The sequence below is a fragment of the Castor canadensis genome, chromosome 11, assembly GCF_047511655.1.
Source record: "Castor canadensis chromosome 11, mCasCan1.hap1v2, whole genome shotgun sequence".
Lineage (NCBI taxonomy): Eukaryota > Metazoa > Chordata > Mammalia > Rodentia > Castoridae > Castor > Castor canadensis.
In genome coordinates, this window is record NC_133396.1 from 95,935,845 (window position 1) to 96,051,256 (window position 115,412).

General features: G+C 42.6%; 1 protein-coding gene and 1 non-coding gene across 4 annotated transcripts; one reads left to right on the plus strand and one right to left on the minus strand.

Annotated features, from left to right (window-relative positions):
* Nucleotides 1–9,685: 9,685 nt before the first annotated feature.
* Uck2 (uridine-cytidine kinase 2) lies at nt 9,686–74,658 on the minus strand. Of its 3 annotated transcripts, none has more exons than XM_020169636.2 (7): nt 74,290–74,653; nt 25,430–25,589; nt 24,478–24,574; nt 20,130–20,272; nt 14,385–14,482; nt 11,404–11,452; nt 9,686–10,108 (listed from the first exon to the last, which is right to left on the minus strand). In XM_020169636.2, the coding sequence occupies exons 1-7, from the start codon at nt 74,386–74,388 to the stop codon at nt 9,969–9,971; spliced, it is 786 nt and encodes a 261-aa protein (XP_020025225.1). In that variant the 5' UTR covers nt 74,389–74,653; the 3' UTR covers nt 9,686–9,968. The 3 variants fall into 3 exon arrangements, with proteins under 3 accessions (XP_020025225.1, XP_073903703.1, XP_073903704.1); XM_074047602.1 differs by lacking the exon at nt 74,290–74,653 and adding an exon at nt 54,772–54,961; XM_074047603.1 differs by lacking the exon at nt 14,385–14,482 and having other exon boundaries at nt 9,969–10,108; nt 74,290–74,658.
* Nucleotides 74,659–95,039: 20,381 nt separating this feature from the next.
* On the plus strand, nt 95,040–95,254 carry LOC141414234 (small nucleolar RNA U3). The gene has a single exon (XR_012439302.1). It is a non-coding gene; the product is annotated as a small nucleolar RNA U3 (small nucleolar RNA).
* The last annotated feature ends 20,158 nt before the right edge of the window (nt 95,255–115,412 follow it).

The window sequence follows — 115,412 nt, forward strand, 5'->3', positions numbered from 1 at the left end:
TCCTGAATGCTGGGATTACAGGTGTACACCACCATGCCCAGATGGATTTTTAATGTGTTCTATCTATTAAATATCATCCCAAACATTTTCCCTTATCACACTTCTTAGTGATGGCTTTCTGTTTCCCTCTACCTTGAAAGTCTTCAGAAATGCATCAATTTATCCCCATGTAAAATCAGCACTTGTTCCTGCAGTGGCTGTCTCCCATCACTGAATCCCCCCCGGAGCCCTTCACTATCCCATCCTCCATCCTCGGCTCTTTCTAGCCGGTCTTGGTCTCATTCTTCACTACCTTTCAGAATGATCAAAAAATCGGGCTTCTCCTGAAAGAGTCAGGGCCTTTCTTCAGCCTCAGGGCTAGAGAAAGCTAGCCCTTCCTGAGGGACATGATGGTGGCACAAACTCTAGACCAGTCCTAATCAAAGCCATGCTGTCTAGCTAGCTGGCCCTGACCTTGGGCCAGACACTTCCTCCCTCTCAGCCCCAGTGTCCACTGAGTAAAATGGGAGCATTCACCTGGGGCCCTTGCCCAACCTGACATAGCTAGTTCTAACCATAAAAGCCTTTGTTGCCCAATGGCATGGACCACCAACCACATGGTCATTAAGCCTTGGCCTGTGGCTGGTCCACACTAAGAAGTGCTGTGAGTGCAAAATAATACAAAGGCTTTGTATAAAAAAGAATGCAAATGATTCATCAATAAGTTTTGTATTGATTGTATGCTGAAATAATAGCATTTTTGGATATATTAGGTAAATAAAATTTGCTAAAGTTATTTCCACCTGTTTTCCCTCTTCACTGTACCTCCAAGAACATTTTTTTGAGGTGGAGGGGGTGGGACTGGGGTTTGAACTCAGAGCTTTGTACTTGTAAAGCAGCCACTCTACCACTTGAGCCACACCTCCAGTCCATTTTACTCTGATTCTTTTGGAGATGGGGTCTATTTGCCTAGAGTTGGCCTCAAGCCTTGATCCTCCTGATCTCAGCCACCCAAGTAGCTAGGATTACAATTGCCCAGTTTTTCCAAAAACATTTTAAATTACATTTGTGATCTTTATGATGTTTCTGTAGTCCAGAGCTGGTACAGCTCTCTCACAAGAAGCCCAGCACCCATGGCTGGCTCACTCAAGACATCTAGAATAAAGGGGACACCTTTGGTCTACCTTAGCCACCAGGTGCCCAGAAGATTTGAGTCTAGACCAGGGATTCTTAATCTGAGGATTAAAGACACAAGCCTTCAGCAGAATTCAGGCGATCCATGAACTTAAAAACAACATCTTTATTGTTACTAGTCTTCCTTTAGCACTTCCTTGCATTATGAAGGTAATTTGTAGGCAATAAATCACAGGAATATTAGCTGCCCTTGTTGTCAGCAATAGAAATCAGTTGTGTCCACAACACAGTCATTGCCAAATTCCAAACTATCACTGAAGATAATCACTGTCACACAGTTGTGATGGTTATCGGACCTGTTAACTGGATCTTATTTGATGTGTGTGTGTGAATACAGCAACGCACATTACCACATCACAGATTTCACGCATATAATTATACCACGGATTTGTAGTTAGATTTGGTGATTACATTTAGTACATTTCCTTTGACTTTTTTTGGATACTAATCGCATGAATGTAAAAACATTATTCTGAGAAATGGTCCATCTACAGGCTAGAGGAGTCTGTGGCACCAAAATAAATTCAAAATCTAATAAGAAAGATGAAGTGAGGCAAGAGTAGTGGCTCAACTGGTAAAGCACCTGCCTAGCAAGCATGAAGCCCTGAGTTCAAAACCCCAGTACTGAAAAAAAAAAAAAAAGAAAGAAAGATGAGGCACTGTGGTCACCAGACCCTGGCACATCTTGAGTGGTGGGGGCCCTGGCCCTGGAGAATGAGGTGGACTATCGCCAGAAGCAGGTGGTCATCCTGAGCCAGGATAGCTTCTACCGTGTCCTCACTTCAGAGCAGAAGGCCAAAGCTCTAAAGGGCCAGTTCAACTTTGATCACCCGGGTGAGTGGGGGAGTTGACTGGGGTATGTGTGTGGATGCGGGTATGTTTGGAGGGGCAGGGGGCAGTAGTTTTGTCCTGCACATGAGGGAGTACTTAGCTGCCCTGAGTCTCCATCCGATTTATAAAACAGGGATCTTACAACTACCTTTCAGGGTTTTCATGGGGCTTATAGGAAAGGAGGGCTCATTTAGCACTGACTGAGTCTGTATCGAGTGAAGGTGACTTGTGAGCTTGGGACTTGGGCTGGGCCAGCCCACACACACAGGAGCACACACACACACAGCCAGTCCTTCTGCCTCCTCTGATCTGCAGCAGCCTGTGCCAGCCCCTCCTCCCCACCCCACATGTGGGTACACGGCCTGTGTGTTCAGCTCACTGACCAGCACAAAGGAAGTTGGGGGGCTCAGGGTGACTGCCTGAAGTCCTGCTGACAGCCCAGATCTGTGCACCGCTCCTTCAGCTGGTTTAGGTTTCTCATAAACAGTAGAGTTCGCCCTTTGTGGCATGGGGCCTGTCGTCCTCACCGAGTGGTGAGTATGCCTCCCTGTTAACATGTGCTGATCTTGGCCAATAGCTGAACTTAAGAAAAGCTAAGGACACTAGTCCAGCAACCCAAAGCAACCCTCCCATTGCAATCTGAATCTCCACCACTAGATGGCAGACATACACCACACATCATACAGCTTGCCCTACTTCCTAGCAGTTGTTTTGAGTTAGTTCCCCGCTCAGTACAGGACCACATTTGCATACTTTGCAGGTCTGTTTTAAGAATAAAGTGAGAGCGTAACAAAGGCTGGAAAAGTTGAATGTGAATCTTACAACAACGGTTGCAGTGGCAAGTACAAAAGAGGTAGTATAGGGTACCATGAAGAGGAATCTTGTATGCTTGGGTGGGAGAATCCTTGGGCACTTGAGCTGCTTAATTGAGAGGCACATTGGTTTCCCCTGAACCAGGAGTAAGAATTCCACACTGCACAGAACCCTAGGCCATTTTCATTCTGGGCAACCTGTCTTAGGCGCCACCGGATCCAACCCAACCAGATTCTCAGGATAAAAAGACGATGCCTGGCCTGCATGGATTTGGTGGTGAGAAAAAATGGGTCTGTATGAGGTGCAGTTCCATGTTCCCCATCAACTCACTCGGGATGTTATGCTTATTTTATAGTACACTGAAAAATACATACACATATATACAAGCTTATGTTAAGATGTAGCAAGTGGTCTTAACTTCATTTTGGTTTTAGAAAATTTTTTTGCAGGAGGGTGGGGGGAGTGCAGGCTGAGGATCAAACCCAAGGCCTCAACACATGGTAGGCAAGTGCTCTACCACTAAACTACACCCTGACCCAGAAAATGATGTTTAAACTCGACTTTAAAACAAAAAATCTGAAGAGCCCCCAGTACCAAATGATAAAAAAACCATTTCTCTAGTTCCATCATCTGAAAGCAGATGCCAAGACAACTTCTCCTCCCCTTTTATTTAAAACCTTTAAGCAGGTCCTAGCAGGTTTCTGTTAACCTGCCCTGTTAATGGCTTGATTGAAGCAGCACTAGTCAAATGTGTCTCTCTCCTCCTAGTTGGGGAAGCCGGCTCAGAGGATGTTGGTGGGAGGACAAGGCAGACCAGACCCACTCAGGCACTTCACTGGCCTGCACCACTCTCCCTCTGATGACAACAAAGCCAAGCCTCAGGGGTCCCAAAGTGGTTCTCATGAGATGGGAAGACATCCTGAGATGTGCAGCAGTGCAGAGGGGAACTGGACCCCAGCTGCACATTGGCTCACAACCTCTGTCCATATAGCATCAGGTGAGTCACTAACTTACAATGTCTTCAGTATTGGCTCTTACTCAGAGCCCCAAGTGTCATTTTAAAATACAGCAACCACCCAGTGGAGCTAAGGTCAACAAATTGGAAGTATTCAAAGTGAATACAAAACTATTTCAGCAATGTACACAATTAAGTGCTTTGCTGTGGCAATGGTGCTGATATCCCCCACAACAAATCTCCGTCCAAACGTGTCAACTGTTTTGACAACTATGCAGTCACAGTTATGATTGGCAGCAAGCCATATACCGTTAGACTTTTTGATACTTCAGGGCAAGATTATATCAGATCATGACCACTGAATTACCCACAAACACATGGATTTGTTTTTCAGTGGTCTATCCTCACTTGAAAATGTGAAAGAAGTGGGTGCCTGAGATAACTCACCACCATCCAAAGACGCCATTCTTGCTTGTGGGACTCAAACTGATCTGAAATGAGCCCTCCGCTATTGAGAAAACTTGCCACGAACACACAGAAAGAAGCCTTCCACTTCTGGAGGATGCTGAAAAGCTGGCCCACGATATGGAGGTTGTCAAGTGAATGAAGTGTTCTGCACTCACAGAAACTCCAAAAAAGGTGTTTGACGAAGCAGGATTAGCTGCCCTGAAGACCAGGAATGGAAGAGGAGCTGCAAGTGTGTGCTACGAACCTCTCTCCAGAGCCCTTTCTCTGCAGCTGATGTGGGCATCATACTAAAAGCAGTATCTAAATCAAACTGAAAGTTAAAAACTCATTTCTACAATAATGGCAAATGCCCTGCACCTGCTCAACCTGTACTCAGGGAGATAAGGCCCATACGTCCGGCCCCGCCTTTACACTCCAAGTACTAACCTTGACTATTTGTGTATTGTCAGAAAAGTGATCAATACTAGTTTGTTTTTTTTTTAACTTGGTTTAAAAGCAAGGCATTGCCTTCTGTTTCTTTTCTGTTCTGTTTCTTTTTTCCTTTCTGGGTGTTTTGTTTGTTTCTGGCTTGAAACTGTTGATTCTCCTGCCTCAGCCTCTCAAATGCTGGGATTACAGCTATGTACCACCATGCCCAGTTTCACGTCTTTTTTCCTATATAAGCAGTACTCCTCTCACCTTCATCATGTCAGAGTACTGTTCACCCGTATGTTGCAACTTAAGTCCTAATAAAGCCTTTTTCAGATGGAAAAAAAAAAAAAAAAAAGCAAGGCATGCTTGTGACAACTCCACAAAAGACTAATTGAAGGTGAAACTGCTCACTGGTTCCATCCTAGAGAGTAATCTGGGATCTCTCAAGAGATTTTTTTTCATTGCTTTGTTTTTCCTTTTTGGGAACAATGAAATTTCTTTAGTCTTGCTTTCTTTAATTCATTAACCAGTGGACAGACTTTAGGGAAGAATGGATTAGTTCCACATTTCATCCTACAGACCTAGTTTAGAAAGCATGTTCTCTACCTGGTGCTTAGGAAGGAGTATAGTGAATGCCTCACTCAGTAACATGCTCCTTTTGAAAAGTTGCCTTTTCTCTCTACCTGTGAGTAGATCCAGTATTTGAAGAAGCTCATGAAAGTGGGTGGAAGCTGTCTTGCCCCTCCTCTTTTCTAGAATGCACCCTACATGTGACTTTCAGGAAAATGTTTGCATTTGCTGATTTTTTGGGGGATGGAATTAAACCTCTAACTTTTTCACTAATGAAGAAAAGTCCTGAAGCTTTTTGAAATACATCAAATGGATTGAATTTAAAATTTCTCCTTCAAAAAATTTTAAGGACCAAGAGGGGATGGTGCAGGAGGGAGTAGAGACGTGACTCAAATAATAAGAGAGCATACCTAGCAAGCATGAGGTCCTGAGTTCAAACCCCAAACAAAAACTCACAGCAACCTGCTAAATTCCTAGATGCATGCCAGGCAATGGGTGGAGATGAAGAAAAGCTATAAAGTGGAGATCTGGCAGGGGCTAGGGTGCAGAGAATGAAAGCCAATTATTTTTAAATCTTTGGTGTAGGTTTTTCTTTTTAAAACAAGGGCAGATACCCCTATATGCTCAGCTCACTCATTCATCATTCCAGAATACAGTGTACTTGTGAACCCAACTTGAATTGCTTGCATGTTATGTAAACTCCTCCATCTATCATGTTCTACTTTCAAAAGTTTACTATACTTAGGTTTGTTTTCATTTTCAAGGCTGAAGTGGAGGAAGGGGTGCTGCCTTGGGAAGGCAGGGAAGGTGGATGTTGCATAACCTGGATGACATCAGAGGGAATAGAGCAGGAAGATCCAAGAAACAAAGACCCCCCAAAACTGTAGCCCAGTCTTCCTGTTCAATGAGAAGTGCCAGCCCACCAATCTCACCAGTATCCACGCTCAGCTGATGTCACGGGCCTGTCCCCCACACATCCTAGGATTGTGAGGCAAACCCCAGCAGACTAGGCAACCACCTCTCCTTGGTAAATGCAAGGTAAGAGCCTCCTTCCACTGCTTGGACCTCCCAGTCAGTCAGCCTTGGTGGCTGCTCCAGACCAGATAACCACAAAGAAGGCAAGAGGTGGATCTTTTTTATTGTCTTTATTTACAGCAAAGTACGTAATACGTGGTGGGGTTTGTAGTTTCTAACAATAAATGTAGGGTAGTAAAATGCAAAAGGGGAAGAGCAAGCATCTTAAAGGGAAAGAAAAGTCAAAGTCTTTTCTTAGCTGCTCACCCTGGGTCCTGAGGCAGGCCTAGCTGGGTACTCCCCATCACCTGCACCTGGCACCAGGGGGGCACAGAAGGTTTGAAAGGGGACTTCAAGCTCCAGATGTGTTCCTATCATTCTCCCAACCTGTTCTCTTCCTTGTTTTGTCTGATGCTAGAATTCCCCCTGCACCAATCCCTGTCACTCCACCTGGAGAACAGTGTAAAGGGGAAAGGAAGTGGAGAAGGCCAGGTAGTCATTTCAGAAGCTCTGTCTTGTACCCCAGGACCAACCCCAGCCTTGCCTAAAGCAACGCATTCCTTGGCACCTGATTTTGACAGGCACATACTCCAGGGGCGTTTTCCTGCAAGAGGCTTTTTCCCTCCAACAGTTCTGGGCGCTAGTATGGGTCAAGGTTGCTAATTCAAAGAAATTGCAAGGCAAGTAAGTACACCAACCAAGAGGCTCAGAGCTCTCTGCTTCCCAACTGCTCTGAGGAGCACATAAGTCTCCAGTCTGACCCTAGACATACTGACCCAAGGATCCATGCCAAACCCAGGAGAGGCTGGAACCAGCCTCCCCCGATCACTGAGCATCCAAAGTCAGGAGTGTTAGTTTGGAGGACAGGTGAGTTGGAGACTCCTCCCCTGCCCTGTTCTGCACAGAGTCCACTCAACACACCACCTCCCCCAAGTCTTACCCTATCCACTGCAAATCAAAAGGACATCTGAAGTCACAATACTTGTGCCCTTCTTGGGCAGATTCTCATCTTTGCTCATACTAGTCTCAGGTTGCCCAGGACGTCAGCAGAAGTCCCATTAGTATTACAGGGTGTGAGATCAGGGTTCCTGTGACACCAAGGCTTGGATGTTTGTTTCCTGAACAACATTCACGGACAACACATGAGCAGGGACAGGAAGCAAGCACCGCTGGGTGGCTGTGAAGCCAAGGGAGTCCTGAGCGCATGTGACTAACATTGTCCTGTTCAGCTCATTTGTGCCTCTCCCTGAACAGCTAACAGTACCCAGCTGACAAGTTCCATAGTTTCTGGTCTAATCTACCCCCGACTCCCCAGTGGAATTGGAAATCCAGAGGCTCTTCAAAGACTCAGACTACAATGTGTCCTAGGGAAAGCTCAAGTTCAGATATACAACTGGGTAAAAGCTGGGTTGCAACAGAGGGGTAGAGCCTCCCATCCCTTCCCTGCCCCAGACACAGTATGTCACAGCACCCAGTGAGCACTGCCCAGTGCTCCTAGCCAAGCCATCAAGAACTGGTGACCATTTCTCAAGAGGATGAGGGCAGGGCAGCCCCAGAGCTATGTCCTAACTAGGAGTGGGCTGCTCAGAGATCCTGCAGGCTTGGTCCCAACACCACAGGTAGATGAGGAAGCGGCTAAGTAAGTAAAGGCTCAGAGATGAGAAGAATCCATCTTCCAAGGCAGTGGGATAGACAGCCAAGGCACTAAATGGTTTGGCACCTGGGAGCTTCAAGTATAGTTGAACGTGCTACCCACTGAAAGGCCGAGGCTCTCCTGGACAGGGATGGGACTCACCTGAGCACATGCAGCCTCAGCAAGGCCAGGGACCCTGTGTCCTCAGGATCCCAACCCAGACCTGCCATCCACCCTTCATCTCAGAACTGTATAGGCATGACCACAAAGAAGAAAGAGACAGACCCTGAAACACACACTTCAGGACACATCCACCCTGCTGAGTACCAGCTTTCAAAGCAGGCCCCCTTGGGAGCGTCCCTTGCTCTGGCAGCAGCTGGGTCACAAGGACTCCCCCATAGATCCTGCACAGCAGCCTCCTGATATCACAGGGAAGGCTTTTAAGGATCAAGCTTGACATTTTTTGAAATACCAAGATATTTGGAGACAAATTGAATCCAGAAAAGGAGAATCAGACTGGATGGTGCTGAGTCTGAGAGGGAAACCTGGTGTGCCTAGAGACAGAAGCAGCCTAATTCAAATGAACAGCTCAAACAGGCTCTGAGAGCCATGCAGGGAGAAGGCGCTCCAGAATGTTCCAGGCATAGGCAGCCACAGTGGAAGAAGCACTAGGGTGACCAGCTGGCTTTTCCCTCAGCTAAAAACTAATGCTTAGGGACTCTACCTCAGACCTGCTCTACCTCACTTGTCCCTAAGTTCCTCTAGTCCTCCTCCCAGCACATCAGGAATCTGTGCTTCCTCCAGGCAGGAAGATTCCACCAAAAGGAAGATCTTGGGGAAGATGGCAATCTCCAACCCAAGTGTTCTCCCCATCTACGATTCCAACTTAGGTACCCATGATTTAAATATCCTCCTTTTGAATACTTTAAAAAAAAAAAATTTCTTTCTCCTAGTCCCTTCTTGCTTGTCAGTGGCCATACTCACATGGTCATAGCAAAGTTAAGTGAATGATCCTGGCTCTGCTGCTTCTAGGGGATCCCAGGAGACTGGTATACACTGTCCTCATCTCAGTGCAAATCTCCAGGTCACAGGGCTAAAACCTACTGCCCTCTACATGGGCAGAGCTCCCTCACCACCTCACCACCAGCAGTCCATTACTAGATATCCTCAACCAAACCCCAGAGTGCAAGGGGAGGCTCGGTATTCTACAGTACACCAAAGGAATTGGACTAGGGGCTTCCCTAGGAGGCAAAGGATCGGTGCCTCAGACACTCCCATGGTCACAGTGTCCTCCCATCTTTCCTCGTTCTTTCCACTCAGGAAGAGAGGTCCCCGTAAAATCCTCACCGGGAAAGGAGAAGCAGCACTGTGAGAAGCCGCAGGGTAAGGAAGGAATCACTGAGCAATCCAAGCCTTCAGAGGTGGGGAACAGGGCAAGAAGAAATGCAGAATACTTGCTCTCCTCAGTGGGCCTCTTCCCTGAGTTTGATTTTTGAGTTGAGATCTTACCGAATCTCAGCCCAAAAACGAAAAAGACAAGAGTATCTCTCGTCCACACATTATCAAGCTCCAGCTCCAAGGAGGTGGCATCTGAGAGGAGAGACAGTCCATTGAGCTCCACAGAAACTAAGAGCAATGGGACGTCAGCCACCCTCCTCCACTCCCCGGCTCCCCAGATGCCTGCACCGGCCCCATCTGGAACACAATGGGCCACTGATCTCAGTGGACCTCCAGGCCAACACACAAGCACAGGCCCTTGCAGAATACTTACGGCAAACAGCTTTACAGTACCTGTACATTTACACAAAAATAGATCCTTTTATATATATGTATATATGTGTATTTATAACTGCTTACATGTAGGACTCATAATTAGACATCACCAGTAGTAGTTGGCACCGTCTAGCACTGAAGCTTAGGGTCAAGTTCTGTTTGATTTGCTGTTCCAAAGTACAAAAAGGAAAAAAAAAAAATCAAGGCATTTCATCTCCATGGTGTTTTCTTAAATATAGTAATGTCATAGGAAATGTATATACAGATGATGCGTGCTGGCCCCTCCTGTTTCTTGTAGCTAAGGGCTGGGTTCTGAAGAAGATGGGGTCAATGGGGCCGGCTGCTGGACTCTGACGCCTGCCTCTTGCGTGAAGGGGTGTAGCCGTTGATACAGCCATTGGTCTGCCGCTTGGAGAGCCCTCCATTGAGGATGTCCTGGATGTGCTGCACGATGAGGTTGATGGCCACTGTGGGGCAGAGACCAGTAGTGTTAGGGTGTGGAAGGGAGGGGCGAGGGCACATGCACAGCGCTGTGAGTGCAGAGATCTGTCTGCGTGGACCAGCACACAGGAACCAGAGGCAACACCTGAGGGCGGCCTGCCAGTGCCTGGGACTAGGGTTTTTGATCTCCTTTGTGGAAGTACTCTAAGAAATAAGGTAGGCAATGCTTATCTTATTCATTCATGCTTAATGAATGGGTTTCATATCACAGTCCCTCACTGGATAAAGCAATTAGTCAAAATTCCATAGACCTGATGACTAGCCAGGGTTCTGATACCACTAATTAGTGATGGGCCCTTTGACTAAGGAACCTACCAGCTTCCATCTCAAGAGAGGGCAACCCTATGGAAGGCCCTTTTATCCCCAAAAAAAGTCTGAGGTTCAGCTGTCTTATATTACCATCAGAAATAAGCTAAATACCTCCACCAACCAATCAGTGCCTTCTGGCATGATGCACTGACACAGCACAGCACCAATCATGGGACATCTCTCCAGACCATGTAAGCTGACTCCAATCATGAGGAAACATAGGACAAACCCAAATTGAGAGTCACTCCACCAAAAAATGGGCCTTGCTCATAAAAAATGTCACTGTCGTGAAAACCAAAGACAAGCTAAAGGAACATCTCCAGGTTAAAGGAGACTTACCAATGGTATGTTTCCTGCATTTGACAACTGCACTATGGCTGTGAATGAGAAAGTCCTTATTCTTAAAATAACATGGTGAAATGGTTATTGTGATCAAACCCAAGTGGCTCAGTAAATTAATACACTTTTTAAAAGGAGGGAAAATGAGATATACAAAGAATGAGAAAGCATGGTTCAGTTACTTTACAGGACAGTTCTGCTATACTATGTCAAGTCTGGAGATACTCATACTTCCCAGAAAGAATACATAAAATACTGGAACCAACCAGCTCCTTTTAGGGGCTACCAGGTTGGCAGATTATTCTAAAATAGATTAAGAAGAAGTCCATTTTTGCTGAAAGATGGTCTCGGAAACAAGGTATCCAAGTGTCATTCTTGGGGGTGACAGCAGAAAATAGTCTTAGTGCTCTATTTTTGCTGGAGAGCACATGTTCACTCTGTACCCATACACATATGCCACAGGCCTGTTCCCAAGACCAGATATGTAGGTAGAAATATCTTTCTGACTCACAGTCACAGACTGCAGAGCCTCGTTTGGTCACATCCTGCCCCAACTATAACTGACAACAGGCAGAAGTTTCCCTCCATCAGAGGGCACCCAAATGGGACTCACCAAGATTGTCTGCACCTCTAGGAATGATCACATCAGCATATTTCTTTGTCTGTGGAGAAAGATATTTATAATGCATTAACAGAGCAATTAAGGGACAAACTGGCCCAAGCCCTGCTCCAAAGGGATGCAAGGGAAGGACCAGACTGCCTCTGGGTACAGCTTGAGACTTCAAATATACTGTTTATAACTTCATCTAGAGATATGAAGCCCAAAGAAATGACTAGTTTGCCTGAAATGGAAATGGAAGAAGAGAGGCAGGCAATGACAAATAAGGAATGAGGGCTTTTATGTGTCAGTGAGGGAAAGTGGTCCCAACTGAGTGGTTAATTCAAAACCAATTTGTAATTCAACTTGTAATTATCCACCCTGGATTTCTAGCTACTTCATCCAGACTATAACAGATCAGCTTGAGTTCTTGTTATTAATGCTTAAGATCGTTTCACTGAACACCCTGCCCAGAGAACATGGTCTTTGAAACCAAACACATAAATGTCTCCAACTCTAGGAAAAAATATGAATTAGAAAACCCCAAATTTAAAAGGAGATTGGTTCACCTTGGACTTTTTCAGTCTGAAAGGTGACGCTCTTGACTCCTTGCCCCAGAATAAAGAAAGAAAAAGCAATCCCCACTGATGATGAGTTTCACTGGCTCTGTTCTACCATTTTTAACAAGTAAAGCCATAATTAGACAAACTCCTTTTTGTGTATTTTGTTTTTATCATTTAGTGAGATTCTGTGGACCCTTCTACAAAAAACTGTAACCTGGCATATAACTTGAGTTTTACATATGGCATATAACTTCTATGCGTGAGCATCCCCACTCTGTATAGCGTGGACACTACACTGCTGACATACAGTTGTATCAGGCCCAACCCCAACTTAAATTCTGGGAGTATTTATCAAGTCCCAGTTCCTGGCTTACCGTGACTGAGCTGGTCTTCCCCTGAGAAAAAAGTGGCTAGACAGTGAGAACAAGAAAACACTTTCCCAGGGTCTTTAGCTCCACTACAATGAAGTTAAACAGCAGAAGAGTGGAAGTCAACTCTGGTTTATATCCAACAAGGAATCCACTTTGTATTATTACTATTAAGTTAAAAAGAGCAGGAAGTCCTTAAAAGCAACTGAGGCCAATAGGATTAGGGGACCAGGAACTAGAGAAAAGGTTAGATCAAAAAGAATTAACCTAGAAGGTAACACCCACGCACAGGAAATCAATGTGAGTCAATGCCCTGTATAGCTATCCTTATCTCAACCAGCAAAACCCCTTGTTCCTTCCTATTATTGCTTATACTCTCTCTACAACAAAATTAGAAATAAGGGCAAAATAGTTTCTGCTGGGTATTGAGGGGGTGTGGGGAAGAGGGAGGGGGCGGAGTGGGTGGTAAGGGAGGGGGTGGGGGCAGGGGGGAGAAATGACCCAAGCCTTGTATGAACATATGAATAATAAAACAATTAAAAAAAAAAAAAAAGACCAAAATGTAGGGCAAACACTCAGATGTCGTGTGCACATCTGTAATCCCAGCACTTGGGAAGCTGAAGCAGAAAGGTTCCACGTTTGAGGACAGCCTGGGCTACACAGCAAGAACTTGTCTCAAAAAAATAAATAAATGAATGAATGGATAAATAAGTAAATAAACAAACGGCAAACAAAATGGAGGAACACTAAAAAAAAAAAAAGAGCAGGAAGGTCCTCAGATAGGTATACAGATGGAAAGAATTTCATAGCTCCTCAGTCCCCTCCAGCCTATTCCCAGAAACCTAATCTTGTAACCCAACCCTCCTCACGCCAATGAACAAAGCAACAAGGTTAGTCAGGCTGACTCAGAAAGTCCACCTGTCCCCAGTCAGAAACAAAAGTCAAGTCTGGTTTGACATAAAACCTACTTAACAGACTTAAAGAAACAGAGACAGGCTGGGAACATACTTTTTTAGAAAAGGAGAGAGACAGAGGTCAAATATTAGGATGAACAGAGAAGGTCCCATAGCCATTCTTACCCTAAACCTATTCTCAAGGCCTTCCCAGAATCCAGTCTCAAAAAACCAGGTTAAACGCCAACCTCTCCCTCCCTTCCTCTGTTTGTCTTAATTGTAAGTAATTAAGAAGTGAGACCGTGGTTTAGCCAAGCTGGAGAAGACAAAATGGCTCAGGGGTAGATTCTCCTAAGTTAAATACTCATCCTTCTAAAAGTAGGCCATGTGCCATGTCTTTCCCCACCACATCACACCTCATTCTCTGGTGGTCTCCTCTCACATGACCTTCCAGTCTTACCCTAGGAAGGGGAGGTGTTTCTTTGGCTGAGGACCAAAAGGTGAGACATTACTCTTTCCCCACGTCCTTCTATGAAAGCCATCTTACTAGAGAACCTCCAAATGCCCCCCTTGAGAACTGACAAGCATGAGCCAGGATGGATATAAGGAAGCTTATTCCAGTACAGCGCAGTACTTCCCAAATGGGGCTGATTCAGAGACCAGAAGAGGTTGCAAAGGGATCACCTGTGGCAGAGTTCTGCCTATACAAGCAATCCACTCTTCTGAGGAACTGAGTGGGGACTATCCACAGACCTGACATATCTTCAAATAAGGTCTGACATCATTGCCCCATCCAGCAAGAAGTGCAGAACTTGCTGGGAATTGCACATCCAGCAAAGACTGCCACAACCCTAAATACCAGACGGAAGAATGGCCAGATAGATCAAGAGCCTAGACTGCCCTCTCTTGAGGCTTCAGGACAGGGGGTCACTCAGAGAGAGAAGTGAGATTCAATCTCGGGAGGAACTGCAGCAACTTACAAACTTATAGATGTATCATTAAATTTTAAGTTGTAGCTGGGGTTATCGCTCAAGTGTTAGAGCACTTGCCTAGCAAGTGTGAGGGCCCGAGTTCAAACCCCAGCACCACCCAAAAGAAAAAGTCAAACCCTGAACTAAAAAGGTTTTTTAAAGTTCTACATTCAGAAAAAACAAACCAAGAACACAACTCACTGGCAAGCAGAATTCCTCAAAGGCAGGCTTGACGAACGTAATGTACTGAGATAAAATCTGTTCAAGGTCCCTCCCTCTTTCGCTGATGTCCCTTAATACTATAAGAAAAGAAAAAACAAGAATCAAGAAAATGGTGCAGGAGCCAGCAGAGGCCCACCCTTCGAGGGTGACCCAGGCTCTCGCAGGCTGACAGTCACTCTGGATGACTCATAAGCTGGACTCCTCAGAGGCTTGACCATAAGCAGATCAGCAGCAGCTTCAGAAAAAAACAAGTTATGCTTTTAAATGTTATGACCATCAAATTCTGCCACAAAATGTTCTCTAAAATAAAAGGCTGCCCGGCCAGGCTAACAGCCTTCCCATTTCAAACAACATTTGAATTTCAGTGTGAACCAGAAAAGACCAGGGCAGCCATGGAGACCTCCAGGCAACAAGGAACAGTCTGGCTTGGAGAGGTGGTGGGCTTCACCCAGCCCCTTTGCACTCACCTGTGTCCAGAAGTCCAGAAATGGGTCAACTCATTGCCACCTCCCCCATGCTACCCTAGGGCAGGGAGGACAGGTTGAGGGTCAGTGGTGGGAAGCCCTTCCCACTGACAACAGTGCAGCCCTGGTGGATTCACACTCACCATCTCTATCTTCTGCCATCTCTCCCTGGTCAGCTGTAGTCAGGGACTTTCATCAAACACTGTTTTTAATCAAGTCTTTGGCCAAAAACTGGAAAGAGGTGGGGTCATTGTGGTTCTGCCCCTGCACTAACCTCCCCGAGCCTTGGCTCCCCTTATCAATAGTGAGCACGAAAGGAGACCCTCTCAATCAGTGCAGCCCCCTCTACAGCAGTCACTTTAAATCTTATTACTGAGCTGCTAAATCTTTCACTCCCATCCCCAAAGGTGACCATACCATCAGCAATCACTTCACTGTCCCCTTGGCTCCTTCCCAACCATTTCTCAGGCAACAGACTCACCGGGGGTGAAACACACTGGAAAAGAATACGAGGAATATCTATAGATGAATTCCTAGAAAGCCATGTTGCTAAAGAATGTGTTCACTCACCGTCTCTCACACATATATGCATACTTGGCAGAAAGGAGAAAGAGCATTTTGGCTACAATGCAGACAACTATGATGTCCTTAAGATCAGAGGGCAGAAAACTCTCAGAAGGACTCCCAGCCAGAGAAAAGGGTTTCAACACTACCACCATCTAACCTTTACACTGTCTCCTTGATTTACTAAGTGGTTTTCTACATGAGCCCTGGTAATAAAATGGTTGGTCAGTCCCTAGAATGTCAAGACTTGCCTCACACCCACTCCGACTGTCCGCCCAGCTGCCCAGCACAGCAGCAGTGCCTCCTCCTGCCAAGAAATGGCTTTCTTTGACATTGCCACACAGGGCCCCTACTCCTGCTGCTCTGTAGAATGCTGGAAAGACTCAGCCAGGAAGGAGCCCTAGGGAGCTGCCACGTGGATCACCCCCATAAGCCCTCAGAGCTCTGGCGCATGTAAGTTAATGACTTCAGCAGTGCCAAAATACACAGCCAGGGTGGCCTCCAGATAAAGCACCAAGAAAGAGGAAACCAAATCAGACGGATATCTGAGCTGGATGAAAAACACATACTCACATGTGGACAGCTTTTACTTCCCTGCGAGTGCCTGGGGCTGAGTTTGTTTTGCAAAACCTGCTCTTCACACAACTAGTGTCAGCTTTAGTGCTGTGGGAAGCCTTCTCCCGGCAGCCCACATATGCACACACTCACTCCCTCACATGGTCCTCCTACCACCTTCAGCCTGGGCCATTTCTAACTGTGTGTTGCCTATCTGCAAGTGACCTGTTATGTCACTGGAGAGAAGCAATTAGTCATGCAGAATGCTACTTGGGAAGGTAAATCTGTTCTGCAGCTCAAAGGCTGCTTTTTACTTTTCTATCTAGTAGGTGGGGGGGGGAGTCTAGATTTGAATTCTGACCCCAGTAACTCCTACCCGAGACCGTGGACAAGGTACTTACCCATTTTGAATCTTGATTTCCTTAAGCATAAAACAGAGACAATCCTAGTACCTTCCTCATAAAGTTATTCTTCAGGAAAGCAGGGTGGTACATAATGCTTTAGTACAGCACTCGGTACATGTTCAATAAACCTGCACTGTTATGATGAGTCCAACAACAGCAAAGTATAAAGAGGCTGGAGGAGAGCAGTGTCTCCTGACAGAGTACACCCATGCAGTGGAGGGCAGGAAGCTTACAGGCCCAGCTGAGAAGTACTGCTGAGCACTGGGTGGGTGGGGTGAAGTGCAAGAGGGGCCAGCAGGATTTAACCACCTGAGAACCACAGTAAAGAGGGAGAAACAGGGAAGAGAGGGAGGAAATCATGCCACAGGACATGGGGTCCAAAAGCAGTGCAGACACCAGAAACATGCAACATCAGGAGGCACTGCTGCCTCTGTTCCCCACCAGCTTTTGAGAAAGTTGTCACCCTATGTAAGCTAGGACCCCTCCCTGAGCCCAGGACAACCCAGGGCCGGCCAGCCAGCTGAAAAGCCCTGCTCCTCAGGCTCAGCCAGAAAAACAGGGTCAAGTCAAAGACTAGAACAGACAAGGTCTGGAGACAAACTGGAAAACTCCAGGACTCAACTACTCCCTCCACCCAATCCTCACTCTGACCTTGGCACATTTGCTGGACAGGACAGGCCCTTTTCTAAAGGGCAAGAAGTTGCAGGTCTTCCTGTGTACACTTCCTGGTCTCTCTCCTAAATCCTTCATATCTACTGTGCTCTTTCTGGGTGGCTAAAGCCAAGAGCAAAATTTAAAAGGATCCACAGTCAAGATAATCCCTTGAATATCCCAAAGGCCCTAACGATATAAACCCAGCAGAAAGTGATGCAAGAGAGAGACAGGGATCAGGAGCACTATGAGCCTGTCTTCCCCTACTTCCTCCCTGTCCCTATAATCAGGGCAGCAAGGGAAAGCACAAAACGAAGGCCCTGTGGAAACTGTCCTAAGTACAAGAGGTTCCAGAGGAAGGACCTGCAATCCCTTGAAGCTGTATGACTCCAAGGCAGCTCCTTCCCCAACAAGGATCACCTTGCAATGTGATGGTCACAGACCCAGGGTGTAACAAACAGAGGGATAAAGTCATGGGGCTCAGTCACATCTCCAGGAATGTTTTCAGTCTTAACAGCTGCTCCTGACTCACCCATCCCTCCCTTGCCCTGCAGCAGCCCCGGACCCCACCAAACACATGCCAAGCAGTCTGGATTTTTTGATCCTATGTGGACAGAGTATGAAATTGTACAAATAACATATGGAAAAGTCCCACAAGTCTACCAGGAAATGACTCGAGAGTAGATGACTTATGAAGACAGCAGGTCTCAAACAAGGAGGCAGCGACCTGCCCAGACAGCCTGGGGTAGGCGATGGCTGGCAGAATTGCCCCCAAGAACCACCGGGAGGTGGAAGGACCCATGGGGAGACAGCTCAGGGGGTTCCCTCACTTCACAGAAGGATCTCAGGCCAAGAAAGGAAGGGAGAATGGTCTGTTTAATCCATTTAATCTGTTAAACACGTTAATGACATGTTTTAATTAGATACTAAGTCTCACTCTGTTTCCAAGAATTTTGCTCCCACTCTAAAACCAAGCCTGGTTCTAATTCCCCAGGCATTGTCTTTGTGCTCCCTCCTGCAAGGCCTCCTCCAGCATCACCATATCCTTGAGGCTGAGTCTCACTTGCCAAACTAGTGCTGTCACTAGCCCAGTGAACACCACCTGCTGAGGACGTGGCCCAGCCAGACTCACTGAGAGGCACTGAGAGCCCACAGCAGAACTCTAGGAGACAGAAAAGCACCAGTCACCTGAGCAAAAGCAGATTTCTGATCTACCAAGTAGAGATTTGATGAGAGTACACTGCTAAGCACTTTCCCTGCCCTACCTCTAATCTTCCTAATGATCTCAGAAGTACTGTTAGATGATCATCTATAGAGAAACACAGAACAAGAAGTTAAAACTGAATTTTCCCAAGGCCACACACCCAGTAAGTGGTGAATCTGAGATCTCAGCCCATCCTAACTCCAAAAATTTATTTCTTAATGCAAAACGCTGTTTCCCCAATGTGGCAACCACAGGGATACCAAGTAATCAAGCGAGGTAGTGCCTATGGATAAAGTGACAAGCCAGCACTTGAGCAGAAGTATTGTGTGGAGAGTCTGGCTCAGGCTTCAATTACCCACCAAAAGAGACCATGAAACTCTACCCAGCCAGTGTCAAAACACTAATATCAGGTCTGTTTCATAGCCCCCATAAAGAAATCCAAGCCTGGGGTGTCTCAAGAGACATTTGTTTGTTGGTGAACCTAACAAAGCCAGCTGGGGGGCTGGCATAATAGTACCTGTGTCTCTCCCCAACTGGAGTGGACGTATGGATCCCACTGAGCTACGAGTGTGTGGATCATGTCACTCTTAGAAGGGCAAACCTAGGGAAGTGTTTCTTTACCTAATCTCCTGGGTCCATTAACAGCTCTTGCAATTATATTACTAAATTGGATAAATTGTAGGTTTGTTTCATGAAGAAAGAAGAAAAAAATTACACAGAATTTGAGCTCAGAAGCCTCTGGCGAGGAACTTACAAAATGTGTATCTGCCAATAATTTGTTCTATGGCTAGAAGCAAACCTCGTCATTTCCTGCCTCTGTCCCTCTTTCACACAATGAAGTCTCAAATGTTAGTCATTTTTAATTCCTCTTTTCTGTCACCTCCATCTTGCTACACTTACTGAGCCCTGTTAATTCTCATCTCTCCCTGCCCCACCACCTAAGGACAACAGCCCTGTCTCTGGTCCAGATCAGTCAAACAGTCTTCAAATGGCTTCCTCAGCTGCAATATTCACTTGTATTTGCTGTCAGGATACTCTTCCAATGAAAGGCAGTGGCCACGTCACTTTCCCTGTTCAAGTCCCATAGCAGTTCAGGATGTTTATGGAAGTCTTGGTCCCAACAAACTGGCCCCGAGGTACTTTCTAGTGTCTCCTTATACAGCCCTCTGTATATTCCAGCTACTTGCCACTTGGAGCATGGCACTGTCTGTCTGTCCATGCATGAACAATGCCTCAGACTGCCTACACCCCTGCCCCACCCTGTATCTACATCCTTACCCTCTTTTTTATGGAAGCTCTGCTCTCTCCCCCAGAGTCCCATAGAGCTCAGAATCTCCTACCTCCACCAGAGAGCACTTTTGTGGCTTCAGCAGGTCCATGGGCTCTGTGCACCACAGGTGCCCACTCAGTTAGGCCCACAGGAGGACTCTGCTCCAGGCTGGCTGGAGAGGATGACAGCACACATAAGCAGGTTGTAGGATGAGCTGCCCACTGCTGCAGGCACAGGGGTTCCTGTCCCCAGTGTCCTACAGTTGGTTCCAAAATCACGGTATCTTTATTTTGATGTCTTATAGAAAATCGTTAAGGAACTAGATGCTTCATTAAGATTTTTCCCAGTGAAACCAGAACGTCAACTTCTTACTTCACCTCACAAGCCTTTCGTTATCCAAAACAGTTAAGTGACTAATCCCTTCTCAAATGTCACCAAACATTTGGACAGCAGGATGTCCTGGGGCTGGACTGGCATACGGACCATGGGGCCACCCAGTTGCCTAAGGAAGGCCTATCTTGAGATTCAGAGGGTGGTCCCTGTCACAGGCTCCCAGCTCCCTTGCCCTCAAAGTGACCACCAACAAGGCCGCTAGAGGCCTTCAGAACGCACCTCTTCGGGAGAGCCGGGTGTCCGCATCTGTATCCACGAAAAGCTTCATCTGGAACAGGTCCCGGACCTCCTGGGAGTAGAAGGCCAGGATCCCTTCAAAGAGCACCACGTCTGCAGGATAGATGGTGACTGTCTCCTCTTTCCTGCGAAGCACAAAGCAGGTGATTGGCCTGCCAACATGGTGAGCAAGGGAGACAGCAAGGGCCAGAGATCTGCTGGATTAGGGCCCTGGATTCCCTCCCCAGACTCAATCAGAGCAAGGCAAAAGGGCTTGGCTCACAGCCACACAGAGGCCTAAGACCACCACCAAAGAAAGGGCCAAGAAGGAGCAAGCATAGCTGGGTCGAAGGTCTCCTTTGACCAGTTCTTCTGAGCTTTTGCCATTAAACAAAAATAGAGGCAGATGTCCATTTTCTTGGAATAAAAACATAAATTAAAATTAAAAAAAAAAACTACTTTGGAATGAAGAATACAGACAGACAAAAGCAGATGTGAATTCTTGTTTTCTGAAGGCGTCTCCAGGAATGCTCTCATGCCTGGCATTTCTGCAACCTAATACTGAACTTTAAAAAACAGAAACTCAGTTCTCTCTACCATCCCCACCCCTCCCCCAGACGTGAGGCAACTGAACAGAGGGAGGAAAGGACCACAGGGAAGAGGGGAAGGAAGAAAAAAGAAAAATATTGGAAAGGAGGAGATGGGTGAGAAAGTGTTGGCATAAAGTCAAGTCCTGAGTTCTGTCTGACGTGGCTCTTCCACGAGCCAGCACAGTAGCCTGCTGGGGTCTGCTCTGCCTCCACTTTCCACTGTATTCTTGCCCCTTCAGTCTCTCCAGTGACCTTCCTTGTAGGTCCCCAACTGTCTCTCAGTCCAAATTCACTGAAAAGGCAGTGAGAATTAACCACTTCCAGGTTTATTACTCATCCTGACTAGCAGGTGAGCTAACGTAAGTAAACAAAACCAAATCAAAGACATTTTTTAAAGGTCCTTAAGATAGTAACAGTTCCATCTGTACAAACACAGAGCGATGACCCACTGAGAGGATGGTGTTAGAACTCCCCTCCATAAACATGCTCAGGCTGGATCCTTTGGATTGCATGTAAGTCTTAGCGTTACCGCTAGAGTAACCATCAAGAGGCAGGACATGGGCCATGGGAGACAGCAAGAAAAGGAAACAGGTGAGTACAACAGAAGAGTCTCCAGATCCCTGGAGTGGCTTAGATGCACATGCAAATCACGTGGGGGGTAGGAGGGAAGGTGGGTATTAAAAACATTTATACCTGGTCCCAACTCTAGGAGCTAGGATATAGCTTAGTGGTACAATGCTTGCAAGGTCCTGGGTTCAATCCCCAGCACCACAAAACAAACTAAAAATAAAAAATTAAAAACTTAAAAGCTCCCCAGGTATTTCTAGCATGCAGCCAGGATGGAGAAACACCAGTTTAGAGGAATGTCTGCTGCCAGAAAACAGCACGTGCACACTGTGCTTAGGACAAGGATATACACAGGAAAACAGATCAAAGAGTGAAATAGTGAGGCACTGCAGACAACTGCCCTATACTAAGGAGAGGGGAGAGGGTTCTGCTGGGAAACAGATTTATGGGATTTCTGGGATTCAATTTGAAAAAATACACTAACAGAGAGGGCAATGACTATGATAGGCTTGGAATCTATGGACACTGCAAGATATTCTTACCAGCACGCCTGATAAAACACTAAAAAAGAAATTAGGCAGCTTCCCAGGAAGAAGATAGTAACAGCCTGCTTTGTTGCTGGCACCCTAAGAAGGTGGAATTAATCATTTCCCTAATCCACTGAGATCTAAAGGGGAAAATGTTTCAAAACAACTCAGAACTAAAAAAAAAATTTATTGAGCAACTAACTACTGCCCAGAAAATGCAAGAGGCCATACCATCTAGGAAGTTAAGAGTCTGGCTGGAAGTCCCAGAAAGAAATCTAGACTGTCAAACCATTTGAGATAACCTAAGCCAACTGTTTCATTTGACTAATGAAGATGCCCAGAGAAGGGTTTATGTGCAAATAGGTGTCTTCTTATTGTGAGTGCAAATGTCTGTTACCAAAGGCCCATGGGATGTAGCTCAGCAATAGTGTGCTTGCCTAGCATGTGCAAGGCCCTGAGGCTTGATCCTCAGCACCACTAAAAAAGGAAAAAAAAACTCTTTAGCCAAACATGGTGGTATACACCTGTAATCCCAGCATTTACGAGGCTGAGACAGGAGGATCCTGAGTTCAAGGACAACCTGGGCTACGTGGAGTATGAACAGTTAACCCTAAAAGGCCAGATGCCGAACAAGTAGCCCTTAAGAGTTGGGGGGGTTTGCTGTGGTTTGAGGTTGTCAGGAAACGTTCCCAGAAGAGATGGGCTGTGGGCCACTAAAGAGTAAGGTTTTTAAATATAAGGCTTTAAAATCAAGAGAAAAGGTGAAAAATGCCTGTACTGAGAATTCTACCAAGGTTTTTGTTGTTAATATATGAACTTGATGGAACTCATAGTGCATGAAGCATCTCACTTCCCTTTCCACTTTCCTCCCTGGACACTAGTCAAGCCCTGACTTCTGTCAACAACCCTCACTTCCAATGCCTGGGCTCTTCCAAAGGCCTGACCATTTATAAGGATCTTAAATGTTACTGGGTCTCCTCTCTTCCTGCATCAGTCATCTTTCCACTCCTACATTAGAGACAATGGTAGCTCTCTGCTGTCAACACATTCGTGCTCCTGCCCCTGACATGCATGGCCCTGCATTATCTGAAGCCTAGCTCCCCACCTCCTCCACCTGCTGACCCTCTCTCCACACACGGGCTCCCAATCCTCACTTACCCCAGCTATAGGTGTCCACCAAGTTGGTGCATGCCCATCCCTGAAAAGCTTCCCTATCTGCTGCTTGGAAATCCCTTCCCCCAACTTCTTATCTTTCCAACCTATCATTTAAATACCACCTCTTCTGTACAACCTGCTCGAAGTCCTCCAGCCCATCCTTCCTTCTTCACAGGCTCTTGCCTTAGTTGTCCTGCTGCACTCTAAGTCTTTCCTTAAACTCAGGAAGTGGTGGGCTGGGGTGTCTCTTGTCAGAATCCTTTTCCCTGTGTGGTTCCCAATTACTCTGTTAATGAAGACTTAGAAGCTGACAGAGGTAAAATTCACAATGCTCAAGTTACTGTAAAAGTGAGACAGGGACACTTTGCAAACACTCCACAAGGCCCCACTTTGAGGAGGCCCAGATGTGGTTGTTTCTTAAGACTTTTCCATGAATCTTAGCTTCTGCTTCAATGATCAGGCTGGAAAAGTGTGATAGGTGTTTTATCCTTTGACCTTCAAAAGTCATTACTTTCTCAGCCTCCAACAATCAGGAAAGCTCTAATTCCTACACTAAATCCCATTATTCCTGCACAATTTGTAGGGGCTCAGTAGAAGACCAACACAGGAGACATGATATCTGGTGCCTTGATCTCTGAACTTTCCACCCAGCTGGATCTGGCCCTGGGATGTACTTCGGAGACACTGGTGGGAGGTAGGCTAAGCAGCAAAACAGCCCCACTGTGCATCTCCAAGTGCTCTCCCCCTCTCATCCTCCTCCAATCCAATCCTTGCCACACTCTCATGTTCTGGCTTGTGAGAGTGGCACAGGTGTGTGTGTGCTGCATTAAGGGCTGACTCAGATGTGCAGTGCAGGAGCTTGCTGAGAAATAACTGGCTTTAAAAACGTGGGAACATCTGGTAAGGGACAGATATTGAGATCTAATTTCCTTTTCAAAAAATTAACTCAAGAGAGAATGGGATAATGAAACGAGAGAGGAAGAACACTCCACAGAGCTTATGCGAGAAATGTTCACAACAGTCCACAGGCTGGGAGTTCTAAGAGGTTTTATGTTAACCGCAGGACAGAATGAGCAGAAAGCTCTGCACAGCTCTGAAGGTGCCAGGGGTCTGGCCAGCAGGCCTGAATGCTCCAGGAACCCATTTCCACCCCTCAGAGGAAGATAAGCTATAAATCTAGTCATTAGTTTTGTCCTAATCAGGATCACCACCGCTCCACTTCACTGGAGAGGACCGGTTTGTCTTGATCACAAAATTTTCAGGACTGTTTGGTTAACTTTGTGATGGGCCTTTCTTTTCTTTTCAGAAAGGCCAGGCCTTTCCAGGAAACACTTGTGCAAAGCCCCATCACACACTGCAGCACTGTCCCTTCTACTGACAGCTGCAGTGGCATGGGGCAGGGTTAGGACAGTGGCCTGAGTGCATCAGCTGGGGACGGGGGTCTAAGCACACACCAGGAAATGTTCTGAGTTACAGTGGGTAGCAACCTCCAGCCCAGAACAGCCCACTTACCGAGAGTGGGAGACAAAGTCATACACAGGGATCTGCACTGTTTTCCCTTCGGTGATTTCTTTGAGTGTTTTGAAGATGAGTTCATTGTCAAAGGCATCTGAAGAAAATCAAACTGTTAACATATTTCTTAGTTTGAAACTAATTTCTCCTATAGTCATGTACACGGCGTCCCCACGAACCTGTGTTTCATATATGCACATCACACCTAGACAGGCATAATCACCCCTCAAAACCGATTTCCACCCAAAGTAGAAAAATGAAAGAGCTTTCTTGATTTTTGAAACAGGGTGTGTGAAAATTAGTTCTGGCAAACCAACCTCTGTTTTTCTCCTGACATTCCATTCGTGGCTTTGACATCTCTCCTCCCTCTAAGTACAGCTATTGGCCAAGATCAGCACATGTTAACAGGGAGGCATACTCACCACTAGGTGAGGACGACAGGCCCCATGCCACAAAGGGCGAACTCTACTGTTTATGAGAAACCTAAACCAGCTGAAGGAGCGGTGCACAGATCTGGGCTGTCAGCAGGACTTCAGGCAGTCACCCTGAGCCCCCCAACTTCCTTTGTGCTGGTCAGTGAGCTGAACACACAGGCCGTGTACCCACATGTGGGGTGGGGAGGAGGGGCTGACACAGGCTGCTGCAGATCAGAGGAGGCAGAAGGACTGGCTGTGTGTGTGTGTGCTCCTGTGTGTGTGGGCTGGCCCAGCCCAAGTCCCAAGCTCACAAGTCACCTTCACTCGATACAGACTCAGTCAGTGCTAAATGAGCCCTCCTTTCCTATAAGCCCCATGAAAACCCTGAAAGGTAGTTGTAAGATCCCTGTTTTATAAATCGGATGGAGACTCAGGGCAGCTAAGTACTCCCTCATGTGCAGGACAAAACTACTGCCCCCTGCCCCTCCAAACATACCCGCATCCACACACATACCCCAGTCAACTCCCCCACTCACCCGGGTGATCAAAGTTGAACTGGCCCTTTAGAGCTTTGGCCTTCTGCTCTGAAGTGAGGACACGGTAGAAGCTATCCTGGCTCAGGATGACCACCTGCTTCTGGCGATAGTCCACCTCATTCTGCCCCAGGAGTTGCACAATCTTTGCACATACGGAAGACTGCAAGAAGAGAAGAGGACACCAAGGAATAAGGGGAGAATGTGGGAGAAAGGAGGTCCAGAGCCACACACTCTCTGAGAAAGGGCTGGGAGGGCAGCATCCAAAGGCTGCCGGGTGGGTTAGGAGCTAAGGGAGAAGGACATGCTTGCTGAGGGAGGTCTAAGCATCCCACAAATCCTTCTCTCCCCCTCCTTAGCACAAGTTACTATTTTCACATAACCACAGTGCCAGAAGGCAGGAGGTATTAGTGCAGTACTACTCCTCTCAAAAGTTTTCCCCAAAGCCACTGAGAAAGCAGCAGCCATTTATTCTGCCTGCTTATGCCCTGGTATATCACAAGACACCAGAAAAATGAAACAACGGTACACTGGCACTGTGTTGATGGGTCAAGGACCTCAGGATCCAAGTGACTGTGTGGCCAGGTGTGTTGGTGCACACTTGTAATCCCAGCACTTAAGAAGCAGGAGGATGGCAAGTTCAATGCCACTCTAATCTCATAATAAGAAACCAAGGGCTGGAGGTGTAGCTCAACACAAGGCTCTGGGTTCAATCCCCAGTACCACCAAAAAAAAATTTTTTAAGTGATTGCATCATGGGACATCCTCAGCCCATCTCTATCATAGAATCAAAACCACAGCCAAAGAGCTAGCACAAGGTCAAGGCAATGGTTTCATCCTGGCCTCTGCTGGTTACTTCTGCTCCAGCCCTCCATCATGGACTTTTTCACCTACACAGAAAACATGATAGCTTTTTCATAAATGTGTGTTCACCACATAGGGAGAGATGTGGACACAAACATCACTAATACCTAAAGCAACTCTGGGGTATCCCAACAGAGTGGGGAGCCAATTCCAAATGAAGCCTACATGCTCTGTGTTATGCTGGTACTAATACATTACCTCTTTCTGTACTTAATAACATATACCATTTATAAAAGGAAAATTATAAAAAGTGAATTCAAAAGAATGAGAGTGAAGTATTATATCTATCAATTAACTCGTTTCTTTTTTTCGGTTGATAACAAAGATTGGCTCAAAAATGTATTCCAAAAACTCCGGAAGCCACAACAAGGCTCCTTATGGGTCTGGTTGACCTAATCTTTAACCAATGAAAAAGCAATATACTTGAGAGGTTTGGGGAGCTCAATCTTAAAAGGCTTACTATTGAACTTACTTTACCAACTGATTTTAACAAGGAAAAAAAAACACAAAAATGTCTTAGTTACAATTCTTATGAAGTTGTTTGATTTGAGCATTGAGAAAAACTGGCCATTCTTGTTGCACTGGTCCATGCAAATTAAACTGTTTTGCACAATATGCTGTATTATACAAGTTGTAACACAAACCAAATAAAATATTTGGAGGAGCAATAATAGTTTAACATAGTTGTTAATTATTTGTAAGCAATGTTTTACCTGCATAATAGTTTTGCATATTTACATACTTGAGAATTTTAAAACTTTAGACTTTGGGGCTGCAGATTTGCTCCCCCACCACCACCACCACCAAAAAGAAAATCATACATAGAAAACTAAAACTTGCACATGATTTTAATTCAAAATTGAGAATGTGGTGGCATGTGGCACAAACCTATAATCTAAGTACTAGGGAAGCTAAGGCAAGAAACCACAAGTTTAAGGCCAGCCTGGGCTACCCAAGTGAGTTCTAGACCAGTCTGGGCTACACAGTGAGATCTTGTCTCAAATAAGCTACAGCAAAACACAAAGCTCTATACAATCATAAACTATAGATTTTTAAACTTCCACAGGCCATTAATTTCCTTTTCCTAACTGACATGTTTCTTGCATCCTAAGGTTGTTAGGAGGATAAAGGGCTGAACCTTTAGCCTTTACGAATATATAGAATTCCTTCTTGAAGCTCAAAGAACAAAAATAAAAAGAGAGATTCATGGAGCCAGATGTATACTGTTTATAAGGTCACTCAAATCATGGGTTTCCCTAAAATTTAAGTCACAACCCATTAAATGATTTTGAAGTGAACAGCAATCCCACCACCACCATAAAGAAGATACCCTGCTTAATGAATGATACACAGTTGTATCTCTTAATCCAGGCAGACTTAGAACACTGAGTTAGCAAACAGTTGAGTACAATTCTACAAAGTTACTGCTCACTGTAATTCTTGATTGAGAAATAATGGCTGCATGACTTTGTCCTGTATCTTCAAAGACCTGGCTGGTGACCCTTCCCTTCCACAGACACATCGTCCCCGACAACCACCACTGCTAATATTGTACCCAATGCTTATCAGGTGCAGGCCCATGCCAAATGCGCCATTACAAACACTCTTGTAAGTCACATGTGCAAGCTGAAGTTAAGTGACTTGCCTACAATCTCTTGGTCCTGCCTCCTCTTCACCTCAACCTAAAGGTAATGAGAAGTCGCAGGCAGAAGATACCTGTTATCACTCAGGAGATAAATACCACATAATCAAGGAAGGCAAGTGGCCTCTAGGATAATCTAGACTGTTAAGGTTATTTCCTTCCTCCTGGACCATGTTAGAAACAGGCCCTTAAAAATCCAGATATATGCTGAATCACAGCAACAGATACACAGGACTTGGTATTCTATTTTTGTGTACATACTCGCTAGGGAGGAAAAAAGGAAGGGAGGCATTCTACAGAGGCTCCACTCTGCTATATGTAACGCCCATCTCCATCCCCTCTACTTTGGTGTTCTTTTCACTAATCCTGCACCCCTCTTCCAAAGAATGAAATGAGCTTCTTTTTATAAATTAATTCAATATTTCCTGTACTTTTTCATAAGAAAGTAATTCACTAATGATTATGATCTGAAAAGTCAGGGAACTGTTAGGCTACAAAAAGCTAAAAATGGGAGCAGGTACGATTGTTACAGTGGGCTAAGACTTCTGGCAACCAAAAGACAAATCGTGTACAATTCCACTCATGAGGTATCTAGAGTAGCCAAATTCATGGAGAGAAAGCTGGATGGCAGCTGAGGGAAGGGGAAATAGGGAGTTGCTTAACGGACAGTAAGACTGGTTACCCAAACATGAGCATGCTCAACGCAACTGCATGTACAGTTAAAAATGGCTTCAATGGAACTGGGTTTAACTTCCAGTGCCACCAAACACACAGCCAGGTAAGTGGTCCATACCTGTAATTGGAGCACTTTGAAGCTGAGACAGGAGGATTGTGAGTTCAAAGCTAGTTTGGGCTAGAGCAATTTTTTCTTTTTTTTTTTTTTTTGCAACAAAAGCCCAGCTTCTTCACATGCTAGACACCAGGTTCAGCCCTTTAAAATTAACTCATTTGGTTATTGCAACCGTGTATGATGGAAATTACACATATACCAGCTCTGCTGAACACTAAGGCAAAGAGAGGTTAAATGTGATGTCCAAGGCATAGGGCACTGGAAGCAGGATTCCAACACCAGGGCCCCCTTTATGCAGCTGCCCTGGGCCAGTTGACAGCTGACACTGCGCAGGGGAGCCTGAGCTCAGCCTAGCTTTGCATAACATCTCCGTACTTAACGCAGTATGTCTAGGGTAATTCTGTCCTTGCCACTTCTAGCACATATTAAAAGGGAGAAGGGCAGAACAAGCCTGCTAGGACTGTGGGTTGCTATCTGAACACCAAATTAGATGAGGTCAATACAAGGTATCTGCAGAAAAAGAAGAAAACACATGGAAGAATCAGTGAAGGTGATTTTATAATTTCTTTACTCATGCGGTATTTTGAAAACATTATTTCATCATTTATTTATTTACTTACTTTAAAGCTGGGCAGGGTGGTACATGCCTGTAATATAGCACTAGGGAGGTGGAAGTAGGAGGATCACAAGTTCTAGAACAGCCTGGGCTACACAGTGATACCCTGTCTCTACACAGCTCATGAAGGGAATCAACCAAATTAAATGACTTGCTCAGACAGAGAGGCAAGTCTGAAACTATATTATCTTCCAAATTCTAAATACACATTCTTTTCACTGTTCCAGAACTGAAGCAGGTTTGTCACCAGCTCCATTGTGTTCCATACATTTATTCCACTTCCATGATAGGGGAAGGGAGACAGGGAGGGAACTGGTGAAAAATATAACACTATTTGTCTCTTTGCATCCTTAAATCAGCATTTATGTTAGATTTCAAGGCAGGCAAGTGACTCAGATATCCAAAAAAAAAGCTGTCCTACGAATTTTTGGTATGTTCAAGAGTCCAGCTGTTAGAAGCCAGTAACTGTGGGCTGAGTGTACCAGATGTGCTGAACAGTGAACTTCTTTCTCAGAGACTCCCCCAAGGGGAACCCCAGGAGCATCCACAGCTAGTCACCAGACCAGGACCCTCCAGCTGGCAGCTCCCAAAGTGGCAGCTGCTGAGCCAAATGGGTTCCTGTACTGCTGTTGAAAAGCTTTTTCTCTGAAACCAACTTTCCATGACAGATGGCTCAGCCAGACAGCCTGGACTATGCCTAGTGGGTATGTCCTCCAGGATCTACTCTTTACCATGCTCAAGTCAGATCCAATACTGCCGAATGAGTAAAACAAAGCAAGCAGAGCACTAGAACACTCAGCCTGCATCCTGAGCACAACTGTTCAGAACTTGAACAGGGCCCAAAACTGGATAGCTTGAGCAGCCCCGCTCTGGGGAGGGCCCTGGGCTGGGGATGTCCCTAGAGGAATGGGCTGGCAGTGCTCATGAGTAGCCTCACAAAAGAGTCTAGGCTAAGGGCCACACTGGCTAACATTGTGAAATCCCATCAAGTTCTCATTGCGTTGGTTGAGCCGCTTTAGAATCAGAGGGTACCTAGCAACCCATCAGCCAGGCCAAAAGGAGCCAATCAGCTCTCTGTCAACGGTGTGCAGGCTTCAGTGAACATTTGTTCTGAACTCAAATGACCCCATCGGCTAGCAATGTCAGAAGGTCAGACACTTGGCCTCCTCAGCAGAAAGAGCTCAGCTGGCTCCTTTGCTCTGGGATTGTGAGCGGGTCACATTATTACTCTTGTCACTGTCATTAAGTAAGAAACACACCACTAAGTTATATGCTGTCCATCTCAAGGGAAAACCACCATGGCCGCCAGACATGACATCACTCCTTTGGAGGCAGGGGTTGCTCCACACACAGCTTGGAAGCTCTAATTTACAGGCATGAGAAAACCAAAGCACCAGTCATTTGCCCTCAGTGAAACAGAACAAAGTTTAAACCTGCTGACTCCACCCCAGAGCAAACCACTATGCAGCAGCAATAGATGTCACTCAAAGGCTTCCCTGGAACAGTGGCCAGGCCATCTAGTCTTAAGAGTCGTGGGTAGCCCCAGAACCATGCACTGCTAGCTACAGAATAATCAACACACACAAAGATCTGAATTAGAAGCTCACTAAACTGCTGTATAACGTAAGGGTCTTTGGTATCTAGTACCCAAAAGCAGCCACAGATCAACCCAATCAATAGCTTAAGAACTTCTGGAACCCAAGAACCACTTATGATTCAAACTTTATTCCCAGGGCCTGGAAGGACTCAACACGGGGGAGAGGAATGCACAGAGTGGGAGTGGGGGAACAATTTTTTCTTAAAACAATCACAATACAATGTCTTAACTAATCAGCAGTCCTCTCTTTTCTCCAGACCTGGAATTTTGAAAAGTTTGCACTGCTTGTTCTCAGCATCAGCCTTGATTTAGGTTACTCTCCTACAGATTCTATCCTAAAGCACAGGAGATAACTTGCTAGAGATGGCTGGTTGTAGACCTTAAATCTTCGGCCTTGAGATTTAGCTGGGCACTTGATATTTCCCAGACTCCCTTGCAGCTCCTTTTGACCATGCTAAGTCTGGTCAACTGATACGTAAGTGGCAGCTTCCCCAATCTTCTTAAGTAACTAACTGTCCCCTCTTTTTGTCCTTCCTTCCTGTCGAATACAACGAAGATGGCTGGAGGTCAAGCCACCACTTAGCAGCACCTAAAGATGGGAAGAAGCTACAGAAAAGCCTGAGCTGAGATTCAAATAATCAGAGCTGAAAGAGGAATAAGTTTGTGCTAAATTCTGAACTCATGCTGAAACTTAATTGTGAGTGTGACAGTATTAGGAGGAGGAGCCTTCAGGTGATAAGCCATGAGGTTTCCTCATGGCTGGGATTAGGACACTTACAAAAAGGTTCAAGGAAATAAGTTTATTCTCTTCTGCTCTTCTACAGTAAGAGGACATCCTTCCTCCCCTCCAGAGGACAAGGCAACAAGGCACCATCTTGGAGGCACAGTAGACCTCATCTGGCACCAAGCCAGATCTTGGACTTCCAGCCTCCAGAACTGAGAAATAAATTAGATAGTACCAGGTGTTTTGTTACAGCAGCACAGTTTGAGGTAATGTGGCTAAGTGTCTATTTAAGCCTTATTTTTCGAGGTTGTCTGTCACCTTCAAGGGAAGTGACCTTAAAAATGACAACCACACCCACACACCCAGCCCACCTCAACGAGGCCCTGTGCAGATGTTCTCTTGAAAGCCAGGGAAATCCTCTTGTCCTCACCAGAGAAAATGCCTTAATCATTAGAAGCCATAAGTAACTCATCAGCCACGTGATATCCATGTGAGATTTTAAGGGTGTAGTGAGGAGCATTTGCCTGGACCCACCTCCCCAGATCACTAGGCACTTCCCTGTCACCTGCCAGCCTCTAGGTGTTTGCCCAGGTGTCAGAACAGTTATATGCCCTCACCCTGTCTGCACCTGCCTATGCCACCGGACCAGGCCCTCCTCACTAAGGAAGTAGTTCCTAGGAAGGGAACCTGAAAGATTACGCCTGAACAGCACTAGATGAAAAAGTACCCAGATACGGGCTCTGTGTTTTAATTCCTGATTGCTATATGGGTGCTTCAAAGGTGGTCCTACAGGGGCCCCAATGTTAGACCACGTCTGAGAGAAATGCTGATGACCAACAGTCACCAATATAAGCATGGTCCTAGGACTTTTCTGTGAATTGCCAAACTCATTAGGCTGTATTTCTAGGAAATAAAACTACATGTTTGGGTCTATTCTCTTTAGAGTCTCCAGCAGTGAGAAATAAATTGGTTCAGAATCAACTGAGGGTAACAAACAATAAGTGACATACAGAACAGCAACTGGTCTTGGGATTCTCCACACACAGTCCCTCTCAGGACCCCAAGGGGATGGGTTCCAGGAATCCCCACAGATACCAAAACCCTGCAGGATGCTCAAGTCCTCTATGTAAAATGGTGTCATATTTGCATACAGCCTAATTGCATACTAGCCTACTGTCTAGTTTGAGTCATCTCTACGTTACTTATAATCCCTAATACAATGTAAATACTATATAAACAGTTGTTACCTGTATTGTTTAAGGAATAATGACAAATGTCTGGACATGTTCAGTACAGGTGCAATTTTTTAAAAACATATTTTCCATCCTAGGTTGGTTGAAAACAAAGATTCAGAGCCTACAGACATAGCCAGCTTAACTCTCAAACCAACCTATGACACGGGTGTTGTTATCCCTATTCTTGCAAACAGGAAACTGAGTCACAGAGAGGCAGATTAAGTGACTGGGCTTGGAGATCACACATTTGGAAAACAGCTAGCTGTTCTGCAGGCTCACACAGGATGACTGGAGGATGCACGCTGTTAGCCACTCCACATCTACCTTGTCTCACTGCACCATCAGAAAGTGATGGAGAAAAAAAAAAAGGCAATGGAAAGCTCTTCACTTTTCAAGAGCCACAGGGCCCAAAACACAGGGTGTAGTCCCAACACATATAAACTGAATGCAGGGGTAACTGGCTCCCTGCAGATCTGCAAAAGCACAATGCTCGCTGGGGCTCTTGATTAATTTTTCTGATAAATATTTTACTGGCAATGGAGAGAGATAAGTTAGTGCTGATTCCCCACAATTAGTTCTTGAATAACTTGGAAAAGTAAGCACATGCTTACAGGGCCTAGCACTGATAGGCTGGGAAGTAGGTGCGTTCAAGCACATGGCTAGGAACAGAAATGAGCAGAGGTGACTGCATGGAAACTGCTACACTGGCCCCGGCCACTGTGCTATGAACTGACAAGAAAGTAGCACAAGTAACAAACAAGCTTCTAACAAGATCAATGCAGGCCACAAAGCCTACAGAAAATGTGTGAGGAGAAGAGGAAATACAAGCTTGTTCAAACACATGAAGAGAAAAATCTGGAAGGCAAATTGGTCAAAACTGAAAATTGTTGCGGTTTTTCTACATCATCTTAAACAAAAAGGCGTCCCTCTCCCCAGGGTTCACCAAGTTCTAGAGTCATTCATAGTCTCATTAACAGCTCTGCCAAAACAAAACAAGCACACAGCACAGTGCTTGATTCAAGGGGCAATGTGGCCCTCACAGCTGAATGAACATCATTCTACATACACAAACAACTAATTTCAGCCTCCTCTTCCTTACCCTATGCCTGAGTATGGAATCTGTAGGCAGTGTTTTGTATTTATGCCCACGGAACAAAAAGGCAACACACACACACACACACACACACACACGCACACACACACACCCCGAATGGTCTTAGACTTGTTTCTGTCTTGGTGAATTTGCTGGACAAAGCCTTCTCTAAGAGGTAGGAACAAAAGGGAAGCCTACTAGAGAATCAATGACCCCTGACTTGGAACAAGTGGGGCCAGCCATTTTCTTCCCCTTTTGCTTAAAGGTTAAGAGGCAAGAGAGTGAGTGATAAATTCCAAAAAACAAAACCAACCAAGCAAACAAAAAACACTTTTCCTGGGAAGCACACCCAAACCCACCTTCTTACCACAACCTTACTTACTGAGCACAGTAAGATGGTAAGATGCCTATGACAGAAAGTGCAGACTGAAAGACTTGAAATCATTCTGTGTAAAGATACAGACAGTTGACTTTCTTCCCTGGTCTTAAGACAATGAGCAGAAGGGGGTTAATGGGGACTAGGTATGATCAAAGTACATTATATACAAGGATGAAACGGTCACAATGAAACCCATCATTTTGAGCAATTAATATATACTAATAAAGGGGGGAGGGGGGAACACCACCAGTGAATGGATAAGGAAGAGCTCAGCCGGGTCCTCTGCAGTATCTTTCCAAACTGAAGGCCACACATGGGTAAACACTTAATGAGGACTTACCAGCACACAGTGCTTTATTGTAAAGTATATTTTAGTCAACTCTTCCATTCTGGTAGTCCCTATCCCAAGGGTGGAAAACCAGAGACAGTCTAATGTAGTTATCCAGAAACGTTTTCTAAGTTTCCTCTTCAGTTCTCCTCCTGCACCTGTGCTTAGACCCAAGTACAGAGTGGCAGGAAGGACACCTGCAGCAAGCACCCATCTCCCTGCCTTATGGGGTCTCTTTCACTGTCTCTATTCTCTAACCTTTGAAAGGGTTCAAATTCTCAATACTAGCAGTCAATTCTCCAGAGTGTTTCCTTCTAGATTGTGCTGGAATTATCAGTCATCACCACCTCCGCAGGGCCCCCAAACTCCTTCCGGAATAAACAAACAAACAAAAAATACATAAAACAAAAGAACTGGAAAAGCTACCCAGGATCATGTTAGGTATAAAGCATAATGAGTTTACTGCTGTGGAAGTCATAATAAATTACTGAGGCTAATCTAAAAGCAAAAAGGAGTCAGAGCAACTGCCTTTGAATATAATAATTTTATTAATTGGGAAACTGAAGCAACTTTCAGTAGATACCAGCCAAACCTCTCTTAAGCCACACCACGTATGTACAACTCATACAACAAAGGTGTGACTACAGCTCAGCACAGGAACAGCCTTTTCCAGAATTGGTGCTAGAGCAACTGGACATCCCTAAAGACCAAAAACATGAACCTCAACCCGAACCTCACACCTCACAGAAAAAAGCTAACTCACATTTTGGAAAAGGCAAAAAATGTGGAGTAGGAAGCTCAGAGGTTGCTAGGAGCCACAAGGAAGGGATGAATGAATAAGCCGCACTTTTAGGGCAGTGAGAATTTTCTGCATGGTACCACAATGGTGGATATACATGTTCAAACCCACCATGTACACAATCAAGAATGAACCCTAATGTAAAATATGGTCTTTATTGATTATGACTTATCAAAGTAGGTTCATGACTCCAGACTACTGGAAATTAGCAGATTGCAGTCTGAGGACAGCCCAGGCCTAAAGTTAAAAAGAGCTTATCTCAATCAATAAGCCTGGGCATGGTGGTACACACCTGTAATCCCAGCGACGTGAGAGGCCATAGGTAGAAGGCTCTTGGTCTGAGACTGGCCCCAGGCAAAAACTCGAGACCTTATCTGAAAAATACCTAAAAGCATAAAAGGGATGGGTGTATGGCTCAAGTGGTAGAGGCACCTGACTAGCAAGCATCAGGCCCTGAGTTCAAATCCTACTACTGAAAAAAAATTGCTCTCAAAAAAAAAATAAGGTCTACTTCAGAAAAAGAAAATAACTAAACATGCAACTACCATGTTATCCAGCATTTTATTGTACTCCTAGGTGTCTATCCCAGAGAAATGAAAACATGTTCACAGAAGCTTTATTTGTAATAGTCAAAAACTACAAAGCACCCAAAAGTCCTTCAACAGCTGCAGTTCACCCACACCATGAAGCGCTACTCAGCAACAAAAAACAAAGCACTACGGATACATGCAACAACCTGTGTCACTCTCAGAGAACTATGCCAGTTAAAAAAGGCCATTCCAACAGGTTACATACTGAATGATCCCATTGGCTATGACAAAACTAGAAACAGAAAATGACTGGTGGTTGGCCAGAGGAAGGAAGAAGGAGCAGATGGTTCTTGAAGGGCAAAGTGACAGATAAATCACTTTGAGATGTTCCGTGTCTTTGCTCTATCAACATCATTACCTGAAGGGGAACCAAGAAAATGATACAGGGAAACCCTCTGTATTATTCCTTGTAAGTGCAAGTGAATCTATAATTATCTTAAGAAGTACATCCAGAAAAAACACTAATTCCTAACCTTCAGCCTCTTACCTTTCAAAGTTCAGTCTTCCTCACAAAACACTATCAAATAAACAATTAATTGGGATAACGTATGTGTATTGCACGTGAGGCAGACATGAATTTAGGGTGGGGCGGCCAGAAGACTGTTCTCAACAGTAGGTTGAACTATTCAATCAACTTTCCAAATATCCAACCATGTCCTAACTTCTAAACATCAGAATATGACCTTATTCGGAAGGTCTTTGCACATGTAAATAAGGTTAGGACCTGGAGAAAACATCATGCTGAATTAAGAAACAGAAAAGGTGAAGATGCAGACACAGAAGACAAAGTAGAGACTGCAGGAATGCAGCCTGTAAGCAGGCACAGTCCTAGAAGTGAGGAGGGGAGCATGGGGTTGCCTTCGGGCCCTGAAAAAGGAGCCAATGCATCCAGGTCCTGAGATCTTGGTCTTCTGGCCTCTGACCTTTAAGAGAATAAATTCCCAGTGTTTTATGCCAAGTGTGTGGTTTGTTCCTGCAGCCCTAGGGAACTAATCACCTGCCAGTTTTTTAATGGGTGGGTTCAAGTCTTTTTACAATCAAAGAGGACCTGCACACCTTCTTCAACTTCTATTTATGTGCATTCCTGTTTGCAGATAAAAGGATAACACCCAGGGAGATGCACTGGTGCATTTCATCATCTTTTCTTGCAGAACTTTTCCTGGTGTTTTCTATTTGCTCTAACAGTTTCCCTGTGGAATAGGAGTGTTTACACCATCAAATATCCTGGTTAATCATTATCACATACACTAAACATGCCCTACGTGCACCACACTGAATCTGCTGTTTCCTTGGTGGCTACAGGCTTGCTTCCAAATCCAGCAGTGTGCTTCAGGGTCTTCAAAATGCGTCGCCGTCATTGGGCTGCTGACGTGTGAATGTGCCATGCTACAAAACTTGTGTTTCCACAGCAGTGCCCAACACATGCTGGGCACAGTGAATTTTTAAAGAGCAAGATGGGTGAGAACTATCTTCCTACCACAATGGCCTGAAAACAAAATGTAGTCCTTTTAGAATGAGGCTGGGTACACAGGATCTGGCTTGACCCCTGACTCTACCACGTCTCATGCAACTCAACCTTTTGGGATATGAGCATCCTTACTGTAAATTGCGAGTAACAGTAATGACATCCATTCCCCAAATGCGCTAGAAGTTAAAAACTTCATCATGATCCGTGCTCTGTATTTCCCTCACTTCTATAAAACTGTGTAAAACAGTATTATCATACCTCTGAACCGCACTACACAATTAACCACACACTGCAGATTATACATTATGTTCCATTAAAGACAATACATCTGGGCCAAGAGCTGGTGACTCACACCTGCAATCCTAGCTACATGGGAGGCTGAGATCAGGAGGATCGTGGTTCAAGGCCAGCCCAGGGAAACAGTTCTCAAGACTGCATCTCCAAAAAATAACCAGAACAAAATGGACAGGGGGTGTGGCTCAAGCAGCAGAATACCTGAGTTCAAATCCCAGTGTCACAAAAAAAAAAAAAAAAGTGGGGGGTGGAGAGTAATGTCTCCTGAATCCAACCATCTGCCTCAATTCTTGAGGTGTACTGTCCCTGTTTAGGTGGCTGGTCTATCTTATCTGCTGTCTCATGTCTCAAGGTGTACTTATATATAAGTAGGTCTATATAGATACATATATACCTACTAAGAAAGGAGGGAGGGAGGGAAAGAACTGCCTTCTCTTCTATTGACGGATATTTAAATTATGCCAAACTTTTGCTAGAACAAACTTTATATGTGGACATAGGGCAAAGAATCAACATTTTTAAATTTCCATCCATTAGTCCAGACAGCTTCTTTCATTAACAATTTACAGACTATTTCTCTATACTCTTACTGCCTATTTGATTTGTTTAATTTACCTTCCTATTTTAAGAGAGAATATACATCTTTTAGATACCTAAAAGGCTTCAGTTTTTCTGAAACTAGACTGCTGATGTCCCATCTTCACTTCTGTTGTTAGCCTCTGTTACTGTTGATTTATAAAAGTATTTTATAAATTAAGAAAGCTGAATGTTTCTCATTTAGATCACAAATGCTGTCTTTTTACCTTGCTAAAGAAACTTGTTGATGTAGCTAAATTAATCTCATGTTTTCTATCATGTTATCTTTAGAAAAGCTTTCTCACCCAGAGATTGATTAATTCCCATTTTTTCAGTTTCATGCCTTCAACTCCCAGGAGCTCAAACAGATCACGGGGGGACCACAAGAAGGCACCAATCCAGCAGCTCCCTGAACCCTGAAAAGATAGGCAGACGCCCAGGAGGGCAGAGGGCAAGCAACTGAAAGGAAATGAGATCTGAGAGTGGTTGTAAGGAACTTCCTGTGTGTACACAAAGAGTTACAGAAAGACCTGCAGCTGTGTCCTGCTGGAACACATCAGGAAAGAGACCCAGGCTCTGCTTTCAACCCTCGGGCTCACAGCTGCACACACGCTAAGGGATAAGACTTTGTGGCCCCTCTTGAGGAGCAGAAATCTGCAGCTGGTTTGAAGAACGCCACAGATGAATGTCTTCTTTAGAGCAATCTTTCTTTAAAGCACAAGGTGTATTTCCCACCCAATGCAGGGTACTCTGTTAAGAGTGTGAAGACTTGCTTCTTCCTGCCACAGCAAAACAGCTAAAATCAGCATTCACATGCATGCTGTGCAGAACACCCCCACCCTCCCCAAAATTCCTCCAAAAGTCACTACATACCACAGTAAGACCAATGGGAAATTCCTGCCCAAACAAGCCTTCTATGAACTAACAACATGTACGTAACTAAAGATACAAAATTAAGCCAGCAAGAGAATGCCATGTGTTCCTAATCTTCCTTCACCATCTCCTCCTCCTTCCCCCATCTCACCTGCAATGGTTCCTGCAGCGTTCCCACAGGGAAGGAAGCTTCCTACCCTGCAATAGAGGAGGAGCCTGACCCTCTTCCTCCTCCTGCTTCCCTCAAGCAGAAGCCTGCTTGCCAGACTCTGTAGCTCAGTAACTCCTAAGTAGTGACTAAGCATCTTTTTCCCCATATTAAAATCCCTTCAACAAACAGTACTGGGAAAACTAGATATTCATACACCCAAAATAATTTAAAATGAAGTTGGTCCCTTCCTTACCTTACATATATAAAAATTAGCTCAGAGTGGATCAAAGATCTGATTAAAAGCTAAAAATATAAAATGCTTGGAAGAAAACAGCAAAGTCATATAAAAGTAGATTTGACAAACAATTTCTTAGATATGATACTAAAAGCACAGAGAAAAACAGAAAAGACAGACTTCATCAAAACTAAAATTCTACAACTCAAGAAAATGAGGGAGAGGGCAAGGAGGTTGGCTCACGTGGTAAAGTGCTTATCTAGCAAAGGAGTGGCTCTGCGTTCAAGCTCCAATACCACAAAAAAGGCAGGGCATGGGGGGGAGGCATGGTAAAAAACATTTCTCCAAAGACACATAAATGAAAGCTTCTCCAAAGAAGAAACCTAAATGGACAACAGGCATAAAAGATTCTCAACACCCATAACCATCATGGAAGTTCAAACCAAAGCCACAGGAAGATTCATTAGGATGAATTAGCTTCAGACTCATGAGGATGGTAAGTTTTTAAAAAGAAAAAAAAAAACAGAAAATAAGTGCTAGCAAGAGTGTGGAGAAATTACAACTCTGAATGGCTGGTGTAAAATAGCACAGCCACTGTGGAAAACAGTATGGTAACTATTTAAACACAGAACTGCCATAAGCTGCAACAACTCCATATATGAATATGTACTCCAAAGAACTGAAAGCAGGAGGGCTGGTGATGTAGTTCAGTGATAAGAGCACTTGCCTAGCATGTGCAAGGACCCCAAAACAGGGGGGATGGGGAGGGACTGAAAGCAGAGACTCCAATAGTTATCTGTACACTCATATTCATAGCAGCATTATTCACAGTAGGCAAATCCATCTGTCCATTAACAAAGGAATGGATAAGCAAAATGTGGCATTAAACATACAACAGAATGTAGCCTTCAAAATTAGGAAATTCTGACACATAGCACTATCTGGAGAAACCTTGAGAAATTAAGCTAAGTAAAATAAGGCAATCACAAAAAGAAACACTAGCATTCTACTCACATGTGTCACCTAGAATAGTCAAATTCATGGAGTCAGAAAGTGGAATGGTGGTTGCTGGGGTCTAGGGAGAGGGGAAATAGGGAGTTATTGATTAACAGATGCAGCATTTAAATTAACAGGTACAGTGTGTAAGTTGGAAAAGATGGAAAAGCTATGGTGAAGAATGCCAGTGATGGCTGCAAACAATGAGCATACTTAATGCCACGGAACTAATGGTAAACTCTGAAACAGTAAATTTCATGTTATGTATACCTTACACCACAATTTTTAAAAAACGGTGTCTATATTACTACTTCTCCCTCCATCTCTAACCTATCTTATTAATTTTTGCACACCCACAGCAGTGCCAAGGAGTATTCCATAGGAGTATTCTGGACCTAAGTGACACTTCTCAGGTAGAGTCACTAAAACCAAGATGTCCTCAGGGTTCAGAGTGCTGAAAAATAGTACCTGAAACCATAATTGGGCAGGGGAGGAAGTCTTGTCCTGCAATTTGCTCATTAAAAGAAAATCAACAGTTTGTATCACTAATTTCCATCTTTATACCAGTCTCTTAAGTTGTAACTTCCTCTTCCAGGAAGACTTAGATTCTCCCTGAAAATACTTGGCTCAATACTCCTCCTTTCCTCCCCCTCCTACTACCTACCTAGCCTACCATTCAGTATTAAGGAGCCCTTCCTCAGGTCCTAGTCACACACTAAAGGCCTGCTAACAAAGCCAGGGATCCAGAAGGCGCACTGAACTCTCTGCACAGCAGGTGGTAAGCACTGGCTTGCTCTCACATCTTCATAGCATCCAGGACCCTGGCCTGAGTTCTGCTGACCACTCTTGATGGCAGTCAAGTCTAGTTAAATTGAGTGTTCTGTAATCCGCTGTATGGTCATGGTGCCCCTTGATGACCTCCAGCTCTCAATTCCAGGCTCTCTCTACGGGATGCATGGTTAGTGATCAGACTGGTGTTTGCTCCAAGTCCCTTTCACTGACTTCTTTTGGTAGGGACTGTCAGAAGAGGCTCCTACTGAAATGAATTATCTGTCAGTGGCTTTCTTTTTTTGCGTGGCAGAGAGAATTTAAAAAGCAGCATAATGTAGGAGCTCTACTTTTCAGACACGCACAATCAATCAATCAATCAATCACACAAACAAGACTGTGTGGCAAAGAAAATAAATTGTCTCATCCCCTTTAAAAAAAAAAAAGCAAGAACAAAAGCTGTTGGGAATGAGTGCTTTTCTGGGTTTTTTTGTTTTGTTCTCTTTTCTTCTGGGTTCACAGACCTGCTGGGGAGAGGGGGCTTACAGCATGGCCACCCCAGCAACACAGTGCACCTGGGAAACCAATCCAAGTTCTGTCAACAGCAAGCACCACACATTTCAACCACCAGAGTTTTAGCCACCCTTTTAACCACCAGAGTATAAAATACCCTTTAACTAACAGTCCACTTATATGAATTTGTCCTAAGGAAATAAAAAACAAAATTTACATATGGAAAAATCCATCATTGCACAAAAACTGACCAAACCCTACCTGGTCACCAACAAGCATGGCTTGTTATGTCTTGGTACAATACAAACACAGTATATGCCACTATCAGAAGACATGCTTGTGAAGAACAGCTCAGTAGCGTGCCTGCCTAGCAAGCGCCAGGCCCTGAGTTCAACTCCCAGTACTGCTGAAAGAAGAAAGAAAGAGTCACTAGAGGATCTCCATGATTCTACTACTCATATTCAGTATTGCCAGGACACCCTGCTGGAGGTTATTCAAGCTCAATTGAACCAAGGTCAACTCAAAAGTAATTTTGAGCATGCATGCATTTTTAACATCTGGTTCCTATAACAGCTCTCCTTACCCCACAGAAGCCCTTGGCTTGAAAAGAATGTTTCCTTCTTTACCGAATACCCTGCAGGCAGTCCCCAACTTACAAATGCATTGCCATCGGAAAGTTCACTCACTGTGCAAAACTGGGAACACATTTTCTTTATACAAGTGAGTGAGGATTGGGTTCCCAGCACAACTTTTTTTCCTATTTTTTTCCCCCTGCTCCCAATGCCGGGGAAGGACCAGAGGACATTGTGCATGGTGAGCTTTACCACTGAGCTACCTCCCAACCTGGAGCATAATTTCAAATGCCAATTGAACACATACTGCTCATGAAATACTTGGGATTGCTTAAGAAGACAGGGAAAACAATACTGATGTAAATCTAAAATGTAGTAAGAAAGAACAACAAAGCTGCTGGTGCTTGAAGATGTAGAAGCCTGTGTTTCTCAAGTTTTTTCTGCATGCAGTCACAGCAAAGGACCAACATGGCTTGTTCTCCAACACACAACCGGCTGCCCCTGCTACAGAATTCTCTGCTCACAACCCCTACCCTGCCAGCTTTCTGTGTCCCCAAGTGCCTAGATAACCCCTTTTAGGGTCGATGTGGACACCTAGCCCCGAGCAGGATAGTGCCTTATTAATACACGTCACAACAGCTGTCCGCCTCTCTTCTCTGAGTCCACAGGCCCACACATAACTGCATGTTTCCTATTCCCCCCCATCTAAGTAAGGCAGATGAAACCCACGCAGTAAAAACCATCTCTAGCCTGGTTAATTTTATTTTTTCTACACAAGAAAAATCCCATTATTTATTCTCTATTTCCAAGTACAAATCTAACAAGCTTCTTTTCCAAATTTCAAAAGCTGCAGAAAGGGAAGTAAAAGGAAGGTACGTTACATTTGTTTAGTGTCTCCATGTGTAGAGAAGAAACTAAGGGTTAAAGTGTCCTGTCCAATGTCACTCAGGAATGACTCTGACCCATGAGCTGAAGCTACATCCACCTGGGTACATTAAAGTCAGTGGAGGCAGAGTCACCGGCTGCAAGGGAGTGACCGGGCAGCCAGTGTCCACCTGCCTGTACTATTAGGGAAGTGACAAAGGCCAACATCAGACAGCTGCAGCAGTTCCATTCACTACTGCTCCTTATGGAAACAAGGAGGTGCCTGGATTTCTTTCTAAGATTAAGTTGTCCTAAGTGTTGGTACTTAAAAAGTACTCTATGAAACTCTGCTGACCTCCAGGTCCCAGGCAGATGAGGTCTCTACACCAAGGGGCCTCCAGTCCTTTCTGTGCCCACTACTTCTTGTGTGAGCTTCAAGACTGAGGCAGCCAGTGACCCGTGGTGGTTCTCAGCATGCAGCACTGACCTGGTTAACTGAAAATGATAAAATTGGCTGAAATTGTAGGCATGATATCACGGAGTTGGTAAGATTTGCTGCAGGAAGGATGGCATCGTGAAAAGAAAACCAGGCTTGAGTCACACAAGCCTGTGTTTGAATAAGAAGTGGTTTCTGAGCTTGGACAAGGTGGTTCACCTCCTTTATCCTGAGTCTCTTCATTTGTGATTAGGCCAGGCAGGGGACACCTGTCTCACATAGGCATGCTAAGAACAAACATTCAACAAATCAGAGATAATTGGTTTTACTACAGTTAAGACAAACTGTGCTTGTACAGTATGTACATATCTTTTTTTTTCTTTAGCGGGGGAGGGGATAAAGACTGGGGTTTAAATTATATTTGACAAGTTGTTGCTATGGTTTATACCCCTATAATTCATGTTAAAACCTAATACCCAGTGCAAAGGTTAAGATACAGGGCTTTGGGAGATATTTACATCACGAGGGCCCCATCCTCAAGAATGGAGTAAGTGCCTAGGTCAAAGAAGCCAGGGGAGCCCTCTCTTCCCCCATGTAAGGACACACACAAAAGGCACCATTGATGATGCAGAGCCCTCACCAGACACAGACTCCCCGTGCCTCATCTTGGGCTTCACTGCCTGCACAACTGTCAGAGATACATTTCTGTGAACAAATTTCTCAGCATATGATAATTCGTTATTGTGGCCTAACAAAGTGAGTAAGCTGCTTTATTTTCTTTTTCTGCTATTTTTCAATAGAGAGCAGTCTCAAGTACCTACTTACTCCTGGTAAAGTATGAAGCATTCTAGGTAAGTCCAGACTTGGTCTCTATTGTCTTGGAGTTAATTAGCACAGTTCCACTAACAGAAAGAATGGAGTGTGAAACAGTAAACAGGTATCAGATAAGGTTTTAAGAATTTACTCGGTATAAACATCCTGCATAATGACAGGGAGGGAAGCTAGAGTCCTACAGTCACAGTACTCACTCCTTCAACCAGTAGTGGAAAGCAAGCAAAGGCTTTTAAGGTAGTGGTGTGTGGCCTTGACACAATGTGGGCAGGGAGAGATATGGTTATAAAGAGCAACTGTGAAGGTGATCCTGAAAGGCAGCAGGAAAGTGGTCAACACAGTCTGAAAACCAGCTCTGGCACTGGGACAAGGGTTGAGCATCTCAAATCCACCCTGCAGTTCAACAGATATCCATGCATATAGGCCAGGGATGAGGTGCTGATCAAAGTCCAGGGATACAGACTACAACAGAGTATGCTGGTGTACACCTGTAATTCCAGCACGTAGGAGGTAGAGGCAGGAGAATCACTAGGCTAGCCTGAGCAACAGAGCCAGACCCTATCTCAAAAAAAAAAAAAAAGCTGTGAGCAATGAATGCCCAGAGCCCAGACTGTAAGCAGCAACCCCAAAAATGAGAGCTGGTCTCCCACAAGGGGATTAGGGGCTTAAGGTAAGGCATTTCAGTGGAACAGGAGGCCTGCTGGATAGACAAAGAAGGGTTAGCAGGGAAGAAGACAAGGGCTTTTCTTCCCAGATGTAAGTTGGGGAAGGGACTTTCACTTTCAATCCCACTTATCTTATAACAAACATGGTACTATTTAGGTCTCAAATGCAGAGGTTCAGGGATCTGAGCCCAAGGGGGTACAAGGTCACGCATGTCACTGAAAGCTGAAGCAAATGAGAAGAGTATGTAGGAGACCACAGAAAGGTTCAGTGAAGGTGACCCAATGCAGACAGAGGCCAAGGACAAGTAGCAAGTCTTCAACAAAGGAGGGAGATGAGGCCTCCAGACCAGAGGGGCTTCTTCTCTAGACATCAAGAAAACTGAGGGAGAGCAACCAGTGTCAACTCCACTCTCAGGATGCCAGAAGCCTCCACCAAAGGAGAAGATGGGACAATGAAAGGCCAGCATGCACTTGAACACCTATCCAGGAAGTTCAAAATACATGGGGTCTTTTTGTATGGATTTTTATGAGGATTTAACTACAGTCATTTGTCACTGTGTCATAAGTGTTGCAACTCAATGAACTTTTTATTCTTCAAAACACATGGCTATTAGATGCACAGCCACAAAAGGCAATCCCAACAAGAGGATCCATCCAACAGGTATCAATCTAGAGAATCTAACTCATGATTTCCCCAGCTCAAATACTTTCACTGCTAACAAGGTAGTCCATGATGGCCTCAGAATGGTGAATATATAAAACAGCACCAGCTCTCATAGTAATTGTTGCCTCTGTGCACAGCTGGAATGCTTGCCTCATCACCAATTCATTCCTGTCCTTGAAAGAAGGGTCTCTAGCCAGGTCATGGCAAATCCTCCTTGGAGGGAAGGGAAGTTGCTATGGCAACTTCTGAAGGTGCCAAAGATACTAAGGCTCTGCCTTCCTCCAGTTGGGCCTCCCCTGGGCTGAGGGATGAGTACAGAAGACAGGAAGTCAGCGCAGCCCTACAAAATGGGATGTGAAGCAGGAGCTGCTGGCTCAGCAGAATCTGTGACATGTCCAGACACTTCTGCTCCAAAGCCTGGCCTAACCTTCCTGGACTTGGCCATCTCTTCAGGGACAAGTTCCCAAGCCAATCAGAGCAGTTGGCTGCTTGCTTGTTCACCTATCAGCAGACTGAGCTAATGTAGACAAGACTGCCAACGGGACAGATAGGAAACCACAGTCATGCTGCATGACAGCCAGGGCAATACTAACAGACCTACCTACCGATACATGTAGGAGGCACAGAGCAGGGAGGAAGAACTGGACATACCACAAGCGAATCCTTGGTTCCATCCCTTATTAGCCAAACAACCTTGGGTGGGTTGTTTAGCCTCTCTGAGCTTCCACTTTCTTCTCTGTAACAAAGGACCAGCACTCACACCTCAGGAGAGAAGTACAGGGAGTATCCATCTTTATGTGCACCTTGCAGGGTGACTAGAACAGGGTGGGGCAGAATGACAGTCAGATGTCAACCTGAGCCCCCAGGGAAGAAGAGGCGTGTTCAGTTGCAATGACACATCACTCAAATGCTGCTGCTTGGCACATGGCTGTCAAGTTAGCCACAAACTACTGGTCCTGCCACTCATTCCTGCACGTAAGCACACATTGCCACCCCAAGTCCTCCAACTCTGTCTCCAGAGCTGTTGCCACCCTGCAATATGCACGTACTCCACTGCCCCGCCCCCCCATCCTGGTTAACTCCTGCTCATCCTCCCAACGCCAGCTCAGTCATCATCATCTGTCATCTGCTTTCTCCACCTCCTCGCCCCAGGCAACTCTGCCTCCCTCACTAGTGTCCCCACAGTACTCTGCACTCCCTATCATGCCACTTCCTCAACTGCATTGTCATCGGTTCTATCCGTTGTCTATTGCCTTACTCATCTTTGCAGCCAGGAACCAGGATATAACAGCACTCAATGTCTGCTGAATAATTAATGACTCAGGAGGCAATTAATACCCTAGGCTGCCCACTGACTTGATGGGCTCTGAACAGCTGAGCAGACCAGAATTCAGAAAAGAATAGATGTCCCTACTGACACCTATTGAATAGCAAATACAGTGTCCCCAGGACAGGAGCCCTCCATTGAGGAAAAACCATGAGTGCTCAGGATGCACAGAATTTAAACATAACTGACAACAGTACGGAACTGAGAGCTTCTCCCCATTAACTGAGCTACCTAATGTGTGCAGGATTTTTTTTTAACATGCTTGGTCAAAATCTCGTAATAAATTCATAAATTAGGCAGGCTTACTGCTAATTCTGCTAATTCTGCTGACTATCTGCAGTGCTTGAAGAAGACATTCCTCGGAGCCTTGGTTTTACTGTGTATTTAAAAAACGAGGGGTAAGACTACATCTCTCACCTGAGACTGCAGGTGACTCAGGATCTGAGAAAGCAGGCATAAGAACTCGGGTAACCATGGGTATCTTGAAGCCCCAATACTTTCCTGAGCCCTTCAAGACATCTCTGTGAGGAGTGCAGCTATGCAGCTATGACACATGGATGCTGCCTTCTGAGTCTCATCTGTGTCAACATGCTACCAAAAGTTAAAAAGAAACCCCCGAGGCCTGATGAAGGCCCTAGTTAATGCACAGCCTTAATTCTCTGACTCTGGAATCTTGTCTCAGTTGACACCTGAGTTACCAAATGAATGACATTTGACTGGACGTGTGTTCCAATTAATTATCTATCAAAGCATTCCCGTTCCCACCAAGTAAGCCCAAAGCTGAAGAGTTAAGAAGGTTAACCATTAAAATCATTCCTGACAAACTAAACACATCTTGTGTCACAGCTCCAACACACGCACCGAGATCATCCTAGCTCCTTTTTCCCACCAGATACTCCTCTGGCCAATTCCTCCATAAATATACACAGGAATGTCAACTAAACATTTAAGATTAAGAACCGGCTGGGGGTACACCTCCATAGTAGACACTTGCCGAGCATGTACACAGCTCTGGGTCTGATCTCCCAGACAGGAGGCAGTGAGGGAAGGAAGGGAGGGAAAGTGGGAGGCATGAAAAGAAAGAAGGGGAGGGGAGAAGAAAATAAAAGGGGAAGGAGAGAAAGGAAGGAGGGAAAGGGGAAACATAAAGGAAGGAAGGGAGGGAGGCAGTAAGGTGAGAAGGAGGGAGGCAGAGAGGGAGGGAAGAAAGCTCACCTATAATCCCAACGCTAGAGAGGCTGAGGAAGGAGGATAGCGAGTTCAAGACCAGAGACACACAGTGCAACCCTGTCTCCAAAAAAATTTTTTCAATTTAAAAAGTATATAGGCGAATGTGCACAAATAATTTTATTTTAAGGGTATGCTCAGATTTTAGTATCCCACTTGCAGTTGGGACTGGTTTCTGGAAACAATTCCCTTCAGATACCAACAAGTAACTATATAACTATATACATACCATGTGTTAAGAGTGTTACACATACACAAATATCTTAGAATATAATACGTAATACCCTCCACACTGAAAGACACATAATCATTTTATCATAGAGAGTTTTTCATGGTTTAAAATATTTCATAATTACTTTTTCATTTAATTTTCATGATACTTGGGTGCCAGAGACAGGACAGATTCCCTCCTGTCTGACCAGGGAGACTGCTTGACTTGCACCAGGCCATGCAGAGGCCGTGCAGAGAGTGAATTCAGACTCTTTCAACTTCTCTACTCTGGAACTCTTCCCAAAGTCCCACATTGGCCAGGATAAGGAAAGAGTTCCAGGCCTCCACCCAACCCAACTGGCTCTGTGACAAATTCTCAGCCACCAACACTCCTAAGGACCTCCATGCTCCGTATCACAGGTAGCCCCAAATTCTGCACACCACCTCTGAAACAGACTTCCAACAGACTGATCACCCAAAGCAAAGATCACACAGCACAAACTCTGCTGCCGTGCACTGGTGCAAACCCATGGAAACCCTGGAATGTATAACTTGACCCACAGGGCATATGGATTAGGTGAGAAAGAAGGAGCCTACAAGAGAAAAATGAAAAAGCTAGGAAGTGACTGAATATGTATGTAAAGACATTTTTACTTCCTTCAGTGCCGGATTCTTTTCCAGCTGAAATGTGTTCAACTGTGAAAGCTGCTCTCAAGCAAGATGTAAGGAAGTAAAATCTGTTGCTATATATAAGCACCTTATTTGGGGACATTTTCACTGTAAAATAAAAGGAAATTCAGACAGGGCTCAGGAAAATGTGTGTGGAATGAATTCAGAGTTTGACACACTGCAACTACCCTCCACATACTTAGGCCTACTACAAAAAAAGTCCTGAAAAGATTCAGTTGGACCCTGTCATAAAAAATATCATCCCAGAGATAAAGAATATCCTTTTCACTGGGCGCCACTGGCTCACACCTATAATCTTAGCTACTCGGGAGGCTGAGATCAGGAGGTTCGAGGCCAGACCAGGCAGTTTGTGAGACCGCCACCTCCAAAATAATCAAGAGCAAAAATGGACTGGAGATATGGCTCAAGTGGTAGAGCTCTGAGTTCAAACTCCAGTCCCACCAAATAAGGAAAAATATATATATCCTTTCATTTGTTTTATAACCATCTATCCCTTGAGTAGAAGAGTTTAAAACAGGGAGAGGGCTGAGTATGTGCTCAGTGGAGTGGTACCTCACTTGCCTAGCATGCATGCACAGACCCTGGGTTTGCCCCCTCCCAACACTGCAAAAACTAACAACTAGTTCCCTCCTTATCTGTAAGAGGTATGGTCCAAAACCACCTGTGTATGCCTGAAACCAGATAGCACAAACTCTATATGTAAGGTTTTTTCTTATACATACATATGATAAGTTTAGCTTATAAACTAGGCACTATCATAGCTATTAATAAAACAGAACAATTATATAACAAAACATTATTGCAATAAGTCATATGAATGTGGCCTCTCTCTCAAAAGCTCTCACTGTACTGCACTCACCCCTCTTATGATGCTGTGTGTTAACACAACGCCTACAGCGTGAGATGAAGTGAGATGAGTGATGTAGGTATTGATTCATGGTCTGGGCAGGACACAGTAGGACAGCACAAAATTTCACCATGCTCATCAGACGGACATACAAATTAAAACTTATCAACTGTTTATTTCTAGAATTTCCCACTTAATATTTTCAGACCACAGTTGACCGTGGATAACTGAAACTGAAGAGCAAAACCATGGGTAAGGGGAACTATTGCACTTACTATTCAAAGCTGCAAAAGTAGCGATGATAGTTTCCCCCCAGAGAGCTACTAAGATTCCGTCTTTTCTTTTCAGTGTCCACGTATACCAGATATCAAGCTGATTACTAATGATAACTTCAAAAGGGAACTTATTTTTCAAACTCAGTAAAAATTCTCCTCAACTGTGTTCTCCTAAAGCAGGATTCTATAAGTGTTGAGAATCTGTAGGAAAAATAGTGTACTTCTGTTTTTCCTGTATACTCAAGGAAAGTCTAAGGACTAGAATGAAGAATGTAAGGTAGTATTTGTGGATTAGAAAAGCTATGGGGACAGAAGAGCTGAGTGTGGAGGTCAGGGAGCTGACACAGAATGGAGAGATGAACAAAATTCAGGTTATAAGCACAGAAAGAGAAGTACAATTTTTTTTAAATCTAAAGAGACTCCAAGGACGCATTTAAAAAGGAGGCCAAATTAGTGATTGATGTACAAGGACCACTGGTTCTCCATCTCCCTGTTGCAGTTCCACCAAATCCCAGATGCACTTCCAGCAACACACACGCAGGGCAGTCTTTGCGTGGGATCACTTACATCCTCCAGCCTGCTGCTATGCTCCACGGGGCCTATGGGAAGTTCTAGAGCCTGCTGCAAGTGGGCTTCCCACTCTCTCCCTCAACAGGCTCTGTGCCTCATAACCTGAACCTCAAAACAAAGGGAGATATGAAGGGTACCTTAACCTTGAGGCTTCTCCAGGAGCAGGGAATCCTGACTGCCTGGGTTTCCTTTGGCATGTTTCATTTTTCACAAAGACAAAGACATGTCAAATATGCCTGACAAGTTAAGAGGAAGAGAAGCAATCAGGACAGATCTTTCTCCTTTTACTTTGCAAATGCAGGTACGTATTTAAATCCCTGAGTTGATCTTCAACACTCAAATTTCCTTTCCTTTCTAATGCAAGAGTGAGTCCCAGCACTAGCCAGGAAGCCCGACACCAGTGCACAGTTTCAAAGCTTGTTCTTGGAAGCCATCAGGGTCTACGCAACTGGAACACAGGCTCTGGAGCTCGCATGCAGGCAGGAGGACTGGGACCCTGGTGTTCCCACAGCAAGTCACTCACAACAAAAGGAGCAACTGGAAGAAAAGAACCAGTGTCAGGGTACTGGGAGGGGGGCAGCCTTGGAAGCAGTCACCTTTAAGAGGAAGGCCCCTCTGATTTTTGAGGTGCCTATCCATTAATCAGACATAATATCCTAGCAGAGTCCACAGAGCTGAGGGACACCTCCAGAGCCACCTATTTCCCACCCCAGTCTGTCCACATATCTACCTGTCCTCTCCTTCCTACCCACATGTAGCCTCCCCCACCTTGAGTCCAGAGGAAGGATTTAGGACAGATGAGATGCTGAGGGGGAAGAAAGAGAGTCTAGGGTCTAATAGCTAGACATGGGGCCCCTGTCCTAGGAGCCTTTAAAAAACAAGCATCTTCAAGCCCACCCTGAGAGGGTCCCTTTTTAATAAATATGGTGGTACAGAAAGCAGCAGTTTTATCAACTTGACTTTGATTCTACAAAAGGATCTTCCAGAATGTTCAAATTAAGCCAGACTATACCAGCTACCCAGGTTGGGTTCTGAAGTCACTCCTAAGACCCGCTCCCAGATTCAAGAAAAAGAATAGGGGCACACAATGAATTTCCAAATGTTCAAGATAAAGGAAAGAGGCTGAGCTAAGTGGGGAGACACAAGAATAAACCAGAGAGAAAACCCTCATCAGAAGGCCACCTTTCGAAATGCAAATTAAAACCACACTAAGATTCCACCTCACCACTGTTAGAATAGCCATCATCAGCAACACCACCAACAACAGGTGTTGGTGAGGATGTGGGGAAAAAGGAACCCTCTTACACTGTTGGTGGGAATGTAAACTAGTACAACCACTCTGGAAAAAAATTTGGAGGCTACTCAAAAAGCTAAACATTGATCTACCATTTGATCCAGCAATACAGCTCTTGGGTATATACCCAAAAGACTGTGACACAGGTTACTCCAGAGGCACTTGCACACCCATGTTTATTTCAGCACTATTCACAATAGCCAAGTTATGGAAACAGCCAAGATGCCCCACCACTGACGAATGGATTAAGAAAATGTGGTATCTATACACAATGGAATTTTATGCAGCCATGAAGAAGAACGAAATGTTATCATTGCTGGTAAATGGATGGAATTGGAGAACATAATTCTGAGTGAGGTTAGCCTGGCCCAAAAGACCAAAAATCGTATGTTCTCCCTCATATGTGGGCATTAGATCAAGGGCAAACACAACAATGGGATTGGACTTTGAACACATGATAAAAGCGAGAGCACACAAGGGAGGGGTGAGGATAGGTAAGACACCTAAAAAAAATTAGCTAGCATTTGTTACCCTTAACGCAGAGAAACGAAAGCAGATACCTTAAAAGCAACTGAGGCCAATAGGAAAAGGGGACCAGGAACTAGAGAAAAGGGTAGATCAAAAAGAATTAACCTAGAAGGTAACACACAAGCACAGGAAATTAATGTGAGTCAACTCCCTGTATAGCTATCCTTATCTCAACCAGCAAAAACCCTTGTTCCTTTCTATTATTGCCTATACTCTCTCTTCAACAAAATTAGAGATAAGGGCAAAATAGTTTCTGCAGGGTATGGAGGGGGTGGGGAGGAGAGGAAGGGAGCGGAGTGGGTGGTAAGGGAGGGGGTGGGGGCAGGGGGGAGAAATGACCCAAGCTTTGTATGCACATATGAATAATAAAATAAAATAAAATAAAAAAGAAGGCCACCTTTCCCATGCTCCCATCTCACTCCTGCTGCCCCTGGGACATGATCTCAGATACCCAGGTGCACTGGGCCAGCTCCAAAGATGAGACAAAGATAAGAAGGGAACAGAGCCTTGTGCGTGCCTCCTCAAAGACAAACTACGTGGCCTTGGGTAAGAACTTAAGGCTGCTTAATACAGCCTTTCAATTTCCACCTAAGGCAGGTACACACAGTGACCTTGGATTCTTCTCACTATTATGAGCAATTTCTGTGTCATCTCAATCCTCTTACCTGTTGGTCCAGCCAGCCTCTGGGAAATAGGTGTGATTGACTGTGCCTACTTTACACGGATGAAGGCCAAGTTACAGAGCCTATGACTCATCACAGGAGCCAAGACTGGAGGAAAAAGGTGGAGCAGGACAGCACACAAGAACCAAAACGGAGGATAACCACTTTCAACAAAACCTCGGCTGCTCACCTAAAGAGTCAGGTTTTTCTGTCTCAAAGCAGCTTTTCCAGTTTCCCTTACTAAAACATTCTCCAAAATGGCTCACTAACTGCCAGAAAGTTTACAGCCAAAGATGGGGAAAGGAACTCCGTGTTCAGGCAAAATTCATTTCGTATTTCTCTGTCCCTGATGGATCTTGTCATTTGGGATCAAACTATTAGTGATATCTAAGAAAAGGCCTTGTCCCTCCTCACCCACATCTCTACCACCACAGTCTCACATCCCTGTGGACAGCAGAGACCAGGATCAGATCAACAGAACTGCAGCCCCTGAGAGAAATTCTGCTTTGACTATGTCTCTCCACCCCCTACCCCAACCAGGAACCCACAATACTACACACTGACAGTGCCTGGCCTCCAGCTGGATTCCCAGACCAACGCTCTCCACCACCTGACCTCCTCCATCCGGTTTGTTGGCAAACACACTTGAGATCCACAAAACCATAACTCCCCCTTTCTCCTTACCCTCCAAGCCTCCTCCACTGTGGGTAAACTGGGCAAGTAGATCAATATTGACATTCCAACTATGACAACCTGCCTAATCCTTTCCTTGAGTGCACTTGAGAAGCAAGTATACTCTTCCCGCCTATCATTCTTATTTACTTTTCATAATAACACTAACTTGCCTTTTCCCACATTGGGCTCATTTTGTACCCCAGCCAACTGGGTGATACCAACATGTGCTTTCCTATGACCCACATTTTCTGAAAGTAATAAAGATTTCCTACCCACAGGTGAGACCAGACTAGAAGGACAGTTAGTATCAAAAAGTAGCAAAGACCCGGCTTGGCAAAAAAAAAAAGTTGGACCTGGGTATGATGACCCACAAGTATAATCCCAGCACTAAGCAGGAGAAGGCAGGAGGATAGCAAGTTCAAGGGCAGTCTGACCTACAGAATGAGACAATCTTAAATAAAAAATGTTGACACAGACCTGTAGCAGCAGCAGCAGCAGCAGCAGCAGTGTAACTTCACTAGGCATGATGGTTTCCCCACATGCTGGAGACAGCAGGAAGGTCACGATTCGAGGCCTGTCTGGGCTATACGGCCAAGAATGTCTCAAAAAAAAAAAAAAGAGGCTGAATCTCTGAAGATTCCAAACTAGATTCTTCTTCTTAAGACTCCAGACTATTTGCACAAAACAATGAGTGCCTAAGGAGATAAATGAGCAGGTCACCAAACAAACCTCAAAGGACAACAACCACATGACAACCTTTCATTTTATTCATAATTAAAGGCATACCTCACTCATTTTTTTCAACTCAGATTAGCAGTTAAAATGTTCATGAGAACGTAAGCATTAAATGGCGATTTACGAAAAACTTGATATAATTACATCAAAAGGCGTGAGACATGGGAAAAGGAGATGTCAGTTAAAATCTGTCCTTCTACAAGAAGTCAATAAACAATGCCTAATATTGGGAAGGAAAAAAAATACGGAAATAGCATAACTGTTTTAAATACAGAGATAGATAAAAGGAAAAATAACCAGGAAGGGGGTAGGGTGACAGAGGACAGCCTGATGATTTCTTGCAGCAAGGGATAGTTGTCACTGTTATAATCATCACCACCATCACTATCACAAGAGCTAACATTTGCCTGTATCATCTTTTTTTTTTTTTTCCAGTACTGGGGTTTGAACTCAGGACCTTGTACTTATGAAGCAGGGGCTCTACCACTTGAGCTACATGCCCAGGCCTATTTTATGTAATCTTTACTAATGCTGGGGACATGGCTCAAGTGGTGGAATGCCTACATAGGAAGTGGGCCTTGATTGGAACCCATTTTACAGATGAGGAAAATGACACGTTCAAGTAATTTTGCCCCAAGATCACTGCACTACGAAGTGCAGAGCTGACACAGTATATTTGCCTTTTTATGCTATCTACTTGTGTTGAATCACCAAAGTAATCACTTCTGGCTACATTTTTAATAATGTACATGCACACACGCCCCACATCAGTGAAAGGAAATAAAAACAGCCAATTAAATACAAGAGTGCAAGTTATCGCCATGGTATATAAGGCTCGAAAGGGGATGGAAACAGGTGTGACTTTGCTATCATACCACAATATGGTCATTTTATCTGAACCAGTGCCCTGACAGAGCCCAGCACTTTCACGAGGGACAATTCAATCCAAACTGCCCTCTCTGATTTTATTCCCACCCACCTCATTTTCTGGAACTAGGAAAAGAATAAATAAATAAATACTAACTCACGCACACGTCTAATCCTCTATCAAGTCAGCTTCCAGGACACTGGAAGATGGACAGCCTCTTCCTTATCACCGGTTACAGGAACTAAGAAAGGGCCATTGGATGCTATGATTTACATGTGTTATGTTCCCAAAGGGTTCATGTGTTGGAAGTTTGGTCTCAATGCCAATGCTGGGAGGTGGTGGACGCTGTAAGAGGTAGGATCTGCCAGGTGCTGGTGGCTCACGCCTGTAATCCTAGTTACTCAGGAGGCAGAGATCAGGAGGATTACAGTTCGAAGCCAGCCCAGGCAATGAGTTTGTGAGACCCAATCTCAAAAAACCCTATCACAAAAAAACTGGGCTGGTGGAATGGCTCAAGATGAAGGCCCTGAGTTCAAGCCCCATTATCAAAAAAAAAAAACCCACAAGAGGTAGATCTTTTGGGAGGTGGTTAGATGTTTGGGGATGCTATCCTCAGAAGGGATTAAGGAGTTCTCATGGGGCTCTGTTCCTGTGAGTGAGCTGTTCTAAAAGATCCAGCTGAGCCCTCCCCACTCTCTGGTTTCTATCTTTCCATGTGATTCTCCCTCTTACACAAGCTCCCACCAGGATGCTGCCTGATCTTGAATTTTCACCCTCCAAAACTGCAACATTCCCTAAACATTCCCTAGCCTCAGGTAATTTGTTATAGCAATGGGAAACTGGCCAATACCATCAATAACCAGGATGCTCAAAATTCCAAAGCACTGTCCTTAGTTATTCAGGAACATTAACTTTCTTTCCAAGAAATGCCATCTTCTCACAAGAATCAACAGAAAATGGATGGCACCAGCCACCTGCAGGATATTGTTCCCCCAGGATATTGCTGATGACACTACAATGCTTCCCAAATCTCAAGGAGACTGACATTTAGCTAATGCAGAACAGACTCAGATCCGGCTAATTGTTACCCAGTCAAGATAATGCCACAGCTCAAGGGACATAGCCACCCAAGGAGTCAAGGAGGAAAAAAAGATGTGTTTGCCAAGAGAGGCTAACATTTATGTAAAAGTACCACATGTGGCCAGGTGGGAGCACATACCTGTAGTCCCAGCACTTGGAAGGTTGAGACAGAAAAATCACTTGAGCTCAAGAGTTCAAGACCAGCCTGAGCAACATAGTAAAACTCCCTATATCTCCAAAAAAAAATAATCAAACTGCTATAACTAACCTGTGAGGCAGGGTGATCCTAGCAGACGTAGGAATTCATACTCTGGACTTCCTACCCAATGTTTCCTCTCTAGTCACCAAAAAAATGTGTGGGGATTTCTCCCCATGAGTACACAGTTCATTTGTCATGGGATACCAGCTGGGTGTTCCACAATGCACCTCAGTACTGACACTACCAACCTGGAGATCCACAGGTCAAGGGCTCAGTCCCACAAGACTGTTCAGTGCGGAACCTGTGCTTTTTGACTGAAAGGCTATAACCAGGGGGTTTCCACAATCCCCTACACAGGTAAGATTAATACATTAGGACAGCTCAGAGAACTTGCAGCCACTCTCCTAACACCCACCCATTTATTATGAAGGATATTACACAGGATGCAAACAAACAGCCAGATGGAAGAGACCACAGCTTGAGATATGTGGGAAGGGGCAGGGGGCATTGATGCTCTCTCTGGAACACCACCTTCCAGGCTACTCCATGGGTTCTGTTGTCCAGCAGCTCACCTGAATCCTGTCCTCGTGGGCTTCTATGGAGGCTTCACTACACAAATGATTACATTACTGGTCAGTGGTGATCAGCTTAACTTTTAGACCCCCTCCCCTCCCTGGAGGTCAAGGAATAGGGCTGAAAATTAACCCAGCTGGTTTCCCTGGCAGCCAGCCCCTACCCCAAGGCTCTCCTGGAGCCCACCAAGAGGGAGTTGCCTTGTTAGAACAAGATGCTCCTATCGCCTAGAAAATTCTCAGGGATTTAGGGACAGTTATCACTCAGGAAATCACAGAGGTCTTAGGGGTCTGTTAGGGTTTGGATCTGAAGTGTCCCCTAAAGGCTCCTGTGTTGAAGGCTTAGTCCCCCAAAGCAGCAATGTTCAGAGGCGGGGCTCTGGGGAAGGATGGGATCATGAGAGCTCTGACCCCAGTGAGGGGGACCTGGTTGAAGGGAGTAGGTCCTTGGGGCGGTGCCTCTGGAGGCTGTATCTTATCCCTGCCTCTCTCTGCTTCCTGGCCACCAAGAGGTAAGAAACCTTCCTCTCCTACCCCCTTCCACTGATGCTCTGCCTCACCATGGCCAGAAACAGAGCCAAGTGACCATGGACTGAAACCATAAGCCAAAAAAAGCTTTTCCTCAGGCATTTTGTCACAGCAATAGAAAGCTAACACAGGCTCTGTGACAGGAACTGGGGTCAGGGACGTTGTCAAAGACCAAATATTAGAAATTTTTCTATTAGCTGTACATACTAGAGTTTTGGGAGCTCAGTACCAGGAACCAGGGGCAGAGACCTAATTCATATGTCTTCTTATGACAGTATCATGGGTGCCGAAGCATTCAATTTTTAACTTTCACCTGGATTATCTCACATCCATTCCACAGTGAGTACCACCTGTGAGGAGGTGCAGTTCCCAGCACTGCAGGTTCCAAAGCAAGCACTCCACCCTAGCAAGCTTATGCTACAACTTGGCTGAGCAGCATGGGTTTCCAGACTCTGGAGCAAGGCTGCTTGGGCTTAAATTCTACCTCCACCACCCACTGGCTGAGGTACTCAAGATACTTGCTTAACTTCTCTGTACTGTAGTCTCTTTATGTGAAAATTGGAGAAAATTATGCAGCTCACCTCCAGGGGCTTAGAGATTAAAGGAGTTATCTCATTTACAACACTTAAAAGAGCATCTAGCACACTGTTAGTGCTCAGGAAGTATCTGTTACTAGTAGCAGAAACACACTGAAAGGAAACCAATAATAAACACAAACATAATTTCAGTAGTGTTAAGTGACATAAGGAAACTAAGGCAGACAGGCACTGGGGAGTATTAGGTCAGTGTTCTCCAAGAGCATGTTACTTTTGATTAAGAAGAAACAATGTTGCAAAATGTGATCAAAGTTGTTTTTTCTAATAAAAGCAAAAGCCTGGGCCACACCTCAAAAAAACCTGTGGGCCAACAACTTCCTGAAACTCAAAACATCTGCTCAAGAGCTCAACAGAAAGAAAAGCAATGGTTTCTGCTATGGATATAGAGTTCATTTAAAGCTGACTTTTTTCCAAGCACAAATCTCAACTTCTCAGACCACAAACAACAGCTTTAGAATGAGAGAGGGGAAAAGTAACCCAGGCAAAACCCCATGTAACCCAATCCCAAATTCATGAGAAATACTCCATACACTCACTCAAGTGCTTCAGCGCACCTGCTGTACTCTAGGCACTGTGCACAGAGCTAAGGGCAGAATCTCCTGAGAGAAAAAACAGAGGCAGGATGGGAATTTCAACTCTGCAGTGGGCCAACAGGTACTTCCAAGGGGAGGAGACAGCTGAAGAGGGCTTTGCAGGATGAAAGGGAAGGGGGCAGCATGTCAAGCAGAAGCCCCCCACAAGCACAAAGATCTGGGAATGTGAAGTAGCTGGCAAGCAGGTTGGGAAAGGACCAGTATGGCATATGGGGAATGGCCAGAAATAGGACAGGGAGACTGAGTCTTGTGGCTTAGCTGGGAGGAAATGCTGACAGCAAGATCAAAGGTGAAGGAGAGTCACTGAAGAATTCTACAGGAGTGACAGGTATGATTAGAGTTGCATGTTTTAAAAGATCACTCCAGCAGCAGTATGGGGAATATGTTTCAGAGGTGATCCAGACTGACAGCTGGAAATCAGCCAGTGGAGAGTCATCCAGGCAAGAAAGGACAGATGCAGGTGGGAAGAGGTGGCCAACAGATAATTCCAAGAGAAACTCAGCAAGTGGGGCTGATGGCATCAGCAGACTTTACGGATGTGGGAAGATGGGAAAGAACAGGCGATTGACAGATTGACGGTAAGGTGTCTGTCGGAAGAGAAAGGCATAGGTAGTGTAGCAGGTATGTAGATTATTAGGAGTCTAGTTCTGGACAAACGCATCAGGTGGAAATACTTGTTGATATCTGAATAAATGAGAAAGGACACAGGACAGTAAGTAACAGGCCAGAGTCACTGACAAATGAGAATACAGAGTACAGAGAGAGACAGACCTAGCAAAGAAGGGGCTTCTGAGTAATGATCCTCCTACTCTAGGAAGAAAAGAACCCAGAAGTGGCTGAGAGGCAATACTGAGGGGCAGGCAGTCAGCCAGCCAAGAATGATAAAACAAGGAAAAGTTTCCCAGGGGAAATAGTACGGTCTAATGCTACAGAAAAGTGAGATACGGGATCAATAGCTTTAATGAGGGTGTGGAGACTGGGTGGGTGATTACCATAACTAATAAGAACACTCTCCAGCTCCTCTTGACCTGTGACAGCACTTACAGACTGGGCCACTTACTCAGCATTTATCACAGCACCAACTGCCACACTGAAGCCCTCTCCATGCCAGAGTCAGGAGACACAAGTCATACCCTGTATTCTAGCACACTGGAATCTCAAAGTTAGAGGTGATACAAGTGGAAAATGTTCCAGTCCAGTAAAGGGAGTACTGTTTAGCCAAGCTTGGTAGACATTTACTAAACACCTACCTAGTGATCAGGTGCTATACTCAGTGCTGGGTGGACAGGGACAAATTAGACCTAGACATGAAGGCTCCCTGTGACCAGTGTCCCAGCACCTCACAGAGAGCCTGGCACAAGTGAGTAATCAACACATAATTACTGAATGAATAGTGTCAATGGAGGAAGACATGGGCCTCTTCTTTCAGGATTAAGGACAAGAGCTGCAGGAGCCAACTTGTGGTCTGGATTAAAAAAGCAACGAACTTTTGCTAAGCACATGGGAGACTTTATTTCTGTATTTATGTAACTCCTATACACAGACCTTGGTTAACTGCAGCAGTAAAACACTGCCTTGCCTCTAGCAGATAATACAGAAACAGCTGATGAAGGGAGTGTGATGGGGGAGGCAGGAGGGGACCTCTGAGGGGCTGGAAATAATCCATATCTTGATGTGGCTGCTACTTAACCCAGATGTGTTCAATTTGTGATAATGCATGCAACTATCGCTTATAATCAGTATGCTGTGCTGCATTCTATGCTTAATTAAAAGATGGTATTAACAAGCTTTTTCTTCCCATAACAAGTTTAATATAAGTTGCCTTAATTCCTTTAAAGAAAAACTGGGAGCAAGAGAATAAGAAAACTAAAAGGCCCTCCCTAGAAGAGGGTGTCCAGTATTAGACTAGTCACCAGCTTCATCAGCAAAGAAGAAAGGCCGCTGCCTTAAATAATTAACATCACATCACTTAGGGAGAACCCAGCTCTAACTAATGGGTCCTTATCATACTATCTATGCCCCCCCATTCCCAGACACCACCAGGAGACTCTTCCCTTAGAACTAGAGGCAAGACTGGCCAAAGGCAGACAGGAGGAAGACCTTCTAGAGAGATCTATTGTGTAAGATAAAGGCTACAGTTAATAGCAATTACATACATGAAAACTGCTGCCAGCATAGATTTAAGTGTTCATACAAAAAATAAGTGGGGTAATGGTATGTTGATTAGCTTGATTTAGCCATTCAACTGTGTACACACATATCAAGACATCAATGTGCCAATTAAACAAATAAACTTGATAATTATTTTTGAAAAGCAGACTGATCAAAGGCCTCTTCCCGAGAGCACATCTGCGGCACACAGAACCTGAGTCATGGTACCAGGAGAGCAGGTTTTGCCCACTGCAGAGACGTTGCAATGCGTATACTTTTGCACACATTTTCACTTAATCCTAACAGCTTTCCAACTGGACATTATCTCATGTTCACAGATAGAGGAGTGGGTTCAGAGAAAAGAGATTAAAGGAGGTTGAGCAGGGACGTGAAGCCAAGTCCAGCAGACCACAAAACCCATGCTTTCCCCACCCTACCAAGCATGCAGCGCTTGCTTCACCCAGAAAGCATTTTCCAAACAAACCAGCATTCTCAATCCTAACTGGAAATCAAGACATCATAAAGCTTCTGTTCTCTCAAACCCAACAGACCTCCAACCTCACCAAGCCCCTGCAAACACAACTTGTGGCTGGCTAGGATGGAGTTCTTCCCAGAGGATGTATCTAAAACCCTAGCTTTCCCACTGCAAGCATGGACATCTCCTAGTGCACATCTCCTCATCTCTCTTCCTCCAGAATGCCACTACTGGCTTGCCCACTGGCTTGCACTTCTTCCAGAAACGTATTCACTACCTCCCCTGTTCAAATACTATGCAGGTATCACTCAATATTCTGCTGCTTCTGCTCTCAAACGTTTGCTTTCTCTACAAAGGAGATGCAAGAAAATGTGGCCACTGACTAATCAAAACCACACATCTTACCACAATAAAAAAAAAAGAAAATCAACAGCCCACCAGATGTATCTCAAAGAAAACTGCAAGCCTCAAGCCCATCTCCTCACAGATAACCAGAATAACATATAAGAGGAGCCCAGCCTCTCTCCTGAGACAGGGCAGTTACCCCACAACTGCTTCAACAAATGCCATGCTGCTCCCAACACACCTGTTGAGAGATGACAACCTGTGAGTCACATGGGTGGGCAGGCTATCTACAGCTTCAGTGTATGCCCTGAGTTCTGAGTTCTAGATAAAACAACAAATTTACTAGAATGGAAAAGACCACAAGCGCCTCACAATTTATATAGGGTTTGTGCTTTTTTCATTTTAAAAAAAAAAAAAAGGAATGTTTTTAAATAGCAGTGTCTCAGATCTTCTCACAGGAACACATATAATTATATGCCATCCATGTGGATGAACGGAAGAACAGCAATCATCCACACAGGATAATACAAAATGACACATACAGAAATCTTTGCCAAGTGTGTTTGTCGTGTCTTTTTCAAGTCTCTCTGATTCAGTGAGGCCATGCCCTAGTCCCCAGAAGCACACTAAAGTCAGTAGATAAAAAGCTACCAGGTTTTTCCACTGCATAACTACTCAGCACCCTCCCAATTTCAAACCATGCCAGACAAGACCTATTTGACTCTACTGCAAGCTGCCTGAAGCAGAGAGTTTCTAAAAGTGGATCTATCTTTCCCCAAGATGGAGAAGATAACACTTTTGGTTTCTGAGAGCTCCTCTTACAAGTATTTCTTAAGTTAAAGATAGATTCATACCAACAAGCATTCAACTAAACAAAATAATGACAACCTGTAAGAATTTGAAAGGAGTTGTTAAAGTCACTCTCCAGCTGATTTTATAAATTTTTTTTAGATGAACCATTAAACAAGCATCTCAGACCACTTACACAAACTTGTGGCTGTCAGTGGACCAGCCATCCTTCCTGGAGTCCAGGGGAGGAAACCCCGGAAAGGAAGGGACAACTATCCACATCTCCCAGCAAGAACTAAAGCAAACAGGTTTGAATGCTGAAAACTAATATTAAAAGAGGTAACTGAGCAAAGATGCAAGGCATACTTCAATGATTCATTTATCAGACATGTGAGTGTGCACTCTGTACAATTTTAAATAAGGCAGTCATGAGAAGACACAGGAGCAAACACTGGAAGGAGGTGAGAGTTAACCATACTAAATTAACTGTTAAAACTGTGACAACTGAGGCAGGCACTGGTGGCTCGAGCCTGTAATCCTTGCTATGTGGGAGGTAGAGATCAGCAGGATGGTGGCTCAAGGCCATCCAGGACAAATTCATTCACAAGACCCCATCTCCAAAATAACCACAACAAAATGGACTGGAGGTGTGGTTCGTGCAGGAAAGTGTGTGTTTTGCAAGTGCAAAGCCTTGACTTCAAACCCCAGTCCCATAAGAAAAAAAACCTTACAATTGAGATTACTGAGTTAAAGTGACTTGCTCCATCTGCGTTAAGCAATATCCCGGCAAGGCTTACAGCCAGCAGAAAGGAGCCCCTTGAAGGCCCTGGATACTTTGTAAAGACCTTGGCCCCTTTTTCTTTTCTGTTTTTGTTTTTGTTTTTTGAGACAAAGTCAGCCTCCTTAGTGCTGAGATTACAGGCATGTGCTACCACACCTAGCTAAAGGACCTTGGCTTTTACTGGAAGTAAAATGGGAAGGAAGTCATAGCCTGGGTTTTAAAACAGAACAAGGATTTATCAAACCTATATCTTATCAAAATCACTCTGGCTGCTATAAGGATAAAATGTGTAAGAACATGGGCAACTAGGTGGAAAAGAAGGAAGAGATGGAGGAAGGGAGGAAGGGAGTGAGAGAGGGAGGAAAAGGACAGAACAAAGGCAGAAGAGGGAGACAGATTAAGGGAACTCCAACAACCACCCAGTGAAGATGATGGCAGCTTGGACCAGAGTGGAAGCAATGAAGTGAAAAGTAGGCAGACTGTGGATACATTGGGAAGGCCAAAATTTCTTAATAAAGAGGATACAAGTGACAGAGAGTAACAGTCAAGGGTGACTTTAGGCCCAAGCAACTAGAAGATGTTGTCATTAGCTGAGGTAGAGAAAGCTGAAGTTTGAGCATAAGTCAGGATTTTTTACCCCTGAGGGTAAAATCAGGATTAAATGCTGGCTGTGTTGAGATTCCTATTATAGGTGGAGTTGGTAAAAGAAGTCCTTTAATATGTGGTTATCCAGCAAGACCATGCATTAGCCCCAGGCAATGGAATCCCAGTCCCTGACCCTGAGATGGCAGACTAAACACAAAAGGGATTACCCAACCCAGGGTAGAGGAAAAAATTGTGCAACGGAGGTCTGCTTAGGATGCTTCTGCAACACAGAAGTGAACACCCTACCAAGGCAGGGAAGGCTTCCAAGGACCGTATGCAAAAGGAGGCATTATCAGGGGCTATCTGTTGAGGAAAAGGAAGGTGAGCCAGGACAGCGACTCCAGGTGAAAGAGCATCTGCCACGGCTGGGAAGAAGAGTAAGCACTCAGGGTCCCCGGATCCAGTCAGGCAGGTGACAGGGAATGTCAGTTTTCTAGAACCCTGCCAAAGGAAGGGGTTCAGATTCGAGAAGTGCTCAGTGTGTGACCAGTGATGAGAAAACAATTACAAGGCATTCAAGGCTAGTTACAGAACTGTGAGATTGCCAGCAAGCAAAGAAAGTGGAAAAGGAAGGCTGGACCCAAGTTTCGTAAATCAAAAAAAGAGATCTCCTGTGCCATGTCAGAGCCTGGATAGTTTTAAAGAAAAACAGCTAATCAAGTCCCAGAACTTCACCTCCCCTAAAAGAAGTTTTTCCCAAGATCATGTATGAGAAAGGCTTCTTCCTTTCTCACTGCCCCTGCCCGAGGGCTTCTCCCACTTTCCATCACCTCCCACCATCCTGAATCATGGAAAGGGGTGATTTGAAATACTAGCCAGGTTCACACCTGTAATCCCAGCACCCAGGAGGCTGAAGTAGGAGAACTGTGAGTTCAAGGGCAGAGGAGGGAAGGGGAGGGGAGAGGGGAACAGGGAAGAAAGGGAGGGAGGGAGGGAAGGAAGGAGGGAGGAAGGAATAAAGGGAAGAAGGGAGGGAGGGAGGGAGGAAGGAAGGAAGACAGAAAGGTAAAAGGAAGGAAGGAAGTAAATACTTATGCTGACAGTAGAACATGAATGACTAAACAAATTCTTTTACATATGTGAATGGTTCCAGTTTCCTGCTTGTAATATTAACTCACCTTGATATAACAGAACTCCTTCAATTCCATCTACTTATCTCAGTCAACAAGGTTCCTCAAAGTTTAGATCTATGCTTTCTTCAAAACAAATAATATGTTTTGTTTTATACTAATAAGTACAGGAACAATACAGCCCACAAGAAATTAACACTTAAGAGACAGAACAGGAAATAAAATTTCAACATACATATATAATATGTTGCATAAGTATGAAAGATTAATAAGAGGTTTAAGTATAAAATTAATATTTTGTGGGGGAAGTAGAATTAAAGTATTTTCAAAAGAGAAAAAAAACGAACATTTCTGACTCAAGAGTTTGCTCATGTAGTTGAGCATTAAAACAGGTCAAATTATTACAGTGTAGAGCTTGCTAAATACACTTAAAAGAATAATAAAATAATTGTTATTTTAAAATGGTCAGTTTTTGGCTGGGCACAGTGCCTCATGCTTATAACTCCAGCTACCAGGGAGTCAGAGATAGGGAGGATCAATTACGTCAATTTGATCTATAGTATGATTTAGTTCTAGAATTTTAAGGGCAGCCCAGGCAAAAAGTGAGACCCCCATCTCAACAAAAAGCCAGGCATGGTAGCAGGTGGCCATGATCCCAGTTACATGGAAGGCTGTAGACAGGAAGATTACAGTTAGAAGTGGGCCCCTGGCAAAAACACAAAAAAAAATGAGACCCTACCTGAAAAATAACAAAAGCAAAAAGTGCTGGGGGCATGGCTGTAGAGCACCAGCAAGGCCCTGAGTTCAAACCCCAGTACTGCGAGAAAAAGAAAGTAAAATGTCACTGTTTACAACATACCAGAAATTACTTCCTTTGTAACTCTTTAATCAAATGATGAAAAACAGTGATGTCGAAAATAATTTTCCAGAATTGATGGAACTAGAAACCATCACGCTGAGCAAGATAAAAGGCCAATTACTGCCATGTTCTCACTCATTTGTGGAACCTAGACCTAAAATAATGACAATAACAGTAATAATAATAAACATGAAAGGGGAATTGTGGGGGGGAAGTAGGGATCAGTAAGGAGGAGAGGGAAGGAAAGAATGCTGAGGGGTGAAGAGGCTCCAAGCCTGCTTCATATAAATATATGAAGACAGCATAATGAACACCATCAAACACTGCTGGAGAAAAGGGGGGTAGGAGAGGGGAGGGAAATATAACGGAGGAGGTGAAGACCTTTTCAAGGTACTCTGTACACACGTGCAGAATTATCACAATGAAATCCTCTCAGATTATTAATGTATGATCATTCAGAAATAAAGAATTCTCCACAATTGTCTTAACAATTATGAAAGTAAAGATGTTTAAAGACCATAATCCAAAATGAACACTCTTATCACTCCACACTCTTCTCCAACAGTCTACAAAGCTAGTTCTTGTCCTCACTATGGAGGGCAGGGAGATGCAAAATGTCACACCAGAGAGCTTATTATGGACCGATTAAAGCCACATGGGACTGGGGGTGTGGCTCAGGTGGTAAGGGCCCTGAGTTCAATCCCCACTACAGGGGAAAAAAAAAAAACACCCACATGTGACAGGAAGAAAATACTGCTGGTCACCTGTCCCATGAGGTCGTGTAGTTTACAAGTGTAGGGGCTCACAGAAACACTCTGATACTTTTCCTAGTTTCAAAGGGAGTGATGAATTGAAAATGATAGAGCTTTTTGCTATGGAAATGAGCAACTTTGGCAGTACTGACATTTGAACTCAGGATCTTGCATTTGCTAGGCAGGTGCTCTCCACTTGAGCCCCATCTCAGCCTTGGAAATGAGCATTTTAAATAATCAGCGGACAAAGCAAAGTGACTTCTCAAGAATTATCACACTTTCCTCGTGTTCAAAATTCTCAAAGCATACATTTAGAACTGCTGCCCCCACTTCTTATCAAGGTATTGCCTGACAGGGGAAAGAAAAACTTACTGCCTGAAAGCCCAGTGCAAGAGGGCTTTATACAGTTATTTTTAGTTTTCCAGACACTGGATTCAAATGCCTATTGATAGCACTTTTCTGATTATAGCTACTTTGGGTTTCCCTATGTGAATTCTCACTAGACTTGTTTTCCTTTTGTTTTGCATTGTTTGAGATTGGGTCTTACACAGCAGTCCAGGCTTGCCCTGAACTCTAGGTCCTCAACTTCCCTGGTACTGGGATTACAGACATGTACCACCACACCCAGCTTAATTAGGCTTACTGCTGCAACTGAAAGCTGATTAGGTCTTTTTTGTTACAGTTTTGTGTCAGCTGTTAATCCTTTTCTGTGTCTTTAAAGAAATCTTGGGAGGGCTAGTGGAGTGGCTCAGCAGTAGAGTGCTGCCTAGCAAGCATAAGGCCCTGAGTTTTAATTCCTGTACCACAAAATAAATTTCCTTGGGTTTTTTTTTTTTTTCCTTTTTACTTCCATGTAAATTTTGCAGTAACTTGCTCATGTGGAAAGATTTCACTTTTAACAACGTTTGCCTTGCTATTGTTTTATATAGGATTAAAATATTAAAACATTTACTAATGCTATCAAATTATCTATTAAAGATATTTTAAAGTGTTTCAGTTATTAAGCAACTTTGTTGCCAAACTGTGTGCACCTCTAACCCTCTAAAACAGAAATCCTTAGCTAACGCGTAAATAGAAATAGTCCAAATGAGATTTTCAGCGGGTTTCAAATCTACCACTATAGTTTAAAAACTTTAATCTCAGCACCTTGGTTTGCAAAGTCAACTGATAGACAAGAGAAAATAGAAATGTCCTACCAGGTTAACCAAGGTCTCTGCATAATTGGGGGATGGAAAGGTGATTTCGTGAGCACTCTAAATGATGACTTTCTTCTACTTGGATCTTTTTATGCGGTGACTTTTTCAAACAGATCATTAAATCAAGAGTCAAAAGACTGAACTTGGACTCAAACATTTAGCCTTACATCATCAAAATTTACACCAAGGTCATCCAAGAATCACCAAGTATTAAACATGACTTTTTTAATAAACCATTTTAATCGCAAATACATATTTTAATAAGAACCAAAAGGCTTTAATCCACTAAACAAACTGTAAATGTTTCTAAACGTCTCACTGTTTTCATCCTTGTGTACCCGTTTTTGTACTTCATAATATTATCTAGATCATGCTCCCGTGAGTCACATATGCCTATGCGCCATACAATGCAGAGATGATCAAACACTTCAATGATCAATCAGTGTAAGGTTAAAAGTGGTTTAAAAAACAAGTATACAGCCACACCTAAGTACACTCAAACCTTTTCTGTTTTAAAAAGAGACCTTGAAGAGTCCTACCAGCACCATTGCACAGCCAAGTAGCAAAAAAAGGGCAGGTCTTCAGCAGTACAATTCCCAAAGACAACAGATGTCTGCATCACAGAACCTCATAAAAGCAAGAGTCACAAAGAAATGGCATCAAGCCTAAGACCCAAGCAAATGCTACACAGTGAGCTGGAGGTGGGTGACCAGACAGGATGAGCATCAGAAGCCACACTTCAAACACATTCCAACAAGGAATAAATGAACGTAGCCCTGAAGAAAGACAGCAGGCAAGAGGAATTCCTGGAGGCTGCAAGAGAAAGACCAGCTGTTGCTGCTGCTTCCTTCCACCGTGCTCTGTGGTTATGCTGGGCGTGGCACGGTGGTGGCACAGTGAACTAGACTAGAGAATTTCAGCAGTGCAGACATCGTTAGGCAGGGAAAGCAACACAAGCCAAACAGAGGGAATGGCTACAACACAGAGGGCTAGACTAGCAGGAGGACAGCAAGGCCAGATCACACCAGACCTTCATGGCCAAGGCAGCTATTTGGGGTGATGGAAAATACACAGTGCCTGCTCAGAAAAACAGAGCCCAAGGACCAAAGCAGTCAGTCCTCCAGTTCTGGGAGCACCTGACAGGAGGGTATGGAATAAGTGATCCACTGGATGGCTACTGAGGTTCCAGGAACAAGGCAGTGGAAGCCAAGGTGACATGGGTCCCAGTGCATTCTGAAACATTCTAGAAGCAAATGCTACTCACAGTCAAGCTGAGCCGAAGTGACAGCCCACACCTCTGAGGGAGGGGATGGCAATAACTTCTGATCCTGCATTACTCATGCACAGACCAACCTCCCGAAAAATACCTACAGACAAGGACTGGTGACTGCTGCAGAAAGATTCAAAACAGGCATAGATTTAGAAAAGGAAAAGTTTGAACCCCAAGTCAAAAGTTTTTCTAACCTCATCTTCCTCTCCCAATTCACTGACTGGGAAGACACCTGCCTGGCTACCTTCAAAGGGAAGAGATCATCAAATTTATCAATGATAAACTGGCCTGTTGAGAAAAAGCTTCAGAAGGTGTTAAGCAGCAAAACACAGGACAGAGACCTTCTCCCCTGTGTCCTTCAATCTTCACTCCCCTCAATCCCAAGCACTTACACAGTATTTTAATATGTGGTAGATCTCATGGAAGCATGAGAGAAAAAATAATTTTGATGAAGAAAACAAGTAACAAAGCTCCCCGCAGGAAGTACTAACAGCTGAGCCCTTAAGGGTACTAAAGACCATTCCTGAGAGAGCCAGCAAAAGTATCAGTGAAGACTGGATGACAGTGGCTCACGCCTGTAATCCTACCTACTTAAGAGGCAGAGATCAGGAGGATCGTGGTTCAAAGGCAGCCAGGACAAAACAGTTCTTGAGACCCTATCTCAAAAAACCCACCACAAAAAAGGGCTGGTGGAGCAGCTCATGGTAGAGGCCCTGAGCTCAAGCCCCAGTACTACAAAAAAAAAAAAAAAAATCAGTGAAGGCAGTTCAGGAGAAAAATAAACAGCCTTAGGTCACATTTGGGGACCGAGGGGATTTGCACTCAGCAAGGGGGAAGACATCATGGTTTCCAAAAATGAGACTGACAGCCAGAGCTAACCCAAGGAAGACCCACTGAGGTAGCAGTGTGAAGAGCAGACCATGGGCTATTTCAATCAGCCAAAGACAAGAAAAACAAAAGACAGGGAATGACACCTGAAAGTCATACATACACATGCAGATAAGGTTCAGACTGGTGGCTTGGGTTTTTTTGTTGTTTCCTCCTTCCAATGTTATTTTATACTATATACACCTGTACTTTAAGAGGAAATAGGAGTATTTTTGTGTTAGGGTTTTGTTGTTTTTTGCTGTACTGGGGATTGAACCCAGGGCCTACAGTATGTGTGCTCTACCACTTGAACCAGACACCCCACACACACACATACACATCAAGCCATTTGTATTTTGTTTTTGATAGGATCTGGCTAACTTTGCCTAGGACGGTCTTGAGTTTTCCACACTCCTGCCTCCACTGAGTACCTGGAATTAAAGACATCCACCACCATGCCCAGCTGAGAATCTTATTTTTGACATAGGTCAGAATAACTTTCCCAACCCGCCACTTTTCTCTTTTTTCCTTGAGAGCTGGAGAACCCAGAGTCTCTCATTCATGTTAGGCAAATGCTCTACCATGGAGTTACATTTTAAAGATGTATTTGAAGAACGATTTGCCATTGTCAGCCTAGAAAGCTCATTCTGAAGTTCTAATTCATCTTCATCTACAAAACAAACTTTAAAAATGTGATACGTAGAGCTGTAATCCCTATTCTTGCCTTCTACGACCAAAATAATTTAGTCTGAGATAAAATACTTGTACTGTGGGCAGCCACAAAATTGAGACAAATCACGCCACAGAGAAAAAAGGCCTCCTGTCCCTCAAAAGAACTGTCTTTTCTTATAGAGGAGAAACCTGGGTGGGAAGAAACCAATCAAGATCTATAGCGCCTGGCTCCAGGGTATAAAGCAACCTGCATTCCTCTGAACTCTGTACCTGCAAAACCCAACATTCACTCACAGCTACTTCCAAGGAGCCCCTCCCCCTCCACACACACACACACACACACACACACACACACACACACACACACACAATCCACTGCAGAGTGTAAACGTGTGTGGTGGCCATGTGCCTAAGTCAGTTCTTAAACCAACACCAGGGTTCTCAGCAGTACTCATCTAGTCCTGGCTCTGACAGTAATGCATGATTTGAATACATTATTAACACACACCTCATTTTTCTCATCTATAAGTGATGACACTGCATATGCAAAAGCCCCTGGGTTAGATCCCCAGCACCAAGAGGAATTTTAAAAAACCTGAGAAGGTTGGACTCCAGAGGCTCTGAGGTTTCTTCTATCTTTAAAAGTGTCACTTTTTGATGGTGCTCCAAACCTTTTTCTGTTCTCTCAAATTCCTTTAAACCAGCACATGGAACATCAACCAACATAGCTTCCAACCCCAACTGCACATCTGAGGCACGCCGATTTTACACCACCAAAGCAGATCCACTCTGTTGATGCCAACCATCAAAAAAGGAAAAAAACTGACAATTACTTGTTGGAAAGGCAGTAAGGGCAGGAATAATAAAAATAAACACGTACTTACAGTAACTGACTACATCTGAGATTTTAGATGTCCGATGCTTTCAAACTTTTTTCTTTTTTTTTAAAGACAGGATCTCCTACATAGTCCAGGCTAGTCTGGAACTTGCTATTGGGCCTGGAATTTGTGATCCTCTGGACTCAGTACTGGGATTACAAAGTGTGCACTACCATGCATGGCTGGACTTTTTTTTTTTTCCCCTGTCTTTTTTCCTTTTGGACTTTTTTTTAAATAACGAAAAAAGTATGTTACATTCACAAATGATGACAAACTATCATATGCCCAAAATGTACATGCTTTGAAATTTGCATGCAAAATGACCCTTCCTTTATTGGGAGTTTCCTACTCTTCCTCCTTGATGAGAAATCGAGAATTAACTACCTCCATAATGGCTCACTTCATCTCCCAGTCCACATGTTACTTTCAAAATACTTAAAACGTATACTTATTATCAACTGAGAACAGGAGATGAATAAGAAACACAGGAGTAAGAATGGAGTTACTTCACCTTTTAAGAGTCTCAATTTTCACCTTTCTGGTGACTAAATTATTTAGGTTATTACCCAGTTCATTTTGTTTCTAAATGCTCCACTCATCTGCAAGTTTAAGTCTGTTTCTCCCCACTAGAATGACTGGACTTCGGGTTAATATGTGGCCCCAAGTATATGGCAGGCCTCGTGCAGGTAATACAGCCACGAACAAAGCAAAGTTCTACGTAGTAGGGCTATGCTATGGAAACAGGAGGACAGGAGTAATTCTAAAGGAACGGGTATGGCTTCCTGAAAGGCCTGGCATCTAGTAATTGCTGTGAATTACTAGAAATACTAGCAAAGAGCACATTTTTAAAACTTACAAATAAAAATCCTTCAACCAAGGAACATACCGAACATAAAGTTCAAGACCTAAAGCACACACTTAACCATGGCAGCCAGGAACAAGGTTATCTTAATCAATAAGAGAGTTTCCCAGGGCCAACCGCCGCGTACGGGGCCCCTGTGCCAAACTCGTCCAGACCTGGAGGGAAAAACGTAAAAGCAAAATGGAGGAGGGGCCACGGAGGAGTCGGCCTGGGAGCGAAAACCTCGTGGCTAGCTTCTGATGGCGCCAAGCAGCCTTCCTGCTCCGCGCTCCCCGGCCCCGGGAGGCATCATCAGCCTCGCTAAGCCAGCGGCACGCAGCAAAGTTAACGCCACGGGACACAAGTAGCCACATCTTAAGGGGGTTAGGGGAGCAAAGAAAGAACCATCGGGCAGGGCTCCACCCTTCACCTGCAGAACACCCAAGGTTAGGGTAGGACGTCCCTCCTAGCCTTGCAGATAAGACAAAGCGGGCTTCTGGGGGCGTCCGGTATGGTCACCTCTTTCCTTTGGTCCAAGGCGCGTACCAGCCGGACGGCGAAGAGCGCGGAGCCACTTTTAACTTTCTTATAAAAGCCGACCACATTTCCTGTTTTAACCATAAAAGATCGAAGCCCCCTACTACCGTTTCACGGATGTCACCGCACCTAAGAGGTCTGGCTTTTACCGGGAACGCTCTGCAATTCCCAGGTGGGCTCCCCTTCCCGGGACGCCGCCTCGCGCGTTCCCGCCACGCTCGCAGCCCTCGGGATCCGGCGTCTCGGCTCGCTCCGCCCTTGGCAGCCGGGCTGCGCCGCGGGACGCGCACGTCTGGACCAGGCCGGGGGGTAAGGGGCGCATCCGGACTTGGGGAACGTGCTGGAAGCCCTCTCCCCAACACTGGACTTACAAAACAATAAGCATCCGCTTTTTCTGCCCATCCCCCATAGGACCCTGGCCACGAGTTACCACCGCCGCGAGGGAAGAAAAGGCCAGGAAGCGCGCCAGCCCTGCGGTCGTGGCCCAGCACCCCTAGACCCTCGATAGCCCAAGCCTCCCCCGCTGCATCCCCACCGCGGCGCCCCGAGCCAGCGCGGGGCAGAGGGCGCTGGAGCGCGGCCGTAAGCGAAGGCGCGCCAGCCACGCGGTGGCTGCGGCGAGTGTCACGGCCCGCGGCCACATGCGCCAGCCGCCGCCAAGGCCCGGGACGGGAGAGGAGCGCAGTTCCGCAATACCTTGCCGCTGGCCGTGCCCCCGCTGACCCCGATCAGGAAGGGCTCGCCGCCGTTGGGCTGCTGGTGGTTCTGCAGGGTCTGCTCGCTGTCCCCGGCCATGGCGCGCGCCGCCCCTCCTCTCGCTGCCTGTGCGCACGGACGCACGCTCCCCGCCCGCGCCCGCGTCGGGCTCTCTCCGCTTCCCGCAGCCGCCGCTGGGCGCTGCCGAGGTCGAAGCTGCAGTCGCCGCTCGCCCGCCTGCCAGCCGCTGGGAGCTAGGGGTGGGCTGACTTTGCCCAAGGAGCCGACAGCCTTCCTCTGCCCGCTGCGGCCGGCGGGGTTTACATCCCAGGCAGAGGTCAGCGTGATGCTGCTGCTCCAATCCGGGCGGGCAGCGCGCTGCTATTCGCCAAGAGCCGGGCCCCAGCCTTCGCCCCGCCCGGGCCCCGCCGCCGCCCGAGGTCTCTGGGAAAGGTGTGAGCAAGAATCTGCTCCCACCCGGTTAACCCTTTCCCCGGCGCCCTCCCGCGGACCCCGGGGGCAAAGAATCCGGCTTGTTGAATGTTTTAATCTGGTGTGCTGCCACCTATTTCGGAAAGAATAAAAAGCGAGTCGGGACTAATCAGATCAAATAATGGAGGAAATGCACCAGGTTTAGGAAGCAAAGTTATAACAGGCTGGGAAAAATTAAGATGAAACAAGGCAATGCCATTTACCCATTATCCAGATTAAAACTTGTGTTTTCCGAAAATGAGATTCCCCACCCCGCTCCCTTTGCCAAAATAGAATGTCAGCCGCTGGCTTTAGGTATTTCCTGTCTTGGAAACCCCCAAGTGCCATTCTCTTTAGCAGGCCTGTCCTCCTTCGACTCCCTAGAAAGAGCAGTTTGAGGGCCTAATTTGAAGGTGCCCGCTTGAAAATCAGTGCCCTTGCACATGGTTTCTCAAATCCCCCAAGATGAGGTTGCTGTGGAGTTAGGAATTGTGGGAACATTAAAATGACAATGTCATGCTGATCCATTGATAGGTTTAATTAAACTGGTTTTTTCAGAGATTGACAGTCACTTGGTTAGGAAAGCAGTCCCAAGTGACTAAGCCACTCTGGAGTCAGCTTTCTGCGTTCAACATCCAGGTCCATGAGCAAAAAGTGGGCTGTGCCTAAGTGTTCTCATCTGTTAAGGGCTAATAATAATGTCAGTCACATTCTTGGATTTTGGTGGGTTTTAAATGAATTATGTATGTAAAGTTCTTAGAATAGTGCCTGGCCAGTTTCTTCTCTATATTAGTGTTTGAAGAGAAAAGGCTCCTAAAGGGCTGAACCAGAAAGGGAAGTTTGGCTGGGCACACCTGAGAAAGGTAGAACTAGACTAGTAACTTGAACTTGGACAGGTGTCAATGACTGGATGGGGCCCCACAGTCTAAAACAGAACTTAAGTCAATAGCATTCTCTTTTAAAATATACTAAGTTGCCTAAAAATTGGAAAAGTATTTTGAAAAAAAGATTAAAGAAAGTTAAGAGCATCAGAGAACACATTTTTTTTTTCACTTTTGAAATATTTTATGTCACTGAACACCAAACTGGAGCAGCTCAGATAGGAAACCAAGCAGAGGAGAGGGATTGCCTGCTGTCCAGAGGCAGTTAGTCATTTGGGAGAGGCTGCTGAAAGTCATCTTACAAACCACAGAGGAGTGAGTGGGTTTTAGCTGGGCATGAAGTCTGCCTGTCCCCCACAAAAGTCTTTTCTCCACAAAAAGACTTCAAGGACTTCAATCTCCACCTTCCTGATTATTCCTCTAGCTTTTTTCCACACTTTAGCATGAATATTTTCCAACATAGTTGGAAGGTCTTATAGTAAACAATACATCTTCCACCTAGAGTCTACCATTAATTAGCATTATAGTCAACTTGTTTTATTACATCCCTAGCGATATATCCACCCCTCTATCCATCAAGGCATTTTTATTGTAGTACCTATTTTCCTTTGTTTTGTTAGTTTTAGCTGGTTTACTCCAAATTTATTTAAAAATTTTTGCCTCTGTTTTCTAATGAGCATATCCATATCCCCGACACCTAGAACAGTTTCTAGTATTACTAGGGCTTCACTACATATTTCTTAGATGAATGAAGAGACACCACATCTCATTTCTACATACCCAAGGCCCACTGAGCAGAATGACAAACAAGTAGAAAGAATTCAACATTGATTGTTGAATGAATGAAGGAACAAATGTGGAAAAAGCAAAAAGGAGCCAGCAAATGAACATTTTCATCATTTGGAAAGGAAATGTAGTGTCCCCTGAATTGTAATTATGTGGTTATTACTCATTTCTTTCTGAATGTTTTGTTTTCCTGACTGCTAGAATTTGGATGTGGTTTGTCCCCACCAAAACTCATATTGACATTTAATTCTCAGTGCAACAGTGGTGAGCCACTCGAGTGGTTCAAGTGGTAGAGCGCCTGCCTAGCAAGCATGAAGCCCTGAGTTCAAACCCCACTACCCTCCCCTCAAAAAAAAGTATTCAATGCAGCAGTGTTGAGAAAGTCTTAGGACCTTTAAGAGGGAGGTGATTAAGTCAATGGGGGCATTAATGTAGAGTGTGGGTCCATTGCTCTCTCTTGCTTCCCTTCTCACATGTGTGTTTCTCTGCCACACATTTCTACCCACCACTCCCACTCTCCCACTCTCCCATGTGATGCATCCACCGTGTTGTGATGAAACTCGGAGTGAGGTCCTCACCAGAAGCCCAGCAGATGCTGGCACCCTGCTCCTGGACATTCCTATTTGCCAACTTTTTTTTTTTTTTTTGAAGTACAGGAGATTTAACCCAGAACCTTGCACATCTTAGGCAAGTGCTCCACCACTAAAGCCATGTCCCTAGTTCCTTTTGTTTACATTTTATTTCTAAGACGGGTCTCACTAACTTTGCCCAGACTGCCCTCAAACTTGTGATCTTCCTGCCTCTGCCTCCCAAATGTGCACCAACATGCCTAGCCCCTCCCCCCACCCCCCAGTGCTTTATTTGGCATTCCACAGTAACCCTCTACAACTAGTCCTAGTGTAGCTAGTACCTACTTGACCTTCAACAGAGCTAACTTTACATGTCTCTACACCCTGCCAATATTACTAACAGTATTTCACCTCTGTATATAAGTTAATATGCATTGAAGTGCTCTGAAAAAAAAAAGTCAAAGCTTTCTATATAAAGGTAAGGCCTAATTAGCAGAGAACAGCCAGCTGCACTCTGCACTCCCTGTTCTCACTTTGCTTCTTTCCTTTCCTTTCCCCATCCCTGGGGCTGGCATGCCTACATAGAAAGAAGTTGCCTGTGTCTGTTTCAGTTATTAAGAGTATTCTCAGTGACCTCAACAACGACTTTCGCATCTCTGCTGCCTACAAAGCAAAGCAAGCTGCCTGTGCTATTCCCTATGCTGTGTCATCCTCTCTTGGGAGCCGAGTCACTAAATCCCATAGCTAGGGTTGTTCAAATCACACTGGAGCCTTCTGGAGCAATTACACTGCAGATTCTGAATTAAGTGATTTCCAGCTGTCCTCCTTCCCCTCCCACTAAGAAAAATAATGCGAACATTAAAAAAAAAAAATCAGACTTAACAGAAAATCCATTTTCTTGGAGTGTATGCTAATTCTTTTTTCTTTATACATATTTCAGTCTGATTAAGTTCTGGCCTAGTTAACATTTGGGGATGAAGTCAGCATGAGCTGGCAGCTGCAGCTGTAGCCAAAGAACAATAAAAGGCCATTGCCGATGACAGTCCTTTGTCTGGCTGCCTTCTCTCCTGTGTAGCCAGAGTCCTGAACTAGACAAGGAGTGTTACATTTTGCACCCAACTGAAATGTTCTATAGCAAGGTACTGCTTGCACAATGATCAAGTCTCTATTTGCCTACTTCATTCCGCCACCAAAAGAAGAGATGTTAGTACACTTCAGCATGTATTCAAAGCATTTCAGCTCTCCTTCCAATGACCCTCCACCCTTTACCAATCAGCAGTTGCTTTGGCAGGCCACAGTACTGGTTTGAAAAGATGACCACGTGATATTAAAGCTGTTTCAACATCTAGCTCTGTCTGTGACCCCAATCAGTCATTTTCTCAGATACCATTAGGCAGCACAACAGCTCAGTGTCAAACCAGCAGCCACCACTGCCTCTGCAGCAGCAGCAGCAGCAGCAGCAGGCAGCAGTGGTGTCGTGGTGGTGGTGTCTGCTGGAAATGCAAATGTTTGGGCTCCATCCCAAAAGTAATGAATCAGGAACTCGGTAGCAGGGCCCAGCAGTCTGTTTTATAAATTTCCAGGGATTCTAGGGCCCACCCAAGTTTAAGAACCATTGATCTAGTGCAAAGACGTGGAAGCTTTTCAAAATCCAAGGTTCATGTCCTTGCTTTGTTACTAACTTTGTAACCTTTGACAAGTTACTTAATGTCCGTAAACCTCAGTTTCTTCAAGTACTAAATGATACCTAGCTGGTAGAATGGTTGGGAAACTAATGAATGCACACGGCACTAGCACATAGAAGTTGTTAAATATCACTTCCCCCCCTTGCTATTTTAGTCATAGCTCTCTGATTTATCTCAGAAGTCTACCATTTGAGCCGGGTGCCAGGGGCTCACTTCTGTAATCCTAGCTACTCAGGAGGCAGAGATTAGAAGGATCACAGTTCGAAGCCAGCCCAGGCAAATAGTTTTTGAGACCCTATCTCAAAAAAATCCAACACAAAAAGAGGGCTGGTGGAGTTCCTCAAGGTGGAGGCCCTGAGAGCAAACTCCAGTACTACAAAAAAAAAAAAAGAAGTCCACCATTTGGGAATTAGGTGATCCAAAATGCCCAAAGGCATTTTGTAATAAAAATTAAAAGATAATATCAACCATAAAGAAATGATAAATTTTGAGGAAATAGTTAACCTAATTTAAACATTACACACATATATATGATCAAATATGACACAGTATCCTACAAATATGTACATTGTACATATGTATCAGTTTAAAAATTTTATTTTTTTTGGGACAAGTCTTCCTAGGTAGCCCAAGCTGGCCTCAAACTCATGATCCTCCTGCCTTAGCCTCCCAAGTGCTGGGATTTCAGCCATGTGCAGTTTACCCACCTAAAATTATTATTTGGTTGGAGGCTGTACTAGGGTTTGAACTTAGGACCTTGCACTTACTACGCAAGTACTCTACCACTTCAGCCATGCCCCAGTCCTAAAATTATTTTTAAAAGTAAAAAATCTTGAAAGATAATGTCCAGAATGGACAACTCTTACAGCCAAATGTAGACTAGTAGTTGCCTACAGTTAGGGAGGTTGGGGAGAAACCAGGGAAAGACTGCTAATGGGTCCAGAATTTCTTTTTAGGGTGAAGAAAATATTCTAAAATCAGCTATCATGGGTGCACAGCTTTGAGTGTGGGAAAACTGAATTGTACACTTTAAGTAGGTAAATTGTGCAGCATATTAACTATATCTCAGTAAAACTTTTTAAAATATGCTGGCACGCAGGCTAGGAGGGGAAAGAGATATTGGTGAGTTGGGACTGAAATGGGCAGAAACACAAAGAAAAGATTGAAAATTTAAAAATAATGGCTAAGCATGGTGGTGCACATCTGTAATCTCAGCACTCAGGAGGCTGGAGGATCATAAATCTAGGCCAGTCTGGGTTGCATAGCAAGATGCAAGACCCTGTCAAAAAAGAAAGACAAAGAGAGAGAGAAAAGTGGGGGTTGGGGGGAGGCAGGGAGGAGCAAGGAGGGAAGGAAGAAGAAGAAAGGAAGGAAGAGAGGAAAGGAGGGAGGCAAGATAGAAGAAAAGAAAGAAAAAAGCATCGTCAGAGAACTTTGTAGCCTATAAAACACTATGTGAATGCAAGTTATTTTTTTAATTCAACACACATCCTCCCCAGGTGAAAAAATGATACTCCTGTAAGGGCCTTAAATTTTAACTGACCCTTCTTCAGAAATCCCATATGGAGCAAAAAAAGCTTCACCAGACATTGAAAAAGTTAACATATAAAATTTTTAGTTTGTGGGCTGGGGCCATGGCTCCACTGCCTGCCTAGCAATCACGAGGCCCTAAGTTGAAACCCCAGCCCCCCACAAAATAAAACTGTTTGTTTATTGTGGGTGCATGCTGAGTAAGTGTCCTACCACTGACCTAAATTCCCAGTCCCAGAATTTATAGTTTTATAAGCATCATGTATATCCTATGCTTTCCATACCAGGATCTACTCCTTAATGTGATTCTACAAAAGTAGACTGAGGTAAAGTCAAGAGTTCAGTCATCTTCCACACAATAGGAGTGGAACAGCATCCCTGTTTTGCTTCTTATGTTCTAAGCTGTTTAGCCTCATCCTGTCAGTGGGTCTTACCCAGACTCCATCTGACCCTTTGCATTTTTTTTTTTTTTTTGCCTTTGTAGGGCTTGAACTCAGGGCCTACATCCTGAGCCACTCCACCAGCCCTTTTTTTTCTTTTCTTTTTTTTTTTTTAATTCATATGTGCATACAATGTTTGGGTCATTTCTCCCCCCTTCCCCCCACTCTCTCCCTTACCCCTCCCCCGTTCCCTCCCTCTCCCCCCCCACCCCCTCGATACCTGGCAGAAACTATTTTACCCTTATCTTTAATTTTGCTGAAGAGAGAGTATAATAGGAAGGAACAAGGGTTTTTGCTGGTTGAGATAAGGATAGCGATACAGGGAGTTGACTCACATTAATTTCCTGTGCGTGTGTGTTACCTTCTAGGTTAATTCTTCTTGATCTAACCTTTTCTCTGGTTCCTGGTCCCCTTCTCCTATTGGCCTCAGTTGCTTTAAAGTATCTGCTTTAGTTTCTCTGTATTGAGGGCAACAAATGCTATCTAGTTTTTTAGGTGTCTTACTTATCCTCATACCTCCGTTGTGACCCAGCCCTTTTTGTATGATTTTTTTTTTTTTTTTCAAGATACAGTCTCACAAACTATTTGTCTGGGCTGGCTGGCTTCAAACCACAACCCTCCTGATCTCTGCCTCCTGAGTAGCTAGGAATACAGGTGTGAGCCACTGGCACCTGACTCCTTTGCATCTTTTCTTATCTCCAGATGAAATCCTTGCTATCTCACTTTCCTGTAGTGACTTTCTTCACCTTCCCCAACTAACCTCCCTCCCCTTGGGGCTGATGCTCCTACCATCACAAGATAATGGATACATTATAGTTTGGGAGACAGATCTGGTACTAAGATGAGAAAAGGGAGATACCTAAAATGCAAAAAGTAAGGAGGAGCTGATTCTTAGATTGAGCAAGCACAAGTGCAAAGTGAGCCAGAAAAAGGGATGCCTCCTTAAATCTCACAGCCTAGGTACCTCCCTTGCCTCACCCTTGTCCCATGCCTGATGATGGTCAATGAGAGGAGAAGCAGAGATGATACAGCTGATGTCATCAACCTCAGAGTGTGCTTACATTTAGTATAGAGTCTTGAGACTAGTGGTCAATGATGGCAACTTTGATAGTCCTTGAGATGTGTTGAGGTGACCATTGGTATTAGAGGTGAAATTCCTGAGCTCAAGTCCTCCCCCAGCCTCAGCCTCCAGAGTAACTAGGTCTACAGGTACCTGCCACCATGCCTGGCTTACTTTAGAGTCTTAATTTGAGCTCTCCCCAGATCATTAGGAGAGAAAATTAGTTCAATTCTGCTTTGTAATGAAATTACAGCTGTTCCTGTTGGCAAGGAAGACTAGACTTCAAGCGATGGAATGTGATGTTTCAGAAATATTTTCTGTCAGAAATACTTTAAAAAGCTAATAAGAGCAACAGGTTCCCTAGGAAAATGCATGTGCATGCATACACAAGCAGAATTTTTAGTGGAATTTAAAGGGCCCGGAGACCTTGAGAAGCCCATCCATACAGAGTGCCTGGATCCCAGACTCAAAAATCCTGATGTACCTGAAAGACCTAGAACTTCAGGGAAAGGAGGCAGCTTAGCAATGCTAATGCTTCCTCTTTTTCAGGAAGACAGAGAGACTGATTTGACCACTGGACGCCTCTCCTGTGACAGTGTGTGGGAGCTTCAGTCAGGTCATCAGAGCTGGAGAAATAGGAAGATACCGGGAAAAATTGTAAGTGTGCATATATCTATATCTAAAGCTGCATGTGTTTTATAAGGACTGTGGATGAATGTACCTCTGCACTCTGAAATTATAGTCAAATTCTTACATATATAGAATTCATATGTGTGTAAGACTTATAGATATGCATATATATGTATGTATATATAGATATGCATAGATATGTATGTATATATGTAAATACATGTCTTAAGACAGAAAAGAGGTGAAAGGGAAATTATTCTTTGTGGTACTGGGGTACTGGAGTTTGAACATGAGGTCTCATGATTGCTAGGCAGGCACTCTACCACTTGAGCCATACCCCCAGATCTAGACAGAATTTTTTTTTATTAATTTATTTTTTTCATCACAAAATCATTTTACTTAATTTATTTACTTATTTATTTATTTATTTTTATTCATATGTGCATACAATGTTTGGGTCATTTCTCCCCCCTTCCCCCACCCCCTCCCTTACCACCCACTCCATCCTCTCCCTCTTCCCCTCACCCCCTCGATACCTGGCAGAAACTATTTTGCCCTTATTTCTAATTTTGTTGAAGAGAGAGTATAAGCAATAATAGGAAGGAACAAGGGGTTTTGCTGGTTGAGATAAGGATAGCTATACAGGGAGTTGACTCACATTGATTTCCTGTGTGTGTGTGTTACCTTCTAGGTTAATTCTTTTTGATTTTACATTTTCTCTAGTTCCTGGTCCCCTTCTCCTATTGGCCTCAGTTGCTTTTAAGGTATCTGCTTTAGTTTCTCTGCGTTAAGGGTAACAAATGCTATCTAGTTTTTTAGGTGTCTTACCTATCCTCACCCCTCCCTTGTGTGCTCTCACTTTTATCTTGTGATCAAAGTCCAATCCCCTTGTTGTGTTTGCCCTTGATCTAATGTCTGCATATGAGGGAGAACATACAATTTTTGGTCTTTTGATCCAGGCTAACCTCACTCAGAATGATGTTCTCCAATTCCATCCATTTACCAGCGAATGATAGCATTTCGTTCTTCTTCATGGCTGCATAAAATTCCATTGTGTGTAGATACCACATTTTCTTGATCCATTCATCAGTAGTGGGGCATCTTGGCTGTTTCCATAACTTGGCTATTGTGAATAGTGCTGCAATAAACATGGGTGTGCAAGTGCCTCTGGAGTAACCTGTGTCACAGTCTTTTGGGTATATCCCCAAGAGCCGTATTGCTGGATCATATGGTAAATCAATGTTTAGCTTTTTAAGTAGCCTCCAAATTTTTTTTCCAGAGTGGTTGTACTAGTTTACATTCCCACCAGCAGTGTAAGAGGGTTCCTTTTTCCCCGCATCCTCACCAACACCTGTTGTTGGTGGTGTTGCTGATGATGGCTATTCTAACAGGGGTGAGGTGGAATCTTAGTGTTGTTTTAATTTGCATTTCCTTTATGGATAGGGATGGTGAGCATTTTTTCATGTGTTTTTTGGCCATTTGAATTTCTTCTTTTGAGAAAATTCTGTTTAGTTCACTTGCTCATTTCTTTATTGGTTCATTAATTTTGGGAGAATTTAGTTTTTTGAGTTCCCTATATATTCTGGTTATCAGTCCTTTATCTGATGTGTAGCTGGCAAATATTTTCTCCCACTCTGAGGGTGGTCTCTTCAGTTTAGAGACCATTTCTTTTGATGAACAGAAGCTTTTTAGTTTTATGAGGTCCCATTTATCTATGCTATCTCTTAGTTGCTGTGCTGCTGGGGTTCCAATGAGAAAATTCTTTCCTATACCTATTAATTCCAGAGTATTTCCAACTCTTTCCTTTACCAGCTTTAGAGATTGTGGTCTGATATTAAGATCCTTGATCCATTTTGAGTTAATATTGGTATAGGGTGATATACATGGATCTAGTTTCAGTTTTTTGCAGACTACTAACCAGTTTTGCCAGCAGTTTTTGTTGAAGAGGCCGTCTTCTCTCCATCATATATTTTTAGCACCTTTGTCAAAGACAAGTTGGTTATAGTTGTGTGGCTTCATATCTGGGTCCTCTATTCTGTTCCACTGGTCTTCATGTCTGTTTTTGTGCCAGTACCATGCTGTTTTTATTGCAGAATTTTTTTTAAAAGAGAGATCATATCATAAATGTTAGGCTATAGCAAGGCGCCAGTGGCTCACACCTATAATCCTAACTACTCAGGAGGCAGAGATCAGGAAGATCACAGTTTGAAGCCAGCTTGGTCAAATACTTACGTGAGACCACCATCTCAAAAAAACCCCTCTCAAAAAAGAGGGCTGGTGGAGTGGCTCAAGGTGTAGGCTCTGTATTCAAACCCCAGTACCACAAAATTAAATAAATAAATAAATGTTAGGCTATTTTTTTATTTCCTTTATTCATATGTGCATACAATGATTTGGGTCATTTCTCCCTCTTTCCCAATGTTAGGCTATTAATAGCCAAAAGAGCTTGGTAGACTCAATCAGCGTCCACAGCACTTTTCCTAGCCCCACACTGAAAGTTCATGAAGTATATAAAAGAACGGACAGATTCAATATGACACTAAGTTATGATCGGGATAGAATAGGATAATCTCTCAACTTCTGAAAATGTAATAAGCAGCACTGATTAGCTGCTTTAATTCTTATTTGGGGAGATGGGCCACCTCTGCAACCCCAGAGGGGTTGTCAAAGGCATGCATCCTGATGTCCAACCCATGTTTCCGGGTCCCAGGTTTTCATCACCAAGGCTCCAATACTCCCACCTTTGTTGAATGCAAACACCTAAGACTCTAAAAGGTAGGGATCAAATGTGCTCACCCTTCTCCAGGAAAAGATCAGGGCTTTTTTATAAGCTATCATAGAGGATCTGTGAATCTCACATTCAACCACTGACTGCATGTCAACATCCTCACTCTCTCATTATCCTCCTGTAAAGTATCACCACACCTACACAGAATGAGGAGATCACACTGCCTTCATGAACACTGTCCTCTCATGTCTGCAAAAGGCCTGAAATAATGCGCCTGCCACAGAATTCCCCTTCATCAGCAATCCCCTCTACTGGTGACATTTTCTTAGATCACCACAAGTGAAATCTTTTGTTGTTGTTGTTGTTTTATGTTGGGCAGTACTGGGGTTTGAACTCAGAGTCTTACACTTGGGTTGATCTTGCAGCCCATTGGCTTAGGATCTTGGTCATATGTGTTGTTTGAAAGTGAAAGTCTCTGTGGCACTTTTGCTGGCCACCATATACTGAGTGTGAAATCCTGAAATCTCCAACTAAACTAGTTGAATTGTGAATTCTTTTCAAACATGTCAATTATTTCCTTTATATATTTAGGGGGTTCTTATTTTTATCTTGAGAGAGGATCTCTCCATGTAGCCCAGGATGGCCTTGAACTTGCTATCTTCCTGCCTCAGCCTCCTGAGTGCTGTAATTACAGGTATGCACCACCACGACCAGCTCTTTCAGGCTCTTTTGGTAGATATATATATATACATTTATAATCACTAGTTTTTCATATATTGATTCTTTTCTGTTATGGAATGTTTCTATTTACCTCTAGTAATATTCTGTTCTAAAGCCTATTTGGGGGCTTAGTAGTAGAACAAGCATGCAAGAGGCCCTGGGCTCCACCCCCAGCACCACAAAACAAGGGCCTACTTTGTCTGATATTAAGGAAACCACTGTAGTTGTCTTATGATTACTGTTTGCATAGCATATCATTTTTCATCTTTTAATTTTAACCTATTTGTGCATATGAATCTAAAATGTGTCTTTTGTTGGCAACAAATAATAGGATCTTGCTTTTTTTTTATTTAAATTAAGTCTGACCATCTATCATAATCTGATAGCAGTATAATAGACTTGCCAGCCACACGTTCTCTCAGTTTTTACTTATCTGGCAATGTCTTGGTTGAGAGGTTGTTTTACTTTGTTTTTAGTATTTTGGACATCTCATTCCACTGTCTTTCTGGCTTCCACTCTTTCTAATGAAAATGTAGCTACTAATCGTGTTTTCATTCCTCTGATGAGGATGGGTCATTTTTCTCTTGCTGCTTTCAAAATTCTTCTTCTTCTCCTCATCATCATCCTCTTCCTCCTTCTTCTTCTTCTGGCCCTGGAGTTTGAACTCAGGGCCTCACTCTTGCTGGGCAGGTGCTCTACCACTTGAGCTACTCCCCCAGCCCAAGAATTTTCTCTTTATCTGTGGGTTTCAGAAGTTTGGCAATGAAACATCTGGGTGTGGTCCTCTTTTTTGTTTATCCTACTCAAGTTTCATGAGCCTTGTGACTTGTAAGTTTTTCATTGGGGCTAGGGGTATAATAGCTCGCTAATAGAGTGCTTACCTTGCTTGCTTGAGGCCCTCAGTTGGTCTCCAGCACATTTGAGAAGTTTCCAGACATTATTTATCTAAAATTTTTTTTGAGACAGTCTTGCCACATAGCCCAGGCTGACCTTGAACTTGTGATCCTTCTGCCTTAGCCTCCCAAGTACTGAGATTATAGCTGTGTACCACCACACCTGGTCAATTTCATTCTTTTTTATGGATGAATAGTATTCCATTGTGACTAGGCACCACATTTTATTTTTCCATTCATCTGCTAATGAATACTTAAATTGTTTCCATTTCTCAACAGTTGTGGATAGTATTGAGCACAATTTTACCAAGCCAAATCCAGCAATACGTAAAAAAGATATTACAACCAAATTTTGTTTTGTTTTTTAAAATGATAATTTTAATACTTGAAAAACTCATAGTTTAAATAATTTAGGTGTGACTCAAAAACCATGTGCAATGAGAAGTACACCTTTGGGAACGGATAAATCCTGTGGTAGTAAGAAAGGGTAGCACCCTTCTTTACTCCTTCCTATGAAATGAACTCCTTAAACTTCCTGAATTAAGCATCTTGGAACTGTGCTCCTGGGAGGAAAAAAAAGATACTGGGAACAAATAAGTTTGGAAAACTTGCATACTACACTCCATCACCACCTTAAACTCCTGTAATCCTAGCTACTCAGGAGGCAGAGATCAGGAGGATCGTGGTTTGAAGCCAGCCCAGGTAAATAGTTCACGAGACTCTAATTGTGAGACCCTATCTCAAAAAAACCCATCATGAAAAAAAGCCTGGTGGAGTGGCTTGAGGTCTAGGACCTGAGTTCAAGCCCTAGTACTGCAAAATAAATAATAATAATATGTTAATATGCTAGTGGACATTAAACATATTAAATACCCTGAGAAATAAGCAGTAAGGAACACTTTATCTTACTCAACCACGGAATGTTATTTTCTGAAGAAGGAATCTGGCAGCACATTCAAAAACAATGCTCCCTTTCCTTTCCTGGGCTTTGGTAATAGCCTGTGCTTCTTTAAGTTTAACGGAAAGAAAACTAGACCAGCAAGTTGGGTGACCTGTCTCTAGGTCTACTTCTGCCAATAAGTAGCTGTATGACCTTTTAAGTTATTTAAATTGTATCACCATTGATTTTTCATCTACAAAGTGAAGGAAATGACTTTTAGATATTCTAAGATCTAATTGAGTTGATACCATGATGTTGGAGCTTATCCGCCAGTTTTCTCTACATTATTCTACTTCATAGGAGATTTTCACACTATATCCTCAGCTCAGCATTTCATGTACCAGAATCAGTTATTGTCAACTACAACTTAAATATTGCACCTTAGAAGCTTAAATCTTTAATGTAAACTTTGCAATTGAGTCTGATGCACACATCTCAACTGAGCTTTTAAAAACTCCTACCTTTGGTTTCCAGCTTTATAGTCCAGTCTCTATTTACTCATCCATTTAAGCACCCTTACAATAAAAATGAAGCCCCCCCCTACTATGTACCAGTAAGACAAATAGCATTTCTACTCTTACTGACTTCCTCGTTCAGAAAAACAAGTATTCACATAATGCTAACACAATGTAATGCTCGGGGAAGTTTAGGGAATATATGCACCAGAGACATTTAACAAGTACCAGAGCAGTTTCTTTTCTTTTTTTATGTATTTATATGTTTTATTTGTTTGAAACAGGATCTTGCTAGGAGCCCATGTTAGCCTCAAACTCATGACATTCCTACCTCTGCCTCCTAAGTACTGGGATTGCAGGTATATGCCATCACATCCAACTTCAATTTTGAAGATAACGTTTGACTTGGTCATTTGAAACTTGGAAATTTTAAACAAGTTCCATTTACAAGTCTCCTTTCTTAAAGTACTTAAATTGAGCAATAGCCTTTAGATATCCTCCATTTCCTTTCTTTAAAAAAAAAAGGTACATTCAAACATCTCCATATGTGATAACATCTTATAACCAAGGAGAACATTTGCCAGAAGGTTTAATATTTCCTCATAGATGGGGAAGCTGTCTCTTTCATTTTGTACAATAGTTGGTACACAACCTGACATTTTCTCTGAGTATTATGCAAAAGTGGCCCTGCATAGGTGACATGGGTAAGACACAATATAATTTATTCATGGTCCACAGAAATGTCCTAGCTGCATTCTACATGGAATGTAGAGTCACTGTAATGTTCTGCAGAGGACCATAACTGTCTCCCTATGCAATAGTCTTTTGCGTATTTAACAGAGTAAGGCTTCACCATTGTTATTGTGGAGTAGTTTTACGTTAAGCTTTATGATTTTGACTGTATTATTTCCTCATTATACAGGTACTATAGAATTGTAGACAAATTAGAGACTGAGTAAAAGACGATAGAGATAGAATCACCCTTAAGGCTGCAGTCAGAGGTAAATAGTACTCTGTGAACACTTTAGTATCTAACCACCTAGATGGTATCTCTTTCTCTCCCTCTTTCTTTCTCTCTCTAGTCTTACTATGTAGTTCCTGAGTGCTGGGACCACAGGCATGAACCACCATGACTGGCTCTCTCTTTTTTTGTTGTTGTTGTTGGTTTGGTTGGTTTTGATTTTGGCAGTACTGGGGTTTGAACTCAAGATAGGCAGATGCTCTATCTCTTGAACCATGCCTTCAGCCTTTTTTTTTGCTTTGGGTCATTTTTCAGAAAGGGACTTGCATTTTTGTAGGGCCATCCTCAGACTGTGATCCTCTTACCTATGCCTCCCTTGTAGCTGGAATTACAGGCATATGCTATCACCCAGCTTGTTTGGTGAGATGGGGTCTTGCTAACTTTTTGCCCAGGCTGGCCCTGAACCATGATCCTCCTTATCTCTGTCTCCTGGGTAACTGGGGTTACATTTTCTCTCTCTCTCTCTCTCTCTGACTTCAAAAGCACAGATTTGAGCTAACCACAACCCTTATTTTGTAATTCCCTTTCATCATTGATACTGTTTATTATTTATTTAATAGTCCAATAAATACCTACTATCTGCATAGGGATTTTGAATGTTGAAAATAAATTATAAGCTACTACCAAAATTCTATATGCTTTCAAAAATCCAGAAATACGCTCTCACATATGTGATCAATTATTTATTTTTCTTTTTTATTGTGGTATACATACATAAAATTTAACAACTTACCCGTGTGTGTGTGTGTGTGTGTGTGTGTGTGTGTGTGTGTGTGGTGTGTGTGTGTGGTGTGTGTGTGTGAGTGTGGTGTGTATGTGTGTGAGACTAGGTTCTTGCTGTGTTGCCTAGGCTGTTCTTGAACTTGTGCACTCAACCAATTTAGCCATTGTTAAGTGTGTAACTGAATATTGTTAAGTATTTTCACATTGTTCTGAAACAGATAACCAGAACTTCTGTCTTGCAAAACTAAAACTCCATACCCTTTAAATAACAAATCCCCTTTCCCCCTCTCCCCAGTCCCTGGTCACTACCATTCTTTCTGTTTCTATGAATTTGACTACTTTAGATACCTTATATAAGTGGAATCATGTAGTATTTGTTTTTGTGACCAATTTATTTCACTTAGGATAATGTCCTCAGTGCTCATCTATGATATATCATGTGATAGGATTTCCTTCTTTTCTAAGAGTGAATAATATTTCATCACACACACAAACATCATATTTTGTTTATTAATCTGTTAATGGATATTTGAGGTGCTTCCACCTCTTGGCTAGTGTGAATAATGTTGCTATGAACTTGAGTGTGCAAGTATGACTCTAAGACCTTCTTTTTTTCTTTTATTCATATGTGCATACAATGTTTGGGTCATTTCTCCCCCCCTCCCCACCCCCTCTCTTAACCTCCCTGCCCCCTCCCTCTCCCCCCCACCCCCTCCCTACCAGGCAGAAACTATTTTGCCCTTATCTCTAATTTTGTTGAAGAGAGAGTATAAGCAATAATAGGAAGAACCAAAGGTTTTTGCTAGCTGAGATAAGGATAGCAATACAGGGAGTTGACTCGCATTGATTTCCTGTGCATGTGTGTTACCTTCTAAACTAATTCTTCTCGAACTAGCCTTTTCTCTAGTTCCTGGTCCCCTTCTCCTATTGGCCTCTGTCACTTTAAAGTATCTGCATTAGTTTCTCTGCATTGAGGGCAACAAATGTTACCTAGTTTTTTGGGTGTCTTACCTATCCTCACCCCTCTCTTGTGTGCATTTGCTTTATCATGTGATCAAAGTCCAATCCCCTTGTTGTGTTTACCTTTGATCTAATGTCCACATATGAGGGAGAACATACGATTTTTGGTCTTTTGGGCCAGGCTAACCTCACTCACAATGATGCTCTCCAGTTCCATCCATTTACTTGCGAATGATAACATTTCGTTCTTCTTCATTGCTGCATAAAATTCTATTGTGTATAGATACTACATTTTCTTGATCCATTCGTCAGTAGTGGGGCATCTTGGCTGTTTCCATAACTTGGCTATTGTGAATAGTGGTGCAATAAACATGGGTGTGCAGGTGCCTCTGGAGTAACCTGTGTCATAGTCTTTTGGGTATATCCCCAAGAGTGGTATTGCTGGATCATATGGTAGATCTATGTTTAGATTTTTAAGAAGCCTCCAAATTTTTTTCCAGAGTGGTTGTACTAGTTTACATTCCCACCAGCAGTATAAAAGGGTTCCTTTTTCCCCACATCCTCGCCAACACTGTTGTTAGTGGTGTTGCTAATGATGGCTAGTCTAACAGGGTGAGGTGGAATCTTAGTGTGGTTTTAATTTGCATTTCCTTTATGGCTAGGGATGGTGAGCATTTTTTCATGTTTTTTTTTTTTTGACCATTTGAATTTCTTCTTTTGAGAAAGTTCTGTTTAGTTCACTCGCCCATTTCTTTATTGGTTCATTAATTTTGGGAGAATTTAGTTTTTTGAGTTCCCTGTATATTCTGGTTATCAGTCCTTTGTGTGATGTGTAGCTGTCAAATATATCTTCCCACTCTTTGGGTGTTCTCTTCAGTTTAGAGACCATTTCTTTTGTTGAGCAGAAGCTTTTTAGTTTTATGAAGTCCCATTTATCTATGCTGTCTCTTAGTTGCTGTGCTGCTGGGGTTCCATTGAGAAAGTTCTTACCTATACCTATTAATTCCAGAGTATTTCCTGGAACCAACTTTAGAGTTTCCTGTACCAACTTTAGAGTTTGGGGTCTGATATTAAGATCCTTGATCCATTTTGAGTTAATCTTGGTATAGGGTGATATACATGGATCTAGTTTCAGTTTTTTGCAGACTGCTAACCAGTTTTCCAGCAGTTTTTGTTGAAGAGTCTGTCTTTTCTCCATCGTATATTTTTAGCTCCTTTGTCAAAGACAAGTTGGTTATAGTTGTGTGGCTTCATATCCTGGTGTTCTATTCTGTTTCACTGGTCTAAGACCTTCTTTAAATTTTTCGTATGTGCACCCTGACATGGAGTTACTAGATTATATGATACTTTTAAGCTGGGCATGATTGTGCACAACCTATATTCCCAACACTTGGGAGGATGAGGCAGGAGGATTATGAGTTTGAGCTACATAGTGAGGCCTTGCCTGAAAAAACAAAAAAACCCAACAAACATATGGTAGCTCTATCATTAATTTTGGGGGAAATCTCCATAGTATTCTGCCATTTTATGATCCCACCATCCTATTAGCAGTACATGACACAAACATGCTTAAATATGTTTTTTGTTTGTTGCATGGCTGGGCATGGTGGTTCACACCTGCAGTCCCAGCACTCAGGAGGCTGAGGTAGTGGGATTGAAAGTTCAAGGTCAGCTTGGACTACTTAATAAGACCCTGGCACTAAATAAATAAATAAACAAAAGGATATGCATGTTTTTAAAGCCTCTAATATATTTTAAGGTTTTTTAAAATTAAAGGCAATGTAGGCTCCTATCAATAGTGTGTGCCTATGATCCTTTATCTTGCCTATAATGAATTACTATTGGGTTTTTCACTGGAGTTTTTTCAGTGTTTTACTTTAAGCAAACTTATACATCTCAAAATCCATATTTACACAGAAGGATATTAGAGGATATTTATTCAAATTAAGGAGTGTGAACTAAGTTCTTTCAATTACTTGGAAGAGAGTAGAGAATTTTGTTTTCTACACTCACCTAGTTCTTTCTTCTGTTATTTTCAAAACTTCTTACTGATACCTACAAACTTTTTCCCTCTTTGAATCCACCAGGTATTCTAGTCTCTTTTCAAAAAGTAAGTCATGGGGCTGGGGATATGGCTCAGCTACAGAGCATTTGCCTAACCTGCAGGAAGCCCTGAGTTTGATCCCCAGCACCACAAAAAATACAAAGTAAGTACTGATGGCCTGCCTTTAAGACCTAGCAAACTTAGTTCGCCTCAAACTCAAGATCCTTGTATGGAAATATCACAATGAAACCCCTTTGCACAATTAATATACACTAATAAAAATTCTTAAAAACCCTCAAGATGCTCCTGCCTCAACCTCCTGAGGACTATATGTGTGCCCCATCACTCTAAGCTTTTTTTTTTTTTTTTAGTCTGGTATTCAAGTCTTTCTTTAAGGCTTTCCTTTGATCTTTGAACCTTGGTATTATGTCTGGCAGCTTTTTTGCCCCAGTACTAGCCTATGAATGCCTCAGCACAAGGGGCCAATCTACTACTCATTTTCTTATCATTCGAGAACCTAATAGAGCAGTCTACTTATTCATATTTTTAATTAATAGAGGAAAAGAAAATGCTATCACTCATGTTATTAATGTAAGTCTACAAGAAATAAGCATGTGCTTGTAAAAATTCAACTTATAAATGACCCTTTTTGAACAATGTGTTTTAATTATAATAAATTACCTTGAATGCTTCCTCCCCTTCTTGTATTATTTATCTCTAAAAAAAATTTTTTTAAAAACCCCTCTGGGAAAAAAAAGTAAAAATGAAAACATTTAGGACTCTGTAATATCCCACCAAATTTAGGCCTTTATGTCTTAGTTCGGATTTCTCCCAAATAGACCTTGAGACAAATATTTGAGAGTTGGCAGAGTGGCTCAAGTGGTAACAGCACCTGCCTCACAAGCCTGAGACCCTGAGTTCAAACTCCAGTGCTGCCAAAAATAAATAAACCAATTAATAAACAATATATTATTTTAAATAAAGAATAAAAAAAGACAACAAAAATATTGTGGAGAACTGGTCAAACTAAAAGCAAAGCATGGATGAAAATCGCGATGTTGTGTAAGTACATTTGTTAATAACTGGAGAAGAGAACACTAACAGTGGTAGTAACAAACTGCTAGTAGCATAAACTTCACAAGAGAATGATTTGAAAGAAAAAGATTCAAAATTTTTTTTAAATTGACCTTTTGGGGATGAGAGGGCAGCCTAACACATCTTTCTCCTACAATATTCTAAACTTTATAAAAGGTGTACATTATTTGCAAGAGCTTTGTGATTTCACTTTGCAAAGAGTTTGAAATAAACTTGCAAATAGATGAATGTGGACAGAAAAGTTAAGTGAGAAACGATGTTGGAGAGCTAATTTTATGAATGCTCAGTTCATCGATAAACATGTGTTAGGTCAATTTTCTTCTTGTCACAATCTCTTCATTGTAGGACTTTGCTAAGCAGACCTTAACTAATAAGGACTTCTTGCAAGCATAAGTATTTGAGTGACAATAGCTTACTGTATTTGAGAGGTGATTCCCAAAAATGCCAGTAGAAGAGTGAGATCTGAAACAGGGAAGGGAAGGACACCAAGTGTGTAGCCAGTTGTCATGTGGCAAAATAAAACTTTGAAAGTCAGCGGAGATATGTACCATGGAGTCCCCCTCCCTGCTGAGAGGGAGCTGGGGTGTTGGGTTAGAGATGCTCCCTTGGATCTGATCCCTGTATTGCTAGATGACATCACTACTGGGGTAGAGGCTCTTGTTGCCAAAAGACCTCAAGCAATTGGAAGTTGGTTATGTCAACAAAACAGTGACCCAAAGGTAGGCAAGAAACTGAAACAATCTACTATACTTTTGGGAGAAATCTTAAATTATGTGCAGTTTTAAAAATTTGTGATCTTTCAGCATATTTTTAGTTGATTATGTAAGAGTAACAGCAAAATTCATGTTGGAATGAAAAGTCATGGAAACATAACTTGGCGGGGCCAGAGGTGCAAGGTTCAAACAGAAAAACCAAATTATATGAGGAAGTACATGTGGAAATCATTTAGAGAAACCAAAAGTGTAACTGTGAAAATCTAATTCAACTTTTAGTTACCTGTAATGCTACAACCCAACTGTGAAGATGCCACATGAGGAAGCAAGAAGGATACTGACAGACGCCTAAACATGACATGATTGCTGCAAGAAACTCTTGGTGGAGCTAAGAACAGTGTTTCAGAAGAGTCTACTTTCAAGGATCATTTCTATGGCTTGTTACTAGAGAAGTTTCTCTGAACAGGAGGAACACTGGAAACCATGAAGGAGAGTCTCAGCATCGTCTCCTGTGAATAAAGCTGGCTCTTGGTGTTGCTCCACCACAACAGTCATTTCCATTGATGATGGTTCTTCTTTTCCTTTGAGAGAATAAAAGGGAGAGAACAGAGTCTGGCTTGTTATATTTTTTAAAAAAAAATTGTCAGTTCCTGAATGGAAGGAAATCGTAGTCTGAATGAATAAAAGGGACACTAAAATGAAGATATTTTGGGTGAGAATTTTGTTGTCTTTTTCTTTCGCCCCCACATTGGACTGGATACATCATTGCTTACTCCTCTGTAACTGGAGTTCCAGCCAGAGGCCCAACTCAGGGTTCTAACATGTCAGGTCCAGCTACTCACCTCAGCATGACAAATAAAGAGAAGGGGTAGTGGTGAAGGGCAGAGAGGAGATTTATTACATGACATGGACATGCTTCCAGAAGAGGCAAGGTAAACATTTCAGCCAATCTTTAGAATATGGATATGAATTTTAGGTTTAAATATGTCATCAGAATTTTTGGTTGGAGTCCCTAGTTCTTGTATCACAAGAGAATTCAGAGAAGATGCAAAATAGATCCAATTGTAAAAGAGTATTATAATTTATGCTCCCATTTTCAGGCCATTTTTCTCCATTCCCTCATTGATCCTATGACCAAGCCATATTGCGAAAAAGATGAGCCTCCTTTTCCTAAAGGTTGAAGAGTCAAACCTGTCCCAGTTCTTCAGAATGCATCCCAAAGGGGATTCCATCAGTAACAAAAAGAAAGAAGTTTCTAGAATGATTTTCCCTATACACCATAGCATCTTGGATTAGTGGGGTAAAACATTAGATCAGGGAAGGGCATCTCCTGACCCATGATCCAGTATGAGATATATGCCATCAAGGTGTCCCTGGGTGATCCCAGGAAACTAGTGTAGCACACCTGTCCAATCCATGTCTGTGTAGATCCATCTTTTTCTTCTTGGGGTACCAATGGATAAAAACTGAACGAGGAGTCTATGTTCCATTCAACTTATGTAGGGAGGGAGGCTCCTTAGAGGTGAGATGTTCCTGATAGCATAGGGTAACTATACTACCAGATCTGAAGGGGGCTTCATGTCCTATGGACAATCAGGAACCTGGGACATAAAGGAGCATGCCAAACTCCTAAAGATGGCAGGGAAGACCTTGGGGTAAAATTTTGATAAGCTGAAAACCAGGTCACACTGTCCCCACGATAAATAACTGTGGATGAACAAAAAGGACAGTGGGTTCAGGTTTGGGGGACCCAAGCAAATAAACAGATAGGGTTTGGCCACAAAAACCTCTTAAGGATCATCACAGGCCAAGACCGAGTGTCTCTGTATGGTCAGGGAGACAGCATGGACATAAAGGGTGCAGCACACTCTCAAAAGTGAAACCTAAGGCTGTCTTGCAATGAGTTGAGTCTAGAAGCAGACAGGACAGAGACCAAAATCACAGCTGGTTCTGGGGTGTCTCCAAACAGATAATGAAGAAGGCAACTGGGGACTTAAAGGAAGGATGAGTAGGCACCACAAAAATACAAATAACTGCATCTGAATAAAGCTAGCAAGCACAACAATGCCCAGAAACATGACAAAAATGACAGTAGAGCCCCACAGGAAGAGGTGATCATGAAGAAGTTTCACCTCAGATCCCCAGGCCAAGAGGAACAAGTGTTTATTGCAAGATTTTTTTTTTTTTTACTTATTTAATAATTTCTTTTATTCATATGTGCATACAATGTTTGGGTCACTGCTCCCCCCTTCCCCATGCCCCCTTCCTTTCCCCTGCCCCCTTTCTCTCCCCCCCTACCCCCTTGCTACTAGGCAGAAACTATATTGCCCTTATCTCTAATTTTGTTGAAGAGAGAGTATATGCAATAATAGGAAAGACCAAGGGTTTTTGCTAGTTGAGATAAGGATAGCTATACAGGGAGTTGACTCACAAGCAAGATTTTAAATGTAGTGAAAGCAATAGCAATGTGTATTTTATTTTACCTTATGGTACTGGGGTTTGACAGGGCCTCATGCTTGCTAGGTAGGTACTCTACCACTTGAGCCATTCCACTAGCCCTTTTTTAAAATCATATTAATAATAATTATGAATGATAGCATTATATCCAGACCATCAAGCTCTCCTTATCTTCTCAAAGATACATTTAAATTTTCAGTGTAAAGAATGACTATGCATATATTCAATAATATTCAATAATAAATCATGCATAAATTTCCATTTAATTTCATGTCTTAAGACTACATGAAAAGGTTTAAAAATACATAATGAAGTAGAATTACTCATTTATATATATTTATATGTATATTGGACACTGTAGATGTCCAATGTCCATTCCTTATACTTATTTGAGAGGCAATGCTTAGAGTACATTGTGTATGGGCATGTCTACCTGTGCTTAAAGATGGTGGTCATGACACAATAAGAGTTCATGAACACAAGCCTGCAAAAGGCTACCACCACTAATAATTTTAATTTGGAGGACACCAGCTTAGTAAAATATTCTCCTAAACTTTGCTTTTTTTTTTCATTTATTCACATGTGCATACATTGTTTGGGTCTTTTCTCTACCCTTCCCCCTCCCCCATCCTTCTCCCCTAAACTTTGCATTTTAGAACATAGTTTTGGGTAACATAAGTACATTTAACATAGAAAGGAGGCAGTAACAATTAGCATCATAGCTCCACAGAAGTCCTTAGCTTATTAACTTAGCTTCTATTTTTGAAGTGAAACTTAGAATTTTTGGCTTGATAGAATAATAGATGTATAGGACTGACAAAAATCAAAGATTTAGCCCTCCTACAAGTTTGGGGATGGTGTTAGTGACCACAAATAGACTCATTTCCTGACATATGAGTGCATCTCACATATAAAGTAATTCTCATTTAGTCAAAACAAATAGCTGTAGGTCAGTCTTTAAATAGCAGAACTGCCTGAATTCCAGGGTTTATTCTATCTGAGTGGTACTGATTACAAACAGCAAACCCAGGAAGAAAGCAATGTTATATTATTTCTCTATACACTTATGATTTACAAAATACATTTTAAAAGACCCAGAGAAAGCTGAATCCAAACTATATGTAATTCAGAATGAAGTAGATTAAGATTAGGTGTGTGCATTTAATCAGGCAGTTTAGATTGCTTGTTTAGGTTTTAAAATGCACACACCTCCCTTTTTTTCCTTTAGTCCCAAGTGTTTGAGAGTTAATTCTTGGATGCCTGCATTTTAGTCAGGACTGACTGAGATAAGTACTTTTGAATAAGGCTGGCAGAGTAGCTCAAGTGGTAGCACACCTGCCTAGCAAGTATGAGGCCCTGAGTTCAAACCCCAGTACCACTAAAAAAAGAGAAAAAAAAAAAACTTTTGAATAACTTTCTTTCTTTTTTTTTTTTAGAAAAGGCAGAGAAAGAGAAAATACTTAGAAGCAACATTTGCTCTACATTAACTCTACAATTGTAGTCTGATAATCATCCTAAACATGTACACACACACATTTGAAATTAGGCATGCCAAGAATGTCAACTTGTATACACATAAGATGACTAAAAAATGCAAAAATGAAACTGTTACAGGTTGCAGGTACACTAGTCAGTTATTTTCAGGAATTCCAGGGAAAGATTAAGTTTTGCCCAATGCTGTTTCCAATTCATTTTAGAGGCTCAACTTGGTGGAGCCTAGAGTCAATGCTAGGGAGTATTTTTGGTCAATCTCCAATAAGACTTTTGCCACAGCCATCAAACTTTTTATCCGCCAATTAAGTCAATCCTCATAAATTTAGACTAATAGGCATACACAAAATGACACATAAAAACAATTACTTGAATTCAGAATGCACTCTTAGATAAACCATCCTTTTTTTTTCTTTTTTAAGTCATAGGTTTATAATTATGAATAGAGTAGTCATTAGGACTCTCCTTAGGTGAAACAAAGATTGCTAGCACTCATTCTTATGTAAATCACAACAGATCTTTTCAAATACCCTGGTTTTTCTGTGAATCTTATATCCCTCCCCTGCCAATTGAATTTCCAAAATCCCTGTCAGACATATAGCAGAATCCAGAATTAGTTCAGACAAATCCAAATGGCTCATAAAGAGCATCCAAAGAACAAGGAAAAGGGAAGGCAAGGCCCAAGGTACACTGCTCAGGGAGAACTTACCAAGGGCCAGAGTTCAGGGCCCATAGAGTCCAAATGTTTCTTTCTCTCCCTCACCAAATAATGGTAAAAAGCTGATCTAGTCCGAAATGAGAAGAAAGGAGTGTAAGGCCTTGAGTTCAAATCCCAGTACCACCATCAAGAAAGAAAGGAGGGAGGGGAGAGAGGAAAGGAGGGAGGGGGAGAGAAGAGAGGGGAGGGGAAGAGAGGGAGAAGAGGAGAGAAGAGGACATAACAGGACAGGAAAGGAAATTAAAGAGAAAAGAAAAGAAATTTTGGCAGCTACTTAGGACCCTCATTTTCTGTCCTCTTGGTCTGGGGTTGGCTAGCTAAGAGTGGCTAATGCCTGAAGGGCATAGTGCTTCCTGGCTCTAGATCACCAAAGGCGTAACCAGAATTCTAGGCAAGAGAGCCAACACAGGAAGAGGCAAAGTAAGCATTTCAGTCCTCCAGGATACAGACATGAGTTTTAGGTTTAAATAAAGGAAAAACTAGGACTGGAGGTGAGGGTTATTCATAATTATTAGACAGTAGTGGTTGGGTGTGGTTCAATTGATTATCTCAGGATAGTTCAAGTGGAGCCTTGTCACAGTAAGAAAGTCATTGCTGTCCATGGAGTAATTTTGACTCTTGTCCCAAAATGTTTATCCATCATTCCTGGAATACATGGTGACCTCAGAAGGAAATGGCACAGAGCAAACAAGATGGATACAAAATGGAGGCAGAGAAGCTGAGTTTCATCTGCTTTTAGTTTAGTCATTTGTAGGCCCCAGTGAAGAATCAGGTTTTTAGCAAAAGTTAAGTAAGTGAAGTTTCTAAGTACCTGTTATATCTCTTACACCAGTAGCAGACTAGTGCTGGGGCAATATTGGGACAGTGTTAGAGCCTGGAAGAGGAAATTATTGGTGCAGGCAAACTAGCTGGGTTCAACTATTTCCTCTGTACTCCAATCCACCCCCACCCCTACCCCCTCCTCAAGAAATTGCAAGAAAAAAGCAGCTTTTATTAGAGAGTAGAGAAGAGAGCTTCAGGATTCTGTGAGGGGACAGAGCTCCCTGACTGGGAGGTAAAGTGAAAGTGATGGGCAGATAAAAGGAGAAGGTCCAGTCTAGAAACCTGAGGAGTACCATCATTGTGTAGGAAAGACAGCATTCAACATCTTACACCAGAGAATCAATAGACCAAACAGAATAAGTTTTTAAAATAAACATCCTAAATGTCCTCAAAGAGATAAGGGAGGAGTTGAAAAAAGGAAGCAAAAGCAAGAAATTAGTCTGGGAATCAAAAAAATAATGTGTTAAAGAAAAAAAAATGAAAAGATTAACTTGAACAATGAATAAATCCAAGGAACAGATTTGTGAGCTGGAAGATAAAGTCTGGAATTCTCTAAGAGTACATCTTAAACAAAGCTTAAAAATTTTTTTACAAAGGGAAAATATACGAGGAAACCAAATGGAGACAGGAAATGGTAGTGCTGAAATCAATAAAACACAAATCCAAACAGAAGAAAAATAAGTGGAGTAGAGGAAAATTTGGAGAAGTGACAAGAATATCCTAGAATTGAAAAAAAAAGGTAAAAAGTCTTCAGATTGAAAAGGTTTACATTGTGCCAAGAGGATGGAGAAGAAAAATTCTCCACTTAATACAAATGACAGTGAAAATTTTCTAGTATTTTTGCAAAAACATTCAGAGAAGTCGAGAGACTTGTAAAATGAACATCTGTCTGTGACCCACATTCAACAGTTATTGCCATTTTTTGCAATTTCTGCTTTTCTCATTTTTTGGAGTCTGTTAAAAATAAATTGCAGGCACACTGCTTCACCCTAGATAATACGGTGTATGTATTCAAAGGATAAGGGCGTCCTCTTACATAACCATACCAGTATCGTATCTAAAATTTAGTAATACCCAAGTCATCTGATTTTTAGCTATATTTACATTTCTGCCACTTGTCCCCAAAATAAAAAACGAAAAAATTTTGATACAGGGTCTCACTGTGTAGGCCAGTCTGGCTTTGAACTCCTGATGCTCCTACTTCAACTTCCTAAACCATGGGACTGCACGCACAAGCTGCCACACTTGTCTCAAGATTTTTTAGTAACTGCTTAATATGAACTAAAACCTGATGAAGTGTCTCTTATTGTTTTGTCTTTTTAAACTTTTACAATCTAGAACATATCCTCACTTTTTCCTTCGTAACCTTGACTTTTGGAGGAAATCATGACTATTTTCTTAGGATGTCTTACATTCTGGGTTAATTATTTCTTTATGGTGGCATACCAATATCCTCTATATTTCCTGAAAACTAGAATTTAGGCCTGAAGTGTTGATTAAATTGAGATGAAAATGAGCTTGACAAGAATTCTCTATATAGATATTGCTGCAAACTTCATAATACATCCTTATCAGAAGAAACATGTCAGGTTTACTGATGCTAAATTCAAGCTCTTAATGAATACTGTAGGTTATTCAATGATAGCACACTGGATTTTTCAGTGGCTTTTTGTTATTTGTTTGGTTTTTCTTTTCTATTGCTGGGAAATTCAACACAGGGCTCTTGGATGCTAGTCAAACACCCTACCACTGAGCTACATCCCCAACTCCAGCTAGGTCGTTTCTAATCTATTGCTATTACAAATTATGTTGCAGTGACAACTGTTAAAATGTATTTTTGATAGTGAAAATGTCTCTCTAAGATGCTTTCCTACAAGCTGATTTGCATATATAAGATAATGCCAAATTCCCTGCTTGGCATTGTGGGATTTTGCATTGCCATTAGTGATATATGGAGTATGTGGTGATGCATAACAATGGTGACAGAATGTATGGTTAAGCTTTTGGATTTCTGAAAATTTGCTAGTGAGACAATTGACAGCTGAGAAATAGTGTCTTAGTGTTGTTTCAAATGGACTTTCTTGTACTATGAGTGAGCTCAATTATGTTTTCATATGTGTGAAGGACATTTCACTGCCTATTATTCTGGAACTATTTGTGAATTTTGTCTATTGTCCTATCATGCTTGGTTTTTAAGGTAAATCAGTCTTTTGTTTTGGTATAGGCTAAAATTATTTTCTCTCACTTCATTTGTCTTTTGCTCAAAAAACTGGTTTTTTCTTAATCTTAAGTACTTTGAAAAAAATTTTTACTTTTTGCAGTACTGGGGATTGAACCAGTGCCTCACTTACACTAGGCAAATACTCTACCACTGAGCTATATCTCCCGGCCATAATCCTAAGTATTTTAGTTGTCAGAAATGTCAGTATCATTTCTTCTGATACTGAGAAATAGCAATAGATTTTTCCCTCTCTTGGTTCTAAAGGAATACACCCTGTTTATTTTGAGGCTTGCATGGTTTCTTTTTTCTTTTTTTTCATATTTTGACCTCAAACCTATTTTCCTACTCATTTTTGCAAGTCTTTTATATTTATACCAATTTTCTGTTTACCTATGTTTAACTGTAGTCATGGATTTATATGTTTTTTTTTTTCCTTCGTGTCAGACAGTTTTTATGTTAGGTATTTTGAAGTTCTGAATCAAGTGCTTATGAATTTCATATTGCTATGTTTTTATATTGCTCTGGTCCTTTTATTGTTAATAAAATGCCACTTCATTCCTGATAATATATTTGTCCTGAAATACTTTGATATCAATAGTCTTCTAGGTTTCTTATGATTAATGTTTGCATCATGTATCATTTAATATCTTTTTAAATATTTTTAATGCTATATTTTATTTTTGTATAAATTCATACTTATGTCACTTTTTTTTCAATGCAGGGGATTTAACTCAGGGTCTTATGCATGGTAGGTCTACCACTTAAGCCATGCTACCAGTTCCTTTGTATCTTTGTATAATGAATATCTTATAATTGGCTCTTTTTTTTTTTTGTTAGCACACATTTAATGTGATTATCTGACTGAATTTACATCCACCAACTTGCTATTTGTTTTCCATATTTCTGTTGTTCTCATTGCTCCCTTAAAAATCTATTCATGTTATTTTTTTATTAATTTATTCACATGTGCATACATTGTTTGGGCCATTTCTCCCCCCATCCCCTGCCCCCTCTCGTCCCCACCTCCCTCACTTCCAGGCAGAACCTGTTCTGCCCTTATCTCTAATTTTGTTGAAGAGAAAACATAAGCAATCATAAGAAAGACAAAGCATTTTTGCTAGTTGAGATAAGGATAGCTAGATTCCTAGTTCATGCTATTTTTGATTAAATTTTAAAATTATTCTATTTAGAGGTGGAGGTGTGGATCATTTGGAAGAAGCACTTGTCTACCATGCAAGAAGCCCTGGGTTTGATTCCCAATAGCATCAATAAAACCAACAACAAACACACAAAAAATGTACTTTTGCCAGGTGTGGTGGTAGAGACTGTAATCCCAGCATTCCAGAGGCTGACAGAGGAGGATTACAAATTTGAGGCCAATCTGCACTATACATCAAGACCTTGTCTCAAAAAAATTATTCTGTTTAGGCTTGGGTTTGAACCCCAGCACCACACACAAAAAATTACTCTATTTATTTTCCTCTGTTGGCTTTAAAAAAAAAATACATAGACAGGGGTTTGGTATGTTGTTGTTCCGCCACCCACCCACCAAACTACTTGGCTCAAGTGATCCTCCTGTCTCAGTCTCCAGAGTATCTGGGATTACTATGGTGTACCACTAAACCTAGTTTAAGAACTTCCTTTAACATTTCTCATAATGCAGCACAAATCTTTTAGTCACAAACTCTCCTAGATTTCCCTTAAAATGATCACTTTTTTTTTTTTGCCTTAATGTCAAAGGAAATTTTCACAGTATAAAGAATTCAGTCAGTTCCCCCCCACACAAGTACATTACAAATGTTGTTCTGTTATCTTTTGACTTGCATAAGGCCTAAGGAGAAAGCTGTTGTCATTTTAATTTTGTTTCTCTGTACATGGTATGTTTTGTTCCTCTTCTGGTTGGTACTCAATCTTCTTTCTTTCTTTCTTTTTGGCAGTACTGGGGTTTGAACTCAAGGCCTCCACTTTGAGCTGCTCCACCAGCCTTATTTTTGTGAAGGGCTTTTCAGGATAGGGTCTCTCGAACTTTTTGCCTGGGCTGGCTTCAAACCACGATCCTTCTGATCTCTGCCTCTTGAGTTGCTAGGATTAGAGGCGTAAGCCACCGGCGCCCAGACTCAATTTTCTTTTACAAGTTGTTTTCAACAATATGATTATAATGTTCTGTGATTTGGTTTTCTTTTTACATTTATTCTACTTGTGGTTACTTGAGATTCTTAGATCTAGGGAAATTGTTACTTGGGAAGCAAAGGCAGGAGAATCTGCCAGGTAAAGTTAGTGAGACTTTATCTCAAAACAAAATTTAAAAAAAATGAAAAAGGACTGGGGGCCATATCTCAAGTGATAGAGTGCTTGCCCTGGGTTCAATACCCAATTCTGTAAAAAAAAAAAAAAGTATAAAACAGTATTATAACTGTATTTCATGTGGTCAAGAAGCTAGAAAAACAACATGGTAAGCAAAAATATGGAAGATATATAAAAGTCCCAAACAGAATTCCTTGAAGTGAAAAATACAATATCTTAGTTGAAAACTGAACTAGACAGAAGCAACAAAACATTGAATTTGAAGACAGAGACCTGGAAACCATCCAATATGAAACAAGGGGAGAAGAAAGAAAATTTACTATAGATTACCTTCTATTTCTAAGAAGAAAAAGGCAAGATTATTGACTGAAAATGAGATTAACTCCAATATAGAGCACAGCTTTTAAACTGTGAGGGAGGTTGAAAAGATTCAGAAAAGGAAATGAGATTGGATGGCTATGTAAGTCAAACGGTAGAGCACTTGCCTAGTATATGTAAAGCCCTGAGTTCAATCCCCAGTATAGGGGTGGGTGTGGATAGGGATTTATCAAAAGGAATAAATAAAGATTGATAAAGACCAAGCTGAGTTTGTATAACATCCATTATTTTATGGATTTGCTCTCCCATCAGTCACACTAGAAACACCAGAATAATTTTCAACAGTTTTCTCCTTTCTCTGATTTTGAACTACATCAAGTTAGTCCCATTAATTACCTCTGTTACTTCTTGCATTCATTTTTCTTTACAATAATGACACCCCAGTTCTAGCTCTTATTTTGGCATGTCTGTACTTCAATAATAGCCTGCTAACCTGCCATCTCCTCTGAATTGTACTGCCAAATCAGTTTTCCCAAGGCACTACTTTGATCATATCACTTTTTTAGGTCTAAAATCTTCAAAGGCATAACTCCCACTGTCTTCTGAATAAAGCTTATGTTTATCTGTAATTTAAGGTCTATCTTTGCAGCTTTTTAAGCTTCTTCTATATACTAAATTATGTTACCACCAACTAACTTTCATCTTACTTCACTCATTAACAAATACTTTCTAGAGCACCTATATGTGGATGCATTTGTCTAATGCTAGTGATAAAGTCACTCTCTTCCAATCAAATGTCATGGAGATGGATTGCCACCATATGAATCCATACAACTTATTTTCTGAATGTTCAAGTTATATATCAAATCTCAGATAGAAATAAGTAAAATCACCATGGTATAGTCACTTTGAGAAGTTTCACCTGAAATAGCAATTGGCCTCTCTCCGTGTTCAGAGCCCATGGAAAGAATTATCACATGAGGTACAAGAAAGAACATATGGTCTGAAAACAGACTATAGAAAAATGAGATAATCTTACTGAAGAAAATGAGAGAAATCTGACCAGTCCTGCAGGGAGCAGAGAGTAAGTTTGAAAGAAAAAGTAATCAGTATCATACTAATGGCAAGTTGAAAATTCTCTGTAATAACGAAAACCAGGACTGAAAAATAGATACAGTGTATGTGTGTGTGTGTGTGTGTGTGTGTGTGTGTGATGTATGTGTAGGGGGCACTAGTGGGAGGGGGAGGGGGAAGGAAAGAAACTAAGGTGATGGTATATTGCAGATGGACTTCATGTACCTATGTGAAACAGAACTAAGAAACCTCTTGCAATTGCTTTAAGTGGCGGGGGGAGGCGGGGAAGGAGCTGAGGGGGAGAAACAGTGGAACGATGTAAATAATGCACAATATAAGTCTAATCGGAATTGTCACTGTGAATCTCCCCATGTCATGGATATATTCTAACAAAAATTTATTAGAGGATAAAGAAAAGAAAATTCCCTGTGCTTTGGTGGAGTGCTTTCATATGAAGAACATACATTACATCCCTTTCACATATATTTTGGAGTATCCTGGAAAGGTCTAGGGTCAGGGACTTGAAGTTAGAGATATTCAACAGGGTTGCCTGTGGTATTTATGTCCCTTCGTGAATAAAATCAATGTCTTTTTGGCAGCATAGTGAATCAGTAAGGTGAGAGTAAAGTCTAAATAGTGAGTTAAAGTGGATCATTGGCCAACCATGTATTCTGGGAGTACTAGGTAAGCATGACAGTGTGGATTTGTAACTGGCAAAGTCATCTCAACTTTTAGGCTTCTAATAAGACTGCATAGATTCACACATAAAAAAAAGAATGTTGACACATTTAGGTATTTAAGTATTCTCTAAGATCGTTTCTAAGTTTGACATCTTAGCCATTCACTGTCAAACTGATGGTTTTCCTTTCCTTTCTTGATAAAAGGGGCCTAAACTCTTCTATGAAGGTTTGTCACCATATTAGGATAAAATTCTGAGGAAAATTTACCATGAAGTTAATAAAACTGAAAACATTTCTGGGCTCCTTACTTAACACTAGTCCTTTCTAAGTAAACACGCATTCGCTTTTGTGCCTACTTTTGACTCATACTTAAGCATCTTTTGGTGACACTAGGATTTGAACTGAGGGCTTTGTGCTTGCCCAGGGCAATGCTAAGTGAAAAAGAATGAAAGAAAGAGAGAAATAAAAACATTGTATTTTGCAAAATTGCCATCCGATGACTTTCCACTATCACTGATCTTCTAAAATTAGGAAGCTCAAATGCCCAGGCAAAAATGGCAACCAGAACTTGAAGCCACAGGGGAAAGAAGACATATTTTCCCCAAATATAAATTTCACCTGATGTTGAGCAATTTTTTTTGGTAGTTTACATTAAAAAAAACCTTCTGTACCAAGGGTCAGGTGTGGTAGCGTGCACCTGTGATCCCAGCTACCAGCAAGGCCGGAAGACCCATAAGTAGATGGATCATCCTGCCCCATGCAAAAATACAAGTCTCTATCCACAAAGTAACTAGAGCAAAAAGGACAGGGCATGTGGCTTAAGTGGTAGAGGGCCACCCTACCATAAGGCCCTGAGTTTAAATCTCAGTACCACAAAAAACCTTTAGAATCAAAAAAGTCACACATTTAATGTTGCTATTTCTTACCTGTGTGCCTGGTAAACACTCTGCATTCAAATTCACATTTTTTTTTTTTTGCCAGTAATGGCATTTGAACTCAGGACTTTGTGCTGTTGAGGCAAATACTCTGGCACTGGAGTCACACCTCCAGCCCGAAAATTTAAATCTTTATGGCAGTACTGAGGTTTGAACTCAGGGCCTCATGCTTGTTAGGCAGGCATTCTACCACTTGAGCCACTCTTCCAACAAAATTTAAATCTCGAGACAATAGTAAAGCACTTAAAAAAAATGTAAAGCAGCTTAGATATATTGAACCCAGAGTTTAAATTTTCATGTGTTAGATCAGAATTTTAAAAGCTAAAAAAATCAATTTGAAAAAGGCTATTTATCCTCAAAAAAACTACAAGCAATCTAAAAATAATCAACTAGTATGAATGAAACATTGTATATAGTAAAGTCTCATTTAATAGGTACTACACATACTACTCTCTCCTGGAAATTACAGAACCATCTGTCTGTGAAACTAAGTCATCTTTATTTTTTGTCATGATGTTCATCACTGACAACCTTCATTCCCAGTTTTAGTTCTTTGTACTAATCCATTGATCTTTCAAACCTATTGAGATTTGTTCCTTTGATCCACTAAGGTTTTTTTTTTTTTCAGGCTCTTCTAAACAGCCTTTATGTAGTATATGTAGTAGATTATTCACTGGGTTTTTGTTTTCTTTTTTTCATTGTCTGGTAAGAATCAAGCTCATCTTGTGTTTTTTTTTTTTTTTTTTGGTCTGAATTCTTCTTCTTTTTTTTTAATTTATTCATATGTGCATACATTGTTTGGGGCATTTCTCTCCCGTTGTCCCCTGCCTCCTCCCTCTCCCTTCTACCCCCCAAGCTCATCTTGTTGAAGAACATCCATTTGTCATTCTTTTTTCATGTCTAAAGCAGTTTCCAGGGAGCATCCGTCTTCTCCTATACTAGAATACTTCAGCCAAAACCCAAGTTCTTGGAGAAAGCCCCACACGCTACACTAGCAATGACAACGCCAACTGTGTCATCCTTAACTGTTGCCAAAGGTGACGATGGGAAAGGCACTGTTTTAGGTTCTGTTGCTAGAGTGTCGATGTTGGCAGTTGAGGGATGCCACTGAACTGCAGGCTAAAGGGTGGTAGAAGTAGGAAGATCTGAAATGTAGATGACTGTCTGGTCATTTCTTTAACGAAGGGAATTGGTCACTTCATAGACATCATCACGAGAATAACTGAGAGACAGTAGATGAACAAAGTGAAGAGAATTATCTGAAGCCAAAAGACTATCGGACCATTGTACATTCAGCCTGAGAGAAACAATTTTATGAGATGAAGGATTTATTTGTGCTCTTAGTTCCAGAAGTTTCAGTCCATCATGATAGGGAAGGCAAGACAGAGAAGAGACGCTCACATCATGATGGCCAGGACACAGGGGAAGAGAGAGAGAGAGAGAGAGAGAGAGAGAGAGAGAGAGAGAGAGAGAGAGAGATTTGAACACTACTTCCTTTCATTTCCCCTTATATATAGTAAACAGATATAATGTTGAATGTAAAAAGAAAAAAATCTTTTCAGTTCAGATGCATAGAATTCTTGGTTCATGACTTATTCTCATTGAGGAATTGAAGGCATTCAATCAATAATTCATTCATTTAAAATAATAACAACAAATACTTATGAAATCACTACCACAGGAAACCTAGGACATAATTTCTATTTATATTCACCTCTTTGATCCTTCATCGCATCACCCAGCCTTTTCCCACTTAGGGCAATACTATCAAAATCATCATTCCCAACCAGGTGCCAGTGGCTCATGCACATAATCCTAGCTTCTAGGGAGGCAGAGATAAGGAGGATGGAGGTTCAAGAACAGCCCAGGCAAATAGTTCAGGAGACCCTATCTTGAAAATATGCAACACAAAAAAGGGTTGATGGCTCAAGTGGTAGAGCACCTGTCTAGCAAATGAGAGGTGAGAGGTCTTGAGCTGAAGCCCCAGTACTGACACACACACACACACAAAAAATCATTTCCTTGCTTTATTTTTTTCGATGGAGTGCTGGTTTTGACGAAGTCTTGCTATGTAGCCCAGGCTGGTCTCAGACTTGTGATTCTCCTGCCTGAGTCTCCCAAGAGCCTGGATCACAAGCATGCACCATCACGTGCAGCTTTTCATGTGCATATTGGTCATTCATTTATCTTTGTTGGAGAAATACCCATTAAACTTCTTTGCCCAGTTTTGACTCTTTTTTTTCTGTTTTCTTGTTGCTCATTTGTAGGAATTTATATATTCTAAATCATGTGTGTGTGTGTGTGTGTGTGTATTGGTTTTTAAAATTTTTGTTTCAATTATTTATTTTGAGATAGTGTCTCATTATGTAGCCCAGGCTGGCCTCCAACCTGCAATCCTCCCTGCCTCAACCTCCTGAGTGCTGGGATTATAGGTGTATACGACCATGCTGAATTTTTTCTGGATTTTAATCCCTTAAAAGATAAATGCTTTGCAAGTATTTCTCACTTTTCATGGGCTGCCATTTCACTCTATTGTCTTTCTTTTCTTTTTCCTTCCTTCCTTTCTTTCTTTTTCTTTCCCTCCTTCTCTCACTCCCTCCCTTCATTCCTTTTTCTCTCTTTTCTTCTTTTTTTTTTCAGTGCTGGAGATTGAACCCAGGACCTCATAAATACTATGCAAATAACACTATCAATGAGCTACATTCCCATTCTATTTGTTACATCTTTTGATGGACAAAAGTTTCTAGTTTTCATTATACATTGATTTTGTTGTCTATGCTTTTGTTGTCATATTCAGTAAATCATTGCAAAATCCAGTGTCATGAAGCCTTCCTTATTTTTCATTAAAGTTTTATAGATTTAGCCCTTAAATCCATTTTGAGTTCATTTTTGCATGTTACTATACAGTTTTCCCAGCATCATTTTATTTTTTTTTTCATTTTTCTTTTATTATTCATATGTGCATACAAGGCTTGGTTCATTTCTCCCCCCTGCCCCCACCCCCTCCCTTACCACCCACTCCACCCCCTCCCGCTCCCCCCCCCTCAATACCCAGCAGAAACTATTTTGCTCTTATCTCTAATTTTGTTGTAGAGAGAGTATAAGCAATAATAGGAAGGAACAAGGGGTTTTGCTGGTTGAGATAAGGATAACTATACAGGGCATTGACTCACATTGATTTCCTGTGCATGGGTGTTACCTTCTAGGTTAATTCTTTTTGATCTAACCTTTTCTCTAGTACCTGTTCCCCTTTTCCTATTGGCCTCAGTTGCTTTAAGGTATCTGCTTTAGTTTCTCTTCATTAAGGGCAACAAATGCTAGCTAGTTTTTTAGGTGTCTTACCTATCCTCACCCCTTCCTTGTGTGCTCTCGCTTTTATCATGTGCTCAAAGTCCAATCCCCTTGTTGTGTTTGCCCTTGATCTAATGTCCACATATGAGGGAGAACATACGATTTTTGGTCTTTTGGGCCAGGCTAATCTCACTCAGAATGATGTTCTCCAGTTCCATCCATTTACCAGCGAATGATAACATTTCGTTCTTCTTCATGGCTGCATAGAATTCCATTTTATTATATTTATTATATTTATATTATATTATATTTATTATATTTATTTTATTCCATAGTATTCCATAGAATACCACATTTTCTTAATCCATTCGTCTGCCCAGCATCATTTATTGAAGATTCTTTTTTCATTCATGCTACACTTTGGATTTTAACTGTTCCCAAAAGTCCTGTGAGTTGAATACTTGGTTCCCGGTCTATGGCACTATTGAGAGGTGGTAGAACTTTTAAAAGTTGGGGCCTAGAAGTAAATCTAACTAAGATATAGTGAAAGCACTTTTGTAAACGTCACAATGTACCCCCAGGTACAACTAATAAATTAAAAAAAAGTTGGGAGGGAGGGGGTAGGGGGAAAGGGACGAGGTGGGAGGAAGGGGGGAGAAATGACCCAAACATTGTATGCACATATAAATAAAATTTAAAAAAAGTTGGGGCCTAGTGGAAAAAAAGTTACATTGGGGATGTGCTTTTGAAGGGGATATAGGGATCTCTCTCTCTTTCTCTCTCTCTTCTCAGCTGCTATGAGGGAACAGACCTCTGCCACACACTCCTATCATGATATACCATGTTGCCACAGGCCCAAGGCAACAGGGCCAAATGACCATGAAGTGTAACCTCTAAAACCATGATCCAAAATTACCCTTTTCCCATAGTAGACTGATTATCTCAGGTATTTTGTCACAGCAATGGAAAACTGAGCTAATACACTGTATCCAATAGCATTGACATTCTTGTTGAAAAACATTTGACCACATGTGCAAGGGTTATTTCTGGGTTTTCTATTCTAGATGACTGTCTTTATGTTGTACTATGCTATTTTAACTACAAAGTAAGTTATGAAATCAGTAGGTATGAAACCTTCAACTTAGTTCTAGTTAAGATTTCTTTTGTTGGTATTGGGGTTTGAATTCAGGGCCTCATGCTTGATGGGCAGGCACTCTTCCACTTGAGCCACTTTGGCAGCTCAAGTGGAAGATTGCTGTGACTATTTGAGATCCTTTGAGATTGTGTGCTTTAGGATGGACTTTTCTATTTCTGCAAAGAAAGTGTTACTAGGATTTTGATAGGGGTTAGACTGAAACTGTAGATGACTTTCAGTCACACTGACATTTTTGTGTGTGTGGTGTTAGGGTTGGAACCCAGGGTCTTCTGCATGGTAAGTGAGCACTCCACAACTAAGTCATACCTCCAACCCTAATATGACATCTTAGTATTAAATGCCTCAATCCACAAATATGGGATATCTTTTTATTTATTTGTATCTTCTCTAATCTCTTTCAGAAATGTTTATAGTTTTCAGCATACAAGTCTTTTGTCTCCTTGGTTAAGTTTATTCTTAAGTATTTTATTTTTTATCTCATGTAAGTGGAGCTTTTTAAATTTTCTTTTTGGATTGCTCATTGGACCACAACAAATTTTTGTATAGATTTTGTATCCTCCAACTTTTCTTAGTTTTTTTTTTTTTTTTTTAGATTTAATGGGTTTTGTGTTGTTGTTTTGTAGAATTTTCAGGGTTTTATATGTATAAAACCACACTCTCTGCAAACATATTTATTTTATTTCTTCCCTTCCAGTTTACTGTGCTAATATTTTGGGGTTTATTCCAACTGAATGGCTGGGTCCCAACTTTAGCTCCCTGATCATTAATGAGTTTGAATATCTTCTTTACATGGAGGCATTAATCCTAGTCTCTTAATTTAAATTCACATTATGGCATTAGTAAAAGAAAAAAGATGTATACAATCTGAAGAGAAACCAGAATATACATTATGACATTAGAATAAATATAAAGTCTTCTGCTTCAGGCCTCTCTCCAGATCTTAGGCTCCCATTCACATTCTTCTAATCTTACTGAGGCTGTAGTAGAAAAAATTTGAGAACTACTTGGCTACAAAATTAAGCTTAAGCTTCTCTATAATTTCCTCAAATGCACAACATAAATGACAGATTTATAAACTCCTTAAAAAATTTGATAGAAACTATGAATACTCAACTTAGAAAAATGTGTATAAAATTTTTATATATAGTATTAGGATATTTATGGATCTTCTAAAGTTCAAGCATGGATGTTTTAGTTACAATTTGGGTTCCCATTACCTAGTCAATCCCATTTCTACTGCATACAAATCCTCTTCAGACATTTTGGTTGTTTCTGCTACATACCTGCTCCCAGTTTCTCATTACATTCTCACTCCGACTTAACACTTTTGATCACTGCTTCTCCCATGTTCTAACTAGATTTTACCTTTTCTTCAAGGTTCCCCCCAAATTTCTAATTCTTCCAAGATATTTCTATTACCTACCATTCTGTCTCCCAAAAGTATCATTTGTTTATCCAATAAATATGTATTTCACAGTTTCTTTGTCCCAGGTCACATTCCAAAAGCTGGGGATACAACAATGAACAACAGATAGTCCTCAAAAACTGAATTACCCAAAAGCGAATTAAACATGTGCATTGGAAACATACACACAAACTCAGGGAAAATTATTTGGAAAAATAAGATATTTCAAAAACAATAAACATATTTAAATTTTGTATTTTATTTTTTCTTTTTTTAAAAAATCTTTTTGTTTTTTTCTTTTCCATTCATTTTGTACTTTATTTTAATTGTATTTGGGAAGAGATTTCATGATTTCTTTTTTTCTTTTTCCTTTTCTCTTCTCTTTTAGTGCTCAGGATTTCCGAAGATCATCTAGTCCTGCTAGCCTACAGGGGAAAATATTTTTTTCCTAAAAGCTTGATTCCTTTTCTGTTTTCTTTGATGTGACTATATTCAGGTGTTCAAGAAAAAAACAAAACAAAACAACAGGAACTGCACTCCATTCCTTCCTCTTCTCAATTACCAATACCCAGTCATCTTTGTATTTGAAAAAAAATCCCAATTGCATACAGGAGCAAAATGGCCTGGAGAGGACATTCCTGGGTATAAAACTAGACACCAGTTAGAAAATTATAATACAAATTAAAACAAAGGTGACTTGGATTAAATTTAACAGAGGAACTGAAAAAGACATGGGAAAATTAGGTGAAGGGGCAATAATCTATGAAACTTGATATGCAAATATGTAGGATAAAGAGGGACTTTTTGAGGATAGTACCCTCATTTCTGGCTTTAAAAACCAGCTGGATGGTAACAAGGAAACTGGGTATTGGCAGCTCACGCCTGTAATCCTAGCTACTTGGGAGGCTAAGATTGGGAGAATTATGGTTTGAGGCCAGTCTGGGCAAATATTTTGTGCCCCTCTTATCTCCAAAATAACCAGAGCAAAATGGACCAGAGAAGTGGCTCAAGTGGTAGAGCACCTGCTTTGCCAGTGTGAAGTCCTGAGTTCAAACTCTAGTCGAGAGAGAGAGAACAAAGAAAGAAGATTGGAGCTTGGGAAAAGAATATGATAGGCTCAGTTTCGGATATTCAAACGAACAAAATGAAGAGAAAATTATTTCAAGGATATGTTTAATTGGGGGCCGGGGGATCATGCCTGTAATCCTAGTGACTCAGGAGGCAGTGATCAGGAGGATTGAAGTTCAAAGCCAGCCCAGATAAATAGTTCTGTGAGACCCTACCTGGAAAAACCCTTCACAAAAATAGGGCTGATGGAGTGACTCAAGGTGAAGGCCTTGAGTTCAAGCCCCAGTACCACAAAAAAGAAAAAAGGATGTTTTCAATGATTTAATAGCACCAATAACAATAATAGTTAACACTTACTGCAACTTACCATGGACCAGGTATGGTTCTAAGTACTTTACTATGCTTTGAAAAAGAACAGGCACTAGCATTATCATTATTCCATCTTATGGGTCAAATAATCCAAGACCTAGTGTCGTGAATAATTTGCCTAAAATTGCACATGTAGTTTTTCAGTGGAGACAGATTTGAGGATAAGTTCTGACTTTAGAACTTTGCACTTAACCCATATAAACTTCACAGCAATCTTGGAAGATAGGTATTTTTACCTCTATTTTAGATTTGAAAACAAAAAAAGAGGCTCAGAGAAACAACTTGCAAAAGTAACACAGTTACCTGTAGTAGAGCAGTGCTGAAACCTGATGCCCACATTGTTCCATGCAGAAACAATGCATGAGTGCAAGCAGAAATTTATAATTCTCTATCAACTAACACCTAGCCTAGAACTGTTAGCTTAAAGAACAATATTAACTCTAAGAATAATATTGTATTATTTAAGGGTT

What these genes read in the sequence shown, in the direction of transcription:
- Uck2 (XM_020169636.2), bottom strand. Translation starts at nt 74,388, where the DNA reads ATGGCCGGGGACAGCGAGCAGACCCTGCAGAACCACCAGCAGCCCAAC. An exon ending in CACCCGGCTCTCCCGAAGAG is followed by an intron (nt 14,483 to 20,129) that starts GTGCGTTCTGAA and finishes CTTTTCTTATAG; the next exon opens with TATTAAGGGACATCAGCGAA. An exon ending in TAGAGGTGCAGACAATCTTG is followed by an intron (nt 10,109 to 11,403) that starts GTGAGTCCCATT and finishes TCTGCCCCACAG; the next exon opens with TGGCCATCAACCTCATCGTG.